The sequence below is a fragment of the Nymphaea colorata genome, chromosome 1 (assembly GCF_008831285.2).
Source record: "Nymphaea colorata isolate Beijing-Zhang1983 chromosome 1, ASM883128v2, whole genome shotgun sequence".
Taxonomy (NCBI): Eukaryota; Viridiplantae; Streptophyta; class Magnoliopsida; order Nymphaeales; family Nymphaeaceae; genus Nymphaea; species Nymphaea colorata.
The window spans coordinates 26,901,748-27,034,358 of record NC_045138.2 but is presented as its reverse complement, the minus strand read 5'-3'; the positions used below and the strand labels follow the sequence as shown (position 1 = coordinate 27,034,358).

At 39.3% G+C, this 132,611-nt stretch overlaps 11 protein-coding genes across 14 annotated transcripts; 8 read left to right on the top strand and 3 right to left on the bottom strand.

Annotated features, from left to right (window-relative positions):
* The first annotated feature begins 11,926 nt into the window (after positions 1-11,926).
* On the top strand, positions 11,927-14,779 carry LOC116245666 (cytochrome P450 714C2). The gene is made up of 4 exons (XM_031617161.2): positions 11,927-12,257; positions 12,984-13,219; positions 13,374-13,991; positions 14,093-14,779. The coding sequence occupies exons 1-4, from the start codon at positions 11,972-11,974 to the stop codon at positions 14,540-14,542; spliced, it is 1,590 nt and encodes a 529-aa protein (XP_031473021.1). The 5' UTR covers positions 11,927-11,971; the 3' UTR covers positions 14,543-14,779.
* Positions 14,780-19,489: 4,710 nt separating this feature from the next.
* Positions 19,490-28,285, top strand: LOC116250622 (receptor-like serine/threonine-protein kinase ALE2). 4 transcript variants are annotated; one of them, XM_050076342.1, is made up of 17 exons: positions 19,490-20,142; positions 21,350-21,520; positions 21,600-21,728; positions 21,820-22,014; positions 22,108-22,242; positions 22,315-22,458; positions 22,557-22,826; positions 22,930-23,085; positions 23,190-23,492; positions 23,583-23,708; positions 23,991-24,089; positions 25,336-25,707; positions 25,773-26,066; positions 26,210-26,593; positions 26,682-26,925; positions 27,033-27,747; positions 27,837-28,285. In XM_050076342.1, the coding sequence occupies exons 1-16, from the start codon at positions 20,028-20,030 to the stop codon at positions 27,721-27,723; spliced, it is 3,828 nt and encodes a 1,275-aa protein (XP_049932299.1). In that variant the 5' UTR covers positions 19,490-20,027; the 3' UTR covers positions 27,724-27,747; positions 27,837-28,285. The 4 variants fall into 4 exon arrangements, with proteins under 4 accessions (XP_049932299.1, XP_031480260.1, XP_031480251.1 ...); XM_031624400.2 differs by having other exon boundaries at positions 26,213-26,593; positions 27,033-28,285; XM_031624391.2 differs by having other exon boundaries at positions 27,033-28,285.
* Positions 28,286-33,524: 5,239 nt separating this feature from the next.
* Positions 33,525-38,725, top strand: LOC116246079 (protein HOTHEAD-like). Its single transcript, XM_031617769.2, has 5 exons — positions 33,525-33,708; positions 34,896-35,561; positions 36,326-36,702; positions 37,208-37,776; positions 38,272-38,725. Exons 1-5 carry the CDS (start codon positions 33,627-33,629, stop codon positions 38,324-38,326), a joined length of 1,749 nt encoding a protein of 582 aa, XP_031473629.1. The 5' UTR covers positions 33,525-33,626; the 3' UTR covers positions 38,327-38,725.
* A 6,627-nt stretch (positions 38,726-45,352) lies between these two features.
* On the top strand, positions 45,353-52,753 carry LOC116259689 (ATP-dependent zinc metalloprotease FTSH 5, mitochondrial). Its single transcript, XM_031637586.2, has 7 exons — positions 45,353-45,715; positions 46,964-47,051; positions 47,230-47,490; positions 49,856-50,092; positions 50,183-50,307; positions 51,067-51,543; positions 51,624-52,753. The coding sequence occupies exons 1-7, from the start codon at positions 45,689-45,691 to the stop codon at positions 52,551-52,553; spliced, it is 2,145 nt and encodes a 714-aa protein (XP_031493446.1). The 5' UTR covers positions 45,353-45,688; the 3' UTR covers positions 52,554-52,753.
* Positions 52,754-54,125: 1,372 nt separating this feature from the next.
* LOC116246157 (WD-40 repeat-containing protein MSI4) lies at positions 54,126-65,217 on the top strand. Its single transcript, XM_031617879.2, has 15 exons — positions 54,126-54,412; positions 56,582-56,645; positions 58,211-58,297; positions 58,608-58,670; positions 58,889-58,954; positions 59,033-59,107; positions 59,728-59,803; positions 60,030-60,252; positions 60,740-60,821; positions 61,462-61,535; positions 62,726-62,837; positions 62,961-63,035; positions 63,296-63,375; positions 64,043-64,142; positions 64,776-65,217. Exons 1-15 carry the CDS (start codon positions 54,126-54,128, stop codon positions 64,875-64,877), a joined length of 1,566 nt encoding a protein of 521 aa, XP_031473739.1. The 3' UTR covers positions 64,878-65,217.
* A 451-nt stretch (positions 65,218-65,668) lies between these two features.
* Positions 65,669-71,164, bottom strand: LOC116246394 (glyoxylate/succinic semialdehyde reductase 2, chloroplastic). Its single transcript, XM_031618254.2, has 12 exons — positions 70,853-71,164; positions 70,176-70,260; positions 69,410-69,475; positions 68,455-68,530; positions 68,324-68,379; positions 67,377-67,461; positions 67,166-67,226; positions 66,852-66,904; positions 66,696-66,766; positions 66,536-66,608; positions 66,207-66,311; positions 65,669-66,130 (listed from the first exon to the last, which is right to left on the bottom strand). The coding sequence occupies exons 1-12, from the start codon at positions 71,013-71,015 to the stop codon at positions 65,963-65,965; spliced, it is 1,062 nt and encodes a 353-aa protein (XP_031474114.1). The 5' UTR covers positions 71,016-71,164; the 3' UTR covers positions 65,669-65,962.
* A 9,163-nt stretch (positions 71,165-80,327) lies between these two features.
* On the top strand, positions 80,328-82,350 carry LOC116246429 (chaperone protein dnaJ 20, chloroplastic). Its single transcript, XM_031618299.2, has 2 exons — positions 80,328-81,193; positions 82,077-82,350. The coding sequence occupies exons 1-2, from the start codon at positions 80,735-80,737 to the stop codon at positions 82,221-82,223; spliced, it is 606 nt and encodes a 201-aa protein (XP_031474159.1). The 5' UTR covers positions 80,328-80,734; the 3' UTR covers positions 82,224-82,350.
* A 10,336-nt stretch (positions 82,351-92,686) lies between these two features.
* Positions 92,687-94,850, bottom strand: LOC116247357 (probable polyamine oxidase 5). Its single transcript, XM_031619515.2, has one exon. The coding sequence runs from the start codon at positions 94,526-94,528 to the stop codon at positions 92,888-92,890; it is 1,641 nt and encodes a 546-aa protein (XP_031475375.1). The 5' UTR covers positions 94,529-94,850; the 3' UTR covers positions 92,687-92,887.
* Positions 94,851-106,621: 11,771 nt separating this feature from the next.
* Positions 106,622-107,776, bottom strand: LOC116249479 (pathogen-associated molecular patterns-induced protein A70-like). The gene has a single exon (XM_031622615.2). The coding sequence runs from the start codon at positions 107,664-107,666 to the stop codon at positions 107,010-107,012; it is 657 nt and encodes a 218-aa protein (XP_031478475.1). The 5' UTR covers positions 107,667-107,776; the 3' UTR covers positions 106,622-107,009.
* A 16,278-nt stretch (positions 107,777-124,054) lies between these two features.
* LOC116266436 (uncharacterized) lies at positions 124,055-127,921 on the top strand. Its single transcript, XM_031647660.2, has 4 exons — positions 124,055-124,211; positions 124,333-124,439; positions 127,605-127,683; positions 127,771-127,921. Exons 1-4 carry the CDS (start codon positions 124,209-124,211, stop codon positions 127,816-127,818), a joined length of 237 nt encoding a protein of 78 aa, XP_031503520.1. The 5' UTR covers positions 124,055-124,208; the 3' UTR covers positions 127,819-127,921.
* A 3,233-nt stretch (positions 127,922-131,154) lies between these two features.
* On the top strand, positions 131,155-132,076 carry LOC116245704 (probably inactive leucine-rich repeat receptor-like protein kinase At5g48380). The gene has a single exon (XM_031617218.2). It carries the CDS (start codon positions 131,287-131,289, stop codon positions 132,058-132,060), a length of 774 nt encoding a protein of 257 aa, XP_031473078.1. The 5' UTR covers positions 131,155-131,286; the 3' UTR covers positions 132,061-132,076.
* Positions 132,077-132,611: the final 535 nt, after the last annotated feature.

Below are 132,611 nucleotides of genomic sequence, written 5' to 3'. Positions count from 1 at the left end.
GATATGCATCAACTGGACTACAACATACACTGTTCCACATGGTATTTGTGATCATTCACTTGCTAGCTTCCCGTTGCCTTCAGATCAACTTGGCCCATGGTCCTCGCGGTGGACTTGCTCTTCGTCCTCGTTTGATGCCATACTTTGTTCAGGAGGCACACTGATATCTGTGATTCTTTAATTTCTCTCCAGTGTTCATGTCAAGGCATGAAAAAGACAAAGAGAAAGAGAGAGAGAGCCAATAAAATGATAATACTTTTGGAGATAAGAAGTCCTCTAAATACAAGAACAAACTAGAGAGAGAGAGTTACATTAGCCCCTTCCAGATCCCTAGTTGCTGTGGTGACCAATGAGGGCCCTGTTCTCATGACTCGAATCCATACAATGGGCACCACACTGTATCTAATTCGACTGGTAAGGGCTCTTTATTTGTTAACTGTTCTTTTATTCCAATATAATATATAAATTTCCAAAATTACGATAAATTTAGATCCCAAGTTAACTTGCTATTTTTTTTATGGATATTGTATCTCTGGGCTTGGTGTGATGACACAGCTAGTGAGGTAAAACCGAGGCGTGTCAAACGCTGGTTGAAAAATGCAAATGGATCTTGTATTCTCGACCATTTTCATCAAAAATAATAACAATGACTTGTAACGAATAAGCGAATTAGGATGTACAGTTAAATCCTCATTCCTGTGCTCAAAAAGCAACTGATGGTCCACCAGCCCAGCCTATTATTCTGCCACCTCCGCCGACGCTGCAGGGCCATGTCTATGAGGGTGGCGATAATTTTGCAGTGGTAACTGACGTCAGTCCAGCCATGCAAATGATAATCAACATAAAGAAGAATCCGTTTAGCATGATCACAAAGAGGCTGTCCGGCCTCGCCAAGAGTCGGCGACTGTTGATCTTCTCCATGAAACTCGAGATCGGTTACAAGAAAGGAGGCAACAGATTAAGCTGTGGAACAGTAATTATGGTGCAGAGAACAAATGTTAAAATATACGTGAAGAAAGGGGAACAGCCATTAACTATATAAACATATCGTATTGAAGGTCTAAGTTGCAAGCGAAGAAAACTATCTTAGTTTGGCTTCGGACCACCGAAGAAGTTATGCCCAGAAACGAACATGTTGTATTCGTTCACAATATCTAAAGCACTCTCTAAGAACCACAGCTTGTCATTGGAATACTCACTTCGACCTGTTCATAGACAACAATATTACAGTAACTCAAGTCTGAATGACATCGACCAAGGAAAAAAAGTTGCACCTTCCTGGAGCCAAGCCAACTTTTTCTTCCTTCGTTTTGATACCAACAACAGTACGGGAGGTGAATCTAATCGTGTTTGATGAGCCATCGTCCTCCACGAGTAATTTTTACTGGAGTAAAAATTGTTCTTCCTACCAAGCATCCTCTAAAAGATAATTGAAGATGGTAATTGCAAAATGTTCCTCCCTGAGGATGAAGCGTCGCGTAGATGGTTAAACAAACCAAGGAGATCTCTCCTCTTTAATTGTGCAGATGAAAGGGATTCATTCTTTGTGGGGAATTGTTTCTTCCAAAAAGAAATAAACCAGACATGCTTTTAGAAATCTCACATGAAACCAAGGACGCTTCGTTTGTCAAGAGGCAAAAAAACGGAAAGGAATCGGACAAGAAACTTTATTTGAATATCTTAGATCTGTGTCTGAAAACGCAGGAGATATCCGACGGGCCAAAGCAGGGACATAAAATCCCGACATGATCCGGCCCACATCAGGGACATAGAATCCCGGCGACATCTAATCGTCTGCGAAATCACTTCCTTAACCGGGTTGATCACTCTCACATTGGCACTGATCGCAAATGCCAAAATATGTATAGGTGGTGGAAATTTTAAATTATTTTAGCAACGTGATATTCATGGTTTGCTCACCATATCAAGAATTTTGGATGCGGTGGACCATGCGTCCGACGAACTTGTGTGTGACATGTAGTCACACACGGATATAACTTCACCAACTTTGGAGTTGAACATGTCTCTAATCAGTTTTGAGTGGCACTTTAAATAATCTCTTGTAATATGCTTTCACAGAAGGACGAGAATATATGATACGCTATTGAAGCGATGCCAACAGATATGGATGTTCATAATAATAACTTAGGTCCAACATGTGACGGTCCCGTGTTTGTTAACTTGTGTTTTTCTAACTTCCTGTTAGGAGGTCTGAATTTTAAATGCTTAAGATGGTTGGTTGCATGACTTAGGCTGAAATTCTCCTTCAAATTTTTCTACAAATATTTATGGGCCCTTCTCTCTCTCTCTCTCGCTCGCTGACGACTTTCTCTTGTTTGGCACTGCTTCTTGCCAATAGATTGTGAGAACTTGGCTCATCCTTCGGGTTTTTGAGCTCACCTCGGGTCTTTCTATTAATTCTTCTAAGTGTCACATTTTCCTGATCTACGCAGATCCGGCCATGATACTTCTTGCAGAAGCTTGCTTTGGGTGTAAGGCTGCTGGCCTGCCTATGGATTATTTAGGTTTTCAAATTACGTTGTCGCCTCTTGCATCCTCCTATTGGGATGAAGTGGAGCAGAAACTTGTTAATCGCTTTCAGTGTTGGCAAGAAAAACTGTTTTCTCTCTCAGGTTGTATTACTCTTGCTAAACACTACCGTGCGTCTGTCCCCCACCATGTTCTGGCAGTCTTTCGACCTCTTGTGGCTGTTCTGAATAGGTTTGACAGAATCATTCGTAATTTCATCTGGGTTGATGATCGGCCTTTAGATCGCCTTGCGCGCTGGGATATGGTTGTCTTTCCGCGTCTTCTTAGGGGTGCTGGGGCTACCAACCTTAGTCGAGCTTGTGAGTCTTCTCTGTGTTCTTGGTGGTGGCGTCTGGCAACTGAACACTCTCTCATCACCCTATTCATTTGCTCCAAATTTGGCATGTCTTCCCCTACTGTTTGGAGTAATTCCATCTCTCACATCTCTCCCTCTCACTTTTGGTGCGACCTGCTTTCCGCCCTTCATCTTTTCCTTTGTTTTGCTGACCTTCCATCATTTACACCTTCTTCTTGGCCTCTTTCACCTTCCCGGAGTTTTACCTTTTCTTTTTACTTCCTGGCTTCTTTTGATTCTTCTGTGACATTGCTCTCAACCCGATCCCTTTGGTCTCATGGCCCCTCTCTTTGTGTCATTGCTTTTGTTTAGCTTTTTCTTGCTGGCCACATCAACACTTTTGACCACTTACAGCGCACTGACATCAGTTTAGCTAACCAGTGTCTCATCTGTCTCACCGCGGCTGAGTCTCGGGTCCACCTTTTGACATCTTGTCCTTTCTTCTTTAATATTTTTGCCTCTGCCTGACATTCCCTTGTTAATAGCCTTACAGACTCACCTTCCATTCGTCTTCTTTTCTTTTTCTGTTCTTCTCCCAACTTGGTTGTTTTTTGGGGTCGTGTTTGGAGGTTGTGACGCCTTTCAGTTTGGTGGCACATTTGGGAGAAGCGCAACAACAGGGTCTTCAGGGGCACCTTCTCTTCGCCAGAGTCTGTAGCTCGTCTTGTACAGGGAGATGTTCATTTTGCCATTCAGCTGTGGTGTCGTCCTTTTTCTGCGGCTGAGTGATGTTGCCGCTCTGTCCTTCCACTCTTATTTTGTTTTTTCTGTAAGTTGTATTGTATATTTCCTCTTTTGCTTCTGTCTTACGGTTTGTTACTTTAGCTAAGGGATTTCTTGTTCCAAATTTTTGTTACTTTAGCTAGGGGATCTCTCTCTCTCTCTCTCTCTCTCTCTATATATATATATATATATATATATATATATAACGTTCAAAGCAAATTGCTTTGACTATCGATAGTTGGCTTCGAGCCTTTAAAAGTGGCCTCAGAACGAAGACTTTTGCCAGCCTAATAAATTAATTGTGCCAACTTTCAGCTCCCAAAAGTGGTAAAGAAGGCGCCTTGACTGTGGTAAAGAAGGCGCCTTGACTTCATTAGCGTACAGCACAACATTTTAAAAATATATTTTAAATATAAAATAATATGTATAAAAAAATTAATCATAGTATATATCATTATCTATGTATATATTAATAAAAAATATTAAAATTAACTTATTGGATTGAATGATAATTAGTCGAGCCAATGTGGGTCAGCGTGGTGCTTAATTTTTTAGCATGAGTCGTGCCGGGTACCCGGTACCGATGCCCAGCCTTACCCACATGTTGCACCAGCATAGTTGTTTAATTTACTTTTATTCTTTCCAAGAAGAATTGAGAGGGATGTATTTTTTTGCTGCTGATTTTAGCTTCTATGTGTGTTTGTAATGATATCATATTTCCTTCAATTCTTTGTAACAATGGCTTTGGGAGGGCCTATCTCTCAGCAGAAATGAATCTCTAATTTACTTTTATTCTGTCACTATAGTTCGTAACTACTCTTAGAAACGCATGTTTGTCATTAATTGGGAATTGGCAGCACCAGGATAAAAATCTAAGACCAAAATCTCAGGATTTTAAATCTGGAATCAATTGAACAGGAATTTGCAATCCCATTCCAAAAAAAAAAATCATGTTTAGCATAGAGGGATTTTTAACTCCAAAATCATGGGATGAAAAATCCCAATTTAGCGCTGGATATCCTGGATTAGAATCCAGTGTTTGTGGGGACGTTGTACTTTATGGGCTGATCACATACGCTTTCAAACATTCACGCGTTCCCTTTGGCATGTGGGCTTCCCACTTCACTGGCTTGTCCCTTTTCCATTTGGAAATTAATATAAAGAACATTATATTGGCTTTTCCTTGTTTTCTTTTCCCTTGGTTTTTTCTTCGTTATGAATATCACTTGTCCTTTCTTTTCAAGTTGCAATGTTTTTATCATGTATAAGCACATATTCTTCAATTTCCCTTCAACTACGTAGTCAATGACGCATCTCGCTACTGAATCATAGACGCCATTGACTACTAACAATACAAATTGGCTTGCTATCTTTACATAAAATGTGCATCATGATCCGTTCATATTAAACACCAGGTTTGAATGTTTGCTCCCAAACACTACTCGGGGGACCTTCCCGTTCGACCCACATGTTTTTGTGTTTGGCAGTTGCTTACTACTTTGTATATACTCATACAAACACCTACATTTGAACATTTGATCTGCTTACCACTTGCATATGCTCATACAAACATGTACATGTTGTCTATCTTTGACGTAGAACATGAAGCCAATATGGCTTATACAACTGAGCTGTAGCCGAGCTAAATTAGTTGCATGCCAATCTTACCTACTTTCTATCAATATAGATTCAATGCTACCAAATAACCGAAACAATCCTCTAACAAAAGAGACGAGAAAAGAAGAGACCTCGACAAACTTGGAAAAAGGTGGCGGTTTGCGAGAGGCATAGTCACCTTACATTCCTTCCGTCCTATGAGCTGCTTTGAGACTTGAGTGATCATATAATACACATTTCAACTCGAGCATCACACATGTTACTGTTTATGATCTAAGACAAGAAGCGCACTGGAATTGAACTGAAAATCTGTGCTTGTGAGACACTCAAGTCGGCCAGTTATGGTACATCTTTCACGGCTGACAAACTTGAGAAAAGTGAAAAAGTATCCTTATTATCATGAGTGGAATGTATGATATTGTTGATTGTCTACATGAGAAACACCCACGAGAATTGAACCGAAAACATGCCATGCATTAGTATGACATTAAGTTGAGAAAAATGAAAAAGTATATTTTCCTAGAAGAAAATGAACCCCCCAAAAAACTGTTGATGCCCATCTAAAGCCATGTGGTGGCCTTGCGCAGGGGCGGAGCTTGGAATTTTTTGTCGCAGAGGTCAAATTGTAGTTTCAAAATTTTAACAGGGGGCCGCAATAAAAAAATTTAAATGTTTTACATATATTAAACTAAAATTTTTTAGATTTACATATAAATTTTTAAAGTTGTTAAAATCTGAGGTAAGGGCCAAGGCCCCTGCGGCCTCCTTTCCCTCTGCCCCTCGCCTTGCGGGTGGTCGACTACTAAAGTTAGTGGTCGGCCCCAATCAACGACAGCGCCATTAGTGTTCACCTTTTTCTCCAAAGAAGATAGAACAGGAAGCGTCATTTGGTGGAGTCTTGAAGTCCATGCCTACCATGCTAGCTGTTGTCAATTAATATAGTTAAAAGGAGAAGAGAAAACTACATGCTTAATTTTTATCCAAGTGCTCATAGATTAGCATGTTCTCACTATTAGGTGAGTTCACTGTTAGGCTCCCCTCCTTTTATTCAACAAAGAATAACGCTACATCTGTGTAAAACAAGAACAAAACAATACAAAGAGAAACTTAGGAAGGGTCAACTGAGACTAAGCCCTACGCCTAAGGTGAGGGCTCGAGTCTTCATGTCATTTAGAAGCTAGGTATGTACAGACTAATGGGGCATTTGACGGCCTTGAACTTTGATTCTAAAATTTAAGTTCTAGAAACAAAATTCTATCTTGAATTGGAATTTGAAAGAAAATTCCAATTCTAGTTTTTGATAGTTGTGTTTGAGGGACTAGAATTTTGATTTCAAAATTGAAAATGATGTGTTTGATAAAAAGTGAGTTAAAATTCTAGAATTGCTGAATTAAAACCATCTGGCATGCAAATCATAATTCCACTTGTTAAGATAAAATTACAATTCCAGAATTTTGATTCAAGAATGAGTCTATGACTGCATAATCAAAATTTTTTGTTTTATCGTTTCATCAGAAATGAGAATTTTAGTTTTAAAATTCCATAATTCTAGCCTCATCAATAAAGATATTCCTAGACCTTGATTCTATTCAAGGTGACCAGCTTGTTTGACAATTACCAAATACAAAACACCACTTTTCTCCGGCCACCCCATCATTTGCCCAAATTGGTTTATATTCAGTCAATCAAGATTCGCTGCACTTTAATTCCTGTATACATCCAGTCTTTTCAACAATGCAGCAATGGGAGACCCATCAAAGGGCAAGCCTTGGTGCATGAATTTTTGTGCGCAGTATGGTTAATATCCTTAGTTCACATTAAAAAAAAACCTTTTATAAAGACAAAACATAAAAATAAAAAAAAAAAGTAAAAAGACTATAAAAGACTTTTTTCTTTTAACAAATTACCAAATCACCTATATTTCATTTTTCTCTACCAGCTCCCAATACGGGTGGGCAATGGACTGGGTACCGGATGAGTAGTTGGACACCCTACCCATGATGGGCCGAGTTTAGACTGGTTATTTAACACTTGGGCCGATTCAATTAAAAAAATTGTCATGTCAAACTGGCTTGAATCAGGAATTGGGGGCTCAACTCGACACAATATATATATATATATATATATATATATATATATATATATATATATATATATATTCCTTATTATATGACACTAGCAATCAACCAATTTAAAAATTTTTGGTGCACAACCGATTACTTATTTACAAACTCTTTATGTGTCGTCGATGGCACCCTTAGAAACTTTTCATGTCTTGCCAATGACACCCTTAAAAATTCTTAGCACATGGCTAAGGGTTTTTGAAATATTAAAATATGAAATATTGAGAGTTTCAAATATAAGTAGATATCAAACGAGTATTTGACGGGTATAAAATTGATGGTTGGACTTAACCCAACACCTAAGTGGGGGGGGGGGCTTGAACTGCCGACAAGATCTTCAGGCCAGCTCAAGCCCAGTTTTGCATAACCTTGAACCGGTTTGGCCCAATGCTCAACCTTAGTTTCGACCATAAAATGCTCGTTCCAAATATTGCATCTTGCAAAAGAAACCAGAAGAATCAATTTCATTGATTGTAGGGATTGGCATGTGTGTGTCTGTGCGCATAATATAGTTATCGGATGAATACAATTAAAAAAAAATATTAGTAAAATAAACATAAATTATCCATAAAACCATCATAATCCACCTATGCCCTAAATGCTAATCATTCGACAACATCTGACACCTAGTAGATATGATTATAAAGAGAAAAAAATGTCTGTACTCAAAAAGTGTCCTACCTTACCTACCCCATTTTAGATTATATATATATATATATATATATAGATATATATATATATATATATATATATATATATATATATATATATATATATATATATATATATATATTATTTATTTATCTAAGTTGACAAAGTTTTTCTTTTTTTCATTCCCTTGGCCCATGCATAAAGCGTGTTACTCATGTCAAGAAGGTTTCATTGCGTTTTCTTGTCCCATATCAAATTGAATTGTCCAACTGCTTGAGCATAAAGTTTCAGCTAAAAAACGTGCTTATCATCAAATAGTCTTCGTTTCGGCCGCAGCTTGAATCAGCGATTTTAAAGCACTTGTAAATTCAAAAGAAAAAACTGTATTTATTATTTGTCGAAGAGACAGACAGAGGCTAAATTAGCCGATATATTCGAGACATGTTTAAACGGCCAATATAACTTTCTAAAAGACCTTTTTATCGTCCCCTACTACGCCCAGGTGGCGCCAAGATCTTCGGTTCTTTTCAAAGTGCGGAAAGGCGCAGCAAAGATGGAATTTTCTACTCGGTGGTCAAAGGCTTTTAAACTGAAGCCCTTCTTAATTATCGAACAAGTGGAAGCCAAAAATCTTCTTTTCCTGCTGTTGTTAGATGAGAAAATAAGTCAGATTTCACTGTCAACTGCTCATGTTGGAAAAAAGATGCATGATTTTGTAAGACATTTGCAGTTTTCGCGATATAAATCAAACAGACTTTGCATGAATAAAACTTGGCAAATATGCATGTTTTACTCAAAGATAGAATGCAAAACATGTTAATCTCTTTGAAAATGTTGATAAGGAGGTCCATCTGGTTGTCGATGATTGAAAAGGAGAGTATTGTGTTTTTGGAACAAAGATTCCTATAATGTATGTTGGGGAAATGCAGTATTCTTATTCCTGAAAACATTGACAATTTGTATTGATCTTATTCTAGATTACATCTATAATCGTATTATATTTCATAGTAAAAGAATCTAGCATTTTTTTGGATCATGTATGTTAGGAATACAATGTTGTTCTATTAAACACTTTGGAACAGATGGAAAAGATTTTAACTTCACTAATGTTTAATGGTGATTATAAATTTGCCTTTTTTTTTTAAACTTAGAATGTTAATTGCAGCCATTTTAAATTAACCATGAGCAATGCTTTCTTTGTGGTGCAGCTTCTTGTTCCTAACATCTCGGAATTTCTTGTTCTTATGCGCTCATCAAACCCTTCTTCCTTTGATCCACAATCGGCTTCAAAACTGGCTTACACTTTTCTGAATTTCTTTGATAGCAAAAAGTTTTTACTGACACAGGTCTCCGTCAGTGTAAGCGTTCCATATACTGACGATTTGAAAGGCCATCACTGAAAGCTTCAGCGATGCTCTATCTATATCGACGCTCCTGCCTTCGGTAAACGGTTTACTGACGGTTTTGGAATTTTACTAGCCGTTTTAACCGTCGGTAAAATTAACGTTTTTTTTAGTGCGGCAACCGAAAACCGACGTTTTTCATTTTCAATTAAGAAGTGGATCAGAATGAATAAAAAAAAAAGGAAAGGTGGTGTGAACGTCCATTTGAAATTATTGGTTTCATTTATTGGTAGCGGACATGATAACAATGGATAATATGTCTTTTCAAAATCACTTTTGAATTCAAGAAAAATTAAAAGAAAGAATGAAAAATAATTGGATGGCAGCTCAAAATTGAACTTTTGGTTCAAAATTGAGGTTTGCTTTGAAATCAAAACTAGATCTTATAAAATCCAGTTCCAACAAACTTGGTTTTTATAAAGGGCTTTAAAGACCTACTTCCCCATCTTTTCACCAAAATTTGTCTTTTATCTTTTTCTTTCTCCAAGATTTTATCTTGTCATCCACACATCCTATTTAATCCGACTTTTTGAAAACTTGGTTTTCATAAAACCATGATTTGATTTTTAATCACACACAATCGTTTGGAAGCGAGCACCCACTAGCCCTTGTAGCCAATTTTGTAGAAAACATTATTGCCTTCTTTATTTTATGATTGTAAAAATTAATTCAAAATGCTTTAGATCGACTTAAGAATTTTTTTAAAAAAAAAACGCCATGTATTGTCCTACTATATGGAGCTATATTAACTAATAACATGGCGATGCACCAACTTAAAAGCCATTGTTTTTGGCTTTAATGTTTGATTATGGACGAAATAACACTGAAATCTCCAGCAACAACCACGCAGTAAGCAAAAGGAAGAAATAAGGATTCAGGAGAGCATAAATTTTAGCGTTGCAACTTCAGGGGCCTCAATCAACGAATGTAATTAAATATGATATCACATGTAGGGGTCTCCATCAAGGAATGTAATTAAATATGATATCACATATAGAGAAAGTGTATGGTAGGGTCATATGTTCAACGTGAGGGTCGAAGGCTCTAACTTTTCTGTCATTTCTTAGGATACTAATTGCGCTTTCGGTGTTTGAAGGTGTCAATTCTTATATGCTTCAACCTTCATGTCGGTGGTCTCATTTTTTAGCACAAAAAAGAAGGCTCTACCTTTTCTGCCATTTTTTAGGGTACTAAACCTCCTTTTGGTGGTTTAGGGTAGTGATTTTGCTATGCTTCAACTTTGACTTCGTGGTCTCCTTTTGCAGCACAAAAAAGAAGGTTCTACCTTTCATGCCATTTTTTAAGGTAGTAATTCTGCTTTCGGTGTTTTAAGGTGGTGACTCTATTATGTGGTCTCCTTTTGCATCGCAAAAAAGCTGATGTCACAAGCATTCGAGACGGCAACTGGTTGTCTACCACTCTTCGCCTACGACCATCATGTTTTAAGGTGGCGATTCTGCTATGCTTCAACTTTCATGTCAGTGGTTTTTTTTTTAACAGAAAAAGTTGATGCAACAAACATCCTAGATGGCGACTGGCTACCTACCAACTTTCACTTATGACAATCACATTTAACTAACTAACATGACTACCACATGACCACCGCATACATTTGGATCTGGAATATTGCATTTCTTTCCATGCGTTTGGGAGCCAAATAAATGTAAATTCAAACGCGCCACCACGTTAACTATCATTCTGAAATTTATTGACTAAAAGGTTTATGAAAATATTAGCCAAAAGTGTAGGACAAACTGGAGACTGGAAGTTGGAACTATTTATAAGATAAAGCGTGGCCTATCAGAATTGATACAAAGTAGCCAAAAAAACATACTGACACCCCTCTACCAAATCCGACCCATTTGCAACCTATATTGCCTTGGCTTGAACTGGTTCATTTAAAGGTGTTTGGCAACCTGTCACAATATGTTATTATTTTATGTATCTGCTTTAAATATTGAATTTAAAGCAGATGTAATCAAGAAACACTTTTTGAATGTGGACCCGAACCAGCTTACTTTTCAATTTTTCTTTTCTTTTTTCTTTTTTTACAGTTCAGGGGCATTTTAGTCATTTATCATATACTCAACTTTGGACAGCAGGATCAAAAGTTATTGAGACTCAGATATGTTGTTCTTCTCCCATGTCCAAATCCAAATCCGGAATCGAAAAAAATCCTAATTCCAATGCATGCATGCAATGCTGAAAGCCCTAGAGCTGCCCAGATTCGGACTCACTTCAGAACCTCGGGCTCGAAGTGAACTCCGAGACCAAATATTGAGAATGAATAAGTGAGTCTTTGACAGACATTAGATCCGGACACGTTCACACAGTAACCATATGAACAAACAGACCAGGAGACGCCTGTCTTTGCCCCCACAGTGTCGCCTCTGGAAACGGCCGGTGGTCAAATTCCTCCGCTCCAAATCTGCCCATGTGTGTACTTTCCGAAGTCATTACGCCTCCTTTTCTCTCTATAAATACTCAGCTTCTATGCATTCCTGTGGTGCAGTGTAGACGACACACAAAAGAGTTAGTAATCTTTGGAGTCTGTAAAAAAGCTTGTGGAGATGGAATTCGTGCAGATTCTGAGCCTTATCATGGCTCCTGTTTGCTTCCTCCTCTGCGTTTGTGGCGCTGTCCTCTATAGGTGTTTTGTTCGTCCTTTGATAGTGAGGAGAGTTCTCGAGAGGAATGGGCTGAGAGGGCCATCACCATCTTTCCCTCTCGGTAATATCTCGACCATGAGGAAGCTTGCCCGCAGCACAGTCGTCCATGGCTCCCCAATGTCCCTAATAACCCATGACATTCATCCCTTGCTCTTCCCTCACTTTGCGGAGTGGCGGAAAGCATTTGGTAAGTTCAGCATAGCAGCAGCACCATTGTGTGCACCATCTGTCTAATATTCCTAATTCCCCATGAGCTTGAGATGAAGATCTTTTTTCAGTTTCAGTAACTTAGATCTTTCCAAGTGTTTGGTAATACGTCCTGGAAGCAAGTTCATGAACTCTTAGGTCATTTTCATTAGCATGGAAATGAAACATTTCACTCACTTGGTCATCTAATTCACGTCACCTACTTACAGAGTTACAGTACCCTTCATCTTTTTTTTTTCTTCTTTGTTTTTTTTTTTTCAGTACTCACTTAGTTGATAACCCTCATCATGAATTATAGGCGGCTAAAGACTTACATTAACATTTGATTTCTGAAATGTAATTGCACAAATGTTGTGCAATTTAATGGATAACTTGAGATGTATGAGCTTCTACCACTTGCGAGTTCTATTTAAATTGAAGGTGAGCTCGAACAACAAAGGCTTAGGAGAACAAAGATGAAGCGAAATTAAGCTTAGGCATCAAAACGCATAGAATCGAAACTTGAATAAAGGGTCTCAGTGAATTTCATTGGCATTCTTAGATTACCAACTCGATGGAAAATGAACAATGACTTGTTTCCTTCTGCTTCTCTTTTGTTGCTCCCAAAAAATGAAGACGCATGTTGGCCAAATACTCAAAATATTTCATATTGTAATACTCGTGTAATTGTTCCTTTTTGTTTAATTCTCTTTCCTTCTCTTTTCAGGAAAGGTTTTCGTGTACTGGATAGGCACGGAGCCGTTCTTGTACGTAGCGGAGCCAGAGTTGATAAAGCAGATGATATCAGCGGGTGATCATCGAAGCATGAGTTGGGGCAAGCCATCTGTTTTCAGAACGGACAGGCAATCCCTGTTTGGCAATGGCTTGCTTATGCTGGACGGGGACAATTGGTCTCACCGTAGGCACACCCTCTCACCTGCTTTCTTCCCATCTAATCTCAAGGTACTGTCCCCTCTCTCTCTCTCTCTCTCTCTCTCTCTCTTTTATATATCATCATCACCATCACCGTCATCATCAATGCAATCACCAAACGCCATTGATTCCCTTGCCTGAGCACTTTAACTTAGACATCTGTTGACTTTCTTTTTACGTGCAGAAGTTGGCCGGTGTAATAATAGACTCCGCTAGCGATATGCTGCAAAACTGGGAAGACCAAACGAAGGATGCAGCTACTGCTGAGATCGACGTTGAGAAGGACCTGGTTAGAGCTACGGCCAATGTCATAGCAAAAATCACCTTCGGCCAGAGCTACCAACAAGTGAAAGAAGTGTTCGAGGAGATGAGCTCGGTGCAGAGCGTGCTGTTCCGCAACCAAAGGCTCGTCGGTGTCCCGTTCGGCAACCTTTTCAACCCCAAGCAGTCCACGAGAATCCAAAGGCTGGGGAAGGACATCGACCGGCGGATTCTCTCGGTGATAGAGACGCCAAGAGCCGGAGGCCACAGCCTGTACGACGACCTGCTGGGCCTTCTTCAGCAGGACCAGAAGAGAGCCGCCGGCGACTCGCGTCATGGGAAGGAGCTCTCCGAGCAGGACCTGGTAGACGAGTGCAAGACCTTCATCTTCGGTGGGCACGAAACCACGGCACTGGCACTCACCTGGACCTTGTTCCTCTTGGCCTTGCACCCTGAATGGCAACAGTCTCTCAGGGAAGAGGTTATGGAGGTCACCGGAGGACAGCCTATTGATGCCAACGTAATCCCTCATCTACAAAAGGTACTACTTCAACTGCAAGTTCTCTCTCTCTCTCTCTCTCTCTCTCTTTAATATATCTATATATATATACTGATCTAATGTTAGTGATATAATATTTGAAGATGACATGGGTGATGAACGAGGTGCTGAGGCTGTACAGTCCGGCGCCGAATGCGCAAAGGCAAGCGAGGAAAGAGATGCAAGTCGGAGAATTGGTGATCCCCAAAGGGACGAATATCTGGTTCGACATAGTGGGTTTAAACCATGACCCATGCTTATGGGGGGAAGATGTCAACGAGTTCAGGCCAGAGAGGTTCAAGGACGGCCCGTCGTCGGCGTGCAAGCACAGGCTCGGGTTCGTGCCCTTCGGGCTCGGAGCCAGGACCTGTGTGGGCCAAAACCTGTTCAAGATGGAGTACAAGATCGTTCTGTCCATGATACTGTCCAGCTTCTCGTGGTCTCTCTCGCACAATTATTCTCACTCTCCGGCCATCGTCCTTACATTGAGGCCTTCGTCTGGGGTTCCCTTGGTTCTTCGTCCTCTGTCTCGTCCAGGCCGTTCTGCACCTTGATTTCCGGGATCCTTTTCTCTGTGCCGTCTAAAACATTACTGCTCCTCATGTTACTTGGGACGTTCCATTGAAACGGCCCCATTCAGCATTATTATTGGATGTTTTAAGTACCATATTATCATAATTGAAGCCTTCTCAAACCATACTTTAGATTACCCATCATTTCAAATATGATTTTTATGCTTTAAACAAGGGCCTAGTTTTTTGTTATTGTCGGCCTTATAAGGCTGCCAACAGGGGCCGTGTGTTGGGAGCTGAAAATGACCAAAATGCCCTTGCTGTGAAAATGTGAGGATCTCGCTTGTAAGGGCAAAAGTAAAATGAAAAAGAAAAATGCTCCTTTAAAATGATAAAAATGTCTCTCTCTAGAGTTAAACTGTAGGAATACAGGTTCCCTGCATTAGCTGCATAACACACAAAGTGCTCTAGCTTAATTGTGAAAAGATGAACTTATGTTAAAAAGAAGATTAAAAGGTGTAAAGATTAATGTGTTTTAACAAGACATTACCTAAACTGAGGCCAGTTTTCATTTTTTATTTTCACCACATCACATCTTTACTTACCTAACATGCAAGTTGAAGCATGGTAGGGGTGAGCACCCACGAGGCACTAAATATAGGCCTTGTACCTGACGGAGAGACTAGAGGTTGAGTGGAAGCTTTAGTTCTTATCTGAGCGGTAGGATAAAATACCTCTTCTACTCCTTGTGACTGAACCTGGGGCTTCTTTTGACATTGTCAGTGAAAGTGAGTGCCACATCAGGTGAATAAAGATTATGTAGTATGTATTTAAACTTTTAACTAAAAAATGCCTGCAAGCAAGGATTTCTAGACATTATTAAATGTAGCCATATAGACGTGATTTACATAGTTGTTTTCTACTTTAGAATTGTTTAATCAAATGTGGCCATATAAACGTCATTTGTACAGTTGACTCCTAGCTTTAAGTTGCTTTAACTACATGTGGGGTAAACGTGATTTATATGGTTGATTTGATTGCCAATCTTTGATCTTCTAAGTTGCTATAATTAAATGTGGTCATATGAACAAAAATGATTTATGTATCTCATTCTATTCACAATCCTTGCTTTTTAAAATCCGACATGCAGACAATATAATTCTGTTGTATGTCTGACACTTAAGCCTAGATAAAAACCAAAAAAAAAAAGAAAATTAAAAATAAAAACCCAACTTTTATGTTACCTCTACCATTTCGATCCACACTAATTTTCTTGTTCATTTACGTGAAAATTATATTGGTTGGAGTGTTGTCCACAAATCATAACCAAAATCGTATTGTTCTATGCTGAGTAGGGAGCCAGTAGATTACACTACAAAATTAAAGTAAAAATACAGTATAAAATTTACGACCTGACCTTGGTCAACTCGCTAACCCTGACCTTGGTCAACTCGCTAACTCAGTCATCTATTGATCCGAGTTTTCCGAGTTTGACTCCTGAGTTCTTAGATTCATGACTCGTTTATAAATGAGTCGAACTCGAGCTGAGCTTTTTCGAGTGAATTCGAGTCAAACCTGAGTTGGCTCGACTCGTTGTGCAGCCCTCAGTAGACCCTTGAGTCAAAAGTTCAAAAGAAACCATCTCAGCATTTGAATTTCTTTTTCTAAATTAACTATTTAATTTTCTAAATTAACTATTGAAAGAAAAAAAAACAAGAGAGGTGAACTTTTTCTCTGAATTGCCAATTTATAAAAAATGAAATGCTGAAATAGCTCTCTAGAAAGCCAGCCTCTCAAGATGTGTGTGAGAGGCTAGATAGCCGTCTGGCCGTAGGGATTCGGTCGCTTTATATAAAGTTTAATTATTTGAGGATGGTGAAAATCACATTCTTATTTGAAGTGTGTGGAGAAGTTAGCCTAAGGTGAAACAAAATTACCTATGAAATTAATTGAATTTGTTATGACATGGTAAATATTTGTGCATGTTATAGTAATTTAATTTTAATTAAATATAAAAGAAAATACGCTAATTTTTTTGAAAAGAACTTTCCTATTTGTAATATGTGCAAATTTTGAAAATGTTATACCTGTTTGTAATATGTGCACATTTTGAAAGTGTTCGGTAATTTTTTCGTTTTACTCCCCCTTAGTGCTCTCTCTCTAGTAGGCAGCAAACTACTTCAGTAAGGGATTAAAACCGGTCCTCTATGTTAAAAGGTACTTTAAACTAAATATGAACCTTCTAATGTGTTTATAAACACTAATTTAATATAAATCATACATTGGTTCAAGTCATTTTTGTCAAAAAAATGATTTTTATATTATCAAAATTTTGAAGTTATAAAATTCATTCATTTTTTTACTATTAAAAAACATTATTTAAATAAGAAAACAACTAACTTAATATATGTTTCTCATCAAGTCACTTTGAAGATCATATCTATAAGGTCATATTTCAAAAAAAAAAATTTTAATAATTGATTTTAATAAGTCTGGTTTGTGTCCCTTACCCAAGTGGCCTGGTTTTTACTTGTGTGTATATATATATAAATGGTGACCATGGTTATCCAAAGTTACTAAGTCATGTAATTAAAACCATCCATCTAATGTAGATGGATGGTTGAGAGAAAAATGTGAGAACTAATGTTAGATGACGAAAATGTCTATCATCTTTTTCTTATTGTTTTTTTCTTAACTATCCATCATGTTAGATCGAACGGTCCTGATTAGATGGCTGAGTAATTATAAAAAGCCAAAGCTACTATTTTTTCATATATATATATATATATATATATATATATATATATATCGAGTGAGTTAACGACTATTTTAGTTAAATAGAGACACCCAAACATCTAACCAAGGCCGACTAGATGGTTGAGAAAAGTAAGAAGACTAAAAAGGACAATCATTTTTAAAAAATTACCATAATGTCTCCATGCTCTTACTGTGTATATGGGTTGTGTGCACCTAAGCCACCACCAGGCAGAATAAGGGCACTTTAGTCTTTTCCTGGAAAGCTAAATTCTTAAACTTTTCATTTTTGTCCTTACAGGAGTTCTAGTTTTGAGGGTATTTTGTTCATTTCAGCGTCCAATAGTTGATAATAAGGATGACAATATATCCAATTTGAATTGGAAATCCAACCTAACCATTTTGAAAAACTCAAATATGAAAAATAATTTAATATCTGATTAATAAATCAGATTGGATTCGAATTTAAGAAATGACATTCAGTCAAATTTGGGTTCATCTCCAGATCAAATTTTGTTTTAAATAAATATCCTACGCCTGGTGCCCTTACATTTTGAAGGTCAGCTGGATTCAGTTTAAAATTTGGATTCAAATTCAAGAAATGAATTCAATTATCAGATTCTGATTGTGAATTCGGATGCCAGATTCAGACATGCTTTTCTTTGTTCACATTCAGATCCAAAATTGAATTTGAATATGTGAACATCCAGAGCGCAGATGCAGGTAAGAATTTTGGTTTCGAACCTATATAGAAAAGCTTAATGATATGGTTGGTAGTTTTGGATCTTAGATTTGAGACTCAACTGAAATCCATACATAGTAGCAAGGACCTTAAAATCTGAGGTCCAACCAGGGCGATCAGACTTTATATCCTCCGATTCGAGATCATAAGCAGTCTCTAAATTGAGGTAAACAAACACATAATGTGTCTACAATATACATCATCTCATATCCAACTTGTCTGGCCATTAGAAAGGGGAATGCGGCCCCCATTGTAGCCTCACTTGTAAAAGGTACAAAAAATCGCGGGTAGCATTGTCTCGGACTCTTCTCCTCCTCCCTCCTTATCTCACCTACGTCTTACTACTAAACTTTTTTCTTTGCTTCTCAACTACTAGTACCTGCCTCTTTTTATTTTGTATGATATTAAACTAATGAAGATTCGGAAATGGGAAGAGATATAATATATTCAAATTGAAAGTGGACAAGAGTTCAAGTAACGAGAACTTTTCATACCTTTAATTCGTTGAAAGTTTGCTCACCTCCAGTAATGTTTCTATTACGATTGACACCAGAAATTGAAGAGAATAATGGAGTCACGGGATTGATCCCTTTGTGGAATGCGAAAGTTAGTCATATAAACTACACAAGACAATAATCTAAAGTCCACCCACCTGCAATCAACTTTTCTTGTGAGTTCCACCTTATTTTGGCATATATATATATATATATATATATATATATATATATATATTCAAATCTACCTGCCGATGACACTGGGTAACTAAATATCTAAACCCTTGCTAAAAGCACCATGCATGCAGCAAAAGTACTACCAATGGTTTGTTGTGTAGCAGCAATTTATAATGTTTTGAATAGTAGTTGATGGAGCTTTTAGCTATGGTGTTTTATTTAGCCATTCTCTCTCTCTCTCTCTCTCTCTCTCTCTCACACACACACTTTTTATACACACGCATATGTATAAGCTCAAATTGCTAGATGTTATATGTTGCTAAACAGTAACAACAGGAACATTAGCAACAGTTTGTAATGTAACAATGGTTTATACATTTGACAACAATTTACAGTACTTCTAATGACGAATTTTTTATTTTTAATCGTTTGACATCCAACATATTTGAATCCTTATATATATATATATATATGTTCAGGAATCGATTGTTCACAATGTTTTGCAGTAAGCAATTTGTGGGCCTCCTGCGCGAGTCTCGTGAGTTTCATCCTTTTATGCAAACCAAGAAGCGAGTCACATTGGCGGTTGAATGATGAACTTTGCAAGAGTTGAGTTGGGCGGTGGAAGGATGAGTTTTGTCATGCGTACGAGCCCACATCTGATGGTATGGTACAATCGAGGGTAGCCAACCTCTCTTTCTCTTCACTAACTACCAGGCACCAACCACCGTCAAGCTAAAGATCCACGGTGGGGTCCGTCCAGATTTGAGATGGCAATTGGGTCGCGACGGAAGGACAACGGCGTCCTCTGTTGGTGGTGGAGTTGGCAGCCACAGAGCGGCGCATGAAACGAACTCGTGTTGTCTACGAAGAGTCCAGAGCTTGTTGTCACTAAAATATTTTTTCACCACCACGGCCTCTGTCTTCTTTCTTCTTTTCCTTCGACAAAAGTGGATAGAAACAACCAACTATTGAATTCCCAACCGAGTTGCTTCATCAAGGAAGTTGGGTTGCATTTGAAAAGCAGCAACCAGGTGTCAGACTTTTTCTTGTTCCACGTTTGAGTTTGGCAATTGATGGCTTTGGATATTGGAAGCATTCCTTTCTTCACAAGCCTCTCAATTCCCTTGCAGAAGCTCCAAACTTGATTGCGCATTTCCGCTTTTCTGATCCTTTTTTGGGTGTTCTGGTGTCTGGAAATGATTGTGGTATTGGACTCTGTTTCTGGTTTCTGGGGAAAGTGGTGTGCGGGTGGATAATGGCAGCGGGAATGCACTTAGGTGGTCCTTCGCATGGTGTAGCATGAAGGACTGTTGGTGGTGGGTTTTCATTGCTGGAGGTTGGTGTTCTTCGTCTGGCTATGGAAGGTGAAAGTCCGGCATCAAAGCGGGTTTTGTACGTTGTTCTGGTGGTGATTCTTCTTCTCTTCCTCCTGTTGTCCATGGTTTCTGTTCCGGTTTTTCATGGATTCAAAGGTACATTTCTTCTTTTAAGATTCTGGTTTGTTTCTTGGTTAACGGATTAAGTTGGTCATGCACCGCTGTCGTTGTTAGTGTAGCAGTTGGAGCGGAATCCCATTATGTTTTCCTTTCTTTTCTTTTTTTTCTTTTGAACCATTAAACCAGCATCCAGGAAATCACAAATTTTTAATGTGATTATAGTTGACGGTTGCTTGTAATTAAAAACTGAGTCCTAGACGTGCCTGATCCAATCTGACAGTTTACAGTAGCAGAACTCTCTGTAGAAAGGCGCTTAATTCTTTATAGTAGTTTGTAAAACTTTATATTCTGCCAAAGGTTGATCACCTGTTTCTCCATGTTATTTGGATTTGAATTTTTCTGCTTAGGTTTAGTTGAATGCAGAGATGCTAGTGAAAGCTAAAATGATTTTGTTGTATCAAAAGGCTCGGATGAATTTTGGATGTTTGTGATGCGGAGTTCTACTGTGTTCATGAGTACTTTTGGCCTCTAGGTTTTATTAGATCGGTGCAGTAGATATTACATACATTTTGTATCGGAATATCTAAGTTAACTAAATAATATGTTTGGAAGAATGAGAAATTAAGCATTTGCTTATATTATCTTCATTGATTTTGAATGGGGAAGAAGTTTGCAGGTTCAATCTTCACAAGATGCATATTCTGCGTTTGCTTTGGCATTTAAATTTTAACATACTTCCGAACAAATGGAAACAGATGATCTCTCTCCTGGTGCGTCATCAGTTTGAGGAAATATGTTTATTCTGTGCCCATAATCATTTCTTTCCTCACCAGACTTACTAAATACTTTAACACCAAAAGGAATTTTCTCCATAATAGGATCAGCAGCATTTTCTGATTTCAGTTATCATGTATCTGGCAGTTCAGATATGTGATGTTATCTTATAAAAGATAGGTGGATTCTCCTGATCTATGTGGACAATGACATGGTATTCTGTATATGAAGCCATAGATCATCAATTAAGATATAAATATGCTAGACATATATAACTAATTAAAAGTCAAAAACTATACCGGGAAATAAATAGTGGATGCATGTGGTCTTCAAACAATGAGATGAGGAGCCCAATTGACAGATATTAGCAAGATTTACATTATCAAAATGATCAAATGTTGTTTCATAAAATATGTTCCATCACATTCTATCACATGGTTTTGACACTTGACTGGGTTTTACATTTCAGTGCTGGTTTCTTCAAAGGCATATCTATCAAAGTCAGCATTTGAAATCCCAGTCACGCAGGATGCTGTGAGACCAAGCTTGTGTTCTCTTGGTGCTGACTCTGGATTTCCTTCTTTGGGAACTACACTTCCACCAGCATATGACCTTCTACAGCATATGCATCAGCAAAATGGTTAGCAATTTCCGTTGTATTCTTTACCCATTCAGTTATTTTTAACTAGTAGCCTAATTTCGCATTGCCTCCCTTCCAGACTGTTTGACATCTGCTTCACAAGCATCTTCTTCCCTCCCACCAACTATTGATGATAGAGGAACCAGTGTACGATCTCCTGAGCAAGCACGACATACGAAAGCGCTAACTCCTGTCATTCAACCTGCAGGTACCTGTAACTTTCAGCTGCTATTAAGCTTGTTGTGGCACTATCTGCATTCAAAAATTAAAGCTATGATTTTATTCCATTCCTTTAACAGCTTCTCCGACGGAGTCAATGAAAGGAGTCATGCAACAGCCCTCTCTTTCTCCAGATGATTCGTCCCATTATCTTGGCACTGAACCTCCACTTCTTTCTCCAATAAGTCCAGTGGTGTTTCATACCGAACCAGGTTTAGTACATAAAAGAAAAAAGTTACATCCGGAAGCACAACTACGTGCACCTGCTTCTAAAGGTGATTTCCATGAAAATTGGCTCCAACTGTCATGTAATATTCATATTTTTTTCATTTTTTATGATCATCCAAGACTTCTATTGCCTTCTGCAGTTTCACGAAAAAACTGGGCACTGCAGCCACTCCTGCAATGCTCAGGTCCAACCCCACCGCCTTTTGCACATCCACACATGATGACAACATCTCTACCTATTAAAGAAATTGCACCAGTTGAGCATACTCAACATGGTAAATGCTGCCCCTAGCTGCCAAATATCTTGCAGAGATAAAATACATGTTTCTCTGAAATATCTCCTGCAGGAAATGCTATTTCTCCAAGTACGTATGTTCCAATGCCCCATGCAGAAAATTGGGTGGTCAATAGAAGAGATCATGAAACAGCACCAAGCAGTCAACCATCTGGTCCAAGCAGTGGCATAAGTGAGAAAATTCCACCGACTATAGGTGAGTCTGAAACTATGTGATGAGGTCAGGAATATTTAGTTGAGTATACTTTTTGTGCAGGTCTAACTGTTGATCTACTTTTGGTGTATCTCCTGCAGCACCTACACTTGGGAAAACTGCAAGTCCTCTGGGCACTGTATCTCGACCACCAACGATATCTTCTGGACCCCATGGAAGAACTCAAATAAATGGGCCTGTGCCTGCACCTGCTAGTTTGTTACCTTCTCTTATAGCTTCAGCTCCAGATCAAGTCATCAGGAATGCACATGTATCAATTGCACCGTCAAATTCTGAGCATCACGTGAAGAGGATAGTCAATCATCTTTCACCTGCATCTTCATATTCAATTTCACAATCACACAATAGAGGTTGCCTACATTAGCTGGAATAGTTCAAATTTTCTCGTGATTTATCTGCCCCTAGATGCCAAACGTTTCTGTAGAGTTAAAAGTTGATGTTTCTCAATGACAGCTTCTGTGGGGAATATTAACTTTCCATCAAGCATGTCTCCCTCAATGCCCGATGTCAAAAATTGGACGCCTGATAGAGAAAGTCATGAACCAACACCAAGGAGTCACACAGCTGCCCCAAGCAGCGGCATGGGTGAGAAAATGCCACCACCTACAGGTAACCTTGAGTCTGTATGATGAAGTTGCCATCAACCTAAGTATATATATTTGAATGCCCCATTTTAACACAACAGTGCAGCTCTGATTTTTTATCTACTCTAGGTGCATCTCCTCCTGCAGAAGTAGCAGCACCTAGATCTGAAAAGGCTGCAAGTCCTCTGCATGCTGTATCTCAAACGCCAAGGCTGTCTTCCGAACCCCATGCAAGAATGCAAATAAGTGAGCCTATAGCTGCACCTTCTAGTTTGTTACCTTCTCCATTTTCTGTTACAGCTTCAGCTCCAGAGGAAGGCATCAAGAAGCGACATGTATCAATTGCACCAGCAGGTTCAAAGCATGTGAAAAGGATATTTAGTCATCTTTCACCTGCATACTCGTACACAACTTCTGCATCACATGAAGAAGGTTATCTATATTAGCTGTGATTGTTCAAAAGTTTTCTTGGAATAGGGGGAAAACCAGGGTTTCTCAGTCTTCGTTTCTGTCTATTTGTAGGCCTGGGTATGTCACCATCTCCTTCTCAAAGGGCCTCCAGTCTGGGTAGTACATTCCTGCTTCCACCAGCATCCCCTCCAACTTGGAGATGGCACGTGCAAGATGTTGCTCCATTCTCCTATGGTGGTATGATAATAGTTCAATTTCAATTCTTAGTTTTAATCTCTTACCATCAAAATGACTACCTACATGACATTCTCTGTCATGCATTTCCCACTTCTCTGCCAACTCTCAACTTCTTTTGTTAGAAATGCCAGTAACATTTTTACGTTTATTTACTTCTGCTAGCCTCTTTACTGTGATTAGAAAATTAGCTGAAAAGTCTGACCTAGGTTTGAAACTTTGAAGCATCTTTTTACTCTGTTTGCATCTGAAACTCTCTCATTTGACTGTGTATGTGTGTGTCAGGTCCTGCATTTCCTGATGTAATTTCCCCCCCTCCATCATCTTCAGCAAGAGCCAAAAAAACAGTATTTCCATTGCTACCACCACCACCCCCAAACAAAGGTGCATATACTGGAAGAGTCTCAGTAATACTTGGTTGCTATTTTTGTGATGCCATCTTACCATGATGAGTGGACTAGAAACACTATTTTGAGTCATTTACCAAACAATATGGGCATAATCAGACCGTGCAATGTTGTATGGTAGTTTATTGTATGTCACATCATATTACATAGCAATATAGCATAATTATGAAAGTAAATTAAATGATACACATCTGCAACTAGTATCAGGGGGGGAACTTACGATATACATCATACAGTTTCAGGAATATAACTATACCATATCAGGTGTAACTTATGATACACCCTCATATTATGTGTAGCTTTACCTTGAAAACATAGTAATTTATCAAAAGAAATTCCTTTTTTCCCTATTTAACTGATGTTGTAGAAACTTCTTAAGGATGAATGTTAAGTTCAACTTGAAAGGCATTTTTAAACACTTAAAGTAAAAAATTAAGTTTTAGGTCTGGTCTCATTTAATAACATTATAGTTTTCATGGTTGACCTTATAAAAGCTTATGTCTGTCCTAGTTTTTTATGGCCGTTAAGTTGTTTAAATTTTAAACTTTAAACTTAAAGACCCCAAGAATTTAATCATATATAATGACAACTTATTTATTTTGATACCCACTTAAGTATTGGGAATAATTTAATTGGTCAATTTTTTATTATTTCTAATGAAAGCATGCATGTTCTAGGTAGCATATAATTCTCATCTGTACACAATTTATGCTTTTTACATAGACAGATCTTTTCTTCCTATTCCTTTCTTATGTATTTTTCGGATTCTTAATTTGTTTTATGAATTTTAAATATTTAAAAAAAATAAAATTTCTATTTTTTTATGTTGGATTATTTGTCTAACTTGGGATCCAATCGTTACAGGTTAGATTATGCATTTTACCACATAGATACTATGTGCATTCTTGATTCTTCACATTATTCCATCTTCTACTTTTATAATTGTTAGGATTAGCTTTAGGATAGCAAAGAAAAGGCCAAGCCCAAAATGGTCAAAAGTAAGGGGTATTATAGTCCATAAGATCTGAGTGATGGTGTGCTACAGTTCTAGAGTCAAACTCTTTCCCCAGGCATCATATGTAAATTTGCACTCTTGTCAAATGGCTATTAAACGCAGCATAATGATCTTGGAGGCTTAGGCTACTAGAAGCTGTTTGATGGTGTAAAAGAAAGTCAGGCTAATGAAATGATGTCTCAAAAACTTTTTGTTTCTTGTGATGCAGATTGTGAGTCATTTACATGTTCAGAGCCTTACACAAATACTCCGTCAGGATCGCCATGTGGTTGTGTATTGCCTATTCAAGTTGGACTACGTCTCAGTGTTGCACTGTATACATTTTTCCCTTTAGTATCAGAGCTAGCATCAGAAATAGCAACTGGTGTCTTCATGAAAGCAAGCCAGGTCCGTGTTATGGGTGCAATTGCAGACAACTACCAACAGGAGAAAACTGTTGTACGTATTGATTTGGTGCCACCTAAACAAGCATTTGATGCTAATACAGCATTCTCTGTCTATGAGAAATTCTGGCACAAGGAGACTGCCATAAAAAGTAAACTATTTGGAGACTATGAAGTATTATACGTCCGATATCCAGGTAAAATGTCAAAATTTCCACTGTGATCATTACTCAGTGAGATGACACTGCTTTTCTTTACATAGGGCTTCCTCCGCCTCCACCTTCAGCTGCAGCAGATACTACACTCAATGGTGAGCCATCTATACCAGAAAATTATTCAGGAATCTTTAAGCCCCTTGGTGTCAATGTGAGACAACAAAGAAACAAGTGGAGAGGCAGCTTCATTGCTATTGTTGCTCTTTCTTCAGCTATAGCATTGGTTTTGTGCCTCGGTGCAACTTGGTTTTTCAATTTTAAGTGCAGAGAATCTAGAGGCCACTATCAAAACTCCAGCTCATCACCATGGTCATTGGCTTCAAGTGTCACAAAGCCATCAGGTAGAGTTCTGCACTTCATCTGAAGAGAAGCGTTTTTATTGATCACTTTAATGAAATGTGATCATTTGTGCTTGAAGAGAAGCAAGAATGCTGAATTCTTTCTTCTCCACTTTCTGCTTACGCTTTGTCATGTTCTTTATCAGCAGGAGTAGGATCTCCATTATCAGGCAGTGGGCTGAATTCTTCATTCAGTTCCAGCATTGCAGCATATACTGGATCTGCTAAAACATTCACCTTAAATGAGATGGGAAAAGCTACAAATAATTTCAATCCTGCAAGAATACTTGGGGAGGGTGGTTTTGGTCGAGTTTACAGTGGTGCTCTTGAAGATGGAACCAAGGTGGCAGTGAAAGTCCTCAAGCGGGAAGATCGACAAGGTGGGAAGGAGTTTCTAGCTGAAGTGGAGATGCTTAATCGTCTGCATCACCGAAATTTGGTGAAGTTAATTGGTATATGCGTAGAGGAGCGCAACCGCTGCTTGGTATATGAACTTGTTCCTAATGGTAGCGTGGAATCCCATTTGCATGGTATGTCCTCTATGGTGGCAAACAAGATAATATAGATAAATGCACCAACTTGTTTTCATGTTTTAAAAGAATACTTTTATTATTACAGGAGTGGACAAACAGTTGGCGCCACTTGATTGGAGTGCACGAATGAAGATTGCACTTGGTTCTGCGCGAGGTCTTGCATATCTACATGAAGATTCAAGCCCTCGCGTTATCCATAGGGATTTCAAGTCAAGCAATATTTTACTTGAAGATGATTTTACACCAAAAGTCTCTGATTTTGGCTTGGCTCGTGCAGCTCTAACAGATGGGAATGAGCACATCTCCACACGTGTTATGGGAACTTTTGGGTATGATATGTCATTATTCTGAGAAAAGTATATTGTTATTTATCTCTTGCCCTTCGTATCAGGGAGATAATTAACCGTAACCAATGGCTTTGGTTTATATACTGCAGTTATGTTGCTCCAGAATATGCTATGACTGGTCATCTTCTTGTCAAAAGTGATGTTTACAGCTACGGCGTTGTTCTTCTTGAGCTACTAACTGGAAGAAAACCAGTGGATATGTCACAGCCCCAAGGCCGAGAAAACTTGGTTAGTTGGGCTCATCCACTTCTTACAAGTAGAGAAGGTCTGGAGATGATTGTTGACCCAGCCTTCTCTGGTAGTTACCCATTTGACAGTGTTGCCAAAGTTGCTGCAATAGCTTCCATGTGCGTGCAGCCTGAAGTTTCAAATCGACCATTTATGGGTGAGGTGGTACAGGCTCTAAAGCTTCTCTGCAGTGAGGCTGATGAAATGTACAGTGGATCAGAAAACTACAGCCAAGAGTCTCTTCAGGACTTTGAGATCATAACCAGTTCCTCAGGCTCGGCGTATTTGAATCACTCTTCCTCGTTTGCCGTAGTTGATTGCAGACACATTCTAGAGTCTAGTAGGGTTCTATCAGCATCAGATATATTAAGTAGTTCAACGAGGCCTGCGGAACCCGTATCAGATTCCTTTAGGAGGTATCCTGTCTCTGGTCCACTAAGACCAAACAAAAGGCAGCAATTCTGGCAGAGATTTAGAAGATTATCAGGCAGAATAGCGAGCGAACATGCAGTTGTGCTAAATAAGAGCAAACTTTCACTGGAACATCCGTGACGTCTGTCCATAACACACCAGAGCGTAAGTTGCAGCAGCTCATGCTTGTCTGAACCAACATATGGACTTCAATACACTAGTGGCGTTTACTCACGATGTAAATTTCACTTCAGGGAGTTGAATTTACTAGGTTTATTATCTGATTTTGGAGCGGTACCAAAGCCTACATTCTCTTATACTCAAGTTGAAAGTAGCCTGCATGATCTGCATCTGCTCTAAAGCTCCTATGATACCATTGCTCTGATTCAGTGAAGTGATTCACGAGCCAAAAATTAAGAGTAAGCTTGAAGAAGATAAACTCACAAACGCAAATGAAAACAGACACAGTGAGATATCATGCTTTAGTACGCAGTCATGTTTCAGCACGTTTGTACGGCCTGTTTAGTTTTCAAAGGCAGATGACTTGGAGCTTTTGAGGATCTCACTTTTAGAGTTCAGTGAAGCGCTTAATATTAGTCTTTTAGCAACCAGTTGAATTAAGCGCTTAATATCAATCTGTAGCAAGATTTTTTATATTTGTATTTGTGAAATATATAGAGAATTCTGAAAAAACAAACCATTGATCGGCCATTGATGCTTGCCATTGGTATTCTTCTGTGGCGGCCATTGACCGCCAGTTCTTTTCGCCCTCCCATATTCTTTAGCCCATCCTTTTTCTTCTTCTTCTTCCTTGTTTGCTCTCCACCCTTTCTTCCTCTTCTGTATCTACTGCTCTTTCCTTTTCCTCCTACAGCGCTCTCTCCTGCAAGTACTGAAATCATATGCCTTGCCTCGTTTCAGGTAATACTGCTGTCTAGCAGCACACTAAAGTGAGAAGGTTGGCTTATGCCTTGCCTCGTTTCAGGGCATAGTTCAGGGTCCCAAATGGTGGATGCGAAAACCATTCAAAGATAAAAGCCGATCTTTGTTGTGTAAAATGCACAAGCAACACCCTGATCTCAATTTCTGAAAAGGAGTATCCTTTGTGTAAATTTTACATGCTATTTTCCCAAATTCATCTTCGGGTTCTGATGAGTCCCTCTTACTATACCTGTGATTGTCTGATGCAAACTCAGCCATCTTATTGTACTTGGAAAGCTCCCAATTTATTACTTTAACCGTAAGTTAATGTTCTCCTAGATTTATTCATGAGATCTGAACTTTCCATGCCATTTCATTCAAGTCACTCATCCCTCTCTTTTGAAGGCTCACTGGGAGGGAAAAGAAGAACTCGAGAGCCAATTTGACCAAAAGAACCAATTAAAATGGTCTAGTAAGGTCTGATAAGAAGATTCAGAAGCGATAGTTGGAGATCAATCAACGCCTAGTTTGATCACTGCGACTCCCTTTGTGAAGAGGCACGCTGTGGCATGAATGTATCCCAGCCTTTAGGATGCGTTCAAGATCACAACGTTCTTGTCTCAAACGCCTCCTTAGAGAGAGTTGTCTCACTTTCCTCATTATTTTCTACCTACCCACCTGCGTCCTATAGCAACCACCAAATAAGAAGACAAGGGAAGCCATACATGAGGCATGTTACGAAAAATAACACATTCAAATAACTAACCCTATTTATGAAGCGAGATTCCAAAGAAACTGTGGACAAGCAAATCTTTTATCTTTGCAATCTGTATTACGGGTGTTGGTGGCAATTATTAAGAGCATTTGAGATATCCTTACAAATTTAAGTTGAACCAAACTAAAGGGAGCTGGACATGGACCCAGCTAGGCCAATGCAAGAAGCTTCTTGTCTCCTGAGAACGAGGTCAACTGCACAGCTCCCCACTTGGGTTTTAATCTATCTGAGGCCGTCTATAGGAGTCACATAATGGACTTAACAAGAGTCATAAATTCACAGAGCTGGACATAATGGACTTAACAAGGGTCATAAATTCAAATAGCTGGCAGGGCCTCTATACATATATATATATATATATATATATATATATACACCTCGTGATAGCTGAGAATTTTTTTAATTTTTTTCCTTTTAGTAAAAGATATAGGAGTACATAAATGAAACTGTCAAACCGGGTACAAAATGGGGCAGATTTTGTCCAACTGTAATAATGAAAGGAATTAAGTTTTCAACTTCTTTCACATGTAACATGCATCTTGGCTAATAAATTGCTGACCTTGTTTTTATGATATTGAACACGTTACCATCAGCATGTACTATTGAATGAAGCTTCGAGCACAGGAGACCTGACCTGGATAGGGTGTAAACCAACATTCCGCGATCGAAATTCCATTTTCGTGCATTTGGTTGGATTCTGCAAAGAAAAAGACTAATCAGTTTTCTTTCTGGATGTAGGTTCAGTTTAGATATTCTCATCTCAAAGGTAGGAGCTGCATCTAATCGAGATGCTGCTGACACTTGTTAAAGAGCGATGTTGTCTTGTACTCTCTAGATTCAGAAGAAGAAAGATAAACAATAACACGAGGATTCACGTGGGTTGGAAAGACCAAGGGTCTTTTACATCCATGGCGGCACTGAAACTCCACTAATTCAAACAAGATAAACAGAAGAGATGCTGAGCCCTTCCATTACAGGAGTTTTCCGGCAACGCCGCGAATGGAATCGGCCGATCAGGCTCCACACTTCTCTAACAAAACTTTCTTGAAGACATCATAGATGATCTAAGAAAAGAATCAAGACTCAAATTCAGACTCTTTCTCATATTTCTTCCGATGCTCTTGGCTCCATATCCCACTTGAACTTCATCTACAGACCCTTCACCCACCGCTCAGGCCATTCATTCCCATTGGCATCTCCACCCATCAACGCTGCTCACATGGGCCAGTAATTGAGAGAGAGAGAGAGAGAGATCGGCGCACTATATCCTCACGTGGGAAGCTTGAACTGTACAATTTTTAAATTATTTCATTCCCTCCCTTTGTCTCCTATGCTTAATCTTGATTTCCTTGGGCCCTCCCGTGTGACTTTGTACTTTATTTTTAAAATTTATTAAAATTTAAAAATAACATATTATTTTAAATTGATTGAAAAAAAATAATGTTAAAATAATAAAATAACCTCGTAGTGTACCGGCAAGGGACCAATGCAATACACCTCAGTATGTTATTCATGTTGGATGTCTAAAGATTAATACATAACTGGTGAAGTAGGGGACGATAACGAAGCGAATATAAAATTAAATTTGATGTATCCTTATCATATCCATTTTGTCAGATATATACATATTTGGATTTGAATTTAAATCTGAAATTCGATTTCACAATCTGAATCTGATTTGAAATTAAGTTTTATATTTATATATAAATTCAAACCCAAATTTTAAACCAAGTTTTGCCAATTTTCAAAATGTAAGAGCAGCAGATGTAAGATATTTGTCTTGATTTGAATCTGATCGGATGTCATTTCTTAATTTCGAGTATGATCTGATTTTTTAGTCTGATATTCAAAGTTCTTTGACTTTTTTGGATCGATTCGATCATATATTAGATTCAAATCAGATAAGTTGACATGGGTATTTTTCTTGTCTTATAAAAGAAAAATTCTCCCTTAAGTTTTATCCGGATCATTGCCTTTTCGAGTGAATGATATCTAGATAAGTTTACACCTCCAAAGACGACCCACGTGTTCGACCCACGTGTTCGGGGCCCAGCATAAGGCGTGGACCTCAATGGATCTGGACCACAAGTAATGATCCAAATCATAAATAATGGTAACTGGATGGAGCAGGACCACCACTCGTGGAAGATCTGTACAGCTAAATGAGAGCACGGTATGATTTGACCCGTCTTAACGCATATGCTCCCGTAGATGTGAACTCAGCCGAATGGATCCATTTTGGCAATTGAATGTGCCGCTATTAGTTGGTGGGTTTGGACCACCACTAGTATGACCCAAATATCTAACTCCCCGAGGACAGGATCCGACCCATACTGGAGAACTGAACCGGATCACGTGGGATGACCACACAACGAAGTTCACCCATCCGGGTCCAATTGGTAAGTGCTTGATGAAATGGTATATATATATATATATATATATATATATATATATATATATATATATGAGGGGGTCACGGGTCTGGACCACCAGGTTGTTTGATCCGTATTGATGTACGGGTTAACACCACCAGCAGACGTGACCCGCATTCTCTCGGTTCTGGACCACCCGGTTATGAAGCCTGTGACGTGCATCATGATACTGGATCCATATTAAACGCCACCCAGACAGTGGACCAGTTAAGCCGCTAGCGGCAACAAGTGGCGTCTCTTCGTTTGGCGCGGGTCCCGTTTGGCTAAGAGTAACTGCTGCCCATCCGCCGGATTCCGGCGGGGGAAATATATGGATAAATGTGACCAAGTGAGGTCTAAAGTACTTCATTCGGTTGTATACTAAGATTAATAAGAATCAAACTTCAAATAAACTCAGACTTTCTAGTTTATAAAAGTGCACATTGTGGTTACTATAAGAAAAAAAATGAAAAAAAAGGGAGAAAAGAACTTCACTAAAATTTGTGCATCACAATTATCAGGCACTCTCGTTTCTCAATGCCAGGAAATACTCCTGGAGAAATATAATGGGCACACTATAGGGAGAAATGCTCTTTTCCCATCTTTCTAGTTGCTTCTCGATATGGGAGGAATGCATTAATTATTATATAGGCATAAAATGTATGTATTTTGGTGCTCCACCAAAATTAAATACCAACCGATCTATGAATAGTTAAGAGACTTAATTTCAGACCTAACTCACCTACCAGCTTTCATTTTTAGCAATATCCCTCCTTACCTGCATCCCTGCAAGCGGAGTATGAACTTGTTTTGTCTGTTTCAAAGAAGATGAATATGAGAACGGACTAACAGTAACAACTTCTCTGCAGTTCTACAAACTTTAGAAGGAAATAATTAACTCAAATGAAGAATGAGTCTATTACGATGCCTTACAAACTCATCCATCGTTTTGAAAAACTAAGAGAGAGATAAGAGATTGGAGATATTACGTTGGAATTTTCCCGTTTCTGCATACTTGGAGAATTTTACTTATGAAACTCGGGTATGGAACATTTCTTTCACTTGTGTATGCGATTTCCTCTTTCTGAAACCATGAACCTTCTTTTTCCATTATACCTCTCTATTTGTCCTGCTATTTCCCACTTCATGATGTTGCTTGAGGTCCTCTTCAACCAGGTCTTATCATTAGGGAATGTCGTTTTCCACTTGAAAACCAAAAGTATATCTGTGAGTTCCAAGAAAGCTCAAACTAAGCATATTACCCATTGCTCATTAGTTCTACAGGGAAATCAAAATAATGTTTTAACTAAATAGTAGCGTCATCAACTGAGCAACAAGCTGCTCATGTGTGACTTTTCTCTTCCCCAAATGACAACCTATTTGTTTAGCTCTTGGTCTGTACTTCAGAAAACAAGCTGGTCTCCTATTTTTGGACCTTTTCCAAAACAACCAGCATACTTCATCCTTGCTAGCAGCAAGAAATCAAAAATCTGTTGCTCAGAAAATCGTTCCTCATCTCTTGCTTTAATTGAAGTTTGTTTCTTTCTCTTTTCCTTTTTTCTGTTTTTCCGCAGAGAAGAGTTCAATCTGGCCTTCAAAGTGATGGAATCTTTCTAGACTTTCATGACCTGTACATGTACAAGCTGGCCTTGCAGTGTTACTTTGAGGGAAACCGGCAACCCTCAGAATGCCAATTTGGTTTAGTGGGAGCTCGTTGCTCATTTGCTACTGTAACTGTGCCTTGATGGGCCCATGGCTTTCAATTAATGTGGCTCCAGTTGTAGACAGCCCCATTCTTAAAGTTGGGAGGAAATAGGACACGCCCAACCTCATGTCTCTCTCTCTCTCTCTCTCCCCACTCTGCATCTCTATATATTGGGAAAATCAAATTCTATGCCTGCATCGATTATTCTTGCGAAACTGGCTGAAAGGTGCCAATGGCATTTGTAATTGCTCAGTTCAAGGTGGCCTTCTTCCTCAAGATCCTCCTCTGTTTGGCCGTTGTCCAAACTTGTAAAGGTTTGTTATAACTCTCTGCTCTACCTTAGGCATTAACAGCAGCCGTAGTTCCGGAGTTTCAAGTCTTTCCTTCCCACAGACAAAATTTCTCTCTGTCACTAATCATTCATTCTTCTTCTATTACAAGAACGTTCTTCTTTATTTTCTTTTTTGGTTCTTATGTTGGTGGATTCTTTTGTGGAGTTATTCAAAACCGTAACATTTTGGTATTCCTTTTACAGGAACAACTCCCTTTCTGTTTTCTCGAGTTGGTTTTCTGCTTCTACTTTCTGCTACTGCTATACTTCTTCTTACTCGAGGAGGAACTCTAATTTTTCCCTTTAAGTAGTTTCTTTTGCACGGAATTAGCCCTCGTGGAGGATTTCACTGCACAGGTGATCTCCAGTTCTTATAGAAGAGCTTCTGCCCCCTTTCCGCCTGTTTTCCATCTTTCACGAAATCAACTTCTTTCTTAGGAGGAAAACAAAAAAAAAAGACCGACTTTGTTATCTGGTTTGTAGTTCCTATGCCAAGCTTTCTGCTCATCTCAGGTCCCCACAACGTTGATCCTTCTGTCCTTTTCCAACTCGAGTTAATTGGTTCCAGAAACCCTTGTCCCTTTTTCTTTGCTCATCCCTTGGGTTATGTCAGCAAGCTCTCCAGCTCCATCACTTTCATGATGTGATTATATTTTAGGAAAATCCCCTTCAAAACTTGCCTTCTTCCTAATCCCCATGAAGGATATGTTGCCGATGCAGCCACTGACTACCTGTGCAAAACAGGACGACGAATTAAGATGTTTTTTTATCATGAACTACTCCAGTCACTGCCCGATTAGAAGAACAGAGATCTTATCTTTGAGACGAAACTGCAGCTCACAGACTCCTTGTACTGCACATAAAAATGGCTGCACAATTCCATCTCATGGCCTCTCCTCTCTGTTCGGTTTCGAGACACAAAATACTCGGACATTTCTCGCCATGAAAGCACGCATTCTTGTTAAATAACTATTTCCTGCCTTAAACTAACGTAATGGTAAGTAATAAAACTCAGATCACCCATAATTTTGAACATTTATAGACTGTCCTTCCTTCTACCAGTGAGCCCCAAACAAAAAATGTTTCCCCAGAATTCTCTGGGATTAGATTCTGGCACTTGTTCCTTAGCTTTTTGCGTATAATACTCACCATTTTCGTTCAAATGCGCAGGGTACCATGACTACCTCAAGTACCCTTTCATTCGCCCGGCCACCAGCATGGCCCGCTCCCCATTGAACCAGACCTACGACTACATCATAGTGGGTGGTGGCACCGCCGGTTGTCCGCTAGCAGCGACACTCTCTCGCAACTTCACCGTGCTGCTTCTCGAGAGAGGCGGCTCGCCCTACGGCAACCTGAACGTGTCGCTCATGCAGAACTTCCACATTGGGCTGACGGACATGACACCAGGCGCGGCTGCGGAGATGTTCATCTCCACGGACGGCGTGATCAACTCGCGGGGCCGAGTCCTCGGCGGGGGCAGCTCCATCAATGCCGGGTTTTATACCCGGGCCAGCCCCCGGTTTGTCAGGCAGGCCGGCTGGGACGGTGCCCTTGTGAACGAGTCCTTCCCGTGGATCGAACGCCGGATAGTCCACTGGCCTAAGCTCGCGCCATGGCAGGCTGCTTTCAGGGACGGGCTGCTGGAGGCGGGCGTGTCGCCCTTCAATGGATTCACTTACGACCATATCTACGGTACCAAGGTTGGAGGAACCCTCTTTGACCGGCGAGGCATCAGGAGTACCGCGGCCGACCTCCTCCTGTCCGGTGACCATGAAAATCTAGACGTCATAATTCGAGCCTCGGTCCAGAAGATCCTTTTCCGACGACCAAAAGGTCTCTCTCTCTCTCTATATATATATATATATATCTATCTAACCGGTGATGCAGCGTGTTTATACCCACGTCCTACTTGGTCCGATTCTTGGAGGATCGGTTTGCTTATGAGATCTTCTGCGGGCTTAAGGGGTGGGCTATGCTTTGACTGATGCAAACGGGCTTTGACTAAGCTCAGTTGCCTGTGACCCCTTTAGTTGGTGCTCGCTTCAAAATGCACTCTTCTCTCAGGTGAAGAAAAGTGGTTATTTGGTTTTGTTTATGAATTGTTCGGCCTCATTTTCACAGGAAACCTCATTTGTACTATACCACAAATGAGGGAAGACATTGTTTGACATGACAGTGAAGCTCTATATAAATGCTGCTGCAACACTGAAATATATAACTTTCTTGACATTCAGGACCTATAATTTTAATTTTAGACCCACCAGAATAGATTCTTTTAGATCATGCCTTATCTTAGTCTAGCTTTACCACACCAACATATGAGCTTTTAGTGCCAGAAATCTTTTGTAAATTTTGCTACATTGTCTGCTAAAACTGCTAAAACAGTTAAATATGTAGGGGTGAAGAAACCCCATAACTCCAAGCCTCACTTAGATTTTGATCTTGTTTCTAACTTCCACTGCATCTTGATTTCTGCTACATGTGTATGCTTCGAGCATATGAAAGCTCTCTGCATATTTAGTATCAATGAGCTTTGGTCGATTGACCATTCTGTTTTTGCAGTGTCTAAACTCTGCTCAGCTTTTGTATCGTGGCAGGGAAAGGGAAGCCCAGAGCAGTGGGTGTGATCTTCAGGGACGAGAACAAGAGAGAATACAAGGCGCATGCCAAAGGGGAGGTGATCGTAACCGCTGGGGCGATCGGCAGCCCGCAGCTGCTCATGTTGAGCGGCATAGGGCCACTAAGCGAGCTAAAGAAGTGGAAGATACCAGTGGTCCTGAGGCAAGAGTTGGTGGGGAAGGGAATGGCTGACAATCCTATGAATTCCATATTCATACCCACCAAGAAGCCTGTGGAGATGTCCTTGATCCAGACTGTGGGCATAACGAAGAAGGGCTCCTACATTGAAGCGAGCAGCGGGTTCGGCAGCACTAATGACAGCATTCACTGCAATCATGGAATCATGTCAGCGGAGGTACTCGAAAACCTTGAACAGAGTTGTTGTTTCCTCCTGATCTATAGCTCTGAATGCAGTATATCATTATGTTGGTAGTTTAATGGGAGTCGCTTCTTCTGTCGATGACTTCAATGTCTTTGACAGCATATTAAGCGAGCCATCTTTTATTCCATGGTCTGCTTCTAACAGCATTTCTGTGAACATTCAATCTATATATAGCCTGATATTGCAGTCTGGTCATCTTTCGTTCTTGTTGCCTTTACTAGATTGGCAGCCATACAAAAAATTGTTCACATTAATTTTGATTCTTGATGTCCACAGCCTTTACTTAATCAAAGCATAAACGGGAATCTGTTTTTCTTAGCAAAGTTGTGTTCCAGTCAGCAGTCATGATTGTTCAAACTTGATTATTCAGTTGAAATGCATGGATATCATGCTTTCCACTTTACCAAAACAATCAACATGGATCTGCTCCAGAAGGTTGAGTTCCACTTGCTAAGGGTATGCATAATATTTTGTGTAGATTGGGCAGATCTCAACCATTCCACCAAAGCAGAGGACTCTAGATGCTATTCATGAGTACAGGAAGAGGAAAAGAGACATCCCAGTAGAGACCTTTATGGGAGGATTTCTCCTCGCGAAAATTATGGGGCCCCTGTCTACAGGGCACCTTAGCTTAAGTGGCAAGGATGTGGAACAGATGCCTGAAGTTACCTTCAACTACTTCCAGCATCCCAGAGATCTCAGACGCTGTGTCAATGGTGTCCGTACTATGGAACAGATTGTGAGATCAAAGAGGTTTGCCGAGTTCACGCAGGACAATGAGTACACGATGAAGATGCTCCTCAACATGAGTGTGAAGGCCAATATCAACTTCATCCCCAAGAACTCGAATGACACATCTTCGCTGGAGCAGTTTTGCAGAGATTCAGTCACCACTATCTGGCACTATCATGGTGGATGCCAGATGAACAAAGTGGTGGACAGCCACTACAGAGTGATGGGAGTGCATGGGCTTAGAGTTGTCGATGGCTCTACGTTCCTCTCTTCCCCTGGAACCAATCCTCAGGCAACAGTCATGATGCTAGGAAGGTAAGTTCTTTGCCCCCTAATTAGAACACTTTTGGGGAGACGAGTGATTCACCACCAGTATCATGAATTCCAACTAAAGTACACGGTAGTTAGTGGTAATTAGTGATGAAGTGAAGCAGATAGTTTTCAGAGACGCAAATTTTATGAACCTGCTCACATTGCTAAATAAAAGTCATGATCGGCATTTATACAGACTTAGGTTTTCCATATTGCTAAATCAAATCGGTCAGATTTCAGTATTTGCGGTTCATGTCGGGGACAAGGGGCTAAGCAGCAGAAGTATGCTTAAAAATGGTTGTTTCTGCTGTGTATCAAGGACACCTATAGGGATTTTACACCAAAGACAGGAGAAAGAGACATTGAACACAATCTTCTCTCCCCACAACTGTAGAAATCAGTGGCTCTCCTTAAAACATTATTAAAGTTCGGTTCTCTCTTAGGCGCATCATTTACTCTTATTTTCTTATTTTCTTTCTTTTTTTTAAACTTTGGCAGGTATGTTGGTGTAAAGATGCTGAGAGGAAGGCTTGGAAGACGAGCAGGCGTGTGAGAAAGGTGGCAGAAGTTGCTACCAAATAGTGTAGGCCGAGTTGTTGACTCCAGGAAAGACGTGGAAGAGAAAATGAGAAAGAAATCCCCTGATTTTTATGATGTATTGTTGATTGAGTCTGGTTCCGTCCATCTTGGTTGGTTTAGAGTAACTAGGAGCAAACTTCGGATGGAAAATTCTTCCTGTTTTCTCCTTTTTCATTTTTGGGGTTCCCTTTTCAGTTTGATTCGAGAGGAACCAAGTTTCAGTGTTTCACCCATTGGTGAAAGTGTTCGCCCACTGGTGAAAGTGTTCTACTGTTGTAAAGCAATTGGAAATGTTGGGTTGGGGACATGAAAGAGGCCTTAAGAGGCATGTTGTTTCCCATCTCCTTAATCTGTTTGGGCATTTTCTGCTTCACGAGTGGCTCTCGTTAGGTGATGCGTCTTGGTCTTCTACCAATTAAACAACGAAAGATAAATCGGAAGGAAATGGAAAAAGAATCAAATAAGAAAACATATCACCATCACAATCACAATCACAATCATAAAAAACAAATAATGGAGAAAAACGACAAGAAAACTAAAAAGAGAAAAATACGTTCATCTTACTCTCCGTATTATGCGCCACACCAGACTACCATTCTGCTCTTGCATCTCCATTGCAACTCTCTCTCTCCTCTTCTTCTCTCTTTTCTTCTTGTGCGCCTTTCTTTCTCGTGTTTTTTTGCCAAATTTTGACCTCTTGGCGCCAAATTTTCTTTAAATAGACGGCTCTCACTCTCTTTCATTTATCATCAATTCAAGCAATGCATAAGAAAGACAAAGCGGAAGAATGATGAGAACCAGAGGACATAATCATATGAAGCAAGAAAGCAAGATAAAATTCAAATCATTTTGTGTGAAACGATAAGAGACATGTGGTGTACCCATAGTCTAAACAGAACAAAATCCCAAGACTTGAAGATGGGGTTGAATTATTAAGCATGATAGCATATGAGCATGGATCCAAAATATGAACAGAAAATTCATCCCTAGTTGCTTGCCAACGGCTCCCATTCTCGTAAGTTGTGATTTCATACGCATTAAATGATAAATCTTACCAATCTTGTGGCCCACCTCTCCCATAAATGAGGCCATTAATAAGGCTACCTCTACACATTGCATGTGAAATTATCTATTTACTAAATTTGCTGGTTCCTGTAGATTAGGAGAGGACATCAGAGTGGCTCAGACGATGCCTCAACAGCTGACAAATTTTGTTGTCTGAACAGTTAGATGAAACATAACTCCATGTTGCAGCCCATAGTTTTCTATAGGATTTTCCAATTTAGGGCAAATGGTTGCTACTAACCCTAAGACGGACCTCATATTATTGAATTCTTTTAATATAGGTCCTTTTGCTTTCTGAAATTGACAAATGTATGCTTATGTTCGTGGGGGTTCACAAGATATATTGACTGAATAAATATAAGAATCGAGTAAACTGATTATGAGTTATCTAATCAATTGGGTTCGTTGGTCACAGGATATCGTGTGCATACTTATCTTTTCAAAAAAAAACAATGGTAACTAATAATATTTTGCTTTAGACAAATCATTACGAGCATCTTATGCATCATCAATCAAGCTTATTGGACGGCTCATACATCAGTCTACGAAATCTTCATATTTAATCAACATGTTCTATAAACTCATATTATCCAATCGTATTAAGAATAGTGCCTTCTCTTTCATATGAATGTGAACCAACATCCGACTTTCATATTATAGAAGTGAGTGAGCATGTAAATGGATGTTCCTTGATAAGCAGTAACCTAAGGTCCATATTTGACGGTTTCTAAGGAAACTGCCAAGATACAAGTGGGATTTTTAGCCGCAAAATTATGTTTCGTATGTGAAAACCTTACCAAGATCTCTTCTCCGGTTGCTCTGAAAAGTTAAAAAACACGGCGGCTCTCTATTCAGGATTAGAAGCAAACTCAGCCCCTAGAACAAATTTTCTCCTTTTAAGAGTCTTCTCCTTGGAATCAATCATTTCTTTAAGAAGGAAAAGCGTGGAATTGAGTTCCAAGATCCTCTGGTTAAGAAGCTGCAGCTTTTCAAGCATGTGGCTTCGTTGGATTCATGATCAACCGCAACCTACCATTCCTGCTGAAAACAGAAAAGCAGATCGAGCGCCGAAATTTAAGCAGAAGGACAGTGGTAGGTGAGAGAACTTATCTTATCTTCTGCATTTAAGCCACAACTTGATGCAGGCAAGCTCTACGAGGCAAAAACTAGCACGACTATTTATTGCGCTGTCGAAGCAGTTGAGGACATGTGTAGTCTGAGTCGTGAATCAATGGCGTTCTGCTCATCTGCTGCAGTGAAAAGCTCGTAAGGGCGATGAATGTCAGCAACAGGCCAATGGGTCGCTGGTGCATTTTATCCAATTAAAGACCCGAATCTAAATTGGATCGCTCAAGTTTGGTGAGGAAAGTAGATTTGGATTTAGTTTCAAATTCAGTAGTTTACGGGTCCGGATTCAAGTGCAAACTTTAGAAGTTGGATTTACGTTTGGCTAATTGGCTTCAATCAATTGCATTGGATTCAGCGACAGATGGGAACCGAACCAGATTTAAACTGTAGGTAAAATGGTAGAGGTATTTATTGGTATGTTGGAACAATTGGGGACAAAAGTAGCTTGGGTGGTCGTGAATGTTGGAAAAATTTGTCTGGAAAAAGTTTTCCCTTGAAGGCCTATTATTTCGGTGACTAGGTTGTGTGCCTAGTTGAGTCTATTGCCTGATACCTGACCCGACCGAGTCGTCGAGTTAACCCAGTGACCCGGTTGTGTGCCGATCCGAGTCCAGTTCTTGAGTTTACCAATTGTGCCCTTATGTTTTATCAGCAAAGCAGGCTGTATGTTATGGTATTTAACAAGGGTTCATGTGTTATATGATAAAATGACCAAAATACCCATGTCTTCCAATGTTAGCCGCATAATGTAGAAAGCATCATCCTTTAAGCAGGATTGGATTTGGATATATATATATATATAGATTGGAAGACATGGGTATTTTGGTCATTTTACATATATATATATATATACACATATGTTTCAGCATTAGGACAAGCTCTTCAAATTACAAAAAGCTGCTAAAGTTTTGGCCATAAATAACAAATCATGTTAGTTTAAGGATTTTTTTTTAAGAAGAACCTCTTTATAGAGATGACTAAAGTGACAGTGTAATTTACAAAATTACCCTTCTAATTAATTTACTTTTTTCTAATTTTTTTGGAGATGTTTTTTATTAGTTTAATTTTTCTATCTAGAGCCGGCTCTTTGAGGATTTGTTTCCTAAGGCGAGTGTTTATTTGTTGACTCTTAACAAGTTGAAAAGTTGGGCGATGATTTATTGTCCGTCTAGATTTATGTGGTTTCTGTAATTTTTCTTCGTTTGTTTCGGGGCAATTTCTGCATATTTTATTAAAAAAATCAGCTGTACACTAGATAAGATATAACATCTACATTATTAAACTGAAAAGTTTTTACTTCCTTGTTATCCTTCTCCTTTTCGTTAAGTTAAAACCAGGCATTTAACTCTCTCACAACACACACACACACATATATATATATATAAACAAAGTTATACTTTATCCGGTATCCTCTTCTTTGATACAAGTGAAATTGTATAATGTGGGGCTCATATAATTAGCAGTTCAAAGTTTTGATGCCTCTTTCTGGCTGAAAACAAATATTTTTACCTTCATCTTAATAAACAAACAACAGCAGCTAATAGTTATTAGTCTTCATGTTCATAACATGCTTAACCTTCAGAAGACATTCGATAAGGAAGAAATGTGCACTTGGTACACATGCTTTTAGAAACTATGTTCTTATTGCAAAGGACATGTTATTATTTTCGGCATTTTATTGTTGGACTTCAAAACAAACATCTAATCTTACCATGCACATTGGAACAAGACATGGTGCTAGAGACGTGCTTTCGGAAAACTGTACTTCAGGAACACAATTTTTTTCCTATCAAATGTTAATATTTTTTCATTTTAATCTGAGTGGCTTAAATCTCTTATTTGAATGTATATATGATCAGGGCATAGGAACTCGATTTTTTTTTTTTTTTTGGAAACCCACTGTGGTGGACTCTTTGCTAAATATTGTCCACATGTAATTAAGTTTAATTTATACGCGTAGCATTTGGTTTGCTCACGATGAAAACTATCCGTGAACCAAAAATTGTTCCTCCAATATGTCAACATGGGATAAGTTAAAAAGTCCTGCTTGTAACTATTGATGTCAATATATTTCATTTGAATAAGATATTCAACCCTACCATTTCAAAAAAATCAAATGTGAAAAAAAAAAATTGGATTCAGATTTAAGAAATGACATTCGATCACATTCTAGCTTTGGATTCAGATCATATTTAGTTTTAACTAAATATCCTAAATTCGGTGCTCTTACTTTATGAAAATCAGCCAAATTCGATTCAAAATTTGGATTCAGACATAAATGTAAACATCAGATTTAAATAGTAAAATCAGATTTCAAAGTTGAATTTGGATATGACCTTTTTCATTGATATTTGAACCTGAATTTAAATCCGAATATATGAATATCCAAATAAAGAGATACAGTTAAGAATATATGACTCGTTGACATACCTACTTGTGACTAGTTGTATATATATATATATGTGTGTGTGTTAAGCTTATAAACATGCAACACGACCAAGCCTCACCCAACCTTGTAGTTGGTGCAGGAAGAATACATAAAGACAACCTGAGAACCATGCGGTGTTCTGCATGCATGCAACATCGTGCGACGGAGCGTTTTATCTCAAATATGCATTAAATATGTTACCATTGACTTGTTTAAACGTCCCCTGACAATATTAGTTCTGCCCAAACATATATAACTCTAGTTTAGCACATATATAACAATTATAAATAACGGATCATATGAAATATTTAACTTGAATTCTCTTTTTCATGCTAATTTCGAAAGTTGGGTTTTCAAAATCCGTTGCAAGAGTGAGCAAGAAGAGAGAATTGACTTAAAAACCCAACCTCCAATATGGCAATTCTGTGTGCCATATGGGTTGTGCCTGATCATGAGCTGCAATCCCATTTAGTGCATCTAAATGGCATGCTGAGCGTTGCATTCAAGGGAACCACACTTGTGGTTGCTTAAAAGCATACAAAAAAGATGGGTGGTGGCGTTTGGATGAGTCTGATATGGGATGGACCATGCATCATTTAATTTAAAATAACGTTCATTGGCAAGAGGGTTGGCGCAATAGTTGGGGTGGAGTCTGTAACAACCCAACCCACTTCTATGCTTGGGCCCTTGGTTTCGTGGACCCAACCCACCCCTTAGCAGTTTTGGCCTCAACCCCAAAAAGACTAGAAACCAGGACAACAATCTAGTTAATAACTTTCTTTATAAGCCCTTTAAGATCCCTCACAATATTCAATATGAGACTAAATGTTTTGGGTATTATAGAGGCTGGTAGGCGTTGAGTTCCCGTTTCGAATTCTCGGTGCATCAACCATTTGTGCTGCAAAAAGAGGGGGGTGTTGTATCACGTGATCGTGCAATCTTCCATTTGAATCCTGATGCTATTGATCCTTTAGCTGCAAATGCCGACAAACATGACGTAGTGGTTGTACCGTAAAACCATTTATGCCTCAAAAGAGCCCTAGACCCTGAGGGCAAGGAGTGCGGATTCACATCTCGGTGCAACTCAAAAAAGTTCCTTGCTTAGGACTCCGCCTAACTGTAGAGAATAGCCAAATGCTGGAGGACTAGCTTCCCGATAATTATTTGGAAGTTGTGGATGTTGAGAAACAAGAGGAGGAAGCCTAAAGAAAGCCAAGCAAACCATGTGGAAGGTGCGCTTAATCTGTCTCCTTTTAGAGCAATGAAATGATCCAAGGAAGAAGATCAACTCATGCTTAACATGGAAGTCGGGCAAGTAACCAACATCATCTGCAAGGAGAAAAAATCATGGGAACTGCTTTGTTAATCACCGGAAGAAGAAGAAGATGATGGTTTCAGCAGTTGAATTGGAAGGAGGAGGGCATGAAAGGCTTCATATCAATGGAGGCCAGGAGTGTTGCTGAAATGACGATGCTCACTGACCATTCGAAGACTAAAAACTCACAACGAATCTCTCTTATTGTCATCACTAATCTCCAGGAGTACGGTTTCACTACTCTTAGAGCTCGGACTTCAGGTCTTAGGGATGTACACTTAACTATGGACTCCGGTAGTAAGTGAGTCAATGGCTGGTCTACCAAATCAACAAAGCTTGAACGAGTTTCTTACGAGCCAATTTAGTTCAACTGTGAAGGTTCGTTCTCTAATAAGGCCTCATAGTGTTATCAACATTTGATTGAGAAGTACAATTGCCTAATACCACCAAATCTCTGACTCATTATTCTATACAAAAACATAAAAATAAGCACATTGATCTCTATTAATGGAGATATTAATGGATCAGATTTGAACCTGATGTACCCTTTACTATATCCAATTTGTTGGATGTTTACATATCCACATTCAAATATTAGCAACAACAAAGGTCTAATACCATATCCTAATCTAAATGTTAAATGCAAAATCTGAATTTTATCCAAATTTAACTTTTAAATTGACAACCAAATCTGATTTGAGTTTAACTTTTAAATGCACAACTTAGTCTGAACCACATTATTGCATATTAGAGCCAACTTTCAAAATGTATAAAATGTTGGATTATATAACATTTAGTAACAACTAAAGCCGAAATTGAATCGGATATACATATTGTTTCTTAAATTTGAATTCCGTGAAGTTAATATTTTTGGATGTATAACATTTTCAAGCAATTTCAGTCGGACATAAGATCCGAATCGGGTCTATTGCCCGTTAAGATTATGCTCGACCAAAGCCCGGCTCATTTGTGCATCGTAACAGGAAGCGAAAGGGGAAGCGGGTTTCTGGTCGCCAATCAAGTGCGTGTGCGGTGTGCGTACCGGCATTCATATGTGTGGAGTGGTGCTGGTGGGTGCAGGGGAGAGAGCGAGAGGAACATTCATCTAATAAAATACGCAGAAATTATTGGTCCTCCCCTCTTCGCCTATCTTTGCCCCCGAAGTCTTCTCAGTTTTGCTCCTCTTTCCTCCTCTACCTCCTCCTTCACCTACGCCACTCGATCCTGCTTCCAGAACCTTCACTTTGTCCCGTCTCTTCTCCGCCGTCAGAACCCCTAAACAGGAGCAGCGCCTCGGTTCACTTTCTTCGTGACGCGCTGCTGCCGTCTCCCTTTCGCAATATCCCTTCTTGGTCTCCCCCCAAATTCTGGCTGTTGAGGTTGGTCTCTGAAGGGCGGCGATGGCGTGGAGGCGCCTTCTCACACAGGTCGGTCTCTCTCCCCTCCTTGATACCCAAATCATTTAAGGGGTTCTCTTTCGTTTAGGTCTTCTTAACCATTTTTTCCTCCTTTTTGGGGATCGGATTTTGGATGAATGGTAGAGCTCCGTTGGTGATTCGAGCTTGCTAAATAATACATGGATTGCTTTATCTGGGGGGTTTCCGGGTTGCTATTGTTTCTATTTCGCGATTTAAGCCACTTCGTTTCGTGTTCTTTGGATGCTTGGTTCTTTAAGTGGACTATGGTGTTTAATGCTTAAATCTCAGCCAATAGAATCTACGCGGTGATGTCATGGGTGAATTTATGTTTGTTTGAATGCTTGCCCTAATTGATTCTTCTCCTTTTATCTTAAGGAGTACCGGATTGGAGCCCAAATCTATAATTCTAATGACCAATTAGCTCTTTTTTCTTTTTGTTATTTGTCTTGGGATTATTTTCGGGGTCTTAATTGGGAGATATCGCTTCCCTTGAATATCTCTGACGCAGGGTACTTACTCCGTCTTGGACGACCATCGTTGCATTTTTGGGTTTCTTTTCTTTGCTCACTTGTCCTTGGTTTTATGAAGAATGGCTATATCGCTTACCTGACGGCTCCAGAAATTAGTAAAACAGGTTTCGGTGATACGCCTTAAGAATCCGTACATTCTAGCAGCATGTTTATCCCTTCTTATGGGATTATTGTTCTTCATTTTCTCCTTATTTTGAAAGTTGAGTAGTTTTTGTTAGCCATTGTAAAGCTGCAAATTTGCTGATTTTTAAACTTCTAAGAGGCAAGAAGTTAATTCAGGATTCAAGGCCATCGATAGATCCAGCGGTATTGAGGAAACCATATGGGATTTCAATATCTAGTCTTACATACATATCTGTTCCTTAAGAAAAATTTAGGTTCTTATTATATCTTATTCATGTCCACGAGCCTATTATCTCTGTGACATGCGAATTTGTTCATCTTATGTCTTTGAAGTACTTTCTCACTGCAATTTGGTAGATGGAAGGTTGCTCTCTTGAACTTGATACAGAAAGTTTTATCAAATTCTCATGATTTGTACTTGGAAGATGACAATATGCTTAACTGCAACGTGTACATTATTCTCAATAAAATTAGCTTTGAATTTGCCAAATTATTTGGAATCCAACATTATAAATTCTTCTCTAGTTTCGCATTCATGTTTCTGCAGTTTTCTTTTGTGCAGTTGGTTTTATTCTCACATTTGATTACATGTCTCATCAAACAGGTCGCAAGACAACAGTGGGATTTGCCATGCCTAAGGGGATATCAAGTTAAACCTTCACTTATTGTATCGAGGTGTCAAGGCTCTGCTAGTATGTACAAATTTGTCTTCAGATTCCTCCTCCTTTTTTTGCTTTCAGCTTCTCATTGTTCATACATGTGTTTGTGTAGCAGTGGCTTACCTATGGTTCTGCTTTTAAAGCGATTAGATATTTTATAAGTTGTTTTAAAGCAAAAGATGAAAAGCTTTATGCATGCTTTCCTTTGCAGGGACTCCATTTTTAGGCATTCAAGAAAGGTTTCAGTCAAGTTATGTTGGAAATCTTGCCCGTCGGGTGCGTGATTCAGATGGGGCAAATGATGTATCACTACTTAAAGAGCTTTACCGTGCTGATGCAGAGGGAGTGATTAGATTATTTGAGAGCCAGCCTTCTCTTCATTCAAATCAGCTAGCTCTTGCTGAATATGTTAAAGCATTAGTTAAGGTTGATAGGTTGGACGAAAGTGCATTGTTAAAGACGTTGCAAAGAGGTATGTATTGAAATGATAAGTTCAAATGTTTCTGTGGTTGGAGTTTCATACGATAGATAAATGAATTAATAGTTTACTTATTGGGCATTCCGATATGCAGTATCTGTCTCTCAAATCAATGTCTTGTATTCATTTGGGCATATTCTAAACTTATTGGATGGATGTGTTTTGAGATTCAAATATTAATAATATGCCCATATAGCTAAAAGTGACATAACAATCTGCACTGTTATATGAGCATGAAATACATCGGAAATCTGTCACATGAGTTCCGGTGCAGACATGAGTATGGTGCACCTGGTTCAGAGTCTTCAGAAATTGACGTGAAACATTTTCAGAAAATTTGGGTGTGGAGATACAGCTCTGTGTGTGTGTCTATATATATATATATACACACACCTATATATATAATAAGTTTCTTAGTTATACAAACACATAATATATTCTTCAAATGTAAATTAATTTATTGAAGGGATTTTTATTAGAGTTATGGTAAGGTGTTATATAGGCAATATCAAATGGTATCTAGTGATGTTTTAGAACATTTTATTAAATTGGCTCCTAGATACTTAAGCATAGTCAAAGAGGTGGAGTCCAGGCCAAGGTGGGTGTGTAGGCACCTGCCTAGATGCACTTTTGACTGAGAAGGTTGGTTGTTAGGTTAATCGAAGTCAACAATTCTATAAGGAGTGAAATAATCCCTTAACAAGGAAGTCTGCCATGTTAGTATCTGATTTCTGATATGTATCACCTACTGATCAGTGGCTGTCCTGGTAGCTGTCACAGACTCACCAAATAGGCCACTGCACCGGAGCCAACTCACGCACAAGTGTTGGGATGGACATTTTTTTTCATGTTAATGCTCTAATTCAGTTGCATATATATCTTGTATATATGTACATATATGTTTCATAATATGTACAGACACACAGAGCCCCACTAGCTTCACGGCCTTGATATTATAGTGGTGGACTGAATGTGTGAGGTGCATCTCTGTGCTTGTGTAACTCATGATTTGACATTTCTCGCATAGCTTATCTACAAACACTCAGTTGTTTTTGTTGAATTATTACCTTTTCCTTTTATCTTGTCTATAATAATGTTTCTTTTATATCCGTTTTAAGCTTTATTTTTTCCTTTTACCAGCTTCATTCTTCTTTCACATAAATCTTTCCTTTAGTAACTCTGAAGTTCTTGCCTCATTCCTGCTGTTATTAGCATCATAGCATGTAAGATATAACATTGTGTTCATGGTTCTGATTGGGATTGCTGAGTAATTAAGTAAATTAAACCAAAACTTTGGATTCTATTTTTCGAGTCTGGGATGAACTATTTGCCATGGTAATAATTAACTAACTTATGGTAGTAATCTAAAAAATATTTCTGTCTTCATGTATGCTTGTGGCCTGTGGGATAGTAAGATAACCATTTTATGGTTCAGTTCCTAGTTCATTTTGGTTGCATCAGTTGCATCGATACCTTTATATATCTATATACATACATAATACATACATCATATATATATATATATATATATATATATATATATATATATATATATATATATATATATATATATATATGTATGTATGTGTATGTATGTATGTATACTTTTAAGTTTTAAGAGATACAGTGATACTCATTTCTCTCTTAAGATATTGTAGAGCAGCTTAATTTCAAGATTTATTTTAGGAACGTACATATATTTCCTTCCCCTTAATCTTTTCTAAGCATGGAATTTATTCTGTCTGTAGAGTAAGCAAGATAAATTCATATTGAAACCATCTATGATATCTGGCGAGGAAATGACAAATTCACGATGAGTGCTTTTCTAGAGTGGCAAAGACCACCTAAGTCCATATTGTTATTCTTGGTTTGATTAACCTGGTACCCCCCTGTTTTGTTACGTTTATGTTCTGGAAATTTGGGTCTCGTTTCCCAAGCAGATGCAATGTTAGGCAGCCATTGGTTTGTAAAGGATCAAACCATACTTGGACATTTTATGTACCACAGTGACCAGCTTCATGAGCCTTTTTTGATGGGTTAAAGTTCACTGGGCTAGCTGAAAATCTGAGCCTATCATCCTTGTCATGCTTCTGCTACCTCCACCAATGGTCATTGAGGCAAGACCCCAAAAATTCTAGTTGTTACTTCTTACAGGCAGGTATGCTGTGACTTAGGTTCAAATCCATAGAATCTGCCACAAGCTTGATGTCCATTTTGTAAATATTTTTGTCTTTTAAGTAGTGGAGCTCTTTGTTTAAAAATAAATTTTGATTTTCTTTTGTGTAGACCTATGTGGATGTTTTCTAGTTTCATTTACAAAAATAACACTTTCTCAACTGATGAAAAGTACTACTTGTAGGAATTTCCAACTCAGCAAGGGAAGAAGAAAGTGTTGCAAGTCTTGCAGCCCTTAGGAATGTGGGGAAACCTACAAAAGATGGTATTCTTGGCACTGCCAACGCTCCTATCCACATGGTGACAGCAGAGGGTGGCCATTTCAAAGACCAGTTGTGGCGGACTTTCAGAACAATTGCATTAGCTTTCCTCCTTATTTCTGGTGTTGGTGCGCTCATTGAAGATCGGGGAATCAGCAAAGGTTTTGTGCATCTCAGCTTATAGATGGCTGTTGCTTCATTTACTGTTTTTGTTGAATGAAGCATCCATATCATCTTTTTATGTTTTATAGGGCTTGGACTGAATGAAGAGGTGCAGCCAAGTATGGAATCTAACACAAAATTTAATGATGTGAAGGGTGTTGATGAGGCAAAAGCCGAATTGGAGGAAATTGTTCATTACCTTCGAGATCCCAAGGTAATGACTCTTCTTCCTTTTCTTTTGTTCTTGTATTTCTCAAATAAAATATGCAATTGTTATAAGTTTATAACAACCCGACCCACTCCTGGGCTCGGGCCCCTGGTTTGGCGGTTTGTTCTGTTTTTTTTTAAATAATATCACCTATTCTAAAAATATTGTCTATCAATGTACTGAACACTTAAGATTATGACCTCATATATCTGCTTTGTTTATATCTCATAGCTTATGTGAAAGTTTTTGCATTTCTTTTTCTTTGGTTGATAATTCCATGTTTTCATGGATCATATGCAATACCCACAAAGAAAGCTGTAGGGTGCCTGATCAAGTTGAATAGATTGTGAAGATTATTTTGTCTATTACCACTGAAGAATTTTTTGTTTCCACCATTGACATTGTTGATCTCTGGCCATCTTAGTCAGAGATAGGACTGTGACAAAAGTTAAAAAATCAAAAAGTTTCCTGCCTAATATTCCATCATTCCACTTGGTAGTACTTGCTTAATGTGTTTGTACATCTCCATGGAACCATACAAAATGTACTCATCTACAAATGTAATATGAATGCATTATTCTCTGGGCAGTTCGATGCTGAAACAACAAGTTCCGTATGACAAGCTTTACCATGTCGGCACGAAACATTTAAAGATATCTTAAGCACTGCAAGATGCTAGTATTGTCTGGGTTTCTCTGCCTCAATGGTTTTATTCACTTCTTGAGCAGCACACATTTATTTTGTTCTTGTCTATTATTTCTGCAGAGGTTCACTAGATTAGGAGGGAAGCTTCCCAAAGGTGTCTTGCTTGTTGGCCCACCAGGTACCGGAAAGACCATGCTAGCTAGAGCAATTGCAGGGGAAGCTGGTGTGCCTTTTTTTTCATGCAGTGGAAGTGAATTTGAAGAGATGTTTGTGGGTGTCGGAGCCCGGAGGGTGAGGGACCTGTTTGCTGCAGCAAAAAAACGCTCTCCCTGCATTATCTTCATTGATGAGATTGATGCAATAGGAGGAAGTCGTAACCCAAAAGATCAACAGTACATGAAGATGACACTGAATCAGTTACTTGTTGAATTGGATGGTTTCAAACAAAATGAGGGTATTATTGTAATTGCTGCAACCAACTTTCCAGAGTCTTTGGACAAAGCACTGGTTAGGCCTGGCCGATTTGATCGTCATATTGTGGTCCCAAATCCAGATGTTGAAGGGCGCAGGCAAATTATGGAGTCACACATGTCAAAGGTATCTTCTATCCTATATTAAACGGTTATTCTTAAGATTGTTTGTTGTTTGGTTTTTAGTCCTAATTTCTAGTTACTCAGGTCTTGAAATCAGATGATGTAGATCTCATGATCATAGCTAGAGGAACACCTGGATTTTCTGGAGCAGATCTAGCAAATTTGGTGAATATTGCTGCCCTAAAAGCTGCAATGGATGGTGCCAAAGCTGTCAGTATGGCTGATTTGGAGTATGCGAAGGACAAGATCATGATGGGCAGTGAAAGGAAGTCGGCTGTAATCTCTGAAGAGTCAAGAAGGCTGACGGCCTTTCATGAAGGTGGTCATGCTCTAGTTGCTATCCATACTGATGGCGCCCTTCCTGTGCACAAAGCTACAATTGTTCCCAGGGGAATGGCTCTTGGCATGGTTGCTCAGTTACCAGAAAAAGATGAGACAAGCATTTCAAAGAAGCAGATGCTGGCAAGGTTGGATGTTTGCATGGGTGGACGTGTTGCAGAGGAGCTCATATTTGGAGAGAGTGAGATTACATCTGGTGCTACTTCTGATCTTCAGCAGGCCACCTCTCTGGCTAGGGCAATGGTTACTAAGTATGGAATGAGCAAGCAAGTGGGGTTGGTTACCCATGACTATGACGACAATGGGAAGAGCATGAGCACTGAAACTAGGCTGGTAATTGAAAAGGAAGTGAGGGAATTTTTGGATAGGGCTTACAACAATGCGAAGACTATATTGACCACTCACAGTAAGGAGCTCCATGCACTTGCTAATGCGCTTCTGGAGCATGAAACCCTGACAGGTAGCCAGATAAAGTCTTTGCTGGCCCAAGTCAATTCCCAGCAGCAGCAACTGCAGCAGGCAGCACCCTTGCAGTCCAACTCCTCGACTGCAGATGTTCCTCCTTCTGCTACACCTTCTGCAGCAGCATCTGCAGCAGCAGCAGCAGCAGCTGCCGCAGCTGCTGCAGCTGCTGCAGCTAAGGCTAAGGGTGTCACTCAAGCGGTGGGATCATGAAACCCGAGCTCTAAAACTCAGACTCTGGCGATTTAGCTGTATAGTAATTAACTTTTCTATAGTGTAGATTTGATGTTTTGATAATAGTCAGCAAACAATGATTTATCAGCACGAGTAACTGCCATTTAGGCTATATCCATGTAAACACATTGAGTGAATGAATTGTAACAAATCTGTGGCAGTGGAATGTCGACTCTTTACTTCAGCTGACCACACTCCTCTCCCAGGCCCAAGTTACGTGTCAGTTTAATGCTTAAGGCTTGCTTTTGGGGATCTTTCGTTGGATGCTTTTGCTTAAATTATCCCAACTGCGAATTCTGTTTCACTAATGATGTTTGATGCTTAATATCACAAGATATAGCTCTTGATATAAAAAACTGTCTGAAGTCCTTACGAGTGCAATAAATGTTTACTTTCACGTCTGGGGGGCGTAAATGTATTCTGCGTAGGCTGCATGCTGAATAGAATTAGTTGGTGATACTATTTCATGGTTTTACTCCCCAGAAACGTCAGTTAGCTGAAGCAAAAGCTTTGCCCAAGCAGCTTAGCTTTTTACCTGGGCGGATTGTAAGGCAACGGTGGTCTCGTTGAAACCCGCATGTTCCTTGCCAACACTAAGAAGGGTTAAGATTGATCTTCTCTCTTTTATTTTACTTTTTCCTAGTGACAGAGGGATCACTTTTGCGTAGCGTTGCCTAGTCTTGGTCGCTTCGCAGGTTTCACGAAGGATGTTTTAACTTTTAGATGATCTAATGGCGTAAAACTGTAAGATGAAGGACTCGAATCTCTGAAACCTTTCACTTGAAGGCATTTATTGGAAACGTCTCCGAAAGTGATATTAAACGAATGTTACAGTACACGAAATTAGCATGTCATCAAGAAATCGCCATGTGAAAACTATTGACCCTTAAACTATATTATGTTATAAAGCAGATTAAGCTTTAAAAAGAACACACTTATATCAAAAGGAACTTTTTGTACCAACTCCAAAACATGACATACCTCTCTCTCTCCTCTCCCCCCCGCCCTCATCCACCATTGTAATTCTATCTTTCCTGTTAGAGATGAAAAAAATTGTTGTGGTGCTTCGTGTTTGGAGTTGCCATATTCTATAAAATATTCATACTCATGTCTTTTATATGTTCTAAAAATATTATCTATTTTTTAAAATACGTGTCCTTCATCTTTTGACTTATACTCTTTTTTAACATAACTGAGACATCACTCCCTGAAAAACAAACCTCCTAACTCGGAAAGATAGGGAGAAGGGTGCGGGCTTCTGTTCCCTCCTTCCACTAGTTGAGACAAAAATTTTGGCTGGAGAGTCACTAATTTGATATCTTTAATACTTTTAAGAGCACTTATATATATAAACAATTAAATATATCAAATATTAACATAAAATTAAACAAATTTCTACTCAAATAAGCTTACCTGTAGCTCCACCATTAGCTCCTTCTGTGCACCCAAAATTTATACTCATTTTCAAGCGAAAGGTATATCGCTAGAACAGGCGAGGATAAATAACCGACATATCAGAAGGATTTTAAAGGAGGATCGGTGGCTGCGTAAATGGTGCTCTCGGGCCAAGGCGATGTGTGCCTAAGCGGCCAAGCCCTACGATGCACGCCAGCTCATAAAATAAAACCACGGTACAGCGCAGTGGCGCCACTGAAGCGGAGCGTTCTTAGACAAGAAAGAGAGAGAGAGAGAGAGAGAGAGAGCGAAAGGATGAAGGAGCGCGGGAAAGGAGGGCAACCCTCGGTGGACGAGAGGTACACACAATGGAAGTCTCTCGTCCCCGTTCTCTATGACTGGCTCGCCAACCACAACCTCGTCTGGCCTTCCCTCTCCTGCCGGTACTAAGACCCATCTCTCTTTCTCATCTCTTTCTTTCTCTACACGCGCGCGCACACACACACACACATGATTTCGTCTTTGCTGCTTTTTCCGGTTGAAGTTTTCGCTCTTCGTTAAAGAAAAAAATGGAAATATTCAATCTAGTTGGGTTTCGTTCTGCCAAATAACCTCGTTGCTTAGCCTGTGCCCAAATGATCAATGGTAAAAAATGTAACGGAATATACCAACACGTTTTTTTTCTTTCTAGGTTTGAATCTCGCCATTCTAAATGTTTTTAGTTGGACGCGGCTCTCATTTTTCGCGCTCATATATTCATTATTCCGTCCCCACCCCACTCCTTGTGGGAACTTTCTCGTATTCTTTTTGGTGTCAATATGCAGTCCCAATGCCAACAAACTATTCCCACACAAGTGGGAAACCGATCTATTTTATATACTCATGGTGTAGTCTGTGTTGCATTTAGTTGGGATTTTGGTTAATGAATTTGTTTGTGGTGTATTTGTCCATTGAACTAGTGGGAGATTATGTAGAAGTATTGTCTTCGTTTACGCTGTTTTACTTTCTTGGGGGTGTTGGGTGTAGTCAAAAGTAAAAAATGATTCCTTTCCTCTTTTCTTATGCTCTTCCCAAACTTGGCATTTCCGCGTTCTTATGCTTTACACGTATGAGAAAACATAAGCAACCAAGCTTCTGCTTGATCTTCCAAAGATGAAGGTACATGAAAAGCTGTTTCATAGTATGCGTTCAATCCCTTACAAACCGACTGAAATAGGCCGTAACGCTTGCTTGTGTAATCTATGCAAAACGAGTGTTCTATTTAGCAATACAGGACACCTCTGCATAACTGTCATGCCGTTTACTTAGAATGTGACTACTTGTTAGTCGTTATCTACTCTACTGTGCGGCTTGTACCTCAACATAGAGTGTTACTGTTACACCTTTTATACACTGATCCTAATATCTTACGACATTGTTCATAGTTCATAATTCATAGTTCATACACTTGATGCCTTATGGTCTTTCATTTTTCTGGGGTTTATGTGATAGCAGCATTTACTCTTTATCTGCAATGAAGTTGGATACTGAGGAGTAAGAGCATCCTCCTTGGTAAATGATGACTTCTGAGACAGTTATTCCTGGGGGAGTTCACCCATTTCTGTTTATTGGGGGATTTATTTTCTCTATTTACTTTACTAGGAGAATCTACATAAATGCAGAGTAGCTTTCTTTGCATGTGATACAACAGTATCTTTTCAGAATTATGCTTAACATAATTATTGAATTCAAAATCTAAAATGTGATTCCAGGAATATACATTTTTTACTCTATAAGTACTTATAGTAAATATAAGTTGGTGGTCGTCTATCTCTTGTCTGGCTTTTATTTTTCTTACTTTTCGTCTTTTGGTTGCTTTTCTTTGTTTCCTTCTTGAAAAGGGTTAAAATAATAGTGTAAATCATAAGGTGTTATTCATGAATTAGTTAGTTGTTGAGAAATAATGATAAATACATTTACCAGTGTAATGAAAAAAAGAGAAAGACACGCTGGTATAGAAGTTTACAGACTCTATAGTCCAGGTCTTCCTTGTGTTATCTAGGGCATTTTTGTATGAAGAGTTGTGTCTTGAATATTTTTGACCAGTTTCATGTTGTTTAATTTTTGTTTTCTCACAAAATGAAGCTCTAAATTGAGTAACTTTTATCTATGATGTCTATGTGAACAATTGCATGAATTGATACTGGCTGGCTGCTGGGCAGGGGCAGAGTCAAGGGGGGGCCGGCAGGGACCTTTGCCCACCCCCCCTTCTTAGAAAAAAAAAACATGTAAATTTTAAAAAATTTCATTTATCTTATATAAAAATTTTCAAAAATAATATTTTGGCCCCTGTTAAAATTTTGAAACTATAATGCAGCCCTCTCATGAAAAATTTCTGGCTCCGTCCCTATCACTGTGACGACTCTTTACTTGAGTGAGCTGCATTTTAATCAACTACTAGTGTTTGATTTATGCCATTGTTTGAGCTCCTTTTTTCCATATGTATCTGTATTCTGTATACGTTTCTGATTTAAGTTTGAATGTCGTAGTGCCTCTTTCTTCCCTATTTCCTTTTAATGAACCTATATGCTGTGTTGGTGCCAATTGCATAAGCTTCCTTTTATCCATTGCAGATGGGGCCCACAGCTGGAGCAAGCAACTTACAAGAATCGTCAGCGCCTTTACCTCTCTGAGCAGGTGAATGGTGTTACTAGTTTTTGTCTATTTTGCTAGAGAAAGCTATGTCCTAATGAGTCATGCCATTTAAGTCAAAATACATCTGTTCATCAAATATGAGAAGGAGATAAACTTGCTCTTTAACTTCCATGTGCTTTGGAATATACATTTTCATTGTCAAACTCTTCTAAGATTTCAACGCTGAAAATTTCTAGGTTTCATCGCATAGTCATCTCCATGTGATAATGGTAGTGGTATTTAGATCATTCTGCTGTTGGCTATGAAAAGCTGAAGTTTTAGTTGGCATGTGATGCATGTACATATGTGTCTGCATATATGCATGCATGTGTGTTTTGGTGTAAGAGGATTTAGTTGGGTGAGAAAAAAAGTGTTCTTTTGTCATAGGAAGAAAAAACAGGTCCAAGTGTGTCTTTTCCTGTCTCTTTCTGCCATTCAAAAGCCATCCCAATTTTGAGCCTTAGAACTGCACTGCTATGCAAGGTACATGTGCAGACAGCCAGACACTATCACAAAAAATGTGTCTTATTGGAAAAAGACGCGTTTAATACGCCAAAACATACTTAGCCGTATAATACCCATACAAAACACATCTTTTTTAAAAAAATGCCAGAAAATAAAAAACGTGAAAAAAACGCGTATTATACGCTTTTTTTGCTTTTTTTTCATATTTTTTATGATTTCTAATTTTTTTATAATTTTCAGCATTTATTAAATGTTTTAAATTTTTTAAAAATTTGCCCAGATTTTTCCGTTTTATTCCTAAGATATGCAACTTTGCCGTATTATACCTGAGAAATTCATCGCCGTATAATACCCGTACACGTTTTTTTTAACAATGATGTGCACCTATGTCACATAGGTACGGGTATGGGTGCTGGTTTGGGTACGGGGTAGCGGGTATTAGTAAGACGTTTTCGCCAATTTTGGTACGTTGATATAGCGATAATTATATATTTTTAATTCCAAAAAACAAAATTGATATCATCACATTATTAATACAATGTTCCTTTCATAGTTCTTTTCTCATAAAAAAATCATAAATAGACTAAGACAATGTCTTTTTTTTTTGTGGTTTGGATCTATTTCGACCCAAAACCGAGCCAAACGTACCCAGCATATGGTTTTGCCGTACCGGTATGCCAGTACGGGTGCGTGGGCCTCCCTCACGTGCCACTGTGACATAACCCATATGTGTTCTTTGTGTGTTTGCAGCCAAGATGCAACAGCTTTTATATTTTAAATGATAGCCAAATCACACATGCATCATATGTATGTACACTTTTCTTCTGGAGTTTGGAGGTTGACTCCTGAATTATGGAGTGTGGTGCCTCTGTGGACAGAGTTGCGCACATGCGTATCACTTTTCATATTTTTAAATGTATAATATTGTTTATATGTGTATATGAATGTATGTTAATTAGTATGATGTGGAATAATCTCGTATTTTACAATATATTATATATGAATATTCTCACTGTGAATGGGACATCTTTGGAATCCTGATGCGGCGTGCCTTCTTTTCTTTATGATGATACCTAATGTGTTCCTGAAACTGCACTGTACAGACTGATGGCAGCGTTCCAAATACTTTGGTTATTGCAACCTGTGAGGTTGTAAAACCAAGAGTTGCAGCAGCAGAGCATATTTCACAGGTATACATTAATTATAGTCTTTTTTCTGTTCTATTGTCTTAACTGGAAATTGTGGGCTAGGAACTTTATTTATTGCCTTTGTTAGGATAATCTGTATTATTGATAGCTCTCATAGAAAAATATCACATGGACATTCTTAAGATTAAAATAAAGCAATTTAAATTGGTTACCTATGTAGGTGGCAGGGTTGTGATCATTATATTTCTGACTGCTATGCTCATCTTATTTACTTCTAGATGCCATACTGAGGTATCTACATGTTAACCTTTTCCCATCCATTTGATATGTCTCACTGGTTATTATTGTTCAGTTTAATGAAGAAGCAAGGTCTCCATTTGTGAAGAAATTCAAAACAATTATCCATCCAGGAGAGGTAAGAAGCAGGACGATCTCTTTTGCAACTTGTCTGTGGTAATCTATGTGCATGTACATATTTGATTCCTTTTCTCTTTCTTCAGCAAATGATATTTTGCAAGTTTTAATGGGTCAGGATATTTTACTTACTCAAGTCATCTTGAGAGTTTCCTATTCGTTCATCTTTCTTTTAAATTGCTGTGTAATAAGACTTGATGAATTTGGCATCATTTTTAGGTTAACCGAATTAGAGAACTGCCACAAAACAGCAAAATTGTGGCCACGCATACTGACAGTCCTGATGTGAGTATTTTTTTTCTTATTATAGTCTGAAATTCACAGACATTTGAATGTCATGTGTGTCTTCATATGATTGTCCAGGTCCTTATTTGGGATGTTGAAGGACAACCTAATCGTCAAGCTGTTCTTGGCGCTTCTGATTCACGCCCAGACCTGGTTAGTTTCAAAATAAATGTTTCTCTCTTATATCTGTGAGTGATTGTGGGTTTCCTTACTAAAATGTTTCCAAATCTGTCATTTTTTCATTACGGATGTTCAATTCCATTGTTATGTTTCGTATATGAATTAAAGGATGATTCAGCAGTTACAAAGTTCTCAGGGTCCTGCCTTTTTGTTTTCATTGTTTGATATTTTAGTTCCTCCCTTGTTCTTTCAAATTAGCATAGGAAGTCTTCCTGTGTGAATGGTTGATATATTAACTATTAAGGAAATGTCTTCTCTGATTAAAGTTAAACGAACCCAAGTCAAGGTCCTGGAAGGATCAGTTGTCGCTTCTTTAGTGTTCAATGAAAATATGTTTTTTCGTTAAAAAGGTAAAGGCTGGCTATATTCTGTGGTTGCTAAGGGTTAAGGAGATCAGGTTTTTTAGAGTCCAACACTGGCATCATTAGAATTTAGAAATACTTAAGGCAAAGGTGATCTACTTGGTATTACTGCTTGTCTCCAGCATATATTATTACATCTTTGTTGCTGTGTTAGAAGAAAGAGTATATTTTGGTTATCATTATATAGTTCATCTTATATTTACTGCTTTTCTCTTGATTTCTGTATTGCAGATCTTGACAGGGCACACAGATAATGCAGAATTTGCACTTGCAATGTGTCCAACTGAACCACTTGTAATTTCTGGAGGTATTTAACCATCCTATCCTCTTGTGTGTGTGTGTTCACACATGCGTATGCTGTTCACATGCAGGGCAGCAATATTCCTCTACTTTTCCCAACAATACTCCTAGTTGATTGCTGTGATGTTCATGAATTACCAATAGATGGATGAACTTCATTATCCTTTGTATTACCAATGGATGGACAAACCTGATTTCCCTTTACAGTTGATCTAATATTAGCATTTTACCAGGAAAAGACAAGTCGGTTGTCTTATGGAGCATACATGATCATATCTCTGCTGCTGCAGTAGATTCATCATCTCCAAAACAAGGAATGGTATCAGGCACTGCCAAGCAGTCATCGAAAAGCAGTGGGCCTAATGAGAAAGTATTAGAGAGTCCTTCAGTTGGACCTAGGGGTATCTTTAAAGGGCACAGTGATACTGTTGAAGATGTGACGTTCTGTCCTTCAAAGTAAGTAAACAATTGTTGAACTACTAATTTCTTGAAGTTTCCTGCATGATTCATGATCATCAAAATACCCCCAATTTTTTTAGCTACTATTGAAGTTTTAGCAATATTTGACATGCCGCTTAATGGATTTATTTAGACAAATGTAACACTCACATATGGTCTTGCATGCTGGTCATGTTTTTATATTGAAAATTGAAACATCTTGTTGATCACATGTTCTTCTCGTATGATGTACTGTCTACCTTATGATTCTCGTTTCCTTCTCTATACTTTGTAACTGTGATAAATGTGGCATCATGTGGTTTCATACAGACCCTCTGAATTTGTCAAAAGTTGTGGGCCCTCCATCAGAAAATGGATCTTTATTTTTTAATGTCTCTAGGTTTTTTCTTGTATGAATAATTAAGGATGTCCAAGTATGAAGCTTTTTTCCGTTTTGAATATGTTATTTTACTGCTAACTGGTTTCGGGAATGGAACTATTGAAGTTCCCAGGAGTTCTGCAGTGTTGGTGATGACTCGTGTCTCATTCTGTGGGATGCTCGAGCAGGTGTTGAACCAGCTTTCAAGGTAATGCTATTTTTTCCAGTTACATTTTGCTTGGCTCAGTTTACGCGGGAGATGATAAAGAATATTTGAGATTTGAGAACTATCTTTTGCAATTACCTGTTTGTCTTAGATTGTGTATTATGCTGTGCAATATGGTATCAATGTTCTGTGGGCATGGAAGAGAGAGAGAGAGAGAGAGAGAGAGAGAGAGAGAGAGAGGATCTCGAATGCAATAGGTAAATGTACCATTCACTCCTCAAAACAAGTATTCAAGCTTCTTGGTGGTAAGTAATGCATAGTATTTATGTAACATAAATTCCTCAGAGAATCAGAGGCAGTTTCGTGTTTCAACAACCTTAATAATGATAAAAAAGGAAAAGAAGTCAGTGGCACCTTCTTACATGTTTGTGCTTGGAGGCAAGGGAAGAGGTGGGGGTTATCTGCATGATGTATACATGTCCTCATGCATGCATGACTGGGAAGATTGGGATGAGCAATATCAAATTTTTGCTCCATTACATGGTTTCCATTTCCTGTGAAGTTTACTTTTCACATGACGGATCCACAAACAGTTCTTTAGTTTTGATTCAATTATTTATGTTTTGTTGATCTTTCTATTGTCTGGCAACCTCTGATCTCTATTTGCCTTGGATTTCTTCAGGTGGAGAAAGCGCACAATGCTGATCTTCATTGTGTTGATTGGAATCCCCATGATCAAAATCTTATTTTAACTGGGTAGCTGCTTTACTTGTGTAATTAATTAATGGCCAGTCAGAGTAGATTAATTTGCTTTGGGACCTAATGCTTGACATTATGGACATTCATGTTTCCCTGCTGCAGTGCCAGGAAAATTCTTGACATTTTTGTTATTGAAGTGTTTTTGGATCATATCAAGTAGGTCGTTTGTTTTGTTGACATGTAACTGTGCATGTATGGGTGGCAAGAAAATAAAGATCAAACTATTTAATCCATGATCATGTGAAAGTGCATAGATGTATTCTGAACAAGAAGCAGATATAGATAAAATTGCTCCCAGACTTGTATTACCTGCTAGTGCAGCTATATAGTGGAAGGAAAGGAGCCTTTAAGCACTACAAGGTGTTTAACCATTTAGTACTAAATGAAATTGGACTTTACAGCCTATTAGTTGGCTCCATTCAGATGACTACATGCAATTACAGACAGTCTTGAGAGGTTTATATACCTATGCCCTGTAGTACCAAGAGTCTTGGTTTGTAACGTGGTCAAACTTGAGGGTTTGTATACCTTTGTTCTACTATCAAGAGTCCTGGTTTGTCTCCTTTTTGGTCGCAAATTCAAGTCGGCTATGGGGTGGAATGGATGCCACCATTATCAAGCACGTGAGCCTTCTCTGGGCATTTTGTTTCTATTGCTACTGTATATGGATGTTGTGGCATGCTTGTGTGTTCTTATGTTTTCTAGCATTGTCACAAAGTCATGCATTTCTAATGCTTATATTTTTGGAAAGGAAGTTAACGTACTGATTTCCTGAACTCATATAATTTCATTGCCGCAGTTTTGTCGACGTTTTTGTTTCAAATGTGATACTTCTACTGTTTCCATAATTGTGTCAAGGCAATCATGGTCCAATATATGTAAATCTATTTACCATGTGCTTTAGTTATTGTTTAGCTAGTGGAGGGTGGGGAATTGGCAACTATACCCAAGTAGTTAGTACCCTTTATGTATCCACAATCACTGCTTTTGCTCTTAACCTCATGTAACAAATTATTGATATTATGTTTATGGACTTCTCGTGATTACTTCACTTTACTTTAAGAACTTTACTAGATCCTTCCTCCTTTCTCCTCTCTTTTGCAAATAATATTTGAGCAACAGTAAGTACATTAATGTTAGCATTCTATTGTCCATCTTTCATTCTAATGAGTTGCATCATCTTTCAGGTCTGCAGATAATTCTGTCCGATTGTTTGACCGGCGGAACCTCACATCTGGTGGTGTTGGTTCTCCAGTTCAAAAATTTGAGGGTCACAAGGCTGCTGTTCTTTGTGTGCAGGTGTGCTGGTGTTTATTTTGTTCTGGATTGTTAGCTGATTTGGTTCAGATATTTGGTTTCTTCTTTCCTGGAAGTTCACTTAGGCTACTGTTTTCTCAACCATTTTTTATGTGTATGTTACAGTGGTGCCCAGACAAATCATCTGTTTTTGGAAGCTCTGCAGAGGATGGTTTTGTAAATATTTGGGATCTTGAAAAGGTTAGGAAACTCTCGAAAGTTAGTTACTTACCAAATGACACACACACTATTCTTGGCATGTTAAATTGACAATCACCATTATTCTGCAAGTACAGCATAGATGTTTCATTACAAGTGTAGGTTAAGCTGAATTTAATGCTGCATCCTGTTGATATTTTAGGATATCTGATTTCTTCCATAAATTTGACTCATTCCTTTACAATATATGATGTCATTCTCTAGGTTTGGTACTAAAATTTCTTTGGCTGGTTGTGGAACAGGTTGGTCGGAAAAAGGAGTATGTAGGAAAAAAAGTGCCAAACTCCCCTCCGGGTTTGTTTTTCCAGCACGCTGGGCACAGGTATCCAGGATGGCTCTTTTATGCCATCTGTCAAAAAATAGGAGAATTACGTTTTGTATGGATCAGTTATGCAGCTCTTATGATGATAATTCTTGTTCATCTTCAGAAATGGTTGTCTTCGCGAGGCATAGACATGTTATTGACAAATACCAGGACTAGTTTCAATCTTAACTACTTTTCTACTGATAAAACTTTCCAGTGAAAGTAAAACATGGAATTTCAGTTTCATGCATGTGTGGGCAACCACAACATGCTGTTGTAAGAGCGAGTGGTTCTTTGGGCTCAGGTTCTACTTCCAGCTTCCAAGATATGCATATGAAACAATTGTGTTTTTTTTGTTTATCTTCACCATTTTCCCCACACACCGGCACTCCCTTTTCCCATCATGTGTGCCAATCTGCAAGTGTGTGGGTGGGTTGATTTCTGTGCATGCAGGCATGTAATTGTGATTGGATAGACATGCATGCACGCTCTGTAGGTTTGCACTTATATCTTGTGAGAATGGTTGCATATAGGTGGATGTGAAGTTGTGAACCATAATAAGTGTGGGTAAGGGTACACGTGCAAAATGTTGATTCTTCTTATTAAAAGGGAAAAAGTCCATGCTGTCTTAATGTATCTTCCATCTCTCGACTATATGATAATTTTCACTTCTTTGTTATTACAGAGACAAGGTTGTTGATTTTCACTGGAATACTTCTGACCCATGGACTATTGTAAGTGTATCCGATGATTGTGGAAGTACTGGTGGAGGAGGGACTCTACAGGTATTCCTTTACTTACATGCTAGTAACCTTTTCTATTGTAGCTTATTTTTTATGGTGTTAGTGTACAGTATTTTTCGCAGTTATAGGCCCTTTTCATGTTAAGGAGAGTATTGGCTATGGTAGTGGTTAGTGTTCTGCTTACTTACTAGTTTGGAAATTTTATTCTTATTTTCTGTTTCTTGTTCCTGTCCTCTTTTAGGGTGGTCATTCTATATGTTGTTCACACTTCTGCCTTTGGAAGTTTGTTCTGCCTAGGCATGTGATTGCCTATATCTTTTGTCATTTTTGGTTTTCATGGAATGGTTCTGCTAATGATGTTCATTGACCTTTTTAAAAGTTGGAAAGCTTTTTCCCCTTTTGAAACTGACTCGCCTAAAACCTGGTACCAAGAGCGCTATTGAAAAAGAAAAGAAATGAGAACCAACTTCAATGAAGGTTGCCTTTCCTCTTTCTGCAAATTCCTCTGCTTGCCTATTGACATTTCATTCGTCATCTTTGGTCTATATGCTGTTGCCTGGTTCACTTGGTTTGCATATCAGGGAAGAACTGGAGTACAAGCAAAATATTATCTTCTGTCCTTATGGTTTCCTTGCTGAAATTTACTGACTTTTCGTACTGACTTTAATTTCACAGATATGGCGCATGAGTGACTTGATTTACAGGCCAGAAGATGAGGTACTGGCAGAGCTTGAGAAGTACAAATCTCACATCCTGTCGTGTTCGTCCAAGTCCTGAAACCACAATCGTCCAGAAGCTCAGCTACATTTATCTGTTTGTTGCGTGTAGTTTTCTGTAAAAGATTTCCAAATTTGAGCGGATGTGCGTAGCTCACATCTTTACAGTTGTTAGTCTAGACTGCTCGTTTGACATGGAAGCTCCCTGTGGAAAAATGTCATTGGTACAGGGCCTGTGATCCATGTTCTTTTGAAAGGCGATGGTAGTTGAAGCGTGTGCCTAATCAGGTCGGGCAAACTGAATTCTTCTCTTCTCATGGGAACTTTCAGAGTTCAGATCAGTGTCTGGGTGCTGTGACTAGTTCTTTTGCCTAATTACTAAGCAGGATTGTGATTTGTCATTCGTCTGAGCCATCAACCTGCTTTTTTCACTTAATATTGTCCTGTATTTATCATCATTAACACCACCGGCATACCGCTGCCACCTCTTCGATGCCATGCGCTGCGAATGCTTTTCTTTCTCCCGAACTACACTGTCATATTGGTAAAGGTGTACATGCAGGGTATGACGGTATGTCTATCAAAATGAATGTGTGCGTGTATGTGAGAGAGAGAGAGAGACAGCGAGCTTGATCTTGACCCATCAGTCAGCGCGTCCAATTTCTAAACAGATGTGGGTTTTAGCGTATGACCGAAACGGCTGTCCGTCGTTGAGCTAGCTTCCAACGTTTATGTGTATGACTATAATTTCAGGAAAAGGACGCGAAAGCTATTTTTTTGATGCAGGATTAGGCATCAGTCGGACAGTTTCATATCTAATGTGTGTGTGTGTTGCATACACTACTGCCCATATAGGGTAAATCACTTTTTTATTGTCAAGATCTTAACCCAGTTTAGTACAAGCAGCATGAAACCAGAGTTCTAAAGGCAAATGTGACGATTGGCATGCTATAGTTTCCGCTATCATGCTCAATGTCATTGACCATAAAATGATGTTGATTTAGTGCTGAAAAATTTTCCTTGGCAGAACATAACCGAAAAATACAGAACATCTACTCGCAGCATGCAAAATCAGGGGCAAGCTAGCTTTCGCATTCATCAAGTTTTGACGAATATGAAGATTTCCCTCTCCATCTGCCTCTTTCATTAGTTTTCTGGACTTTGAAATTTTATTTTTAATGCTTCGACAACTGCAGAAAAATCAGCGTCACTATGTCCCTGAGATTTTGCAATCTTATATAATTCATTTGCAGCAGCTGCGATGGGAGAAGGCTGGGATACAGCTTCTGCCATGCCTAAAGCCAGCCTCAAGTCCTGTCATCACGAGTATTTTCAGCAGATTAGGAAGGTAACAAATTTTATATGTCGAAAAGTTAACCAAATCCTACACCTTCTGTTGATGCTTCAAAGGAAATGCTGTTGGATATTTTGCTTGGACCATAGCAGGGCCTTTGAGTGAGAACATTGGCGCACTTATAGCACCCTGGGAGACAACCTGGTGAAACAACAATTCAGTGCCCAAAATGTAACAAATCACTGCTGAAAAAAATTTCACAGAAGAGGAGATTAGAATTCTCAAAATTGCATAGGACAAATTGGAAAACTAACATGAGAAGATGACAAGCGAAAGAATCTAAGAATAATAAACAAACTACTTCATTTGGTTTCTTCTCAATGACATCAAAAAATGAAAGGACTTAAGGATATTATCACTAGTACCTCAATCAGGACATTGGGGTCTAACCCCACTTTTTGACTGAGGATCAGTCCCTCTGAAAATGAAGCCATCATGCTGAAACGGTAGGCTATCAGCTCAGAATCACTTCTGTTGTCCTATAAGAAAACATGCAACCATCTGGTTTGAAATTGATGGACTTACCTTCCCATAATCATGTTCACCACGAGTTTCATTGCAGCACCATTCCCAACATCCCCAAGGAAAAACCTTGACTGTGCAGCACAGTACGATACACAATATAACCAACAGGAACAATCAGGTTAACCGAATAAATAGTCTTTATCTTTACAAGCTCACCTTCCCCATAATATCCAGCAAGGGTGAAACTATTTCATAGAGAGACCGATCACCTACATACATGAAAGATTCAAGATCTGTGCCAATAATCTCACCAAAGCTGTTTCAGATAACTAAAACCTAAACACGATTTCAAACAATGGACAAGTGCACTTTCTGTCCTCTTTTCTCCAACAGAAAGTTATCCAGCATACAGGTACAGGCAAGTGAAAGGGTTTCAAACTTAAAATTTTGTATAAATTCCATCTCAAAAATGACAAGGCTCAGGAGAAGTGAAATTAAAGGACTGCATACACTATACAGGCGACAGTTACCTGCAGTAAGAAATATAAGTTGGCCATCTTCAGCAGGTTTTTTTGATCCTGAAACTGGAGCCTACCAAGATGTCTTAAAAGAGTGATAGAATTTCAAAATAAGCTATTGTTTTTAACTGAAATTTGCAGGATTTGAGATGCATAAAGAGAACAATGTCGATATAAAAGAGAAAATTAGCTATCTATTTAAACACTAAAATATAGGTCTCACCTCAAGAAACACAGCCCCAGTTGCTTTAATGTGTTCACTGATTGCCTTAGAGGTGTCTTCATCAACTGTAGATACATCAACATACCTATGAATAATGAGAATAAATACTCTCAATTAGTTGAACCAATCATAGTGTTCAAGAAGAGAACTACACGAACATTATCAAGCATTCCTTATGAAAGAATAAAAAGATTATTTCAGATGCTTGATGGCTGAAGTTGCTATAAAAATAAGGCGGAAGAAACACGTCGTGAGATTCATATGTCAATGTCTGCTGAATCAAGTATGAAGATTTCATGTGCAAAAGGTTACTGGATTTCCAGCACCTCAAAACTGACTACCACAAGAGTCGTATTCAAAAGCCTGATAAGAGTACAATCATATGGGAAGCAAAATATTTATGTGCCACTTCTACGATGAGAACATAAAGAGATAAGGAAGTCATTAACATTCACAAACATAAACTACAGGCAAACAGAAGTGTCACCAGAGATAAGGGAGACATTAACAACTCATAAGATAAACTACATGCAAGCAGAAATGTCTGCTTTATATAGTTGAACATGTTTAACAGAAAGGAAAGCTTCTTGCAGTCTGGAGCATGCTACCTATAACGAAGAACATATGCAATTTAGATCGCCTAGAAGAGGAAATTACATTGAAGAACTTTCTGACTAGAGCAGTGAACTGGTTTGTGATTCAAAATCTCGACCTAAGAGTTTTTAAATCTCAAGCAGAAGAAAATTATTCACGATATGTACAACTAATTATTATATGCAAGAAACTTGACTTATTTGAGATGAAAAAGAATGTCGATTCAGGAGCTTGAATTTGGGCATACATTCTGTCAGTTAAACCCTAAAAGCAGATTCCATGACTCAATGCAAAATCCGTGCTTTATTCCTTATTTCAGTAAAAGACAGAAACAGATATACAGGTAGTAGTACCCCTTTTCTGCAGCCATTCCATGAACAGCACCCTCCTTTCCACAAGCAACATCAAACTGAAAGGGGAAGACACTCATAAATGATGAAGAGGCAGATATGTCTGGTTGATAATTGAATCAAAAGGAACTCACTGCACTTTCAGGATCAGCAAGCATAGCAAATGTCACATCACAACATGATGCAACTTCCATAGGAGAGGACTTGTATCTGCACATTTAAAGAAAAAAAAAATCAGAGGCTCTCTTCTCTCTTTCTTTCTCTCTGGCATGTGCACCTATGCTTGTATATATTATATAAATGTATAAAACCTCAACAGCTCGTTTCCTCAGGGAGCTTTTACTTTGATCTGCTTGGGCTTCACCTTTATAAATCTAAACCTTCCCCTCATCCCACTACAAATATCACAAGTTTTTTCTTAGTTTATGATCTCTTGTGTCACTTTCAGATATAATTTGAAGGCAACTTATTGAGATTCAAGTATAAGTTAATGCGAGTTATAAACATAATTTCTTATGTCACATTAAGCACGATTAAATCCTAAGAATGAAACTGCACTTGATGGCCATAGAGTAAAATGATATGTTCCTAGTTAAGAAACATTCACTTGAAATAAAACATGGTCAATTTTTCACCACTTTTCTCTCACCAAACCCTTCAACAATATTCTATCCAAAGTAACTATTTTAGATTTTATTCATCCACTAAGACAATCACATTTCTGCTTATGAAGTATAAACTTGAATTTTAGGGAAGGTGCCATGTTGCAAAATGAAACTGTTGAAGCTGCAACTGAAAATAATTCAAACATGTCAAACACAAATGTTCTGGCACATTAAATTATCCATGGATTATGACGGGTTTTGGAAAAGGAAAAAGCTCTCTTAAAAGACTATAAAACAAAAGCATGAAAGAAATTCACATAAAGGAAACTGGAAAAGAAACAAGGAACCAGATTCATGAAATAGCTGAAGATTCAAACAAAAAAGAAAAAAGAAAAGGGTTGTCTGAGAAATTCATAATTATAAGATTAATGAAATTTACACACATAACTTCATAGTACAAAAATATTGTAGAAGAAAAGCACACCTTGCTCCAAGGTCGAGGAGTTGATCGCACTTGCCCTTGGTCCTATTCCACACAGTTACATCACATCTACAAGACAGATGGCTCTTATAGTTATATATTTGAGGCCAAATGAAAACATAGCTAAAAAGGTATTTTCACACCAAACCATTAACCCATGACACTGACAGTGCAATTGCTTAGAAAGACATAATAATGAGGAGGAAAATGTTCATCATGTTTTCAAATAGAACAGGAAATAAATGGTTCTTAACTTCTTATTGTTGTATCAATGCTTGAACTTGGAAAGACGGGTTATTAGCAACAAGCCGCTGCTTTACTGGTACTTTTGAGAGGGGAAATTGGCGCAGGCTTGAGCAAATTGTAAACAGCTTAGGTCAAGAAAAATAAGGACTAAGTGGAACAGCCTAGTTCCATTTGCTTATTCTTCTCTTGGCATTGGAGCTCACCTCATCCATGTTTACGCTTTCTGGAGCTATTCCATCATTGGTTTGGTATTGCTTGTTTCTAAAACGAACATTAGTTTGCAGAAGTGCATAAAAGTACTGTAGAGTAATACGACGATCTGCCTAATTCATAAACAAATTTTGAAGTGTAAAACGTTTCATAGTCTTACATGAAACCTTGCTACAAACAATGTATTCACGGTGATACTCTTAGAAGTACATACATAAAAACAGAATTCCTTGTATCTTGATCTACAGTTACAGGGTTCCAAGTTGAACTCCATTTATTACTATCATCCGATAAAGAAGAAAGTTTAGCGTACCCTGCATTTATAAGATTCTTAGCCATAGGAGAGCCCATAATGCCAAGCCCCAAAAAGCCAACTCGGAGCGGTATTTTCACTTGAGCTGCACATGAAGGAACGTGCAATCCATTGAGAAAAAGTAAACAGCGCTTCACCCCATTCAAGACTATCTCTCTACATAAACAACTTGAAACAAACAAGTGGAGGCTTTAACAACTAAGCAGGAATATCCGAAAGAGCGGCATTATCCAAAGGAAGATTCTTCACGTATAGCTAGTTCTGTCTCAGAATATCATCTTAAATCTATGTATGTGATTCACCACAGAAAAAGTAATAGGTCTAATTTGAGACCACGAAAGGCCACTATCTACGAAGAGCTGTATCACACTGGGATTCAAAATAAACAATGGTTCATGGTTTTTTCTATTTCCCACAAAGCCACTTCGAATAATCTTTTAGTCGAACCCGCTGGCTCCAAATCAAACAGAGCGCGTTGAACAGCTAAAAGAAACTATACGGAACCGGTAACCGAGGAAGAAGAAATTCAACTATTCCCCAGAAGCCACCATCAAACCAACCACGAACTCCCCAAAAGTGTGAATGCAGAATATTTCAAATACCAATTAAATTGGATGCCCAAATGCACTAAAAATTAAGAGGGTAACGTAGCACAAAGGTTCTGTGAAACGGCATACAATCTGAAGTGTCCGACGATGGAGGTGAGGAGAATGACATGATGGTGAACCGAGAAGAAGGAGTCTTGGTGAGGGTGGTCGGGAGCATCATCACCATCGTGGATGCCACTAGAACCGGATTGTTGGTCGTCCTGAGGATGGACGGCGCCCACAGCCCCGCCATTACCCGTCCGTCGGCAGAGAGCAGCCAAGTCAGCGTGCAAGAAAACGGGAGCCCAACGTTAAAGATTTGTTCAGGATAGGCGACTCTTTTTGGCTTTGGCCACAGGCACAAAATATGTTCACGGGATTTTTCTTGGCAAGGAAAACCGCACAATATGATTGAAAGTCTTTTTGTCCTCTTCGGTGCAAAATAGCTGTGCGTAAATCGCAAGGATGTAAACTTTCGGTCATTTTTTATCTGTGCTGTGCTGAAATAGACCCAATCCGATTTCCAGGAGTTGAATGATCTGAACCCAGGAGTTGAATGATCTGAACTCTAGTTCCCCATTTAATGGCAAATTGCAGAACTATTTCTCTTACCTACTTTCCAAATTACTGAGCATTCTTTTCTGTCATCCAACGCTTACAGCAGTAAAGATTGCAAGTCGCAGACCACCACCACCGTTGTTATTAAGGACGATGCAAATCTTGCCACATGGCTAACAATTAAAAGTTGCGTGTGAAAGTCTCATCAGTCGTGAGTAATACATTTTCAATTTTTAGCCATTGACAACAGATTTGAACTCAATTTGTTATTATTAACATTGTTGTTGTTAATTGACAAAAAAGTGAGGCTATACTGGCCGTCAACCAGTTCAACAGAGATATCAAAATCTCGAGGCCTCGAAGTATGATATTTGAAAACGACACTATGAAATTTTATTCGGATTCTTTCCTCATAAATGCGGTGATCGAGTTGGTAATGGCGATTGCGTCACAGTCCTCGTAATCGGCAATCCACTGGTAGAGGCAAAACCTCGAACATTTTGAACATCTGAGAATTGTCAGAGAAAATCTTGGAAAATGTTCCAACTACATTACGAAATGTCAGAAGGAATCGCGACCAAAACACACGAGGTTTGAACATAAATGCAACTATCGGCTTGCAGGCAGTACTGAGAAGACCATAACCATGGAAACGAGATTTTCATAAACGACAGCGCCATTGTAACCTGGTTTATCTTTCTTCTAGAAGGAGACGGAAAATGAAGGGGATGCGGGCTACTAGATGGACGATCGGAGACCTGGGTCCATGACACCTGACCGCTTCCAAAACTTTTGCAAGTTGTATCACTAATAAGATGAAGAATTACTTGGCCCAAAATTCAGGCATATGTAATCCGATGCATGCCAACATGGACCCTTTCTTCTTGTTGGAGTGTTGGATTTGTCGCTGAGGCTGCTACAAGGACTGGGCATCAGGCGGCTCGATTCCGGAGTCAGGCACGGGCTGGCTATGACCTTGGGCCGGGTCCAATTTTAATAAAAAATTGAAATATATTCTATCAGGCCAAGTTGGGCCCAACCATAGTCGGCCAACACAGTGTTGGCCCGAGCCAGGGCCCAGCCCAATTCGAAGTCAGGCTCGAGACAACTTGAGCCCAGGCCAGGTACTCGAAAGCTCGACAGGCCCCTGGTCCGATGCCCAACCTTAACTGCTACTGTTGTATCATGACCTATCTTAGAGTTTTGAATAAGAGATGTGAATTGCTGTTACTCGGGGTCCTAGTAGATGGTGGGTTCGAGTCTGCTGTTTGTCAATGTGGTAGCCCCTTTTCTCTCTCTTTCTCCATATCTAAATATGATTTGGAAGTGCTAGCTAGGTAAACAAAAACAATTGACCAGCTAGGTAAACTAAAATTGAGACCTTCATTTTGTTGGTGTTGGACATATTCAATATGCAGCAGGTCACTGGTTCTAGTGGCATAGGTGTCAACCTCCTTTTCATCAGTGAATTGGAACCAGTATACTAGTTTACCTGCACTGGCGGTCTCAACACCATGTATGTTGCAACCATGAACTCTTGCTCGAGTATAAAATACTCTTCCTACTCGCCCAAAAAATGATCTTAACTACAGTGCTCTTCTCAAGAGCACCAATGCCAGTTTAGAGATGGGGGCTTATATGACGCGGAACAACCAGAAAAGGGATGTGGAGGCTTTTGTTCGAGTATAAAATACTCTTCCTGCTCGCTCAAAAAATGATCTTAACTACAGCCCTCACATTCTCAAGAGCACAATGCTATTAATAGGAGAGAGAAAGTATTAAGAAAAGTGATTATCATTTCATAAAGTACATGATAAACAGGGCTTTCTCTGTATGCCAGTGACTCCTCACTTTTGATTCCAACAACTTGGCAGGATAAAGAAGAAAGGTTTTTGAAAAATATTATACAAAAACAAGGATTTAAGATCTTATGGATACTTTTCAGGAAAGAAATGATGATCTATTTGGATTGGCGAGCATAAAGGCAAAGACAGACCACCATATTTTATTCCGATGGAAAAGAAAAAGTTGAAAAGAAAGGCAGTAGACTGCCTTGTACTGTATTGCTGTCTGCAAGGGAAGCAATCCGCACCATTGATTTGGAGAGCATAAATAATATTGAAAAGACCTTAAGCAAGCAAGTAATTCCAAATCAAAGGAGTTGGACAAGAACCAATAATTATCCTTATTTTCAATGGAACAAATCAAAATGGATTTGATTTTATTTACTAAAGAGATTCAATAGCCAAGAGGGGCTGCGGATTATGAGATAATGACAAAGGGTTGTTGTCCATTAAGACCACTGAGCTTTCTAGACATGCCAGAATTGCCAATCTAGAACTCTTGTATTTTATGAAATGACACCTTATTCTTCTTGTCTCGCGGTTGAGATATTCCTTCTGGTTTTCCTTTTAATTAAAACACATTAATCATGACATATTGAGAGAGGTCCTCACGATTTTCTCTTGCAATTTATGGTATATGTGGATTAAAAAGCTTTAAGACTATGTGAGCTAATTATAAGTTAATTCATCAACTTAATTGATAGCTCATAAAGTATCATATTATATAAGCTGAACAGCTACCATTTTATAAACTTAGAAAAAGTAATAGAATTTACCTTTTTTAATTTACTTACATCATGAGTTTTTTTTTTTAAAAAAAGACGTATGACTCCCTTTAAATTTCTTATATAAGTCTTAACCTTCCCTGGACAAAATTTTTTGGTTTTGCCTCTCGGTTTGGCAATGAATAGATGCATCCAATTCCTTGTGGGACCATTTGACAACAGCAATAGATGTTATTGTTCCATGCATCTGTCATAAAAAGTAAGGCAAATTCATATAACACTTTTGAAGTTTACAATGAATCTAACCAATTTTCTGGGTTAGATGCATGGGACAATAACATAATGTTACTGTTTCCATGCAGCCTCTGTAGGAGTAGTATTGAGTTTCATGAATCATGTTGGGATCATAAACCACATACTGGTTTGGATTTGGCTAGCTTATCCTGCACCTTATAAAACCTTCATAACCAAGTTAATCAGGGAGAGCATTAGCATCTTAATATCAATCTAATATCTAAAAACAGTTTAAAATCCTAAAATAGATCGGGTCCAATTCTAATTTGGAAATAGTCATGCAGTTTGAGCTTTGCGTCAACCTAATACATAGTTCTGAGACTATTTATTTATATTGATAGCGCAACTTCCCTTGACAATTAAGAAGCCTGAAAAGGACATGCGTAGTTTTTAGTTCTCTTTTTTGCTTTCCTATGAAAATGAAGGTTAAGCCAAGTGTTAATGTTCACATAAGGCAAAATTTATGTGGCTTTCATGCAGGTTTAGAAACCTTGGATGTGCATTGAACCTCTGTCAATACTCAGTCAACAATATCCCATTTTAAAATTGAAAGAATATTCTCTTCACCAGACACAGTACACTTGCAGATCAAATCACTGATCCTGTATATAATTCTTGAATTGATAAATGTTATGCGATGTTGGCAAAAGGTTCTCTAACATTGAATCCCGGCAACTTGTTTCGAAATTTCGCATCAAATAAAGAAGAATGATTCAAAACATTACATTCCAACACAAGCTTTAGAAAGATCTACCAGAATTCTTGTTGACAGCAATGGATGAACATGTGTAACTATCTGGTTTAATGTTCATCATAAAGTTAAGCCCATACCAACATGTTTTATACTTTTATTCCTCTAAAAAGTGATAGAACTAGGAATTGAGTCAGCCTGCTGCAGATACTGTAAAGCATATAAACATTTTATTTTCATTCAGTGGGCAGAGGATGCAAAACCCCACCATTATTTTGAAGAATACCAAGGAAGATGCCTTAACCAGGAAAAGAAAGCCACTCCTATGGACAAAAACAAAGATGCCTCATTTCCGTAGGAATAAACCACTAACTACTTTACTGATGAAGAATAATTCCCTCCTAAATTAACAGTGAAGAGAGGAACAATGGCAGCAAAGATGGTAATGTTGGTCACAGTGAGCAACTGCATTCATAGGTATGTATACGATGTAACTAAGAACTCATTTGAATCATCTTTGCTATTGGGTGCTCTTCTTAATCAGTTTTTGTATAATTTACTACGTATAATCCTTGAATTGGTTGCAGGATTTAATCAGTTCGTCACCAATTCGATTTGGATCAGCCGATTCTGACAACAGTATTGGTTTTGAGTCCTGCAGATCTGCTATATGAAGTAACTTTGAATTAAAGCTTCCTGTGGTTGGAGCTCTCGTTGGCACTGTAGCTTGAATGGGCAAAAATTGACGAAACTTAACTGATTCATATGAATTAGCTATTTAGTACCTTGGGTACATAAACACGCTCTAAAAGATAAAGATTTTGTTCGATACGGATCATTGGCACTGGTAGAAAGCAAATAACTTTTAGCAGGAGACAAACATAATTACTTCCATTTGTTGAGATGATTATTTTCTGTAAAGATGCCAAATCCTTTGATTTTTTTCTCGATATGCCGACATTTGCTGGCCAAAGAGGTTCACGTCTATCACGTCCTGTTTCTAAATTAAAGAAGTCACCCAACAGTATATTTTGCCACAGGTTCTTCACTTTTCTTGATGCGAATCCCTGCTGGGTCCACTGGTTCTCAACTTGCAATCTCCAAAATGGGGCTCTAGCCTCCACACTAGCTGAGGCAAACAAGAATGGCCCACAATATTCTTTTACACGAAAGAAATAATAATTAGATTCTTTTTCAAATCTAAAACATTTTTTGTTGGCAGCAATGTATGTATTGGTTCAACTGTTTGAGCTAGAACATTGCTTCCAATATCATCATAACTTTTTATTCTTTTGTCGAAGGGAAAGAGAAAGATTATCCGTGCATATATATCGTAGGAAGTGTCTGGATTTCTTTTCTTCTTTTATATGAGGTAGTGGAGGTGGCACATCTCATGTTAATCCACTTGGTTCCCAGAATGGCCGAGCGAATCGATCCATTAATTTGCAGCGTATAAAGCAACAGGCAGGCCAAAATCAATCAGACAATCCAGTTGCAATGTTTTGAAAAGAACTGACACGCCATGTTTTAGGTAGGTATCATTAAACCACTGCACTGTATATAATAAGTGGCAGAGTAAAATATTTGAGGGCGAAGGGTATTGATACAAGAAATCTTATATTTGAGGGCCACCAATGTGTGATCAACTAAATTATATGGAAAAACCAATGTTGGGTGAGCAAAAAGATTATTTCATCCTATCGGAAAGATTATTTCATCCTACCGGCTACCGCCCAACAAGAAAGCCGAAACCCCTACCTTCCTTTATCTCTTAGAGTACCAGACTTGCTTTTTGGTGCCTCAAAGGGACACCCTCACTATGCTTTAACTTGCTTACTAAGGTGTAAGTAAAAGAAATAATGTTGGTTAGCATGAACAACACATGCCTAGACCTAACTCTTGACTTAAAAAATTGACGGACCCAAGTTTAGGGTTTAGGGTAGTGCATTCTCTCAGGCCAGAGCCAAAAGAGTGTTCAAATCTTTTTACTGAGTTAACTTTTTAAGTAATAACAAAACGCCAAGGAGTTTGGCATAGCTAGCTGGTTAGGCCAGTTGCTGACATGAGATTGGTTGTTGGTTTGATTTTTCTAAGCATCAATCTTTTGCACAAGCCCAAGTAGGCATAGGCCTTGGGAGTAGGATTAACCTTGGGGTTTCATCTGAGATGAATAACAAAGTCTCTCGGCTTGAGTGCAGTTACTACAAGATGAAAGAATCAGAAATGGAGTGGGAAAGAATTTCCAATATCAAGCTGTCTCTCTCAACTCGAAGGCTTTAAGCATGGAGCCCTTAGTCACTTTGTTAGTGACAGAACATTATCATGCCAACAAGACTTCATTTTAACCACAACTTTTCTTAATTAGAAAGTTCGCGTCGGGTACCTCCAATTCCAACAACTTGGCAACAGCTTTCATGTCATGTAAAGAAGACAGATTCAGAAACATTATATGCCAAGGCAAGCATACTATATACTTTCTACCAGCATTTCCATATAAAGGTACTAATGGATGAGCGTGCTCAACTGTTTGGATTGAGTGAATATAAAGGGAACCATATCAAAATCTTTTATTCCTTTGAAAAGAAATAGGAAAGGTAATTGAAACTGAGTCAGACAGGACCTCCCATGACGTGTAAATCTTTCACTCTTATTCAGTGAAACCCCATTTGAAAAACTGTCAAGCAAAAAAACAGGAAAAAATCAACTCCAACTTATGTAGAAGAATAGAGATGGAGAAGAAGAGAGATGCCACTTTTGAGTGAGCAGGATGCTCCTCTTTTCTTTACTTTTGAGGTTTTAAACTGTGTTTTAAACTGGGTTGATACTCAGGCGGAGCATGATATACTCCTTAACTTGAATGTTGCAATCTCACCTTGCAAAATAGCACTCACTTAAAATTAAAGAGAGGATTTGCCTTCTAGATTAAAGAGAGGATTTGCCTTCTAGATGTGTGCGCTACACAAAATAGAAACAAACCACTGTAAACATTATCTCATGAAAGAATTTTTAGCTAGAAGACATTTTCCATCATGTGCAGTCAAGAAATAGGGCGTTATGCAGGGGGTTTTGAATGCCACGCTTCCGTATAGCGGGTAGAAGGAATCAGTGTGCCGACAAGGACAGATTACAGCCGGACCAGCGTGGCTGGATTCTAAATTGATCAAGTAGCGGTAGTCGCTAGAGACGTGCAAGAATTTATGGCCGCCTTCTGCTTTCGTTTATTTTTCTTCAGAGACATGTACTTTCTTCCTCAAGGACTCCTAACACAAAGTTCTCGAGAAAAGCGCAGGCCGAAAGTGACCCTGAAATTGTGCTTCCACATGTGTTGAAGAATTAGGCGTCAAAAACCAAGCACCCAAATCGCAGTGACAACCGGGTCTTACGCCCATATTGGGAAGACAATTCTCATAGAAATAAATTGTATTAAATAGACATTATGCACACATTTTATATGGTTTATTTGGTAGAAAAGATATGTTATATAGTGTTGTTTTGATATAAAAGTATACGATTTCCTAGTCTTGAGAGTTTTCGCTTTGTGGGGAGGTTCATATTTAATATGCTATACTTGTTTTTTTACCTTAAAATGTAGAGGGTGAAGGCATTTATAATGTTGGATGAGAAACATCTCGTCTATTAAAAAAGTAAACTGTTTTTTAGTGAGTGTAGGGGCTGGTGGGAGCACCCATTCTTTACTAATCCATTATTTTGATGTTAACATTGAGGACAAATGCCATTATTGAGGACCCATCTTGTTTAATGATTTAACCAAGAGGAGGAAGAGAGACTCCAAACTTTGGGCTCCATTTTTTTAGTTGAGGAAATGGCACCTCTTCTAGAGACTTTGTGGGTCACCTGACGGCATAAATCCCCAAGGTTGCTCCCTTCACCCCCATTTAAGGTCAAATTTATGTGTTTGAAGGAAGGACAAATGTCACCCATGCAACTCGAGTTTGAGACCAAATTTTGGCCCTAAGTATGAGGGGATAAGGATTGAAGTGGAGAGAAGGGAGAAAACAAAGAAGAGAAAACGTATAGCTACCGAGGAAGCCCCCAATAAATCAATAGGACATGTAGCTTTTTTGTCATCTATGGAGAAGACCTTGTTCGCTCAGAGACACATGACTAAAAGTCCTTGTTATCTTGTCTCCCGAGGGTGTGGCTGAGTTTTGAGGTCTGGTAAGGATTGGACACGTACCTAACACTACATTCGAGCCATGGTCGACACCAAGGACAAAGTTAGAAATTTTTTATGAGGGGCCAAATTAAAGTTTCTAAGTTTTGATAGACAACAAAATATTATTTTCAAAATTTTTATATCAGACAAGTAAAATTTTTTAAAATTTACATATAAATTTTAAAAAAAATTGAGGTAAGGCCACAGGGCCCACGCGGTCCCCTCTTTGGCTATGCCCCTGCAGCCTAATCTGCCTAGCTTTCGTCTTATTTTACCTAACTTTTTGGTAAAATTTTGTTGTGAATGCTTTACAGTACGCAATCTGCAAAAGTCTGAGTTATGCGCTTGCCATTTACTAGGTAGAACACAACCATATTCCCATGAAAACCTTTCAGCATTCTTATTCCGAAATTACTATTGGGTTTTTGGTAGGCTGTTAAAAGGTGTCAATCCTTTTATACTGCAAAAAGGAGAGCCACTGTTGGATACACAATTTCGAGCCACTGCCGTAAGAATTAAGGGAAGGGATGTGAGTTTTTTGGCTTTTTGAGCGCCATAACAAATGGTACAACTGAAGTGAATAATTGAAGATGGTGAAGAGCAGACAATATCACTTGACCGTGACGCAATCCCTTGCGTATAAATGCAACGAGTTAATAAGAGAAATCTCAAGAGAAAAGAAGTTCGAAAACAACTTATAAAAGAGGGAATCGACTCGTATTAAGAATTGACTAGTTCTTCACGATGAATTAGCGAGCGGAAAATCGACGAGCTCCCCATAACGAAAAAAATCATTTCACGAATGGAAAACCAATCTTCACGTACTTAGTTCATAAAAAAAAGCGTGGAATTTCCTATCTTGGCCACGCCCCGACATGCTCTTCGTCCTCGTTTTTTTTTCATGTTCTTCTTTTGCCTTTCTGGATCTCTTTTTTCTCCTCTCTCGTTGCAGTGGCCGTTCACCCCGCACTTACCACCATTAAAAAAAATTTTCTTGCTTTACGGCAAAATCTTTTTCCTGTGAAACACGTTTCTTGGGTCAGGATAAGGGACAGCCCATATCGAGTGGAGATAATCCCACTGACACGCCAAAACCACGGCGGAGAAAGCCGCGGACACGCCGGCGCCTGACGCGGCAACCGAGCGGCGGGGAATCGATAAGCCCGAAACAGCAGCGGCAAGTTGGCTGAACCAAAACGGCAGCTCGGGGTCCCGTCTCCGTGGGCACCTCTCCCTGCGTCACGCCAATATCTTTTGGCCTTTTCTGTCTCCTGAGTCTCTCTCGCGTCCACACGAAAAAAAGAAGAAACGGAAAAACTACATTTTGAGATCAAAAGGGAAAGAGCAGGAAGCCCATAAGACCACCCCACAGAAACAATGATGGGGGCGTCTCATTCCTTGCCCTGCAGCCATTTCCTAATCTAGAAGCTCGGACAGGAGGAGGACGAGAGGCCTCATCACGCCTCCATTGCCGGTCTTCGAATTTTAGAGAGAGAGAAGAGAGAGAGAGAGAGGTGGAAAGTAAAAAGAGAGACCACCACTCAAATTACTCCAATATCTGCAAGAGAGAGAGAGAGACAGAGACAGAGAGGGAGCCATCCACCACCCATCGTCTTTTAGATCTTTATAAGCGATTAGGATTTAGGGCGAGAGGGGGAGAAAGTGGAAGAGAGAGAAAGAGAAATGAGTGTGGGATTGGTGTTGCCGGGAAGTGGGCAGCGGTGCTGCGGGCCGGTGGGGCTTCGGGCGCAGGAGCGGCAGCCGTGGGAGAGGAAGCCGTCGGGGGCCGCTTCGATGAGGATGGTGGGGTTGGGGCAGGGGAAGCAGCGAGGGTCGCTGCTGTGTGCGAGGGCGGCGGCTTCGTCGTCGAACTGCTCCGAGCAGTCGATGAGCTTCTACCAGCTGCTGGGGATACCGGAGAGCGGGAGCCTGCTGGAGATCAAGCAGGCGTACAAACAGATGGCCCGGAAGTATCATCCGGACGTGTCGCCGCCGGACCTGGCGGAGGAGCACACCAAGAGGTTCATTCGGGTGCAGGAGGCCTACGAGACGCTGTCGGACCCCATGAGGAGGGCCATGTACGATCGGGACCTTGCTAGAGGGTTGCAGTTCGCTTTCTCCGCGCGCAGGAGGCCTGATCTGGTAAGATCATCATCGTCATCAGCATTTCTTCTTGTTCCTCTCTGTGTCTCTCGCTGTTCCTCCACACATTTTCTTTCTACACTTGGGTTCTTATTATTTTCTTTTTCCTTTTTAAAATTTTGGTTGGCCATGGCGAATTTTGAGTTTCTGGTTTTTTCTTATTCATCATGTTTGTCTAGAATTTATTCGTGGCTTCTCTCTTCATCTTTCTGCTTTCTCGATTTTCTTTTTCTATTTCTAAGGGTTTGGCTAACTCTTTGAAATCCTCTCTTAGCTGCTCTTTGTTAATTCTTTGGTTGAACTTAGGTTTTTTTTTTTCCATTTTCCAGATTTGGGGTGGGTGGGGGAGTTGCTCTAAATAAGATTTTAGTCTTTGATTTTTGACCTATTATCTATTCCCTCTATGGATTCCTTTTTCCTATTCAGTCGTGCAGGAAAAAGAAGAATTTGATGTTTAAAGTCGGAATTCATTCTATTTAAGATCTTTCCATTCATTGTCATTTTCCTTAAAAGGTTTGATTGAAGCGTCTGTTCCAAATTAGGTATTTGCATGAACCTTCTTTCTTTTGCTGACTAGTGAAGTTAGATTTTCATTTGAAGTTTGGTTTTTATTTAATTTTTTGTTGTCTTGTCATCGTTTATTTGTTAGGGATTTTTAGAGCTTATATTGCTTAACAATTCACTTTCTGGTTCATTCTCACCAAACTCTCTCTACTACAACAAATGGTTTTATGTTTTTCCTTTTTCTATTTCCCTTTGGTTTTATTGATGAGCTGAGCTAGGGCTTCTTCTTCTTTTCTTTCTGTGTTTACTGATTCCTCTTTGAGGACTGAAAATTTCAACGAGCGTCCACTGAGTTTTCCTTCACTTCTTGTTGAATCAGGACATGGAGGAGAGGGACGGGTGGAAGAGTCGTTGGAAATCCCAAGTTGCAGACTTGAAGAGGAGGAGTGTGGAGAAGAACTCTGATGGCAACTTGTCGTGGGGAGCAAGGATGCGCAGGCGGCAAAGAGAAGCATATGCAGAATAAAGAATTTCCCCCACTCTACATATGTTGTAAATAGCTTTTTCCATTTGAGGAGAGAGGTAGCTGATATCTCCTAATCTCATTGTACATGGGGAAAATATAGAATGAATAGATAGCCTTTGGTGCCCAACTTTCGCATCTTTTTCCTGAAACGTGTCAATACTCACCAATCTGTTTGCTGCAACTATTTTAAAACTCGAGGTTTCTGCTTACCTACCCCCGTCACTCGGATTGATTAGGACAAAGTGGTTCCTGCCATTTGTTTCTTCTACCCTGTTTTATTTTGGGTTTCTGTTTATCATGGCGGCCTAAGACTACCCTGTGAAATCCGTTTTTACTGAATCCTCATGTCTCCACATAATCACATCAATCGCCCAAATGCTTGAGCAATGTGACCAATTCACTGTTCATGCGTTAAAAGATAGAAAACAACCATGTTGAAGATTTAAGAGCTAAAAAACAACCATGTTAAAGATTTCGAAGTTGTCCCAGGTGGCAGGTCTCACCAAGTAGAGTTATGTTTACACCATAATAAGAGATGGCCAGATCTTAATTACGGCAATTGAGCAGCCGACTCTCTGCCAGGCCTTGCTGAAGCATCTTCGTTGCAGTGAATCTTGATTTCTCCCTCTGGAAGATGTTAGCTGCCGAGTGTCTCAAAATGACCTCCCCATTTGTTTGGTGAAAGTTCTTTTAAGGTGATTGCATCCTCGTTGAAGCTTTACTGTAAAGATGTGATCGCTCGGGCTTGGTAAACAAGAAAACAAAAGAAAGGAGGATAAAAGCTATGCTTTGCTATTTTAGGCCATTCTAAATTTCTAATAGACATATAGCTGGCATTCCCGACCAAAGAAGCTGGCCACAATGTTCATGTGTTCAGTTTCGAAAGAACTCCTATTTAAAGCTAATAACGTCATCTATTTTTGTATGATAAGACAATTGATATTGCAGATACCAACTGTGTTTAATGTCTCTGGCTGCTTGAATTGAAAGCGAACGAAGATCATGACTTGATCGACTCAGTTTTCTTCACGAAGCTCAAGGATGATGATGAAGGTTAGGCAAATGTATTGTCAAGGTTTCCGTACCCACGTCCTCAGGAGTCTGCGTCAATTTACGCCGAATTGCTGCTACACGTGGTTCCCTGAACCTTACTCCAAGCAAACCATAGCCAATCGGAACAGGAGGAATCAATTTCTTCGCCGACCTTGACAACGAAAGTATGCGGCGGGCAAAGCAGTGGCCGAGCTAAAAACTTTTGGGCCTGCAGGCGAGAGGAAAAGAACCAATCGAAAATTTTGTGTCTCATCTGAGTGCACATCTCACACTCATGGACCAGCGCCCCTTATTGAAAATGAGATAATTTTTGCGTAAAGCTGCCCACACATAACTACTCCTAGCTGTGCCACTGATTTTTCATGATTTCTTGACTTTGAAGCTGCCAAAAACCATTTTTTTCTTTTGCTGGCGACACTTAAATGTTGAAGGAAAACTTCATTGTATTGCATTATTGTTGTGAATCAGGGTCGAGAAGTAAAGGAGGTAAAATCCTCCGGCCATCTTGCTTTTCATCCAAGCATGGCTGCCTGATGCAATATATTGGGCAGACCTCTGATTAAATATACTGCCTAACGCGAATGTGCAAAACAGTATACTGCGAGAGGACAAGGTTTGAACAGAGAAATCCAAAGATCCACAAAAATTGCAGCCTACATATATAAATAGTTTGTTAAAAAAACAAACCAATAAACAATTGTGTCAAGCCAAATTTCCCATTAGGATAGGAACCGTGTTGAATCGTGATGGTTTGATAGTCTTGGTGTAGCCGTTGGATGGTTGCGGCTAATAAATAAGTAAAGCTGTGACATCCTTTATGAAGGGACCCATATATTTGTACGCAGGCTCAAAATTCTAGGAGGGTAAATCTAGAGGGGTTAGCAGTAGTTGAGATTTTCATGTGTCATTTCTTTGTATGGAGCAGAATTAAATGTGCCGCACATGCAGTGATTGAGAGGACAACTAAAAACAAAGTTTTATCGACAGCTTTACTCTAGAGGCACAAACCTGTTGGCAAAGAAGAAAAGGTCCATCCTGCGCAGTTAAAGGGTTTATGTTTAGTACAGATGATCGAACATTGCAATCAGCTTTTTAAATTTTTTGTTGAACATATCCAATCTTATAAATGCGATCAATATGGTTGGCTTATAGAGATCGGTTTTTCGAATCACGGGAACATGTGCGAAGTTTTTCCTGCGACACAAAAATGATCAACAATACATTAAATTTTGTCCCATCAAAAATGTGTTTTTCGTCAAAAGAACACAGGTAAATTCTCACAGTGCATCTCCGTTCATTAGATTTGTCAAAATAAAATACAAATAAACAGTTAATTTCTAGGTTTTCAATGTTGCCCAATACATCTTGATCAATGGATCTGGTCAAAATAATTCAATCAATCCTTGTGCTTCATCTAGATTGCACCCACACACACACACACACACACACCCACACACACACACACACATATATATATATATATATGAAAGTGGCCATTGGGATTGCTGCAAGTGATAACGTACACAGGCATGTCACCTTTTATTGTTTTGGAATTGCATATATACCCAACTCGGCAATTGCATTTGTTCGTTTACTTGTCTCATCTGTTTTCAAAATTTTCAAGAACTTGATGTTTTTTCTGGAAGCATACATACGTTCTTGCACGATATTTTCAAAGGAAACAGATTTAGGAAAAGATAACGTATCAAATCTATCACTAGATAATAGGCGCAAAAGGTTATTCAGACTCTGATCTCCTTGGGTGATATCATTCGTAAACAAGTACTTTCTCTATGGAGTTGTCGTTGATAAACAATTAGAATGCTGAATCTCGAAAGCTACAGCAAATCTGCAATCTTTCTTTCTCTCTCTCTCTCTCTCTCTCTTGCGAGCATTGTTGCAATGTCGCACAATAGATAGCCAACAAACACCCAATCAGAGGAAGATTTGTCATGAGGAGGTTATGTGTAATTTGACAGTTTCACTAGTCTATGCTTTCATTTCTTGTGCTCCATCCTTAATTCATGGAGTCAAACGAAAGATATGACTACGAGAAGTAATATGCTTCTAAAAGCTTCTTTGATAGCTCCAAGGAAACGAGGGTTGTTTGGGCATGGACCAATGGGTCTGATCATGTGTCCTGGGCAAGGCTTCAGGTGCTTATCTGCTGGTGTATCTGTTCCCTCTTCCATGGTTCAGAGTTCCCTCCCGTTCAAAAGCTTCTTCCCTTGAGGACTAACAATGAGCCAGTTCCAATGAAGTAACTAGTGCCAACTTAATGCTTTGATATTGATCATGGATTTGGACAGGATTTTTAAGGGATTCCTTAGACTGTTGTGTCTTATCCGATTGCCGAGCAGCTTGTTCAGTGGCCAATTCAAGAAATTGAGAGGCTTAGGGGGAAGAGAGTAGAGAACCAGACCGTGGTTCTCAAGAATGAAGATATTCTCACTGTTTCAGGAGCTTTGGCATCATAGGTACGCAAGAAATTCAGTTCTTTCGGACAAGCATTTTCCATATCATTTTCACTTAACATTCCGGCATGTTTCACCTAAAAATTTTGTACCAGAGACAGATAATTAATGGCAGTAACTGTTGCTGGGCATATCTCTCAGTTGATAAACAGAAGTGTACTAGGAGAAACTTTCTCTCTCGAACGCAATTGTCAACTGTACTGCAGCTTATGATTATTTTATTTAGTTGTTGACTTGTTTTTTTCCATACAAGTAGAACTTGTTCACGAAGTCTTATGTTTAAGACAATTGAGTTGATGGCTTCTATCTTGTCGACTTCTATATACAACAATCTAAAAACTAGTTCACTGCATTCGCATCAACAGCTCTAAGATTGAGAAGTCTTCAAACTTTGGAAGTTTTATGAGTCAAGCAGTACGATCGATTGATATAACTATTAAAAATTAATAATTGCTATTTGGATGGTCCCTTTTGTGCAGAAAGTCAAGACTGGTTGGTGAGTTTTGGTGTCAATCGTATTCCTACTTTTGAATAAAATAAATCCATTCCACTACAATACTGGTTTCTAAAGGATTTATAATATTTTTTTATTCTCAATTGTTTCTGTGGGGTTTTTGGCGGAAGTTGAGGTTTTGTTTGCTTTTCCAAGAAGTGAAGATGCAGAAACTTTGGATACAAGCGAGGCAAATGACCTGCAATTGGTGTGCATCAATGGGGCGCATCTGTCAAAGGGAAGTATGATCCCTTTGGGATCCTCCTCTTAGCATCTAAAGGACCGGAGGAGCACACGGCTGTCCTCTCCAGAATACTTAAAGATCCAAGAGGCAATTTCAGAGTCATTATGCGCAGTGAACAAAGAAAGTTTGTTATGCCTTCTGATTTTCTTTTCTATAGCAAAGAAACCATTTCTGCGGCGAGTTTTCTTTCCAATAACATGAAACTTGGTGGTGGCATCCATTCAAACAGCAAGAACTTTCACTCGGGAAGGCACGGCGAGGCCGTAGGCAGGCCACGATGATGTTTGAATCCATCGCATGACCAAATGCTCACTACCCAACAAATAAAAGAGTAATGAGGGTTGAACAACTCTCCTCCAACTACAGAATTGGTATGAATTAGATCTCATGAACATGTTATTATAGACCTTCTTGGCAGTAGTATGCACTATAACAATCTAATATTTACTTTCGAATGACGTGAAGAACGAATGATCAAATCGTCTAATATTTACTTTCGCTTCGAATGACGTGAAGAATAAACGATCAAATCAAACCATCTGTCCAATGTGATGAATGATGCTAAGGAAACAGCGAAAATTGTTGATCTCTCTCTTTCCAATCGAAAAGATAAAATTATTTCCTTGACTTAGAATGCTGATGCATATGCACCATCAATTGAACTGCCTTGATTCTTCGAGGAAAAAGTCAAGGTAAAAATTGTCGCTTACCTTTCCTTCTTGTTCCTATTCATGGCGGAAATTGGCTGTCATGCGCCCCCCCAAATACGGTCTGAACTGTTTGTCTGTTCTTCCCTTTGTCTTTTTCTCCTCTTCTAACACACCCAGAAAATATAGGTCATCCATAAGAACGGATGTGAAAAAAAAAACCAACTTATGGAACAAAGGTTAATGTGGATCTACAAGATGGGAAGCTGCCACCGAGAGGCCGAGAGCCATGGTAAGTGGTTTTCCTTCATTTGCTTGCGATAAAACAAAAACGTGACTTGTTTTAAAGTTTGAATTTCAGGTCAACTAATTGTTACACTAATTCAGCAGTATGAACCGGACATTTTAGCCTATCGGCCTGGTCAATGAATTGTTGATTGTACACTTTCAACTTGCAAGTAATGAATGGCCATACCCTCATGTCACTTTGTTGAGTGGTAGTTGGTGATTTGATCTCCACTGTGTCAGACCCCGCCAATTTCTTGGTAGATGTTATCTCTTATGGACCTGTAGATAGATCACTCCATTGTGATGGTGGTGGCAACGCTTGCCTTACCGCTAGGGTTTATCGCAAGATAGCTATTGCAAATAATTCCCATTTTTATGCATTTAACAATGGAAGTGAGCAAATTACCATTGTGCAGATGAACACTTCTTCTTGTTGCTTGTCCAACTTTCTGGTTTGGGCTCCCAAAGATTGAACACCTTTATACACAATGAGCAGGCCAAGCACTAGAAGAAAGTAATAATTAGGAAACCAAATTGGTTGCATACTACACGGTCCACACATCACAAACTGCATCAAGAGAAGAGAGAGTTTGTTTAAAATTATGCAGCATATTTGTTGACTACTAGTATTTATGATCCTCTGAAAGCATCCATAATTCGTAAGAAGATGATAGGTCTGCCACTTGGTCATTAATGGACAAAGTCTGGTAAAAGAGGAACTGCACTTCTACAAAAGCCGCAGTGTTTAAACCAATGGAACTACGGAAGTAGGTAAGATTGACAGCTGCCTCCAGCGGGCAGAACTATGGCGTGGATTTCATCGCCTGTAAGTCTCATAAACAGATGCGGGTTGCCCATGGTTGAATCTTAATTTGACAGGTAAATTAGACTGTGGTTTAGTTAAGCTAAATTTGGTACCGCCAAAACGGCGAAATCCTTATACTAATTCCAGCCCATTTACAATCTTCATCAACCATGACCTTGTGGAGGATACTTTTCGGAAGCCATCTTTCCCCTGAGCCGGTACTGTAGCTTAAGGGAAAAAGTAATGCAGTAGAGACAGTTTTGATGATTCAAGGTTGTCACTCTGGTGAGAAGAGCCCTGCTGAAGTAGATTTATCCAATGTTGATTCTACCAGTTTTGATACCATGAAGGACCAACACAGTGTACAGGACATTATTACAAAAGGGAAGAAAGCCTAAGCTTTCTTGGTAGCTGAGACAGTATTCGAATTTTTAGTTTCGTCTCGCTCTGTAATGACAATTTCAAAAAGCAGGCATGCCTTCCATTGACACAAAAGATAGGAAGGACCATATCTTCTCAATTGGGCATATCTTTTCTGAGTTAGACTTCATAAACATGGATTGGTTATACAGATCCTTAACACTCAGAAATGTGGGAGAAAGGATACTCTCAGAAGCCCCACATTTTGATACCAGTATAGCAAATTTAAGACGGGAACCATGAGAAATGGGGATCACGGATGGGAGGCTGCAATTTTGTTTCTCGCGAAATAGTGTTTCTCAGAGCCTGCCGTTTCCTTTTGAAGAGAATATGGCAGGCATTCATGAGACCAAGTTGGACGGTTCACCATTATATCAAATCGCAGATCCTTTTTCTTCCAAACAAGATGGCAATTACACTTTTTACTGAACCTTTAGTGACTCAGTCACATGCCTGTCGTTTCTGAAGCCTTTAGTTGATTTAACTCAAAGAGATTGGCATATGCATTTCCGAGCTACGTCTAAACTTGCCGTTTGAGTGACAAGGAAATACTTGGCTTTCGGGTTCGATTTGTAATCTCGATCTTGTCAAACATTGGGCACAATTTGTAGAAGACATTTTATTCAATGAAAACTTTTTTCTCTAGTTTTTTAACATTTGAAAGACATTTTAATGAAAGATAAACATTAAGAAATAATGGAAGTAATAGGAAAATCAAGCAAGTACGAGTCAGACCCAGATCATCATCTGCACGACCCAACTTCTGGTAATTGACTGATCATTCAACCACCTTGTCGTTGTACCTGCCCAGGAACTTGCCTAGATCAGAATCCTGTCACAGAAATATGAAGTAAGAAATGAACAAGTTCTAATATAAGCGTCAAGCGGTTCTTCTTCCACTGTCTGAAACGCGTGTTAGTGCAACCATGTGGTTAGGACACCAAGCAGCTATAGGTTGTGGGAGGTTTTGGCCAGACCGCTGCTTACGGTTCAAATGATGAGGCAGGAAAGTACTCCATAGCCAAGAACGGATCGAGAATTTACAGCATTACTTTTTCTTCTTTCTAAATACTGTGCAGGTGTATTAAGAGCACAGAACAGAGAATATAGTGGCATGTTACCTTCTGTTCTTTCCTGAGAATCTACCTGTATAAGAAAGTGGAGGATGGATTCATAGCCCACAACCAACCCCCATCATGCACATAAACCACTAGTTTCCGCACTTCACCAGCTGGAAAAGTCCTCCCAATGCTTTAACCTCTGTGAGAAGGAACATACTTCCTGGGAATCGAACTTTTTGGTACTTTGTGAAACTAAACATCTTAAACTGATCCATTCAACCGAGTTCGAATCACGCCCTAAGATTGTGTTCTATCTTGCCTTCCTAATCTTTAAATTTTGATAATGCTGAAAAACTAGAAAAGAGAAATGGTAATGTATGAAAGTGCATGAACAAGTGGTAACATCTTACTAGGCTAGAGCTCCTGATTCTGGTGCATTTGGCAAGCGCTACCTCACACTATATGAAATTCCTTTTAGAAAGAGACATGATTCTCTCTTCTGATCTACTTGAGATATGATTCCCCATGCCTGGGAAACGAGATAACATGTCATACGTGAGCAAGATCTTTTTTGGAACAATAATGACTGACATTTCCTTCTCATACGAAAAGTGGTTGAAAGTGAGGCATCCTTTTTAATAAAGACAATAATTGCAGGATAAGGTTTCCCAATGAAGGGTCGGATTCTGTAGCACTTGGTTGCATATCCTTCATGTTCTTTTTGTGGTTTAAGGCCCCCAACCTTCTGCAGTGTTATTGTTCTTGGGTTCTCTAAGCAGATCTCCACCTCAACTTTTTGTTTGTTGTTAATCACTTGCATAAGAATTCGCTGTTGCTCTGTGCTTTGGCTAATAAAACAACTTACTTCTATTGTCAACTCAAACGAATACCCAGGAGCCTAAGATGTCAGATTAGAGTTTTAAGCCACATCTGGGCTAGCAATTAGCCATCAGTCCGGCACTAAGTGACTATTTGGCAGCTAAAGCTTTGAATGATACGTGTAGTACATCACCACAAAATTGAAAAAGCAAACGAAAAGAAAAAAACCTTGAAATTGGCTTTAGGGTGCAGTCATTTAGTTCCTGTTGAGTAGACCTTCCAATCCAAGTGAGCTGAGCCTGACTTACCTGAGTTAAGCCAAGTTTAGTCAAGAAGAATTAAGCGCTATAGATGGCTTGACCCGCGAGAGGACCTAAATTGAGAATCAATGCCTTGCCCTTTAAAGTTCACAAGAACATGAGCTTGGACTCACTGATGAAAGTTAGCTCATTCTGCGAGAGGACTCTCTCTATCTGGTTCTCTCTCTTTCTCTGCCTGGAACGTAATGATTCCTCTATGCAAAGATATTTTGTCTACCTATCTCGTCGAGATTAATTGTGTTCTACAAAGGTACTCAAGTTGAAGAAAATGAGCTTGGACTCACTGATGAAAGTTAGCTCATTCAAAAGCGTAAGAACCATGGAAGGTGAAGCTTAACTGAGGCGAAGCCTACGGGTGAGGTTAGGTTAGCTTTGTGAACTACACTTGATTATAAGTGCCAAAAGCGATGAAATGACACGGAGAGTTTAGCGAAAAAGACACGGTTTTGCAAAGAGGGACCAAAATTGACTGCCAGAAACGGAGGGCGCTCATGGACGAACTGAACCAAGAAGAGAATTATTCCCCCCTCCCCGCCGGCCCCGAGGGTCCCTACAAGAATGGCAGAACTTATGAAGTGAAAGCATATGATTTTCATGGCTACCATCATCTTCAAGTAAAACCAAAGTACATCCAGACAAGATTATTTATCGCCATTGGTCGCAAGTGCAACGCAAAGGCAATAAAATATGAATATACTAGTGGAGAAATATGCAGCCGCATTGCTTTCATCTTGTTGCCATGCAATTATATATGGAATGCAGCTATGTCTTGTCATGCAACGTCAAAATGTGCAATATTCTATTGCTCAATAAGCTGCAATCAATAATGTGAAGTTACCTAACTTCTAGCTATATTCTAAAAACAAATAGTGGAATGAGTGAGACTAGAATTTGGGTATGAAGGTAATTCCTAGGTGTCCTTCAACTGATGTAGGGGTACCCTACTAATTCATTGATAGCTCGGTCAACTTTGAGATTCTCCTTCTTTTGTCTTTTCTAAGCCTTATCAGAATGAAGGAGGCACCAGATTGGCTTTCCGATACGCACATCACAGGAAGGTGATTAAAAAAGCACATCAAATTAACACAAAAGAAGTATTGCACAAAACAATGGGTTGTACGTTGTCCCCAAGCAGAAACGCTGGCTGACTGTAAGTTTGTACAAATTCATCTTGTACTCAACGAAGATACCAGTTATGCCATTCAGGTTCTCAGACTCTTTAAATTGGTCAAGAAAGGCATACTAGTTGGAACTCAGTTGAGTGGTAAAACGAGTTTATCCAGAAAAGTGACAGAAAAATTATATATTTAGTGCTTGACATAGTCTTGTCCTACTATTGCTCCCCAGATCTGAGGTGGCGCAATTGCTTGAAACCACTTCTCTCATGCTCGGTTGAAATTCTGACTTCGACATGCTACTCAAATTGCTCGATGACTATCGATAGATTATTCACCATGTGAAAATAAGTTAGGAGGAAAGATCACAATCCTTAGTGTTACTGGGTTAGAACGATGGGAAAGGCGAGTTAATGCTTCAAGCGGAAGTCAATGTCTAAAATACAATTGTTGCCAAAGAGAAGTTGGCAGTATTATTACGAAGTTGAGACAGGTGAGACATCCGCAGCAGGAACCTGACTCTGTTGGACGGTATCACATCTTTTAAAGTGGACTTCAAGGTATTCCAGGCTGGAAAGGCCTTTTATTGGTATCCTGTCTATTCAAACATAGCAGAGATGGCTTCTGTAATTCATCAGCCAAATAGTAGATTCTGCCTATGACTTTCCACACCATATGGGTGAGTCTAATGAGAAATAACACGTAAAAGGCCACAGCAGCAGACTTGAAGAATTAAGCTTCACTAACAATTGGTCCAGTACACTAGTTCTCTCGCTTTTTCCATCTTTTTCCATCTCAAGTAATCGCGCAAAAGATGGAGAGCCAAGAGTACAAAACATTGGAAACTAGTTACTTGAATAAACAGCAATAGTAAGAAAAACAAAAATGAAAGTTTTGGTCTTTTGCTGTCGTCTCTTCACCTGCTTCAGGGAGCTCCTGCCCAACCATAGTGTTGAAGGAGTCTGCTTGCTTCTCTTATACCACTGAAGTAGGCTCCATGGGTGGTGGAATAATGAGTCCTGTGTGTTGCTTCTCCTGCAAACAGAAGTTGCAGAGGTGAACCAGAGGGGACGTAATTATCTCTAGGCATCTTAGGCAATGGCTCTGCTAACAAATCCATGTCTTCCCCACTTGAACCTACAGCTACATAGCTATAGGAACCTCTGAACAATGGGTCCGTTCCCCATCTGCTACGCAACAATTTTGCAATCTTGGCATTGCGAAGCTTGCCAAGTTGACGCTCATTCTCCTTTAGGCACTGTTTATGGGAGTTGAGAGTAAGACAGGATAGTGTTGTGGAAACACCATCGATGATCTCATCATCACTAAGGGACTCCATCTCCAAAGCCTCTTTACCAGCAAACCAGGAAAGAACAACATTGGAGTTCTTATGTATAGGACAGAAGGAAACTGTCTTCTTGATCCACCATGGGATTCCGCAATCGTGATTCTGTTTCTCTCTCAACTTCTTTTGATCAAAAACCATTTGCAGGCAGGGGAAGCCCTCGCCGTCGTCCACAGACAAAGATGGCTCTAGTTGCAGAAAAAGCTTGTTCACTACTCCAAAACCCAGTTTGGAGATTGCTTCTTTCTTGAACAAAGGCAGAGGAGGGCTGAACATACCTGCAGAATTAGTTACTGTCTCGGCCTTGAGGACACCTAATGAAACAGTTACAATAACATGGTCAGCAAGTATCACACTTCCATCACTGCACCACACAGAAACGGGGTAATGGGAATCCTTCGCTAGCTCGGTTGGATCCTTCGTCCACACCACCTTCTCCACCTTCCTGCCCAATTGTATGCAACCAGAAGGGAGGATAGATGCCAATGAATGGACAACAGTAGAGTACCCCTTGGCTATAGTGATCTCTTCATCTGGGAACTCTCTGTACTCACTCTCTGCCTCAAAATCTAGTTCCGTCAAATCATCAGCGGAGGTATAGGTGCGCTCTGTATTTTCATGCATGGCAAAGACATCCTCCTCAATCTTGCGCAGGTCTTTCTGTGCCTCAGTGTCCATCGAGGACCAGTACAAGTCCAATCCACAGCGTAGAAAGGAACCTATGCTCACCCCATTCTTAGAGAACCCATTGCTCCTGCATCTCTCGGCAGCCATCTCTGCAATTCTAATCTTATGGTCAACACCAGTATCATTAAATATCTTCCTCTCCCCAGCAAAATCCATGAGTCCTCTGTAAAGCATTGAAATGGAGCTGAGGAGAGAAGGGTCTGCAGTGGACCCATCTTCTGTAATGGTTATCTCCTTGTCTGGATATCCATCCATTCTCTCCCATGGGATCTCAGAATGAAGGGCCTGCGCTTGCTGCGCTATGTTGTATACTGGGCTTCCTCCTATGCCATGAATCCAGGTAGCACCAACCTCTACTCTGTCACCTCCAAACTCCGAGCTATAGATCCTCCCTCCTATCCTATCGCTACCTTCCACTATGCTGAGCTCAAACAGGTTCGCGGAGCCAGCGTGGGCGTAAAGCCTGTTTGCTGCAGCCAGGCCAGCCATTCCTGCTCCAATGATCACGATTCTTGGTTTCTTTGCCACCACCATTCTTGAGACGAAGGTCGACGGATAAATGGCTACTAAAAGAATTGCAGAGGAAGAGAGAGTGTGTGAGAAAAAAAGTGCTTGCTAGAAGGAGGGATGAAGGAGCGGGACTCCGCAGGGGGGGGTAATAAGGACCAGAGGTTTATTAGTAGAAGATGATTCCTAGTTGCTCTCTCGTTCGCTCTCTCCCTCAATCGTGTATGAGCTACAGGTCCTACAAGGTGGCAGTCAACTCTGGAATATAGACGAGGCTCTCCTTTTCTTGAACTCTGCGACCATAGGTACGTCGGCAGATACATAGATCTCACTATCTCTCTTAGGTGGATTTTCTGTCCGTAATTTCACTCCCGGGCCTGTCCGTATCGGTCTGTATGATTTCATATATTTATCGAGCCCAATGTCCGGTTTGCAGCCTTTTCCCTTTGTATCTCCAGAGGCGAATGCTTGAAATTTTTCTCCCCAAACTTAAGCAGTAAAAGCAGCATCAGTGTAGGAAATCAGCAGGTAATAATACACCTGTTTTCTTCTGATAAACCACAGTTATTAAAAAAATGAAAAGGACAAGGCAACAGAAGGGACACAAGTTATTTGGTTGGCACAAGTTACACAACTCAGGAGAGCTGTGTATAGCCTGAAGCAGGTAACACAGAGTGAATCTTCAGAAGAAGAGCAGTTTCTTAGCAAGTTTAATTTGAGTCTTATACTATGGTGCATGCTCCTTCCCTCCTAGAAGGCTTCTGCTTTCATGTTGACAGTAGAGAGATAGGACTCTCTTCCGCATAATCTTCTCCCTGACTGGGATAAAAAAATGAAGGGCGTTTATGCAGCCTAGAGTGAGAGAAAGAGACCTATGCTCAAACGTTTTGCCTCGTCATCTACAGGCCTTGTCTCACTAATATGTCCACTTCAATCAATGGTTCCACCAAACCATACATAGCCATCTAACAGTTGATTCAGAAAACTTGAGAACAATAAAAAGCGAGTCAACTAATACATCCAACCATGACCAGCAACTTGTAGCATTTAGTCGTCCGACAAAATCAGAAAGACCCAAGAACATATATTCGCATGTTTAATCTAACGCACTAAGACACTTTAAGCTTGTCTCTTATGTATTATGCATTGAGTTCCTTGGACAATTGCACTACCGACCTGGGTTTGGGAACTTTTTTCCCATGGCGAAATGAATCTCAACTCCTTTGAAAGTCTCAGATACAGAAGCATCTCTTTTCCACGCTACTTTCTGTTGTTCTTTCAAGTTTCAAGCAAATCTTTAGTCACGGTGAAGAAAGGGCGCCGTAAATTTTGAATTACAACCATGAAGCAGGAAAGCTTTTAAAGCAATTCACCAACAACGTGTCATGTTGTCCTCAACTGCGATTCAATTGACTTGCTTCAGTCCTTTACTTTTAGAAAACCAGCTCTTGGCAAACGTGAAGCTACTCACTATATTGTATATGTGAACAGTCAAACCTGAACAGGGAAAGAGATAAGAAGAGAGTAAAAGAGGGAGATATCAACACCATCGAACGCCATTTTCCGGGCAGTGACGGCCGGAACGCTCTCTCTCTCCCATTGGTAATTGGTGGTGGTCACGGCTGCAGTGGTTGCGTTGGCCGTAGGGTCACGTGCAGCTGACGCTGCCAACCATGGTGCTGGTTTTTTTTTTGTATCTTCCACACACCTCGTGTAATGGGGAATTGATGCCGTCACCTCTCTCTCTGTCTTCAATTCTCTGTGTGGTATCTTAGCAGGCAACAGTTGTCATTCACACTCCTCCCCAAATCTACCTCTCTTGACTTTCTCCCCACAATTATTGGGACGGCAGTTTGGTCTTTTCTGGACGAAAATCACATTAATGTATTGTCCCATGTTACGTACACATTTGTTCTAATTTTACTTTTATATATGCATTTTCCAATGCTTAGCATGATGCCAGCTCTATGTCACATTAACGTAGTGAACTTTCTTGGTTTATTCACTACCAAGTTTTGTGTAATGTAAATCCTTGATACTTTACCTCTTCAAGGAACAAGTATAATACTTAAAATATCATTAATTAGCTATGAATTTAAGTTGAAGGGAAGCACACATCAATGCAATTTTTTTGGTAGATCCGCTATCATAAGGGAATCAGGACTAAAATATATAAAGGGGCGTGAGTAAACCCCTCTTGTTTTTTAGAGTGAATTTTCAAGTTTTTCTATAATTTTCCAATATTAAAATCTAAATGTTGGTTGTGATAATAATGAAAAAGAAAAGGAAGTAGAGAAAAAAAGAGTGACTGAGAGGGTAAGGGGAAAACGTTGGAAAAACCAGCCACAGAATAAGATATATGTTGAACATATATATCCATTTACACTGTTGATTTCAAATATATTAAAATCAATGTTGGTAGCATCGATATTGAGGATTTTTTTTTTTCACGGATCGGATCCAAATATGGAACTGCAGATGGATTGGGTAGGGATGAGATCTATTTACGTGTATCAGTTCATTATTTTTTACATCCCTGTGAGAAAACCAAAGCACTACAAAGTTTGAAACCTCTTTCCGAAGGTAAATCTAGGAAGCTGGTTTCAATCAAATTGTGGGATTCAAATTGAATATCTTCTTATAGTACGTTTCATACCATTAACTATTGCATTTTCTTATACGCAAATTATGTGTTTAAAGAACAGTGCCTTGTAAAATACCAAGTTAACCAGACATCACGACTAAGAAAATGAGCAGAAGTTAGCAAAAAGATTTCAAAGTTTCTAAGTCCAAGGAAAAATGGATATAGAGGTAAGCCTGGGCATCGGGCCCACCCAGCCCGATAATGAGTCGGGCCCAGGCTTTGGCTCGACTAAAAAAACCAGAGCTCGGCCTGGGCTCAGCCCAATTACATTAAAAATATTTTTTAATATACAAGAATACATAAAAATAATTAATAGTAATAAAATATTATATATATATAAATAAAATATTAAAAAAAATAGTTATTTGGCTCGTTGGGTGATTTCTGTCAACTAAAATATAAAAGATACAAAGATTAAATTGGTACTGACAATGCGGAGCCGTACATAGGCCAGCTTCTCAATCTTCTTCTATTTTTATATTAAGATTGTTAAATATTTACTTTGTTATAAGTGTAAATGCTCCTTCATATATGAAAACCAGTGAATCAGTGCCCCTTTAAAAAGTTTTTCGGTCTCAGTCGCTAGTTCAGGAGCTCCCCTATCCTTTTTTTTTTTTTTTGGTAAATTTCAATTTTTGCTAATAAAGGACGGAGGCCTGCCCCAACAGAGTTGCAGCGGAAGATGAAATTGGTACAAGAGCTAAGGTGCTTTGATGGCGCCGGATAATTTATTCCGGGCATCATCGGCAGTGGATTTGCCGGAGTAAGAAATGTGTGGACTCTTACGGATTCGATTTTTCTCACCACCTTTCTTATGTAAAAAAGGACAATTCACGGAGAAGTTGGGAGATTATATCTGTCTTCCGTGTTTACAGGGAAGGAGTGGTTGATGGATTTTTTTTTTTCACCTCAAGTGGAGAATCCTGCACCCATCAAATATGCCAACATTTGATTGTGCTTACATAAAGCGCCTCATCTTTAATCTATACTTTGGAAAGCTAGTAAGGTTTTCTGAGTTGAGTTTCATAATTTCTGAAGCTTTCAACCAAAGGGTTTCAGATCCTTTTAGAAACCAAGGATTTGAAATCTTGATAACTAAGATTTCAAGTTCTAACATCACTTCAAGTTAGATATGAAGTAGAGATTTAAAAATGACTAAATAATTGAGGGGCGCTAATACAAAAATAAGTAAAAATAATTGAGGCCAACCAAAATGTAAATATATCTTGTGGGATTGTGTGGGCAACTGCCCACATGTGGTTCCGCTCCTGGCTAGATTTGGAGAAGGGTAGCCACTAGCCAGCCATGACACTAGTTGATGAGTAAGAGATCATCTACATCTTTAATGTGTATAGTCCTCTCCTTTATGTCATGTGATTGTGTTCATGATACACAACTTCGAGGTACCTCATTGATGCTTATGAATATTTAAAAACTAAGGGTGCGCCCACCTGAAGCATTAAATCCTGGACCACCTTTGGCTCCAAGGTTTTTAAGCAATTCTGCAAAACATCGGATCCGGGACCGACTAACTGTGAATCGGCCAAAAATATATAAGAAAAACTTTAAAAATTTAAAAAAGCAAAGTTTGAAAAACTAACAGAATGGTGAATCCCCACTTAATCGAATTGATTTTATTCAAGGTCATTCCAACAACATTGCTTTCAAGTCCATTCACCTAACCAATTTTCTATATTGTAAACTAAATATGATCATTTTAACGTGTTTATCTACTGTAATTCAATGTATGTTATGTCTTAATTCGAGTTATTTTTAAAAAAAAAATATTTGATTTTTCTATTATCAAAATTTTGATGCTAAAAGAGCCATTCATTTTTTATTATTAAAAAACACGAATAAAGTTAAAAAATGACTAACTTATTACATATTCCTCATCAAGTCAATCTTAAGATCATATCTTTACTAATCATTTTTAGTAGGTCTAGATTGTCTGGCTTTTTACTTTAAGTGGTCAGGCATGTACCAATTTACGTATATACAATCCTTCCTTGCGACTCATCTGTATTGCATCGGGTTGACCATACGAAAGGCCGGATTCCTTACGATGGCTGGAGCGATCCACCCATCTTCTTTTTCTTCTTGTTTTTCTTTCAATTATTCAACTTGAAGATATGAATAACAAAATATATAGATTACTGATCCAACATCTAATGATTCAACTTAAACATATGGATGACCAAATTTATAGTTTACTGATCCAACATCTAATGGCTTGGTATATAGATATTGTAGTTGCATTGTTGGATGATTAAAAAATAAAAAAGTTATTTTTAAATATATCTTATTTTTAACAAAGGCTTTCGGTCATTTCATTGACAAATTTTTTTTTTTTTAAAAAAAATCAACATTTCTTGGTGGTCTGTCCAAAATTTAGAGAGAGAGAGAGAGAGAGAGAGAGAGAGAGAGAAGTGGGGAAATAATGGGAAGATTCGCTGCAGTGGAGCCAGCGAAGCCTAGATGGGAGGTAGCTGCAGCCTGTCACTGCTGTTGGGAAGAAGAGGTCGTCCGTACGAAGGTACTGATGCGGGGGCGAAGGGAGAAGTATGAACATCGCTCTCTCCTATTTATTCACTCATCAGATTCTTCGATACACCTCTTTACTTAGATATAATAAGATATAATAAGCATCACATTCACATACTGATTCTTTTACTTCTTCCCATACAACCATCAAAAGATTAGGTTTTGCGTTTATCTTTGTCACTGACTACATTATATGGAGGAAATGACAGTGATTCATTTTCCCATGTAAAACTTAAAACAAATTTTTAGCGGCTTTTGTAAGCAAAAATGGAGCTTAATTAGCTGCATATTTGAGATAGGCATGGACGAGTCGAGGCTGAGTAGGAGGAGAGAGCCCGCTATTGAAGAAGAAGAGCAGGGGACAAAAACTTGTTTTAGTATGTATGTACTTTTAAAATTGTTATATTGACAGTTTGTGGAGATTTATGATCATGTTCCGACGTATTAGCTAATAATATCTTTGTCTTGAGAAGAATCTGCATAAATTAATCCAAAAGTTTTTTTTTTTTTTTTTTTTCATTTGGCCCTAAAATATTGAGATGCCCTTGAATAGCACTCTTATCTACATTTCAAGGTTTCGTATGAATGTCTACTTCGTATACAATTTAAAATGCTTATGTTACTTGCTTAACTTCTCAGTGCTTAAAAGAGGCCGTAAGATTTATGTAGCTAACTTATAAATAATTGACATCACTAATTGTAGTGCGCAGCTCTGTTTTCCTGTGTCTAGAGTCTGTATTTGCTTTGTTATGTATTTTTTTTGTTTATGTTGAGTCTTTAGTTTATGCTTGAGTTTTCACCTACGACGGAGCACCATCCAATCCGGTCCCAAGTGTAGGCATTGGGTTCCTTGTTTTGGGTGGTCGGCACAAATATTGTAAGTCGCTTCAGTCAACCTTATGTAAACAAGTTAAGATTATTCTTCTTTCTTACCTTCCTCATTACAAGCTTTTCATAAAAAAATACATTTCGAGTTTTCTTTATTCACTCTTTGTATTTTTTATACACTTTGCTTTCCAAATGACCTCTGCACCCATTTCGATTGTTTAAGGCTGACGGCATAAGGTGCCTGCTATGCCGCACGGACTGAAGTTGTCAGTCCGTGACATCTCCCGGCATGAATGAGCCCCTCTTTGGTCCCAAGAGGTTTCGTATAGCTGGTTGGGCTAGCGACCAGCTGGTTAAATGCCTAATTCTAAGTATAAACAAGCATAAGCTCTGAACCTCAGGGTTTTATGCAGATGCGCGAGCGACAAAAGTTTTTCGGCCTGAATAAGAAGAAGGTCAAATAACTTGGGGAAAGAACAATGGCTCAGGCTAAAAACGAAGCCACCATGGGAAGCATTTAATCAAATAAGAGAACCGGGAGGAAAAAAGTAAAGTAATTACAGAGTCTCATGTTATACATGGAAATAATGTGGAAACTCCCAAACAAACAAATAAGTAGAAGATTAAGAAAAAGGTATTGTAACAGTAACAGAGTCATTTTCCTAATGTTCATGACATGAGCAGGCTTCCCTTGATGGATATGTGAGCTGGGTGGGAGTAGATCTATCCAAGGCCATAACTTGGTCTGGATCCCTACGGTATCTGAACCTTGATACGGCCCACATGGGCCTGGTAGGTGCTGGTTTGGTTGTCAAATCGACACTGCCGGATCTAAAAGATTGGAACCCTTTTCACTACTCTAATTAATTGGATCAGACCTGATGGTGACTGACTTCAAATTTTCATTTGCTTTGGAATTGGATCAGCTAAAGCCGGTCCCAAGTTCATCTCGCTTAAATTCACATTCAGATTCAGATTTGGTTGAGTTTTGAATTTACAGCTTGGTTGGATAGAGGAAAGGGAGGGAATACTCATGAATGGAAAAGAAAGGAAAGAGAATAATCATGAATGGGAAAGAAAGGAAAGGAACGAAAAGGGAGATATCGGAGACGGCGGCCGAAACATGTTTGGATCTGGATGGTAACTTTGCAAATGCTAAATTTATCTCGTATAGATAGATAAAACTAAGCTCATATGCAACAAAAACTAAGTTCACATGCAACAAGTGGTCGCTCATATTTGGATGAATGGTTGACTTTAGAAGCTGGCCACTTTTGACATAATTTAATTTCTGATTTAATTTTCTAATCCAAACCCAAATTTTGCTGAATACTTGACAAAATAAGGGCCATAATTAAAACTAACGCTAAAAACATTGAAATTTCATGTTTTTTCATATTGTTCTTCCAACTTGAGATGTTATGTAATACAAAGATCACTCTCGTTTCATTCAAACTGGGCTTTTTACTTGAGTTAGGAACGACCGTAACATGTGTTCTTCTTGACATACAATATAATCACATGCACAACATCTTCTTACCCAAAGGTAAGCCCCTAGATAGAACGTCCCCTTTTCTTAATACAGTTTCTTCGTGTATTAACATAGGCACGAAAATTCCTCTAGTTTAAAATCCCATTAAAGTAGATTGTTTGCTTTTTGTTTCTGATCCCCCATCATGTGCATTACATGTCTGTCGATTTCCTACGAGTTGCGTCTTATCAGTTTCGTGTAAGAGAGCTCAATTAATAAACTGTCACATTTGCATTTATGTTAATGCAACTGGGACAAATTGATACGATTCAATATCATATAAGTTTTATCTAATTGACATCTTTAATAAAGATAAGAAAGTTACAATCACAATTATGGGCAGCTTTACTAACTCCAACGTGAGCATGAGGAAAATCGGTATATGGTAGATGTCCACAATTGGTTTTGGATTTTGCAGTCATTAGACATGAATATTATCATAATGATAGTGACCATATTGTTTGGACATGGTAACAGCATGATTTTCGAGGACGGCACACGTACATGCGAAAACCGTTAACACACATGCGCGCACACATACATACACACATATACGTGAGGAGGTTAACAACCCATCATCTCGAAATGGTTAGTGCACTTGACTTACCTCAGTGAGGTGCTTGTGCATGCAACTACGTGCTTCAATAAATATTGGACTAAATCTTAGCAGAAAGAGTTAGATTCTTATACTCAAAATGAAGCCCAGTTCAGGAAGCAATTTATAAGAATATAATGAACGTCGAGGTTAGAACTAGTGCGCAGGTAAAACAGTACTATTTGCCTATTTTTATTCTAACGCGTTTCTTGATCACTATTAATTCAGATGGAACACTCTTTAAAGCGCAACTAAAGCACCAATGATCATCTAACAGTTAAAGAAGGAGAACAAAAACTAAGAGACAGAGAAGAACACAGATGCAATGTGGTTCGGCTAAACTCAGCCTACGTCCACAGGGATAACACTCTCTTCTATTCTTCAATAATTCAACCAAGATAGTACACTTATTTAAAGTTACTGTGTACAATTGAGATCCTTGATTTTAGGATCTTGATTTACACGGTAGACTTGAGCAAGCTTACATGAGACTGTTTTAGAAATAATTCTTTCCTTATCATGAGGAGATTGATGCTGAGTTGGTGTAACCATAGATCGTATCCTCTCCTTGATTATCGTTGATCATCTTATCACTAACAAATGCTTTTGATGCGGCACGGATGATGGCATGGTTTCTCCATTGACAATTGAATATGCTTGAGTTTGCGAGCATCGAAGCTTTTTCAGTTCAACATGAAGAGCAGAAAACATCACCGGAAAAACCCGCATCGCTGCGTACATCTTTCTTTAAGTACATGCCACGAATTGGTTACTTTGATGCATCCAGCTTCTTAGCATTTTAGAAGAAATGGTAACATCTACCAGTCACTGTCTAAGATAGATCATATGGGCATTAATAATATCATATCCGTGAAATGAAGGATCATCATTGAAGATGGGACCGAAGATTAAGATGCCAAATCTCTCCGGAAAAAGCGGGGGCAGACTGCGGGTCCTGCTGAGTTCTTACTCACTCCTGGATTATATATATGAAAGCAATTCTGGATCAGACAAATAGCAAATTAGTTGTAACACCTCATAATGGTCGTGTTTTCAGTTGATTGCACCTCTATCTTGGATCCACACAAAACTCTCCGCCGCAAAGAAGATGACTAACTTCTTAACTTCTCCCTCAAAAGAAGAAAAGCGAGCATTTCTTGAAGGAAACTCAAGAAAAATGACAGTGGTGGTCGCACTGGCTCATGGTTGCCCACATGATCTACCTGCAAAGCTATGAGCGCGAGCATGTGGACACGCACATGCATGCTTAACACGATCACAAGCTCTATGTATGTGGGTGTGTGCCTTTTGACGTAAGTAGCTGAAGTGAAAAGCAAGTCTGTGTGACCTTTATCAGAACCTTTGCTTTATTTGATGGCAAAAAATACAACAAATCAACATCATAAACAAGGAAGAGACAGTGGGATTCATGAGTTCCAAAACGATATGGACTCTTCCAAAAGAGAAATAATATGAGATTTCCTTCCAAGTACTTTAGTAGTCTGAAGTATCATCAAAATGGTCCATATTTACAAGCACAAATTATTTGTCTTTCTTGAAATTTCTAGGAAGTGAATCAAACATGTACGTGATCAGCCCCAATTTTTCTCTGGAAAGTTGAATAAATTGGTAGGTTTGATGCGGATTGGACAGGTTGGGATCATAAGTATATCGAACAAACACAGAGTAACAATAAATTCTTTCGCTGGTCAACTGCTAACAAATAATGTCCGTGGAAAAAAGATGACCAAATCGTGGACTTGTGCACAAAATTATTTCTCCGAATACTAGCACCTCTAGGCGCCAGCCTCTACCCTGGATTTTGTGATAAATGTAGCCTCTTACTTTTTCACAAAAAAAAAAAATTTTAAAATGAAGAAAATTGAGGCTTTCAATGTGTGTGTCCACATGTGCACGCGCTCTTGCTGGGGTGTGCTTGAGTATGTGTATGCTATGCGCACATGAAGGGGTGTGTGTGTGTGTGTTGTAGGATTGGATGATTGATTAAAACGAAATCAGCAGGAATTAAATATGAAGTGCACTATATAATTTTAGATATGAACTTTCGAACGTTGTTTCGGAAGCTTGGACTCAGCTAGACAGCTACTACCATTTTGACGTCCTAATAATTCTTTTTTGTTTCTAATGTAAATTAATTAAAACTTCCAATATTGCATACCAAAATGTTGTCAAATGTTTATATCATTCCGGGTACTTAGTGAGATGATTAAAATTCACAGCTCCAAATATAGAGCAAAAGCCCTTCTTCGAGTGATGGAGCGAAAAAATTCATTGGAGGGACACTTGTTTAAAAATACTTTTGGTGGAACACTTTTATATATATATATATATATATATATATATATATATATATATATATATATATATATATATAACATTCCTATTTAAAAATAAAGAACTTTTACGAGACTGGTGTGAACAGTCACCATGTAGCTATGCCACTGTGGCCTTTTTCCCTTCGTCTTGCCTTCACCTTCGTGTCGCACCACGCTCGCTCGACCCCATAACGGAGAGACGAGGCAAGGCACCCTTCAGCCCAACTTAACGTGCAATAAAACTATGCTATGCCCCTTGAGGCATCAAAAGTTAGATCTAGATATCAAATCTTGGCGAAATGACTAGGTGGTCTGGCGAGGGAGGATTTATCATCTTTTATAAAGAATACTAAACTTCTGGCCTCTCTGTCTGTCGCTCTCACACGCACAACACATAAGTTGCGCTAAGATGGCATCAAAAGACGCAGTACATTGGTCGATGCATCACAGAAACGAAAGTTTGAGAAATACCTCTACCGAGAAACCGAATAAGTTTATTTCTTCTATGTTACTTCCATAAAACCAGGTAAAATATCATCATTTTTAACCATGGAATGCACTGTGCCTGCCCGTCTAGAAGGCTCGATGAGTCAGATGCACTGCACCCGCTTCTGTCAGACTTGCCCTTCAATCCGGGGGCCAACAAAATTCTCGAACAATAGAAAAGTTTTTCTGTCTGCACCCATCTTACGGAATCACCAACACGTTCATTCCTTTCTTCTTATATAAATATGTTTATCATGGGGTTTATACCCGTTAGAACCTGCAAAGTTCTTCACCATTATAATTCACATCTTTTATATTCTTCGTTACATATATATATATCAACTTAATCGTAATGTTAAGTTATCGTGCCCTCGTTCTTTTGAATCCAAACTTGACGACAATACCCTTGGATGGTAGACAGGTTCCCGGAAACATGTCGGTGCGTCAACCGAGGGGCGCTTTCAGGATGAGGACAGAAGTGTCAAGACGAAGAAAAACGAACCGGGTCGTGTGACCAGAACTAGACTCGGATTGTCTATTCTATCTTATGTTCCAAAACATTTAATAGCAGAATAGATGGATCCGATGGTAGGATCAATTTATAACTAAGAACATCACATTTTCCGTCTGATTTTCGAAGCATTTGAGCCGTCGATCTCTCCCACTGAAGGAAGCCCACTATATCCAGTAAACAAGAGGAAGACGGAGACCTCCTCACAGTTGATCTTAAATGCTCGTTTGGATGCTTATCAGTGATCTGATCTGTCGTCTATCTTCAATGGCGGCATCTCTCTAAACAATGCAAACTCGAAGGGAACGAAGTCTGGTCTCATCAAACACGAGTCTCGAGCCAACAACTGGGCCTGCCAGCTTCAGAGCCGTTTTTAATTCCACCGGCCGCCCTCACCCCAGCTCGAAAGAGAGCAAAAGAAGAAGGAAAGGGAAAAAAAGACAAAACGAAAAGGAGATGGGGAAGGGCTCCCACCATCCCATGTGCTCTGTTACTAGTTGCCCTAGGCAGAAGGCAGATGCAGAGATCAAACACAGAGAGCGCCCAAACAGAATAAATGAAGGCGTTTCACCAGCAACGAATAAATGCCATAAACATGCAGTAACAGTGCTGTTCTTGTGCCTGTTACACTGCGAAAGAGAGATATATAAAGAGAGGGAGAGAGAGAGTCCTATTGCCATGTTCATAAATGGTGGATGATAATACATCATAAACAACCGGAACAAAAATTATATGCTTTGATCCAAAAACCCAAGATAAAAAATCCCCATCTTTTCCTTTCCTATCTTCACTTTTAAAGGTTGAAAAAATTACTGAGGAAAAGGATACTTCTCACAGATCCATCAATGGTGCAGCAAAGAAGTGAACCATGGAGGATTTGGACTATGCTTTCGTTTTTCTTCTATTTTGATCGCCTAGAAAGAGATCTACATGTAAAACCCTGTTAACTCCCAACGAAGAGGAAAGAGCAAAAACAACAGAAAGAGAGGGAGGGAGGGAGATGGTGGGGTTGGTTTCGTCGGGTTGGCTCCCTTTATCTGCCCCTGTTGAGCATCTCCTTATGCCTCATGATCGACTCCATCCTCTGCAACTGCAGCTGCTGCTTGAACCGGTTGATGAAGTCGTCAGCCTTCGCGTCCACCTCCTCCCCGCCGGAATCATCGTCGAACTCTTCCACCCTACGGTGGCCTCTCACGGACTCCCCCCGCCGATTGGGCTGCTCCTCCTTAACCAAGCCGGTGGTGGCCGGCAACTTCTCGCTCGCCCACTTTTTCATCCTCCGACGTCTCACCGGAGTCTCTTCGGCAGCACCGCCATCGTCGGCCCCAGCACCATCACCGCCACCAGTACTAAGCGCAGCAACGCCATCCCCAGATTGCCCGCCGTCTCGGAAGATCTCCTCTACAGCCGATATCTCCTCCGGCTCGGCGGGCTTCGTCACCGTAACTGCCGGGACATCTTCCACGGTTTGCTTATGGAGATTGATGGACCGGACGCGCTCCATCATGGAGGGGGGTCTCGCCAGAGGCTTGTCGCCTGATTTCTGCCCGGTCCCGCTGGATTTCTGCCCGGCGCCGCTGGAGGTGGCGATGATGGTGCCGATAACAAGGTTGAGGAGCACGAACAGAACGGTTGGCGTGAACCAACTGTGCATGGACGCCCAGATGGCGGGGATCGACTCCTCCAGCATCTTCCCTCCGGAAATGTGACTCGCCGGCCGGAGCAGTATCCTTTGCCGTCAAGAGAGAGCGAGGGGAAAAGTGCGAGCGGAGAGGGGAGGGATAAGGGTGGCGATTCGGAGCCATCTTGGCTTTTATGGATGCGTTTCTTGTGAATCTCGACGGACGCGTGGCGTCATCTCATGGAATGATGTGATAAAGAGAAGACAAGGCGACCGTCGGTTTGGTAACTTTTTTTTTTCTCCCACCGGGGCCTCCTTGGATCCTGACCTTTTTCTCAGAGGGGATGACTCCCTGCCCTTCGCCGTGGAAGACGGTGGAGATCTCGCCGCTAAATTTACGCAAATGCCTCTCGCCTACCGGCTCGTCGACCATCAGAGTTGGCTCGAGCCTCGGTCTAGTCCGGTGCACAGTCGGTCCGCTCCATTCTGCTTGAGATGAACCTCCAACATGCTCGACGGCTCACTTCAAAGATCAAACTCTACTAGAACCAAGCCTCAAGCCCAATCAAGTTCTTGTTGGCTGCAACCGTGGGCTAGGTCCACTCAACTCAATCTAGAGGCAAGAAACTAAGCTTCACATAAGGTTAAAAGGTGTTTTACTTAGTGTCTGTTTAGCAATAATAACAAGTTGTTATCTCCTCCAACATTCATAGAATATTATATTAATCTACCTCAACATAATACTCTTATATGATAAAAAAGAAAAAAATAAGAAGGGTTTATGAGTCAACTTGCTTCTAAATAAGGTCAACAAGCATGTGAGCATGGTTGATTGATGGCTGGAGGGTAAGTTTCAGTTACACAGGAGGTAACTATGACTTTTGAAAAAGTGGTGAGCAGGCTAATAAGAATGAGCGAAGGTTAGGTGTGCTTGTAGGTGAGGTCTACTAGCCATGGTAATGCTGTAAACAACAAAAGTACTAACTACCTTCACACTTTTTATATATGTGAAGTGTGGACTTTGCTTTAGATTTGGTATTTTTTTTTTGCTCCCATCAAAAATTAAACTCTCCTTAAGCAGCAGGAAATGCCTAGCAAGGTAGGTCAGCTACCATGGGCATGACCGCTACCTACTTCTCTAGCTTCTTACCCGACTCGACTGCGAGAGAAGAGACTTCCTTCCTATGCTACAAAAGTGGCACTCATACCATTCGAACCAGTGACGTGTTGCTTACCCGTCTCTGGCCTGGCCTCAGTCCTCCAAGCAAAGGCTCATTTTAAACTTACTTTCTCCCTTGATAGATAAAAAGCATGTCCTTTTGTTTGATTTTCTTACCTTCCTAACAAGGTAAAGTAGTTTATTAATTTACTTAACATATATATATATATATATATATATATTTATTATTTAACTTATATCCATTTAGATGGATAAGTTTTATATAGGGTGGATAATAAAGAAGAGCGTGAAGAGGGGGGTGGGGAAAAGAACAAAGAAGCCAACCAACATTTACTCCCTCCACCGACCAGCGTGGGTGGGAGGGGAATCTTCCAAAGCCAGTCAGCTGATGCTTCTTCTTCTTCTTCTTCTTGGCCGTGTCAGCCCCGCCTGTGTTTTTTTTTTTTACTTGGAGCTTTCTTTGCCCTTGTTTTTATGTTTGTTTCCCTTTGCGTACGCCTTCCGCTGTCCGCCGGTGCGGCGTTGCTCCGGTCCGGTTGGCTCATTCTGCGGACCCACGTGGAATCTTGCTCGGTGCAAAGAGAGCCATAGCCTCGCCATGGCGCTGCCGTGCTGCTTTCTCAGTGAAGCGACCTGCGATTACGACACCCAGATCTTGCCTCCGCGAGGTTGGCCCGTCCTTTGGACTCATATCACGGCCACCGGACCCACCACCCCGGCCTTTCTTCCTCTCCAACACCGTCGTAAAAATCGCCTTTGTCGGGAATGCTTTTTTTTTTTTTTGTTTTTTTTCCGACTGCCGTAAACATCATATTCTATTTGTTCGGTTACTCTCTTCCTTTTTAATTGTTTTTAATGCACGGTTGGTCACAATACAAATTTTCTTTTTTTTAAAAAAAAAATGCAGTTTACCAGATCTGCTGTACGCCGTTGATTGTTTCTTTTTTTTTTTCTCGGCGAAGAAAGGTAGTAAAAATACTTTTAAATTGATTTTTATACAGGTCTGGTAAGATTCTTCTAAAAACAAGTGGAGTTTTCAAAGAGATTGGAGACGAGATGTCGATAAGTGAGGATGCGCTGCATATAGGACGAAGGATGGGCACTATTCTTGTTTGATAGGATAGGAGGTGGTTGTCAAGACGTGGCCCACCTCACGTACCTGCTGCTTATAAAAATGAGTGAAATTTTTTCCTCCGATTTTTTTTACTCTCTTTTCTGTTCATGACTTTAAATGCTTAACCACTCACCTAAGTCTTATGCAAACGGGTCATTTGGTAGCTGTAACACATTGTTATTGTCCTATAAAAAATTAAGACATACATAACAAGTGTTTTATCGATTTGTATTTGATTCTTGTACAATAATAACATGTTAATCGCGAGTATCATCAAAACCCAGTACCTGTCCATGGATCCGGTCAGGGTCGGTGCAAGGAAAGGCAGAATCGGGTAGATGGACCAACGTGTTCCTCGTGATGGAGTTGGTGGAACACAGTTCTTCGTTTTATATGAATTTCTCTGTCGACTCCGATCTTGTTGAGATATGGCCTTCTTGATATCCGGTGCCTCAATCAAGATATGGTCGGCGTTAGTGCTTAATTTTGTTCACTAAAGAACGTTTGATAATATAAAATTTCCACTGGTCTCATGATCATATGAATACGAAATGTATATAATCAAGGTTGTGATGAACAAATAATGTCCTGCTGATAGCCCACAAGGCATATATATTTCAGGACAAGTAAGTTTAATCTATCACATCGGCGCACATGCATGTTCGACCAGAGTCGAGTCTTTAGTTTATTATATATGAAGTTTTATGGGTTATGCCGATGGATTTAGTGTTCTTGGCACTACAATTTCTAAGATTTGGAAGGACGGAGATGTGGCTATTTATGTAGATCTAGGCGGAGTGTAGCTTTTACACAATTTCATTAGAACGAGAAGACATTGGTCGATTGAGTCGTTGTCATCGATTGACCATGATGTACTCCTAAAAGTTGTCGTCTACCATCTTTCCTTCCACACTTGGTGTGTGAAAAAGGACTTGAACAAAGTCTTAAATTGAGCACTTTGAAGAACTTTTAAGAAATTTAAGTTGTGTTTGTTTCCCTGCTGATCTGAGATCCATGGTCATCTAAGATCCTAGTATCTCAGATTCATGGATTAAGATCAGATCACTTTCCATCGGCTTTGAAAATTCATGGTTTTTAACATGTTGTTATTGAGATCTTCAGTTTGTTTAAACTGGAATCTACCAAAACACACTTTTTATGCACCCTCGGATCTAAGATCCGAGCCTATCGCATGCAACCTCATGTTGTGGGCTAATAATATTATCAAATGCTTTTATTACTTCTCATTTTGAATGTAAACCAATTTTTTCACCAAGAATGCGTTTGGGCTTGTTTAATAAGAACATTAATACAATGTTTCATGAATCTGTCTGTTTCAATGATTGGAGTAGATTCACGAAGCACTAAATTCATGAAACTAGAATGCAGTGTTACATGAATTTGCTTCAATCTTTGTAACAAATTGAACATGAATTTGCTTCAATCTTTGTAACAAATTGAAGAAAAATTATGTTAGTATTTTTGTTGTCAAAGTCTTCCTTTGCCAACTTTTGGCCACCAAACTTAGAGTGTCCCTACTTTAAAGTGATTCAAACGGATCACCAAGCAATTGATATTCTACGATCAATCTGTTGAAACCAGTTATCAAGCGTGTTAGGATCCATTTTAAACTGAATATTAAAACGCTCAAAAAAACATTAAAAAAACCAGGGAAATGCATATATTAATTCCCGTTTGCTAGACCTGGACGGCCCTCGAAATCTCGGAAACATTTTCCCTCAGCTGTTGCTGAACAATACCGCTGAAGACGTTGAGCGGCACACCTTTTCCACGTTATTAAATCCATCTTTTCGTGCAATCTTCGTCAGTGAGTCAACGTCATAAAAGTGTAAGCCTCTCCACGTGGTTTCATGTACTGGCAGAATCTTCAAAAGAACTAAGTTTTACGACCGGCAAATCCATCATTATGAGTACTCCATTGCCCCCTACTGCTGTTGTTGCAGACTTCAAATTTTCTGCTTCTGTGGAGGTTAAAGTGCTTTAGAATTCTCAACTTGGTCTTCTTCTTTTTCATGTGCGAATGAAGCAACTTGGTTGCTTGCCTCGTGACTTGCGTTCCAAAGTTTGCCGCAGAATCTCTTCAAGAGTTCCTTTCCTTTGGGAACAGAAAAGAAGAAAGAACCACAAAGCAGGCCATTTGAACATCACCTACTGCAGATTCGAATCAATTTCCTGCCAGTGAATAAAACAGATCTGTCGACTTGCCAAAAGAATTTTTTTATCTACAGATGACCCATTTGCTTTCTTATTAAAAATTTACACGTACGTTCTCCCTACCTAAAATTCTTGGCTCTGCCACTGCTGGTTATTAATAAAAAGTGCTAGTTACCAGCCCTGCCTAACCTGGTTTGGACTTCCGGATGTTCTATTGGCTACAGTTCTATTAGTTACTTCTGTTTGTTACCTGCTGTGCGGAACTGGGAAGACGGCAGGCCATGGAAGCACATGCTTGGGCGCCTCTGGTCAAGGCCCTTACTACCTTTCAGTAACAATCAATGGTGACGGATTGACTAGACGTTTGCCTTGTTCCCAGTTGAAACGCGACAGATTGAGATTCTGAGAATACGAATGGGCTTTATGTCCACTGCTGTGTTGTGGACAATAATGGCGATTTCATCGATTAGACGTTGAATCATTTGACCTTCAAGCTTCTCTCTTTAGTACTAAAAGTTTGTAATTCATTCGTCATGTTATCTTGGAGGAATGCAGTTTATGAATCCAATACTGCGGTCTGCTGCCTGATGCCGGAGTTTATGGACATAAACTTCTCAATTTGCAGAGGCATATGAAGGGCCTCCTGAAAATAATGTACCACCCACGAGAGAAAAAGTTTCTCTCATAAACAAGATGTGATTAAATTACTCAAGAAAGTGGTCTGTGTGTGGGATTCGGTAGTGCAAAGCAAAAAGGAACAAAAGAACACGGCGTGGAACAATTTTATAAGAGATCATGTCAGAGTCAGACTGTCAATCCCGTGACAAGTCTTCCCCATCTGATAAGTCTGCACTGGTCGGCGCTTATTTCTTCAAGAAACCCGAGAGAAAAATCTGGATTCTTCGGCATTTTCCTGTCCATTTCGTTTTACCGACAAAGCATTTCCATGGGAAAGCTACCGAAATAAAGGCGCCCGACTAATTAAAGAGCAAGTACTCCCTGGATTGCCTTCTTGCCTTTCTCGAGAAGTCTTGATGTGTTTTCACATCAAGATGGAAAACAAGGGGAATTCAATGGCTAAAGTAGAAATTTTTTGTTTGGTGGTTGCATAATGAACGGATAATGGTTATGTAATGGTTAATAATGAAGGATGTAATCCCTGGAAAATGTGTAGACTTTGAGATCAAATAACAATATCTTAACAGCCAATAGTGCAGTTAAACGATTAGGTGACTGACTGTGTGACAGCAGCAGCAGGAATAAGAAACAGATTTCATTGAATGGGGACGCATCAAATATGTGCTGGAAGGATAGCTTTTGTGAGTAAATAAATGCATGGCAACTGCTGATTCTTAACAGTGATTCTCTCTCTTTCCAACACCTACTTTGGGTGGTGGTTGTGCGAGATGGTAAGGGTTTTCATCATAGGTTAAACACAATTTTTGGCATTTCTGTCAATATTATACATACTTCACTATGATAAAAGCATAGGAGTTCCCATTTCATGCAACTGAGCTTGTCCCAAAATTCATTCACAAGACAAAAAAGGAACTCTGATAGCAAGATTCAATTTCTAAGGGGCCATTTGATAATGAAAATGGCAACAAACTGTTTCATGAATCTACCCCAAATATGGTTACAGATTCATAAAAAAAATCTACCACAATCTTCAGAATAGATTTATGGAACAATCTGTTACTGTTCTCACTGCCAAAGGACCCCTAGTAGTTTGCAATTTGCATTACTCATATCAAAGGTTGCAATACAGTTTCCAATGATAATAAACGGAAGAAAAAGTAGAAAGAGAACAGGAAGGTCATATTATGCCCTAGGTAAAGTCTTGGGGATAAGGATCGAGCTCCGTCTAGACAGATCTCATTTACAGGAACAGATTGATAAGTGAATTCTTTAGCGGTTTCTACATCAAATAACAATAAAACTGTTGACGAATGAAGGTTGTGGACAATCAAATATTATATATACCTAGATAATAATCTACCAGCAGCCATTTTATATAGTCAAAAAGTATGTTCTCCTTACATTGTTAATTTGTCTCAACCAAGCCTCACAACAACCACATTTAATATATCATGTCTGCTCAATTTAAAGCCCAATCCCACATTTTTTTCCTCCTTTGGCCTGCAAGTTGGGCTTTGGTGTACCAACACCGATTTGATAAAGTGACAGCCTCTACAATCTTAGATGTATAAAGTTTTCGTGGCTCCGTTTTCTAATAATGAGACTACTCTCTGCGACTTTGAAACACCCGTTTGCTTATATCTGCAGATATAAGTTCGAGATATTCCCAATTATTTTTAACTGAATGCCAAATCCTCAAACATTTTGAGTCGGGGTATGTACTCAGATCTTAGTGGGCACACCTTTTAATTTTAGAGATCTGCATGTCATTTTTGGTCAATCCCACAAAAAGGGCTAGCAAGAGAAACTTTGTTGATTTTCTCATAATCAAAGTATCTCATAACATCTTTGTGGTTCCCACTAGCTATAAAAACTTCTTTAATGTATTTCACAGGACGGCCAAGAACTCTTTTTTACCTCCCACCTGATTAGATCATGTGTACATTTTATCCGTTGATGCTCTATCTAAAGATTGATGTCGCTATTGTGGGGTTTCTTTGGGTGGGTGGAGTGTGGTCGGAGAAGGCTTCATGGATGGTCGAGTTTCGAATTCCAAAGGATGTCAGCTCTATATCTGTTGCACCTATAGGTCCACCAAGCAGTCATAGACCCTGGGGTCTTGTTAAGGCAAAGGACATCTTGAGAAGATAAGGGAGCCAGAATTGGCAACGGACCACGAGGAGCTGTAGAATGTTGTTCAGATAAAAAGAAAGAGGATCCAATGAAAGCAGAAATAATTCTCTGTTTCTGTGATTTAGGATCTTGATCTTTCTTCTGCCGCACTCTGATAAGTTCATTCATTGTATTCCACATATGCATCTTACTATCTGTCATTACAATTGATATCAGCACACTGAGAAATGGAATTTCCATCGTTGAACTCGTCCCTGTGTTTCATGGTATCAGATACTTCATACTCTTCCTTGAACAAGATTCATGGCTTTTCCCTCGCCATCTGTGCTGGTGCCAGTAAAGCTTAACGTGGGAATAGATAGAGAACCTGAGCATCAAGAGTCTGCCGGAGAACTGAGTTCACCGCTCATTTACGTTGCACATCAAGGCGCTCCATTGGTTTTGTCTCAATTAGTGATTCTTTTTAAAGGCCATCTCCTCAATTTCACGATGAATCATAACGATGGGAAAATTGGAGTGCCGGCCATACAAGAAGGCGACGTCGCTCAGTCACAAGGTGCATTTAAAATTCGTCGGCCGAGATACCATATTCATCATATAAACATCATATTCATCATATGGTCTCTCGTTCAGTGACTGGATCATTCAGTAACCAACCTCATTCCGAGAGGAGTCATCGGCAAAATAGTCACCCAACAAGAATTTCTTTCTCTAAAACAAAAACATGACATCTTGTTCCTCCTCAACCTATGATTAATATGATCGGTTTCAAAATGGGTTCGCAAATTAAAGGGAAATGCGGATGACTTCATTTAGCACTGTGAAGTTGGTAAAAAGAAACGGTTAACGGAAATAGGATAAAAACTGATAGAATACGTGTGCAACCAAAAAGGCACTGTGACAAGAATCGTGGGACAAATATTTCAGAAGCAATCTTCATTTAGCACTATGAGGTATATGTATACTGAAAAAGTTACACTATTAATACCTTCATTTAACTGCAGTGCATTTTCATCAGTATTACAAGCATCTAGTCAACATACCACATTGTGTCATAAGTACATTAACTACTCAAATGAAAGGTTATCACCTGTAGTGGGACACCAGTGTATGTCGTTGAAAACTAAGATGAACTGAGCATCTTTTGGGGATTTTAGTTTAATTGGCATGAAATTCTTCTTTGAGACAGATCAGCATATGAAATACTGCCAAAAATCACAGGAAAAAAAAAAGTGATTTAGAAATACTCAACGTGACTACCAACATTTATCAATAATACCGCTGACAGAAACATAATGCACAAGACTGAAACCATGTTTCTTGTCTGGTGCATGCACATATGTTTGCATTCATGAACCGTTTCTTCTTGGAATTAACATAACATGCATAATTTTCAGATACCTATATGGAGTTCCATACGACTCCAGTAAAAACCTTGAACCAAAACTTAAAAATATATACTTCTAAACCTGACATTGATTGCACTGGATTTTTCTCATGAAGCTAACAAGAACTTTTAGTTACATGAATGACAAATTACAGTATATTACATTAAAAGATGCCAAAAGATTGGACCACAAAGTTTTCAATAAGTAATAAGTGCAAACACACATGCCACATGTCATTTCAGAAAAAGAAAGGTCGACCAAGAATCACAGATACCGCATCTTTTTCATGATTCCAGAAAAAAATGTCTTTGGGTAGTTCAAGGAACCAATATTGGATAACAAGCATCCATAAAACATTAGAAAAAGATATTTGGATTTTCATACCACTTTCAGAATAACATTACCAATGTTATTCAATTGAATTCAGAATAATATTACCAGTGCTTGCGAAAAAATATTCATTTGTATTCAGATGTAGGAAAAATCAGATTAAATTCAAGTGTAATTAAAGAACAAAAGAAATCCCGCATGCAATCTCTTTGATCACAGGGATCGATCATATCTAAGTACCCCCGTTAATCAATTCTGCGATTGTGCATATATACTTGCAGAGAAATGGGGAGCTCTCTCACTCTCTCTCTCTCTCTTGCAAATGTTTTATCAGGATCGTAGTCCAGGACCGCTTTTAGTTGGTAGTCATTTACCACACAATGCGTTGCTCTGACTTCATTTCTTTCAAATAAGAGTCAAGAACGATTGTCAAGCTCCCCTGACAAGTTCAAACTAATTGAAAATCAACTATCTCGTGGTGTTGGCAATTTAGTAAAATAGAAAATTATGGCTTTGCTACACTATATGGAAACCATTTTTGCACTTCAATGCAAGAGTGCTAATGGAGCGACAGTTTTCATATCTGCATTGGATGCTTAAATTATTATTCAATAGAAATCGGGCTTCTAGAATGATGATAAGATGGAGATTAAAAAAACAGAGGAAGAGAAGGAGCAGCGATTGTTCAGTTGATTGCAAACAGAATAGTTGACATACACTGACGAATTTGTTTGTCGATTTTGGTTGCCTAATTTTGCACACTATCTACAGGTTGTGCTCAAAATATCCATCAATGATCAAACTCAACAGCAGGAAGCACATGGTGACACACAGAAGCTTGAACTGCAGAATTATCAGAGTTGGCAGCCAAACATAAGAAGTTCTAGTCGTTAACTCTAACAAATAAAAGTTAAGCAGCACTAGTATAAGCTATGAAGTAAATGAAGCATACGTTGAACTACGAGGCTGCTCAACACTTTGGAACTTTGGACTATAGAAAGCCATCGATCTGAGAAGCATACAGAACTAAGGATATTCATTGGCACACAAAAGCAGCAGCAAGAAATCAATACAACATCTAGATGCAACAGAGTTGCAAAGCATTTCATATTGATTACCAAAGATTAGCGGTAGCTTATACAAATCAACCAACTGACAAATTTAGCACCAATCCCAATGATCACAATCAGGTAGTATCAGACAAGATCAAGTTCTGAAATTTTAGCAGATAACTTGGATCCACTTCAGTGGTCCTCTACTGGAAAGGTATATCTGTGGCAAGACGATCATGTAGATGTAGGTTGAGTCTCAAAAATTGCAACAGACGTCATATCATTGCACATAGATTTTCACAGAATTTATCTCTCCGGAAGTTCCTCCTAAAAAAGAGGCTATTTGCCCATTTTCACTTGGCATTCTTTTTCTCTTTTCCACCTTTTTTCTACTTCAGTCTTAGAACCTTTACCAAAACAAACAGCATATTTTAAAAACAAAGGAATTAATTTCTGAGATGTTGCTGCTTCTAACACAAAGAAGTACAAATTTGGACCATCTAAAACTAGTTCCGCCAATTAGATAGGATAGCTCATCTCCATCTGCAACAAAATTTTAAGCCTACCATTGCTGGAACAATTCTGGTAATGAAGATGATGATTGCATTGATATGTGTTTGTGGGTGGGTCTTTTTTTACTTTTGTGGGGGGGTGGTGGGTGGGGGGGTTATATTGTATCTTCTGCTCTGCGCTAAAGCATGAAGACAATTGAGCACAAGATTTAGATGAGGATACATCAGACTGCTTCAGACTTGGAATCAGCGGCCACATCGTGGAGGAGACCCAATGACAACCAATATGATGCCCATTGGCCCATGCCTGACCATTCCCTGTGCTGCTGAAGTCTAAAGCCACTGGATCATTCCCTTCAGGAGCATCTATTGTGAACTGTCAAGGTATATTAGATACAGTACTACTATTTACAGTACAAAATCACTGAAAATTTAAAATTAGACTAAAGTTGTGATTAATAAAATCAATGTTTCGTTTCAACAAAAGTGTCTCTCTTGTGGTGCCAATGCTCTGTTTCCAAACTCAAGGATGTTGCTGCAATACCTTATAGGCTTCAACCAGATAGAGGTTATTGTGTACCATGATTGGTATTTGTCCATTTGACCTTCTCACTGTCTCTGATCTTCTTTTCTTCCATTTTTTTTGACCTATTTTACCCAAACCGAGACAATATCCTCAAATCTCGAGAACAACAAAGAAGTACCACAAAAACTGTCCCCCACCACCTATCGTCTGCTTGCTAACATTGAAAAGCATTATTAACATCAGTCCATGACAAATACTGAAAATACTACTTACACGGAAATAATAGAAAATACCACTTAACATCGGACCCATATGTAATTGAACAATAATAAGCCAAAATCAGGATCTCAATGTATGCGCTTGAACACATGAAGCAGTTTATATGTGTGCAGAAATTGGGTATTCATAGACAGTTTATATCCAAGACAAATCTAAACACATAAGGCATGCATATGGACATGATCTTGACTTTAATTTGAACACATAAACGTGTGGTTGTTAAGGACAAATTTGAATATACTTTCCAAAAAACTTTGAACTTCAATTGTTAAGTTTTCTGCATAAATATACACGGCTGCTCAAATAAACTGTTTATTTATTTGTCACGAAGGTGCTTATCAACGTCCTACAGTCCAACACACATCTTGAAACATGCTTGATATCAACAAAAATGTAACAACGATAAATAGAAAAAATGTCCTCCGGACATCAATGAGGAAAAAAAAGTGTCAGGAAGGCCTTGAAGAATAGGCCCCTTCTCGTCCTTATTATCAAAAGTAACAATAGCACCTTCTTTTCCTTAGCTCAATTTTTATTTAACTTTTCTCTTTGGGCCATGTTACCTATCTATGTTCCAAGCTTCTTTAACTGCGAATCAGTCAGTTTGAATTTCCAGAAGCGCACACATGTTCCGCCCTACCAATTAGACAAGATGGGCTCACAAAAGTTGTTCTTATGATGAAAATAATGGCTACCGTTCGCCATAATACTACTGAAAATTTGATCTCGGGATGGCCCAAATTGTTGCATAGGTCGGATGCTTCTCAAGCCCAAAACACTCTATGGCAGCTAAAATTTTAATAAATGCCAAACCTTGTAATTTAGATAATCAAAGAAGAAAAAAGGTGCCCCAGTAACGCCCTGAAGAATGGGACCTTCCTTTCCCTGAAAAATGTAACGATAGCACCATCTTTCCTTATTCTCAAATTTAACAAGATCTATTTTACTTTTGGCTGGGCCACGCTATTGCTACCTATCTATTTTCCAAGCTGCTTTTTCTGCGGCCAGTCAGTTTGAGTTTCCAGAAGCACACATATGTTCCGCCCCTATCAATTAGACAAGAAGGCCCAGCAATCTCACAAAATTTGTTCTTATGACGTAAATGGTGGCTGCCGTTTGATGTAATACTAGCGAAAATTTCATCTCGGGATAACCCAAATTGCTGCATAGGTCAAACTTCTCAAGGCCTAAACATTCTATGGCAGCTAAAATTTTAATAAATGCCAACTTCGTAATTTAGATAATTGCATAAAAAGGACTTTCCATCCACACTAGCTCAGGTATGCACTCAAACTCTTACATTACAAAAATCACTTGTGATAGAGGAACTGTAAGATGTTACTTACAGCTGCTATAAGTATTCATACTTCATGTAGGCATGGATGACGCTGAATTTCTACAATGTTTTCCTCATGATTCGTAGTTTTTTCTAACTTCGAAGTACTGAAACTAATATACTATAAACCCCTGCATATCCATTGATTTTTCTGTAATACATCCGTTACTTTTTATCAAAACCACTGCTAGATCAGTTCAGACAGAAATTTGATACAACAAAAATGGCATTTGCATTGTCCTTGACATAGCATTGTAGATAAAGCTTCTAAAGGATCTCAACGCTGATGAATGCAAGTGGGCGCACGCCGCACATCCCGCGTTCGCATCCGCAGTTGATTCACAGAACAAGCTAAGGCCCCAAGCACCTCACAACTAGTATTCCGAACCCCAAACTCAGTGACCGCTTCCGGTGGATTTATGGGTATCAGGAGTTGATGCACATAGATGTCCAAAATGAAACCATCTTAAACAATCTGCCAACCCCTTGCGTGTTGCTTTCCCGGCGTTTGAAAGGTGAGAGCGGCATCGTACTGACGGCCTGTCTTATGCCATTTTTCGTCCAATCGTTTCTTCGCGCTTGCGCTAAGGTGGGACTCAAAAGTAACATATATCCTTTATTAGACGAGACAGTCCATCTCAGATGAGTCTTTAGAGTTGGTCTGAGGTCACAGGCTAGAGGAGAGGCGTTAGATCTGTTGTCATGCTTCAGATTTAAACCTTTCAAGGAAAAAAAAGAAAAAAAGGTTACCTCCGTTGTCTTGGTGGAGCTGGATCATTCTTGTTGCCTTCATGAACGCTGAAGCTGAAGTCGGATCACACACAGGTAACCAAATCTGAAGTTGGATCATTCTTGTTACCTTCATGAGGAACCATTTGGACCCGCAAAAGGATGGCGGAGGGAAATCTCTTGTTCTTCATTTATCTGAATAGCATTTTGACAATTTCACCATTTCTTCCACATCACTCCGTATGTCCTTCCCCCTGAAACTTAACTACACGCCCCGATGGGCCAGAGAAGTTCACAAGTTTCAGGGGTAAAGGTTTTTCCCCGTGATCTTCCCCTCGGAGAGGGACAACAAATGCGAGGAAAATGACATAACAGTGAAGGGCCATTCAAGATAAATGAGGAAAGACAGGATCTCCCCAACCAAGCGTCTGCAGAATCCAAATGGTGCCTCGTGGAGATCGCAAGATGAGCCGCGCGAAGAGAGACGCCACGGAGACGAGAGCGTTTTCCCAAACCCTACTTCTGCAAGCCTCCTGACCGGATGAGGGATGAAAATGGATTGGTTTTACTCAGACATCCGATCCAGAACCGATTCATTTTGACATTCGGGGCATAGAACTAGAATCCGAAGGCCACTTCGGATTCAGATTTGGATGAAGTCAGATTTAGTTTGGAGGCCGATGGGATCCAGTTCAATCTTTGAAATCATATGATTGGTTCAGATCCGGGCCAATCTAGACCCGGACCAAATTGAAAACTGTCGGCCCACACTTATTAGCTTCCACCAACCGCAAAACCCTAACCCTAACACAGATGGGGGGAGGTCAGTCGTCCCCCACAGATCCGAGATCTACGCAGGAGGCCATGGCGGGAGACGTCACGCCATGATGTCCAGTGCCCGTGGCCGAGGGTTTCAAGCGGTGAAAGTGAAGCCCATGGCCGGCCAAATCCAAGAGAGAGGATGAAAGGATGAGCGTGAACGAGTCTGAAAGTGTACCTCACGAAGCCCTCAATCAAAGACGAGGGTGAACGGCACCCGAGAGAGAGAAATGTCGGAGAGTGTGAAGGCTACGAAGCCTTCATGTCTGGTGCCAGAAGTGAGGGCTTCAAATCCATTTTTCCGGCAGGAAAATGGGGGCTCAAGCCCTCATTTCTGGAACTGGATGAGGGATTTGATGCCCTTATTTTTCATGTTAGAAAGATCAGATCTGATGTATAAGTGTAATCGGACATGGAAAAAAGAGAAAAATGATGATTCGGGGAAAGACATATGCCTGCCGGAAGTATATCCATCCTCTGAGTGTAAGGATCGTTTTGGCCAACCCCGTCAGACACCACCTCGAGGCTCTCAGAAAAAACAGGTATTTTGAGAGGTCACCGGCCGCTCTTTCTCTCTACGGGTCCGACCGATCGAGTAGTCCCTGCAAGCTTACAAAAGCAGATCGATCTCGCTCACGATATGGTCTCCTCTCTGAAGCTCAAGAACACGAGAGACCCACTGGACATGGCTGCAACTTGTTCAGAGGGGTCTGGCGTGTTCCTGAGCTTTAGAGAGGTTCGTGAGCTCCGGCAGAGACTTGCCCCCCAGCCATTTAAGTTTGCAGGGCTACTCTGAGATTTCCATACCCATTTTTTGAGCCGGAGGTGGTGCTTGACGGAGATTGCCAAGGCGATCCAACACCAGATATGCACACGAAAAAATCGGCCGGAGATGGGCGGCGATGACCTTTAGAAGAAAAAAATTCTTCCGTGGGGGAAGCGACGATGGAGGAGAAAGACGGGGGCGATGGAGTTTTGATCGAACTCGTCTTCGTTGGTGCGGATTACATATAGCAATATCTGACGCGACCCGGCGGGCAGTCTCAGCCAACCAATATAAAATTCACCGAAAGTAGCTTTTAATAATAATATTTTATACACCGTTTTATATTCAGATTCGTTGGTTCACAGCGTCCCGATGCCAATCTCTTCGTCTTTCCTGCTACAAGCTCCAAAGATCTCGAGATTTCTGCAGGACTTTTGACATCGTTGGCAGATTATCATTCAATTCATGTATTTAAGTTTTTTCATACTTTGATAATGGTTGCATCTTAAACATGTTCCTGTTTAAATGCAGGATTACATTGAGTAATCTCTCCTGATTACCATGGTTGACATACTAAAATATTAAACTTATCTTCTTTGGTTTGCTGATAACCATGATAATTAGGAACATAATTTTTGCTTCCGGCTAAAATTTTTGGTTGGGTTGGTGAAAAAGAAACAGAATGTGATATTGGTTAAGAACTAAGCTTTTAATAAATCTCTATCGAACCTAAGTTCAAATTTCAATTGACTTAGGGGCGTTTGATAATCATGTAATTTTAGAATCAAAATGCTTATTTTTTCAAAAATTAAAATTTATTAAACAAAAAAGGTATTTTGTTTCTGGAATTAGAAAACTAAAACTTGGAATTTTGATTTCATTCCGGTTTGAAGAAGAATTATGATTCTAAAAATTTTTATTCTGAATCAAAATTCCAAACCATTAAATGCCCTAGTGAATCTTTACTGCCACTTAGTTCCCTATTGTTCATTAGAAAATGAAGTAGGGTTAAACTCAACTAATCAATCTTCAGTTATTCAATGCAGCCACACATGCCCCCTTAAATAATGTTTCTTAACTACTTTGGATCTTGAACCAACGAAAGAAATCGAATAAAAAAGGTCCAGACCAAAAAAAAAAAAAAATGAAAACAACTATGGTGGCCCTAATTGAATCCGGACCCGTACTTTTTTAAGTTTCACCTATTGGATCTGATGATCGGGTCTAAAATCCGGTTCATGCTCATAGCTTATTTTGGTTTTCCTTCTACATGTAAAATGAGGTAAATTGGTTGCATTCTTTTGGGACCTTTAGACTTGGATATCGGCACAAGTTCAAAACTCTACGCCCAACTTGGGAGTTGGATCTCATTAGTACTTGGATTTTACTCTGTATCGGACCCGTCTAAATGGTTCCTGAATTGGGTTAGTGTTTGGTAGGCCCGATCCGTTGACTTGACACGCTTGGGCCTCAGGAGACCTGCTTCAAAGTCGAACCTAAAATTTGGATCCAGTGTGGTCTGGTTATCCCGAGACCCGATTTAGCCCTCATTCACAGTGGTCTCGTCTTCTTCGGCGCGCGAGAGACGGGGAAAGAGAGAGACAGATCTGTGCTTTTTTCCTTCTCGATCTAAATGGTAAAATTCCATCTCCTTTCCTCTTGTTTTTCTATGCCATCTTCGTCTCTCTCTGCACTTGATCCCTCTCATGGTTAATTTGTTTCTGGTTCTTCCCCCTTTGTTTGAAAACTTGGTTCAGGGTTCGGAGTTGAGGCCCATTGGGAGCCCCGTGCCAGTCACCTGGTACCCAGCCCTTGCCGTTCTTCTTGTGGGGATTGGACTCATGATCACCGCTTCCTTTTTCATGTAAGCTTTGATTCGGTTCTCATGTACCGTCCTGTTATTCTCTTTGATTTGATTCCTTTTAGCGTGCATTTCGCATGCTATCTATGTTTTTTATCTGCGTTTTTTTTTTTTAATTTATAATGAGAATTTTTTGTTACCTTTAATATTTTGTTTTTCATAGCCTTCCATCTTCTACATTTTATCAATATTGTGCTTCGCCGGGTGCTCATTTCTAGTTATGATTTCATCATGTAAGTGAGAATTGCGAACATCTGATGATACATAAACCTGATTCGTTGATTATAATAATTTTCTATCCTGAGTTGCTGGATTTTGATGCTTCTAGTAATTGTGGAGGCAGCTTTTGGATTGGAGTGTGGAATCATTAGCAAATTTTGGTCCTTTGCTGGATCAGATACGGAAGTCAAGTTAGATGTTGAAGCACTTTTGATTCTAGATCCAGCTTTAGTTGATGGTTAAATTTCCTTTGAACGTTCGTCTTTGTTTTTTTTAAACTTTGATCCTTTTTGTGTTATGAGAACCTTTTATTTTGTGAATGATTAATTGTTGTCCCCGGCAGTTGATGATCGCAGTTTATGTATCCAACATACTAACAGGATAAGAGATAGGAGAAGTGAGACAAATTCTGAACCTTAGCTATGTTACGCTTATTCTTTGAGGACTATGTGTTTTCTTAAAAATTTTGTCCTTCTTTGCTGGAAAGCATCATCTTCTCTTGCATTATTCTTTGTTAAGCGTGAAGGAGGAATGTCAGTGAAGATCAGCTGATGAAACTTATGTTGTCCAGCATAGGCATCTCACACTGTAAAGTTGTTTCTAATCTGCATACGCTTTAAAGATGGAGTTTCATTTCTGAAAGACGGACCTTGTTTCCTGGAAAAACAAGGTCTGACAGTAAGAGTCCAATGCTCACTTCCTCGTGGAGTATCTTTCTGGCTGTTGACCATGCTTGGTTAGAGGAAATGGCCTATTTGAGTGCTCATTGAATCTTGAGTGTAAGATTGTGTAACAGAGTATGCATAGCAGATTATAGTTCAAGTCAAAGTACAAAGTCCGTATATACATTTGGAAATAGTTTCTGGCGTCTGGTATGTGCAGATAAGACTTGTGTGGAGTTTGTAGGCTGGCCTTAATTGTTAATGGTAATACAACATGAGGATTCTTTCTCAGAGGTGGTCAAGGCTTGAGCCTGTAATGGGACTGCATGTCTGGGATAGATCCTGCTGAAAGCCTGAAAGGGTACCTGGCTCATTCTTGTGTTACTAATTTCTTGTTTTTTAATTCGAAAGCTCCATTGTTTTATACTATAGCGATACATTTTGGTAGTTCTCATGGTTCATGCTTGTGCAATCAAGCAAGCAAAAAGATGGAAGAACATGTTAAAAATTTGATAATATTTGATTGATACCTTGATGTGCTTTTGCGTTTATTGAATTAATCTACTCGTTATACTATCTAGTTGCCCCAGTTAGGGGGATTTTTTTTTTATTTTATACCCTATTATATTTTATTTTCAGAACTTCACATATCCGTTTTTTTTTTTGCTTTTTGTGTGAATAATTTTTTTCATATTTTCTTTCTTCCTCGTGACAAAATGCTGCTTATCTGGTTCATGGGTTTGCTGTATATTTGACTCTCTCTCTCTCTCTCTCTCTCTCTACACATAGACACACAGAAAGAGAGACACATTTTTATTTGTTGATTTAAAAAACAGGAGTTGAAGATGAAGTATCTATATGATGCTCTTGATGATGTTGATTTTTTTTCAGTTTGAGGTGCAACTGGAGCTAGTTTAGTTATATGGTTTCACATTATAAGTTTTTATTTTACTTTATTTTTCATGGGAATCTTTTTCTATAATTTTGGCTGGAAACATTTCATGCACAAGAAGATTTGAGCTCCCCATATAGTTTGACTGCCTATACATAAATTCTGTTCTGGAAGAGTGATTGAAAAGCTAGTTTTGGTTGGAACCTTATTTGCCGGTGTCTGGCCATATTTCTGTGATGTGTTTTTGATAGGTGATTAATTTCCTTGGTTTTTATGACAAAAATGGAGTCCTTCTTGTTTGCCATGACTTGACTAACAAGCGAGCCTGGTGCAGTGCTACTTATATAAGCAAAACTACTTTTGAGCCCTTGGACCAAACCTATGGTTATGGTCTGGAAGATCATCCAGGCCATGGTGATACCTCTTAGCTTGGTTGTGTTGGTTGGTTTAAAAGCATCAAATGCTTCTCTGAAACGTGCAACCATAAAAGATAGGGCCTTGTGCTGGCTGAGATAGAAGCATGCTGCATCGAACTTAACTGTTAAGGAAGCAGTCTTAGTAGGCTTGCAAGTGGATTTCGGTGACAGCTGGCGAGCACTGCTTTAGTTATAACTTAAGAATCTGAGATTAGGATGGTTGCTAATGCTGCCTTGTGCTTCTTTTTCCTTGACTTCCTGTCACATGCCCGATTTCTTCTTGTCAATGAACTATTAGTCCTTTTGAAACATGTATTTTTCTCATAGGATATTTTCCTAGTTGAGGGGTGTGCAATCCATACTCCGGAGGGCTGCCTAGATGAATTAGCATTCCTTTCGAAACGGATTATAGGATATTTAATTGATCTCTGACCTGAGGCTGTGATATCTGCTATATAGGTTGAATCTGTGCCTAGGCACCTCCAAAGGGCTGCCCAGGTGCAGGTCTGGCACCTTGAAGTGCATGCTTGGGCGAGAACCCTGTTAGGCACCCAAGACCTACTTATTTTGTTTTTTTTAATGCTATTTTTTAAAGTTTTTAAATTTTTAAAGCTATCCATAGGTTTCTGAGTATCAACTGGGGTGATCAATCCTGTCTTTGTCCTGTGCTTTGACATGTATGCCTGCTCTAAGGATTGTTGGTGAAATTTCTAGTACGTGTCTCTTAAAAGCCTTCAAAGTATGAGTTGCTGTGTGCTTTACTGCTTTCTGTTTGAAAATTAGCTTCTAAAATTATTGCAAATGGGTGTCGTCATCGTTTTCTATTCAACATGCTGAATGAGTTGAAGCATTTGGTTGCATTAAGTTTTCTCGGAAATAGATACACGGAACAATAAAATATTTTCCTTATTTTTGCCTTCATTTCTGTTTTCCTATAAATCAATCTGGTTCTTATGGACATTATTTTTTTGTCGTTCAGTTATGAGGCTACTTCATCCAGGCGTAATCGAAGTCTGTCCAAGGAGCTCACAACTGGTGCTGTGGCTTCTCTATTCTTGGTAGGTTATTGGAAGCTTTCATGGGTTTGCTGCTGTATGTGGTATTTATGTCTTTGAACTCATGTCTTCCTTCGTTTTTACTTGCAGGGTTTTGGTTCCTTGTTCTTGCTCTTGGCTTCAGGAGTGTATGTTTGAACCTTTTTTGCATGAAATGAAGTTTGTTGGACATGTAGGATGATGAGTTTGAATACTACATAAAGTTATTGCAATAGATAGCGCTAGACAAATTTTGGATTTCTCTTTTCCTCTCTCTGAAATTCTGAACTCGTTCATCGGACCTGAACAACGTTTATTATTGTCAAAGATGTGAGGCTGTATTCTCTATTTGGTCTGAACATAGCCGCGACTTTTGTTCAACATTTGAGCCTTAGTGGACCTAAACAGGCATAATCTCTAAAAGCTTTGTAACCTTGATAGGGGCGGCTGTTTTGATCATGGATGATAGGCAAAAGGAAATCTAGAGATAGAGAGGGAGAGAGGCCCTGTCTCATTGCTCCTTCCTGTTTGGTCCTTGCTTTTTGGCGATACGAATGGGAGAGTTAGGAGTACGAGAAAGTTCAGTCGCTGTACAAACTGTAAATACGAATGCATCTTTTCTCTTTTGGTTTGTCAAATGTTTCCATGTTATGAGGGTACTCTTTAACGGAAACTGTGAATCGCAAAGTACGAGCTTCTCATTGGAAGTATTTTAAGTTTTTAACTATTGTTTCCATGGATTTGAAGGCACTCTTTCACGAAACACATGACTAATTGTTAAGGACATCTTGTCTATGGCCATCAGACGCAAAATAATCTCGCTTTGGTCATACTATTTTCTTGCCACACCTAATGCATAAAACATTACCACAGACAACATGCTGGAACTATCAAACAGTTTGTGTTTGGATGCGGTGATTTAAGATTTTAGATTTCAAGATCTTGGATCGGTGGTTTCTACCAAGGTTTTGAATCCTTTGTTTTAAGGATGCAGAAATTGTGTTTTGAAATTAATGGGTGTTAATTAACAGCCTTTAGGAAAAAATCTCTTCATATAAATCAAGGATGAAACTGTGCCTAAAAAATTGCTGTCTTGTTATTTTATTGCAAAGTCCTCAACGCCTAGCGTAATATTTTTCAAAGCGCCATAATCAAAACTTCCGATTTTTTGCGGAAATATCAGTTTTACGATGACATACCTGATAAAAGAACACCCGCGATATCATCGAATTTTATCACAAATTTTCTCGAGAAAAAGGAAAATGTGTGTGTCTCTCTCAACATAGCCCTTTAGAAGATCCCAAAAAAAAAAAAAAAAGCCAGCCAAATTTAAACCCAATTACTCAGATTCAGATTTGGATTTAGATTTTACTCCAGACAGAGTTAAAATTAAAGTCCTTCTAAGCACCTTTGCATCTGAATTCAAGTTCATGAAATTTGAGCCCAGTTACATGTGAAAATTGGATCTGAGACTTATCTGTCGATGGAGTCCGGAAATATCCACTTGCAGGTTTCGTTTAGTTTAAGTTTTATTTCATAAAGCTTGGATCTAATACGAGTCCAAACCGTTCAAATCCCCAGTGTTTGGTAGGAAGCGAAATCACATCAGAGAAAATTTTAGAATTTTGACAGAAATTTAAGCAAAATCATGACTCGGACAGAGCGGAGGGAGGGGAGGGGCTGCCTAGGCCATGGCCCCAACCTAACTAACCTAAAAAAAAAAATTACATTAGAAAAATAAAAAATTGTTAGTTGTGCAATGTATTTTTTTTATTTGGGTTCAGTTTGACCCTACTCAAATCCGAGGTTAAACTACTTGGCCCGCCCTGGAACAAAGTCAGCAGAGAGCTTTTGATGAATAAAAATTGAAGAAATTGACTTCCAAGCACCACCATTTTCCTACTAAAACAAAATTTCCAGCTTCGTGACGCTGACCAACAAAAACGCGTTGGGATAAATGGGTGTCTAGAAGAAGAAGAAGAAGAAGAAGTGGGTCTTCTTGAACTGATTATGATGATGGAAGCCAAGTATAAAAGTGGGTCATCTTGGATTGATAATGATGATGGAAGCCAAGCATAGAAGTGGTTCTTCTTGGATTGATTATGACATACAGATCGACCAAACATTTTCTGTATATTTGGCTTCGCTTCTGTTTTCCTATTCATCAAAGCTGGTTTTTGTGGACATTTTATTGTCGTTCACTCGTGAGGCTACTTCGTCCGGGCGTAACCGAAGCCTGTCCAAGGAGCTCACAAAATGGTTAGTTCCTTGTTCTTGCTGTTTGAAACATTTCCTTCTTGGAGGAGAATTGAGGTCCCGTCTCCTTGCCCCCTCGCGTTTATTCAAACATTATTTCATTGTATTACACATATAAGAGCTAAAATTCTCACTCAACCCTTGGTCCCTCTAAGATACAAAGTCTGATTTTGGTGTTACATCCGCCACCCTTCAACTTCACAGTAGTTGACCACTTTTTAGTAGTACAAAGAGTTGATGTCTTGAAGATCGAAACGAAGACTAGTGACTACAGCCTTTACTCCATCCATTGCGCCGACCCCGTTGAGAGATCTCTAACAAGGATTAGAAATTCCCATTATTTCTTGAAATTCATGGGCATCATTAAAGTCTTTATAAAATCATCTCTTCATCTCTTCACATCAATAGAAGAGAAAATGTGCCCAAAAAATCCAATGTTATTTCACTGCAAAATATCAATGTCTAATCTAATATTTTCAAAGCGTCATAACCTCAAACCTCAAACTTTTGGTTATTGTGGAAGTATACTTTTTATGGTGACATACCTGATAAAAAGAACATTTGCCATATCATCGAATTTGATCTAACAAGTATATCACAAGTTTCTTGAGAAAAAGAAAACATCCCTCTCTAACATAGTCCGTTAGAAAAACAAATGGACAGAAAAAAGTTGAGAATGGTATTAGAGATGTCATTGGTTAAATTACCAGCCAAACAAAAAAAACCAATTACTCAGCCACAGATATGATTTTTATACCTGAAAAAGTTAAAATTAAGGTCCTTATAAGCCGCTTTGCGTCTTAATTCAAGATCAAACGAAATCTGAATCCAGTATACACGTGAAAATTCGATATGAGGATTATCAATGGAGCCCGGAAACATCCGCTTGCTGGTCCACCTCAGGTTCAAGTTGGATTTGGTAGCCGCTTGGGTCCAATATGAATCTAAACTGTTCGCATTCCTAAGCTTTGGCAGGAAGTGAAAGCACATCAATGAAAATTTTGAAATTTTTGGTGACCAAGTCCAAGAGGACCAAGACAGACCAACTTGAACGGCACGGCTCGGAGTTCGGAGGAAGAAGCAGAATGACTGAAAGTTTGCCGTTTTCCACATGGTGGGGATGAGTTAGGGACAGGCGTCCTTGACATGTCAACTGTCTATCATAAATATGACTTGCACTTTTGGAGAATAAAAAGATGAAAGAATTGAGTTCCAAGCACCAACATTTTCCTACCAAAACCATTCTTTCCGCTTCGTGACTGTGATGAACGAACGCTAGTTGGGATAAGTGTGCATGTAGGAGAAGGAAGGAGAAGAAGAAGAAGAAGAAGAAGAAAAGAAGAAGAAGAAAAGGGTCTTGTTGCATTCGTGATGATGGTGGAAGCCAAACATAGACGAATGTGTTCTCTATTTATTGTGGTAATTTTGTTGATGAGCATACATAACTGCCATTGCACTCAATCTGATATAGACTGCCTGAAATCCCTGCAACAATCTTTAGACGACCCCAACAACTCTTTGGCGTCCTGGAAATTTCAGAACAATTCAGAAGGATACATCTGCAACTTCGTTGGTGTAGAGTGTTGGCACCCAAACGAGAACAGAATCCTCAACATAAGACTGTCCTCCATGGGCCTCCAAGGGCCGTTCCCCATTGGTCTAGCGAAGTGTACCAGCATGACAGGGTTGGATCTTTCAGACAACCAGCTTTCGGGGCCCTTGCCCACTGATATTTCACATTATGTGGGAGTATTGACTGCATTAGACCTGTCCAAGAACAAGTTTACTGGTGAACTCTCCGATGATCTTAAGAATTGTGTTTATCTCAACGTTCTCAAGTTGGATGGCAACCAGTTAACCGGCGAAATTCCCAGTGGAATTGGGCAGCTAAGGCGGCTCAAGACTTTCAGCGTTGCAGGTAACAAATTAACGGGGAATATTCCTCCATTCGCGAACCCTCAACCTCCTGAGAATTTTGCAAATAATGAAGGGCTCTGCGGGTCTCCCTTAGCAAAATGTAACTCGAAGAAGCAAACCCGTGTTATAGATTCTAGAGCTCTTGGTGTATTCCTCTTCATTTTTCTGCTCTTTGTCATTGTTTTGATGCTGGTTTGCTCATTTGTTTGGTTGATCTATAAGAAGTAAGTACAAATTTTGAATAGAGATCTGCTCCAACTGAAAGGATTGTGTAACCTAAGTGATTTCCTCTCAACATAGTCGTTTGGAAGATCAAGTGAAAAAAAAAGAAAAAGTGAGATATGTATTGGAGATATCAGCGTTAAAGATTTGTTTAATGACGAACGGATGTTTACCCAACTCCTGTGGTTCAGATATGCATTTTGTATTTGACAAGAGCTGAAACTAAGGTCCTTGTAAGCAGCTTTGCCTTTGAATTCAACTCAAATTAACTCTGAATCCAATTACAAGTAAAAATTCGATATGATGCATGGTTCTGAGAAGGTTCGAAGTAGGAAGAAGAAAGGCTGAACGTTTGCCCTTTGCCCTGTGGTGGGATTGAGTTACAGATATGAAGTGCTTGGCATCTGACCTTTCTTTGTCTGAAATTATGACGATCAGAGACCTTTTACTTATTACCTAATACAAAGACGAAGAAATCGAGTTCCAAGCACCACCATTTGTTTTCCTGAGCTACATGCCATGATCACGAACTTGAAGTACATGAGATCTGCTCCAAC

Coding starts and splice junctions, on each gene's coding strand:
- LOC116245666 (XM_031617161.2), top strand. CDS start 11,972: ATGGAATTCGTGCAGATTCTGAGCCTTATCATGGCTCCTGTTTGCTTC. Junction 12,258..12,983: donor GGAGTGGCGGAAAGCATTTG/GTAAGTTCAGCA, acceptor TTCTCTTTTCAG/GAAAGGTTTTCGTGTACTGG. Junction 13,220..13,373: donor TCTTCCCATCTAATCTCAAG/GTACTGTCCCCT, acceptor TTTTACGTGCAG/AAGTTGGCCGGTGTAATAAT.
- LOC116250622 (XM_050076342.1), top strand. CDS start 20,028: ATGGAAGGTGAAAGTCCGGCATCAAAGCGGGTTTTGTACGTTGTTCTG. Junction 23,493..23,582: donor TTCTGCATCACATGAAGAAG/GTTATCTATATT, acceptor GTCTATTTGTAG/GCCTGGGTATGTCACCATCT. Junction 26,926..27,032: donor CGTGTTATGGGAACTTTTGG/GTATGATATGTC, acceptor TATATACTGCAG/TTATGTTGCTCCAGAATATG.
- LOC116246079 (XM_031617769.2), top strand. CDS start 33,627: ATGGCATTTGTAATTGCTCAGTTCAAGGTGGCCTTCTTCCTCAAGATC. Junction 35,562..36,325: donor CCTTTTCCGACGACCAAAAG/GTCTCTCTCTCT, acceptor GTATCGTGGCAG/GGAAAGGGAAGCCCAGAGCA. Junction 37,777..38,271: donor ACAGTCATGATGCTAGGAAG/GTAAGTTCTTTG, acceptor AAACTTTGGCAG/GTATGTTGGTGTAAAGATGC.
- LOC116259689 (XM_031637586.2), top strand. CDS start 45,689: ATGGCGTGGAGGCGCCTTCTCACACAG. Junction 45,716..46,963: donor GGAGGCGCCTTCTCACACAG/GTCGGTCTCTCT, acceptor CTCATCAAACAG/GTCGCAAGACAACAGTGGGA. Junction 47,052..47,229: donor GAGGTGTCAAGGCTCTGCTA/GTATGTACAAAT, acceptor TTTCCTTTGCAG/GGACTCCATTTTTAGGCATT.
- LOC116246157 (XM_031617879.2), top strand. CDS start 54,126: ATGGTGCTCTCGGGCCAAGGCGATGTGTGCCTAAGCGGCCAAGCCCTA. Junction 54,413..56,581: donor TGGCCTTCCCTCTCCTGCCG/GTACTAAGACCC, acceptor TATCCATTGCAG/ATGGGGCCCACAGCTGGAGC. Junction 58,671..58,888: donor CAATTATCCATCCAGGAGAG/GTAAGAAGCAGG, acceptor CATCATTTTTAG/GTTAACCGAATTAGAGAACT.
- LOC116246394 (XM_031618254.2), bottom strand. CDS start 71,015: ATGGCGGGGCTGTGGGCGCCGTCCATCCTCAGGACGACCAACAATCCG. Junction 70,261..70,852: donor ATCGTCGGACACTTCAGATT/GTATGCCGTTTC, acceptor CTTCATGTGCAG/CTCAAGTGAAAATACCGCTC. Junction 66,767..66,851: donor TGCTGGATATTATGGGGAAG/GTGAGCTTGTAA, acceptor TGTGCTGCACAG/TCAAGGTTTTTCCTTGGGGA.
- LOC116246429 (XM_031618299.2), top strand. CDS start 80,735: ATGAGTGTGGGATTGGTGTTGCCGGGAAGTGGGCAGCGGTGCTGCGGG. Junction 81,194..82,076: donor CGCGCAGGAGGCCTGATCTG/GTAAGATCATCA, acceptor TTGTTGAATCAG/GACATGGAGGAGAGGGACGG.
- LOC116247357 (XM_031619515.2), bottom strand. CDS start 94,528: ATGGTGGTGGCAAAGAAACCAAGAATCGTGATCATTGGAGCAGGAATG.
- LOC116249479 (XM_031622615.2), bottom strand. CDS start 107,666: ATGCTGGAGGAGTCGATCCCCGCCATCTGGGCGTCCATGCACAGTTGG.
- LOC116266436 (XM_031647660.2), top strand. Junction 124,440..127,604: donor ATCACCGCTTCCTTTTTCAT/GTAAGCTTTGAT, acceptor TTTGTCGTTCAG/TTATGAGGCTACTTCATCCA. Junction 127,684..127,770: donor CTGTGGCTTCTCTATTCTTG/GTAGGTTATTGG, acceptor TTTTACTTGCAG/GGTTTTGGTTCCTTGTTCTT.
- LOC116245704 (XM_031617218.2), top strand. CDS start 131,287: ATGATGGTGGAAGCCAAACATAGACGAATGTGTTCTCTATTTATTGTG.